Source organism: Pinus tabuliformis, chromosome X (genome assembly GCF_031772625.1).
Source record: "Pinus tabuliformis cultivar Carrire ecotype Pingquan chromosome X, CPIR1, whole genome shotgun sequence".
NCBI classification, from domain to species: domain Eukaryota; kingdom Viridiplantae; phylum Streptophyta; class Pinopsida; order Pinales; family Pinaceae; genus Pinus; species Pinus tabuliformis.
The window spans coordinates 791,032,072-791,176,250 of record NC_142308.1 but is presented as its reverse complement, the minus strand read 5'-3'; positions in this window follow the sequence as shown (position 1 = coordinate 791,176,250).

Sequence of the window (144,179 nt, the reverse complement as noted above, 5' to 3'; positions counted from 1 at the left end):
AAATGGTTCAAAACCTTTCCTACCAACCATATTGCAAACTTAGCCAATTTTCATAGGTTATTCATTGATAGATGGGAGAGAAAGAAAAACCCACTGCAAATACTTTCTGAATATGACAATATTAGAAGATATCCTAATAAGTCAGTTCATGACTATTGCATTAGGTTTAATAATATCTACAATGCAATTCCAGCCAACCTTAAGCCTCCACCTGACCTAGGATTAATTAAGTTCCCTAATGGTTTTGATGCTCACATGTCATACCAGCTAAGGGAAAGAAACCCTGAAACACTTGAACGAATGCAGAGCAATGTTGTTAGTGTAGAGGCCAACCTATTAGCTAAGAAAGCATGAATGAGGAACGAAAAGAAAGTTGTATTTAAAGAGGAAGCTTCCACTTCATATGGAAAAGTAGATGTTTTAGCTAAGAATTTAGAAATAATCATGGATAGGTTAGAAAACATGGAGATGAAAATTAATCGTAGAATCAAAAACAACAACCTCCAATAAGAAACCCAAATTTTAGGAAGAACCCTAATGCTAGAAAGAATGTTACACCAGACCAACAGATTAGGCCCCCCTTCTGAGAAAACTATGTTGAGGATTCATAGAACCAAGACACAGAGGATGATACCCAGATTAACTTACTGGAAACCAAAGAGGAAGACATTTTTTTCTTACTCAATAAGAACAGGAGTTATATATGTTGTAGCAGTTGCAGTTAGAATCTGGTGAATATTTTGATTTTAAATAAGGATATGAGTTAGCTATATATGAGGCACATAAACAATATAGCTTGAGAAGTAAGAAGAATAATGAGACTCCCATTAAAAGATCCATCCAAACCCATACTAAGATAATAAAAGAAGCTCCAGTTAACAAATTGTTGCAAATCCTCCCTAGGGGAATGCCGGAAACTTCAACCCCTGGGATTGTAGATATAACCTTCACTAAAACCCAAACAGAGACAATTACTGAAAACAATCAAAATAAAATAAATCAAGACAAAATAGTAGAAACATAGACTGAAATTCCTGCCACTAAGAAACAGAATAAGGACACTCAAACTGCACATATTAAGGAAGATCTAAATCAAACAAACAAACCTTAGCTCCCTTTCAACATCAAAAATGAAATAGCAAAATTAAAGATATCAGTTCCTTTGACCGAAATAGTAAGGAATGAATCTTATAGGTCATAGATAACTGAGACTTTGAACATAGGAGAGGGGGAGGATTCTGTTAATTTGAATGATGACCAGCCTAAATTATTGTTTGGCCCTAAGGCCAATGGAATTCATCAGCAAGGGGGAGTTCCTCCTTTTTACATCAGCCTAAAAATTCATGATAAAATTTTGCATAACGCTATACTGGAGTCAGGGGCATCCCACAATTTGATGCCAAAGGAAATAACGGAAAGACTCAACTGTTATACAACAAAATGGCCCCCTCATCAGCTCAGAGAGGAAAGACATGATAGCTGAAGCAAAGACCAAGATCACATGCCTTGTTTCCACACTAACGCTGGCTATACACTAAAAACTTGCTTTATAAAGCTTCTCAGTAAGCCTAAGGGTGCGTTAGTGACCCTACTAACTCTAGTTGTTAGTTTGGGAACAACGTTAGTGGATCCTAATGAAGTTGTAAAGGTCAAATGAGCGAACTTACTCATAAATATCTAGATATTTGCTCCTAAATCTACTCAAGAAAAGCAAGGAAACATCTCAATTTTGACCTATTTGTGGGATTTCTAATCCTAATGAAGGAGGCAAATGGGAAAGAGCTTAAAATCATGGCAAATTCATTGCTTTTACCCTAAGGAACTTGTAAAGCAGGAAAGTGTTCCCTCTGCGGACAGAGGCAACCCCTCTATCCCTAGAGTGGGTCTAGTCACAAAAAAGGACAAATCAACAACAATTCTCCTTATATAGTTCAAGTTGGAGGCCTCCCTCAACCGGTGGTCGATGGAGTTCCATTGCGCTGCTCCATCTTCCGCTTCTTTCTCCTAGTGAGTAATTAACCTGAAACAAAGCAAGGAAATACAACAAATGACATAACCGGATACAACAAAGAACTATTTACCCATAAATACATTAAATCAGAGGGTAGGTCAATGTATGTCTACCTGGAACTGGTTTCGAGACGAATGATGCACGTATGGGGCAAAATTTCACGCGCCAACCTCAATGCTCCAAGTTGCTCCATAGTGACTGAATGGTAACAATGGTAAAAAATTATGGTTTAACCTCCCTATTTATGGTAATTTTGTGAAATTAAATATTACATTTCATAAATGTTGGTTTTCCTCATGGTTTTTTCTATATGCATGGTCAAAATATGGTTTTTAACTATATCCTTATATGCATTGTTCATATTATCTTGAACGGGTTTATGTGTGCAGTGTTCTTTGTGCAGGATCTCAGATAGTGGAATTACGACAGTTTTATATGAACTTGATCCTGAAAAGTCATCTTTAAGCTCTTTTCTGACTTGAAATATGAAAAGATGGCCGATTTTCCCTCTTGACTCATTAAAAGAAACAAGAGGCGGTCGTCTTTAAGCTCTTTTTTCGACCGTTTAAACATAAAAAAGATCATCGGGTTTTTGTCGTTTTAGGCTCATTATTGGTTACGAAACGATGTGCTTCTGACCGCTTTTTTACTTTTTCAGGTTGAAGTTACTACTTACGAAAAGTGCTCCTCGATCATAATGGTCGGGTGGTTCTTTCGAGTATTGTTTTATACTTTTTCGGGCTCGAGAGACACAACTCTACGAAAAAGGACCCCCTTGGAGTTTTCTTTTCCGTGTCTTTTTCAAACTCTCTAAACATGAAAAAGACTCTGAGTTTCACCTATGTCAGACTCATTAAACCCTGACGACATTGGACTCGTCACCATGACGAGACTCAAGCTTCTCCTTCCTAGGGCTCGTTAAACTATTACTAGGTTGGACTCAATAACAGGTTTATCATTGATTGTCTATGGCAGGTAGTTGTTGTGGGGAAAAATGCCTATGCAGGACGATCCTATCCACCTAAGATGTGACAGTGCCTTAGCAACAAACAGAAACAGCTATTCTAGTATTCTTGCTTTATGAATTAAGAATGAAGAGAGATGGATGGACTAACCGATGTCTTCCGTTTGTCCCTCAATCCGGTTTCTCTTCTCTTTGAGGGTTCCCAGCTACTTGCCTTCTCGCTTGCCCAGCTTCAACAGGTTTCTGCAAGATCACAAGAAGAGAACACTACACAAAGACATAGATTCATATTCATAACTAGTTCAGGATTAGAAATAAACTAAATACACTAATGCAATCATACATCAAAGACACATCAGCATATAGGAGAAACCAAGATAGCTTTATTGATGAATAACAAGGTTCAGGAAGAGATACAACCCAGAGGACTCCAATCTAGCATCTCCTTCCCAGCAAATGAAATTCCTATCTTCACCTTCCTTCAAAGCATTAAGCACCCAATGATTCCAGTCTCAAACCAACAGCAATTCTTTGCAATAACAAAATTCCAGCCTCTAGATCTCATGGAGGAGAGATCCATATATAGATGTTTGGAGAGAGGATGAGTCAGCTTGAGATCTGACTAGTGTCCTCTCCCTCTGTCAGTTCTTGCTTCCACTTGGAGACTAATAGCCTCTTACTCATCACTAGTCGAATTCCTTGAGGCAAGTGTCATTGGAGAAGATTCTGGAAGCTTCCAGGGTATTTCCACCTCGTTGAATGAACTTTCCGTTTGTCACTTCCCACTCAGCGCACCCTGGTAGTGCTTCTACCTGCGTTGCAGTGCACCTAGCTAGTGCAATCTCTGCATTTCAGCACAGATAGCTAGTGGAGCCTCTGAATTGATCCTGAATTGACTTGTTTTTGAGCAGTTTCTGGTGGAGAACTTCTGTGAATTGTTGTGGTTTGTTAGACTTGTTCCTCTAGGGGTAGGAACAACATGTTTAGGGACTTTGGATCCCTTGGATTATGGACATTTCATGCTCAATACTGTAAGGCACAAAAATGTCTATAACAGTTTCCCCCTAAAGTATGAGGTCGTTTATCGGGTGAAATGCTTTATCAGGAGGATCCGAAGTTCATTCATTGCTGGGAGGAGACCTGTAATACAATACAATACAATACATTATTTTTCATACTGCTTTCATAATCTAGCTGAGGCGGGCATTCCCATGCTCGGGTTTATAAATTCATTTTTCTCTACATAGAACAGACAATCATCTGATGGTAGACTGATAATTTTGATGAAATTATCATCCTTTGGGTAGGATGATTATCTGCTGCAATGATGTACATGTCAATGTCTTTATCTTTCCTGAATATATATCGCAGCCCGGATGGATGAAACTAGATCCGGGGTCTTCAAACTCGTTCGATCTTCACTCTAAGTACAAGTCGATCCATGTGAGAAATGTTCTGAAGTCGAACATGGAAAGACATCGCTTGATTACCGGTCAATGAGGTAAACCGTTAACAAGCGCGAGAGGAATCACCGATAATGATAATGACCCTCAAGGTACTACAGTACAATTCACATGGTGTGAATAAAGGACTTGGCGTCGAACACCACGCAAAATCTTTCGGTCGAAGGTCATTGATGTATACCTGTCGCCGCAAGTGAGAAACTTGCCATTGAGGCATGCAAGCTTCAAAGTACTGAAGGGGTTGTTCCTAGATCAACTTCTTGGATAATGAGCTGATGTCGACAAGAAGCGATCCATCAAAGGTGGGCCTTAATGAATCCCACATCAGTGACACGGAACGGAGCAAATGATTTTGATGGAGGTGAAAACGATCTGATGACATATGATTCAGGGTGGCGGTCATGAAGGGATGAAGGATAATGTATGGCAGTGGATGGGACACGGTTGACTTCTCTGAACGACTTCTCTTGAACATATGGCGACACTTATGCGATGGATCAGTAGCATTACCCCAAATATGGATGTTATGGCGAGACCATGGTGATGTGACCGGTGAATGAAACAACCCAACCCGACTGTGGTACTGAGGAAAAGTGTCATGTTCAAGAGCGACTTGCTACCATCAAAGTTTTCTTGAGTTTCTCCCAATTTTTCCCCAGTCATTGCTGACCAGTACCTCTTTATTTTTGTCAAGCTTGAGGAGGATAACATATGCTTGTTCTATAACTTGCCCTTCGGGCAAGCCCATCGCTATGTTTTAACGAGCCTAGCGATAGTGAAACTCGTTCTTGTCTAAAGACAAGTTTGTCGCTATTTCATGCATTTAACGAGTCTAACGACAAAGATAACTCGGTCCTTTTCATTTTTAGAGAGTCTAAAAAGGTACGTAAAGTCAACTCCGAAAGTCCTTTTTCGTCATCTAATCCCTTAAGTCCGAAAAAGTATAAAACAATACAGAAGGGATGAGTTTTCGATAGTTTTAACGAGCTGAATAAAACAAGCGCTCGATCTTTTTGTGCAATAATCCCTCAGGTCCAAAAATATTAAAATCTAGAGGAGGGATAGCTCTTCCGGTCACTTTAACGAGCTGGAAGGCCAAAACTCAGAAATATTTTCATATTTTACGAGGCAGATGAAAAGAGCTTAAAGAAGACTCGTCTTTTGAGGAACGAGTGATAAAACGGGTTAGCAGCTGATTCCAGGTACGGGTTGGAATCTTCCAATCACGGCAGTGTCACAAGGATGGCTAGTGAAATCACTCTTCACATATGTTCCTCAAAATGGGTAAACAATCATATGGAGGTGAACGATCGGCCAATGGAAAAGTGGAGGTGACGGTGCAAACACGACCAAGGCTTTAATGGCTGATGATATTACATTCACGGTGGTTATTTACCGGAATAGTTCATTTTTTAACGAGCTTAAACGCGGAAAAAAACTGCTCAATCTTATGTTTATTTTTTAACGAGCATGAACTATGCGCTAAAACGGCTCGGATCTTGCGTTTATTTTTTAACGAGCATGAACTGTGTGCAAAAATTGCTCGATAACATGGTCTAATTTTGATTTTTTACCATAACTAGCTTTGCCCTTTTCAAAGATAGTACTGTACCTTCAATTGCTGCATCAAACTTGTTAGAAATGAATAACATTTGCTTGAAAATGAGATTAAAACCCTAATATTTTGCTTTGAACTACGTAAAAAACAATTAAAAAGTGTTTTTACCTCTCATTTTACCATTTCATTTGAACTTGGTTTGTTGGAGTTTTGGAGGTGCCTCTTCCTCTTGATTTTCACCAGCTGATTTCGGGAGATTCTGTGGACGATTCTCGGCGCCGTCTGGACCAGGTAGGAGCTAAACCCTAGCTCTTTCTTTTCATGGTTTCCTTTTTGCATTCTGTGCCTCTTTTCCTATTTTTCTGAGCCCCTGGGGTTTCATGAGCTCGTTTTCCCATCAACGCACCCTGTGCCTAGCGAAACCTGCGCTAAATGTCAGCTAGTATGAAGGCAGTTTGACATTCAACGCAGGTGAACCACTCCGGCAGGTGCGTTGGGCGAAAAAGAGGAACTTTTTGCACATTTTTTGATGAAAATTTTGCCTGTTTTGCATCAAAATCAGGATCTTACTCCTTCTCTTGTTTGTTTTGCAGGGATCTTTGAGCAAAATGACCCTTACATGGCGAGAACGAGAGCATGAAGAAGAGGACATGATTGCTTTACATGATCCTGTCACGGTGAACGCGCTGCGGAACTGTGGCCTGCTGAAGTTCTTCTGTATCTCTAGCATGAGACAACAGATCTCTCTACTACAGTATTTGCTCGACGCTTGGGATCCTATCAACCAAGTATTTCAGATAAGGGGCAAATCTATCCCCCTGACCGTAGTAGACATTTACTTCTTGACTAGCTTGTCGAGGCGGGGTGCCCCCATTTCTTTGTCAGGTTCGGCCCGAGGGAGTCACTCTGTGAGAGATTATGTCTGCCAGTATTGCAGGGAAGGATCTCAGCCGAGCAGAGATGGCAAGATCGTTATCCATGAGATTGCTGACAGGTCCCTCAGGTCTATCTTGTATACTATTGGTAGGATGGCTAGTAGCGCGTCTCTTCATGTAGCCAACAGATCCTATGTGCAGCATGCCTTGGAGTGTCTCCAACCGAAAATATTCAACTGGTGTGATGCAGTACTTCTTCAGATGAAAAGTCAGTTAACCAAGGTAAAGGACAGGAAGCTGAAGAACTTTGGATTTGGTTCTATTTCGACCGCCTTTGCTTTGGAGAAGATACCACTGATGCAGCCATAGTATATTGCACTCGACTTGCCCTCTCCTACTGAACCACGCATGCAGAGATGGGTTGATCACATGTCTAGGCATGCCGGTCAATCTCATATTTCTTTCACTGATACCTTCTTCAGGTGGTTCGAGCGTCAGGAGATGGTCTATTCCGAGTATCCATATGTTGTATGGATTTCCGGGGCGATCCGGATTTGGTACTACCGGGCGGCGAGCAGTGGGGCGCTATTGGTAAAATCTTTGACCATATCACTGTTTACTGTTTTTATTTATAATGTCCTTGTGCTTTATTCTATCAAGACTTTAATCAAACTCATGTGTGCATGCAGATGTTGGTCCCGTTCGTCCAGCAGTTCGCCCGAGAGCGCCAGCCGTTGCCCCAGCAGGGGAGACTGCTGGGAGGGTTATTCTTCGTGACCTTCAGGAGCAGGTTGATAGCCTTACTCTCGGCATTCCAGATGTGAGGATCGACGAGTTACCTTTACAGTTGCAGCGGCATACTACTGGTGTGCCTAGACGATGGACTCGTCTCTTATGCATGATCGCACAGGCTGTGACGTGCTATCATGAGCATCACTAGACTAGGGTGCCCCCTAGAATTTTTGAGTTTTTGGGTCATGTGACCGATCTTGTCTTGGTTACAGAACATTATATGTAAACCATAAACATCTATATATATATATATATATATATATATATATATATATATATATATTTTCAGGGTTTTATTCTGGTTGAGTTATGTGATCCATATGTACAACATTGATGATGTGTTTCTTTTTATAAATGTCGCAAATGTCTATCTAACACATAGTTTGCTAATGAGTCGGTTAATGTGTTTAAGTTTCTGGAAATATGTTGGTATTGAATTAAATCAAACTGTCTTTCCAAAATCTTAACCCTTAGGAACATGCGATAAATAGCTGGGTTGCGGACGGAATATATACCATTGAGTTGTAGTATTACGAGTTGTAAGTCTAGCCCGACGATTAGTCAGCGTATACCATGGGTGATGGCATCAGAGAGTAGTTCTATCAACGCGCTATACTCAGCGATGTTATTCGTTGATTGCCCAATACATACACCTCTGAAACTTACTAACTCGCCGCTTGGATAAAAAATGGCCCAGGCTGCGGAGGACAGGTTCTGCGAACTACGAATCGCTCCGTCGGCATATCCAACACATATCTCCAAAAGGTTTGAAATCTACAATAAATGTAAAAAGGTGGATTACTCGACCAAAACAAACACTTTAGCGAAAACAAAATACAACAAAAGCATACATGTTACTATTTAAGCATAGTAACGCTTGAGGTACAACCCATTATGGGGCTGCGCCAGTGGAATTCCGTCATAATCCATTAACTCGTAGGCTCCTTTTGCTAACACTCATTTAACAATATAGGGGCCCATCCATAAAGAATTAAATTTACCTGCTCCTAATTTATCGGATTCTTGGTCATAAAGCAAGACCAAGTCACCTTCTGAGAAGACACGGGGTTTGACATTTTTGTCGAACTGCGCCTTAACTCATTTCTTATGGGCTTCGTTAGCCAAAGCGGCATCACGATGGGTTTTATCCAATTGGATTAATTCCAAGAAACGAGCCTCTTCTTCTGAAGTTCCGGGGAGGAGATCAATTGCGAGTTTAAGAGACGAGATTTCACACTGGATTGGCAAGACTGCTTCCAGGCCATACACCAGTTGGAAAGGTGTGAACCCGGTCGCATTCCTTACCGATGTTCGGTAAGACCACAAGGCTGAGTACAGGATTAGGTGCCACCTTCTTTTGTGAACTTCGATCATCCTTTACAACATACGCTTCAAGACTTTGTTGATCTCTTCAACCTGTCCGTTGGCTTGCGGATAATACAGGGTAGAGCTGTCATGAGATAGCCCTAGCTTGGCAGCTAATTCAACCATCATGTGATTGCGAAAATGCGATCCATGATCCGTAACTATAGCCTGTGGTACGCCGAATCTGGCGACTACATGATTGAAAAAGAAGAGGGCAGCTGTTTCACCAGTGTTATCTAATGTAGGCATCGCCTCAGCCCATTTGGTAAAATAGTCAACGGCGACTATAATATACCCATGCCCCCCGGTCGAGGTGGGGTTACATGTCATGAAATCGATGCCCCATTTGGCGAAAGGCCCGACATCAACTATTGGTTGTAAAGGTGCGGGTGGTCTTTTGGTTTTGCTATCAAAAATTTGACAAGCATGGCAACTTCTGACTGCGGTTATGCAATATTTGAACATGGTCGGCCAGAAGTATCCCGCTCGTAAGATTTTCTGTGCTGTAGCATATCCAGATTGATGCCCCCCACATGCACCTGAATGACACTCATTCAGGGCTTTTTCGGCCTCCTCATGGGTGAGGCACTTTCTTAGAACTGTATCGATACCACGACGGTAAAGCGTATCACTGACGATCATGTAGTCTTTTGCTTGGTATCGTATACGTTTTTGTTTTGAGTGAGAGGTGTTAGGCCTGAATTTTTGGGTTTGGAGATAAATTATTATATCTCCATACCACTCATTGCTTGTAGATATCAGAAACAAATTCTCGTCCATGATTGATTCTTCGGATGTTTCATCGTTGGACGACGATGGGAGATCGCACAATAATTCTGCGAAAACTAGAGCTTTCTTTGATTTGGATCTTACGAATTCCAGATCAAACTCTTGAAGGATTGCTATCCATTTTGAATATTTTCCCCCCAGCAACTGTCGCGACAATATATAAGTCATGGGGTTGCAATCAGACAAAATGGTATTTTTCCGAAAGAGGACATAGTGTCGAAACCTTTGTATCGCTTAAACAGCTACAAGCGCTAGTTTTTCAACATAAGAATATTTACTTTCTGTATCATTTAAGTTTCTACTTAAATAATATATAGGATGTTAAATTCCATCGACTTCTTGAACTAAAACCATCGCAATGGTCGTATCCGCTGCAGCCAGATACAGGTTAAAATCTCTTTGATAGTCCGAGGCATACATTAATGATGCTTTTACTAGAGAATATTTCAGAGCGTCAAAGGAAGCTTGCGCCACCTGATCCCAGAAAAAAGGTACATCCTTTTTCAAAAGACGAGAATAACCTTTAGCAAGTTCTGCGTAATTTGGAATGAACCTCCTCAGAAAGTTTGCTTTCCCTTGGAGTTTTTGAATCTGAAGCAAATTTGAAGGTGGAGGCAAATTTATGATTGCTTGAACCTTACAGGGGTCGAGACGAATCCCGTCCTTGGAGACTACAAAGCCAAGTAAACGACCAGAGCTGACGCAAAATACACATTTATGTGGATTGAGTCGTATCTTGTAGTGTCGGCAACGTAGAAATATCGCTCTTAAATGCTGTGGATGATCAGTCTGCTTTCGCGAATGAGCCGGAAGGTCGTCGAGGTATGGTTGAACGATGTTCTTGATGTCATGGAATGCATAATTCATTGCCCTCTGAAATGTCGCCCCAGCGTTCTTTAAACCAAAGGGTAATTTTCGATATGCGAATGTGCCCCACGGACAAATGAATGCAGTCTTTGACTGGTCCTGTGGGCGGATATTTATTTGATTATACCTAGAGAATCCATCCATAAATGAAAAGATTTCACATCCGGCGCATTCATCAATTATCTGGTCGATGAAGGGTGTAGGGTAGTTGTCTTTTGGACAAGCTTGATTTACATCCCTATAATCGATGCACACTCTAATCATTCCTTGTTTTTTCATAACAGGGACAATATTCGATACCCAATCAGTTAGAGGAACCGGGTAGATGAAACCAGCATGGAGAAGTTTTTCAACTTCTGCCTTAATGGAAACGGCTTTCTTGGGGTGCACCTGCTGAAGCCGTTGCCTTACTGGTTTGACATTAGGATACATCTTAATTTCCTGTTCAACGATACTCGAGTCGATGCCTGGCATTTCATCATATGACCAAGCAAAGACATCTGTGAATTTGCAGAAAAGAGCGTTATATATTTCCAGTTCTGAAGGAGAACAACATTTTCCAACATAAATATTCTCTACAACATCTGCTTTGGTTGAGATATTTATGGCTATAGTATCTTCAATATTGGATAGATTTCGCTCGGAATCCACTGTATTTACAGTATTTGATAGGAATTCAAAGACTGAAGGGTGATAAAGTTCGTCTTGAGTATCTTCTTCACAATCCGGAAGAAAGGAACGATGGTGGCTATCATTCCATGGTGCCCCCTCAATCAACATTGATTATAGAATTCCTTCGTCAGTTCCATGCACTCGCGACCAAGGATCTAAAGGGGTACCATATTCTCTAGACCTATCTACCCAAACGCTTGATGAGCGTTGACTTGGGTTCGCCTCCCATGCCAGAAACATTGATTGCTACAAAATTTCTATTGGGATTGGGGGAAAAACCATTGCATGATCCATGTCGATATCATCTTTTGAGATCCTCGTGGAAGATATCATATTGCAGGCTCCTACCAACGCTACTTCTCCTATATAGATTGGAGGTGGAAGTGCGAAAGTTCCCATTAATGTGGGGTCTTTCAGTAGACCTACTCCAATATCTTGAAGCGAATGGTTGCTCCCATGGATCATTGGAATGCTTCCCGTAACTTGAGAACCATTAGGGAGGAATTTTTGTTGGTCGACGATCGTAATCCCTCCTTGAAAGGGGAATGCGATCTTTCTAAAATAGGTCGACACAACAGCTGCCATGGCGTAGATCCACTGTCTTCCTAGTAGGATGTTGTAATCAAGATTCCCATCGATGACTTCAACATCTATTTCTACAGTTTTTCCCCCTAGTTCAACCTTCAAGTTATTTAGGATACCATATGGGGTATATGTCCTTCTGTCAAATGCTTTTAATGTTGTTGAAGATCGCCACAAGGTTGGAGATCCCAAAGTTTTCCAGCAACTCATCGACATAATACATGTAGATGCCCCCTCATCAATAATTGTTCGGTGAATAGTTTTGTTGAGGGCTTTCACTTGGATAAGGAAAGCTAGTTGAGCTGGTAACTGAGGATCGTATCCTTTGTGGTCAAAGGATACAAGATTGGAATCCTTAGGATCAACCCCACCTATGGCTGATAACAAAGCCTGCCTTTGGGATGGTCAATTTTGTAGTACTTCAAGAGTCGACATAGCGGATGGCGATTGGGCCAAATCTTCCACTATGTTATAATGTTGCGCCGCTCTGGCGCGAGGATTAAATGTCGACTTGTGTACTACTCCCTTTGGCAGTTTTATTGTTAATTCAGGGATGATGGGCGGTACAACTTCTGTCGAAGTTGTTGCCGAACTGCTTGGTTGATCTTTTTCCTTGTCGTTCGACAGCTGCGGATTCCCGTAATCTTTGTTCCTTGTCGAAATCCAAGCATCATTTTGTTGCTTGGAAATTGACAACATAAGCACTTGCGACGGGGAAGCATTTCCACTATCAACCATATTTGTGCCTGGATTTGGAAACGGGTCAGTTAACACAGCTGAGGTTTGCAAACTCTTAAAGAATTCTTTAAGCTCAGCTTTGTATGGACATTCTCTCGTCCAGTGATTCTCATCACATATCTGACACCCGAAGGGGGGTTTCCTATCTCCAGGAGGGTTTGAAGAAGTTTTTTTAGGGGCTGACTCACCCTGTTTCTTCTTCTTCCCTTTATTTCACTTTTTCTTGCTCCCTGGCTGTTTGGTTTCTTTGCCCTTATCTGCTCATACGGCATTTACTTCTGAAGCAAGAATTTCGTCTTTTGCATTTTGATCTGAAATCTTACGGGCCTTCTTTGAGTTGGCCTTTGTCGATTTCGCGTTTGTTGTGCCAATAACGCCATCGCCGGCATGAGAGTCATTGTTTGATTTAGGAGGAGGACGAATTGAGAATTCCGGTCTAGGGGCGTCAGGTATTTTGTCATAGAGCGTGCCAGACTGAGTATAGACTAAGTCTAGATACTGCGCGCGAGCGATAACTTGCTCTTCCGTTACGACTCCCCCCTTTGCCACATCTTCCGTTATAGCAGGAAGTAACAACTTGATAAACCATTCAGCTAATAGTTGATCGGGAACGTACGTTTTTACCATCCTACGACGACGTCGCCACTCATGTATATGATCAGATATGTGAGTGGTCGTCGTCTGTTTGAAGTTGGTTAAGATTTCCGTTCCCATTTCATACCTTATTGGTAATTGAAAATGGGTTAAGAATGTCGTGGCTAAGGTGCTGAAATTGTCGAACGAAGCTCTAGGCAATTCAATATACCATTTTGTCGCTGGACCCGTTAACGTCCTCTGAAAGAGGCGAAGCCTTATCGAATCATCGTTTAAGGTGTTTGATGAACACCATAGATGAAATGTCATCACGTGATTCGATGGGTCTTCACCTGGATTTCCATTAAACTTAGGAATGTCTGACAGAAGTTTGTGAGGAATCGCTGGCCACCAAGGGGCGTAAGCAATTGGATCGTTTGTCAAACGGTGTAAATCGGGTAACTCTAAAGTTGCCACGAACGGTAACTGTTGATTCAGGTTAGGTGAAGCATACCCAGGATACGATGGGATTTCCTGAGCAGTTGGCCTTTGCATACCAGCATAATGTAATTGATGTTGGTATGACTGATACGGTTGGTGGACATGACCACCATAAAGTGGTTGATTTTGACCGTTTTGAATGTACGGTTGTCCACTGTTCGCAAAGATTTGCTGCTCAGAACCTTGGTATACTTGTTGGAATTGTGGTTGTTGATATTGCACCAGCCACGGTTGCAAAGCCATGTTTTGTTGCGCTATACTAACCGTTGGACCAAGGTGTGGGGTAATTGTACCCGTTTGGACCTGTGTCGCCCCACCAGTAGGCGATTGTGGTTGAGTCACAGGGTCAAGGGGCTGTTGCATTACAACCTGAGAAATATGAGGTTGACATACAATAGGAAATGTTTGAACTTGCGACAATGTCACAATAGACGGTGTGGTCGGGATGTTCGACATAGGTACACATTATTGCATAGAATACACAACCCTTGGTTGTTGAGGTAGCATAGGTACCCAACCACTTGATGTAACTCCACTATAACCTGAATATTGTTGTGAGCTCCCGTATGGATACCCTCCCGGAGGGGGTAATGAAAGGACATACTGCCCCCATACGGTGGCAATCCGGAACTCAAGGGGATTGTTTGTCCTTAGGGAATGGATTGCCCAAATTGACCTCCAAATGGATCAATCTGGTGAGTTTCAACATAAGAGTTGCCAGATATTATTCCGGAGGAACAAACTGGAACGGACCACACTGTCGAAATAGTCCCTGGGTGGACTCCTTCTAGCGGTTGAGAGCTAGTCGGGACAGATGGTATGCCGACAAACATTGTCGGAGTGACGACAAGGAGTTATGTTGTCGCTGTGTCATTCGACACAGTCCTAGATGTTGACGGTTGTTCAGACATTTTGAGTCTATCCAAGAGATTACCTAGCGATTCTACAGGAACTTCCACTGGTGGTAGACTAACTTCGATGTCGAAGGAAATAGAGTGACCCCGACTCCAAAATGTGTTGGAGTGCTTGCTTGCGGATCTTCTAAAATTTCCTCTATCGCAATCAAACCAGGTGGAAGGGGAAGACCGTCAGGTCCGTAGAATATTTCTGGTGCCGAAGAATGGGTTGAATCAACAGCGATAGATGTTTGAAGAACAAGACTCTCTGAACCGGTTACAGATGGAACTGGTTCAGTAACACAAGTGTTGGTTCTCAGACTAGGATCAGTATCACTGTCCCTCTGTGGCTGCTGAACTTCTTCTGTAGAGGCAGGGATTCCAGAAATGTTTGGAGTAATCGGAATCTCCGATGTCGTCGAAACACTTGTTCTAACTTTGATAGTAGATTTCAAACCAGTTAAACGAGTTCGCTTTGTCCGTACTGTTTTCGATTCCGGAGACAAAGACGGTTGACTCGTAAGCCTCCACGAACGACGGGGTTTCAATTGACTTTCTTCCACGATTGCGGATTACTTGATCAACAAAAATACAAAAGGGGAAAGTGTGTTTCCGAATTGAATGAATTTTTTAGACGCTTTAGACATAACTTGCTTTTTCAATTTTAAAGAGTCGAGAAAAAGCTAAAGATGACTCTAGTCTCCTTCGATGTTTTAACGAGCCCGAAGTGACAAATGCTCGGGTGGACTTTTTCCGTTATATAGTCTGAAAAAGGCCAAAAGGAACTGCTCTGGAGTTCTAGGTAGAGGGTGTGCCAAACTTTTCACAAAACCGCAGAATATTTTTTAAGGTACGGGTGGTCGATCTTCCTGAATGTTGTGTTCAGTGCATTGCGATCAGTAGGGCGGCCGACACGGCTTCCTAAGGATAAAGGTTTTATGCCTATAGGGGTCTCCCAATATATACTCGATGGTACGTGGGAGCACAATCCGTACTGGCGCTATCGTCCCTCAGGAGGAATCACCCACCATCAGCGAGATCGACAGTCACCAGGCTTTACGACGTCGGAACACGTCTCTAGCCTAGACCTCTATGTTGTGCGTTAAGTTACAAAGCGTTGTTAAGTTCATTCAATTTATTTTAGGTTGATATTTTTAGAAGTTTTCCTTTTGAGGTTCACCACAAGATGTATGATACAATTCCTAAATGCAGTCTAAAGATGATAAGCAAGCTTTATCTCTTTTTCAACAATGAAAATCCTAGGTACAAAGGGAAAAGAAAGACACGATCTTTTCTCAAAGAGAAATCAGCACACTCTAATGCACTTTTCCTAAATCAAGCATGCAAACTATCAAGATGCAAATGCACAATGCAGGTGTTTGTTTTCTGCTTTCTTAATATTTATGCCTAAAAAGAAAGCTTTTTGTACAACTTTGAATTTGCTTTTAAATGACAAATAAAAACAAGTTTACTTTTTCGAAATCATAGAGGGTAGAAGAGATTACAACACTTAACGACTTTCGAAATGAACACTTGTTTTGACACTTAAAAGAGACAAACTCAAACCAAAAGCAAAAGTAAATGTATAATCAACTGTAAACATCCAATGAACTCTCTCCTAAGATCACAATCAACAGATCTGAATCAAGGGCTACAGGATGACTATTTCACTCTTGCAAAGGAAAACTACAAATGACGCCACAAACACATAAAAAAACTCACAGTCTTTTTGTACGAAAGGAGGCGGAATTTAAGCAGAGAAAAGGAGTTATCAGACTGGTATCTATGCTGGTTACAGGCCGCAAAAAACAGAGATCAAAACAAGGCAAAACAGAGCAGAGAACCCCAGCTGCACAAGGCCTGACTAGATCAACGCACCCTCAACATAGAGCTTTTGACATTCAGTGCAGGTAGCCTTCACAAGACCTGCGTTGAAATGCAGAACCTCTTCACAGAGTCTGCGTTGAAGGAGAAACGAGAGTTCCTCACTGGGTTCTGGGTCACAGTTTGCTATTTAATCTACAGTTTCAGGCCAAATCAAAGCAACAAGCAAGGTACAATCAAAGGGATGCTTTGAGGGAGGACTAAGATCTATCACAAAGGATCATAAAATCATTTGTGAGTCCATTGTTCAGATCATAGACAAATCCAGTGATTGGATCAAAGCAGCAGCTGTCTACTTTGCACCTGAGAAAAGCAGATGCAGTTCGATTGTTGTTGTTGAGTCTATGAAACAAACAATGATAGAGACACAAATAAAATGACTAAACAGATCTCCCCAGCGGAGTCGCCAATTTGTTGTGGGGAAAAATGCCTATGCAGGACGATCCTATCCACCTAAGGTGTGACAGTGCCTTAGCAACAAACAGAAACAGCTATTCTAGTATTCTTGCTTTATGAATTAAGAATGAAGAGAGATGGATGGACTAACCGGTGTCTTTCGTTTGTCCCTCGATCCAATTTCTCTTTTCTTTGAGGGTTCCCAGCTACTTGCCTTCTCGCTCACCCAGCTTCAATAGGTTTCTGCAAGATCACAAGAAGAGAACACTACACAAAGACATAGATTCATATTCATAACTAGTTCAGGATTAGAAATAAACTAAATACACTAATGCAATCATACATCAAAGACACATCAGCATATAGGAGAAACCAAGATAGCTTTATTGATGAATAACAAGGTTCAGGAAGAGATACAACCCAGAGGGCTCCAATCCAACATCTCCTTCCCAGCAAATGAAATTCCTATCTTCACCTTCCTACAAAGCATTAAGCACCCAATGATTTCAGTCTCAAACCAACAGCAATTCTTTGCAATAACAAAATTCCAGCCTCTAGATCTCATGGAGGAGAGATCCATATATAGATTTTTGGAGAGAGGATGAGTCAGCTTGAGATATGACTAGTTTCCTCTCCCTATGTCAGTTCTTACTTCCACTTGGAGACTAATAGCCTCTTACTCATCACTAGTCGAATTCCTTGAGGCAAGTGTCATTGGAGAAGATTTTGGAAGCTTCCAGGGTCTTTCCACCTCATTGAATGAACTTGCCATTTGTCACTTCCCGCTCAGCACACCCTGGTAGTGCTTCTACCTGCGTTGCAGTGCACCTAGCCAGTTCAATCTCTGCATTTCAGCGCAGACAGCTAGTGGAGCCTCTGAATTGATCCTGAATTGACTTGTTTTTGAGCAGTTTCTGGTGGATAACTTCTGTGAATTGTTGTGGTTTGTTAGCCTTGTTCCTCTAGGGGTAGGAACAACATGTTTAGGGACTTTGGATCCCTTGGATTATGGACATTTCATGCTCAATGTTGTAAGGCACAAAAATGTCTATAACAGTAGTCACTCTTGAACATCGACACTTTTGCTTTTTGTCGGGTTGGGACATCCATACATCATCATTTGGCCTTCTGCAGGTTTGGGTTATCATTCTAGCCTCATTTCATGCGATTCATGTCATCTCCTTCGTGCCGCTGATCCATCAGTGCCTGAATGCTGCCACACCCCCTTCCGGAGTCGTGTCGCCGATATGTTCAAGAGTATAATCCTTCTGTAGTTTACACCCTCGCCTTCTCCTTTGGTACTCTGCTTCGCCATCTACCACTTGTTCCTTATCTTGTTTCATTGATGGGGGAAACATTATGGCCCTCCTGCGACAGGTCGTCTCCTATCAACAACAACCCATTATCCAGGAGATTGACCTAGAGATCCCTTTTGGTACCTTAGAGCTTGCATGCCTCAATGGCAAGTTCTTCGCACCTGACGATTGACTTTCATCATTGGTTTTCGATTGGGTGATTCCACGAGTGTTTGACTTCAGCTCCTTTTTCACACTTCGTGGATTGTGCTGGACAATACCTTGAGAGCCATTGACATTATTGGTCGTTTCTCTCGCGCTTGTTAACAATTTTCCTCATTGACCGATAATCAAGCGATGTTCTATCATGCTCGACCTCATCACATCTATTTGCATGTTAGGATTTGTACTATGATCGGATGGGTCCAATACCCCGAACTCAGATTACACGTGTTCGGGCTGCGTGGATTGGTTTTATGATTACATGACTCATTGATAGATGGCTGCGACCATACTTGAGTCTTCATGGATGGCTGCGACTATACCTTTTTTATTATCATGGTCTCCTTAGCTGGGTGGTTGCGTCCATACCACAGACCCATTTCGTATGTCTTTTGGATGGATGCGCCCATGCCTAGACTACATGTAATTCATTATCAGGGATATCAGTTGTACTTGCGTGCAGGTTATTCCAGATTGTGTTCCAGTTCAGTCAGTTTCGTAAAGCATTTCACCCCTCCCACTCTCTCGAGCTTCATACTTTATGGGGCATCTGTTACACAGTAGTTTGTCACTGCCTTCATCCCAGTCTTCCTACTGTGTCATGAGTCCAAATTATTCATGCTCATGCTCTCTGATGTTGCCAAATGACCCACTTTGCCAAAGTTTCTACATCAACGCGTTTGTTGTCAAAATAAACGCGCTGATAAGCACTCCAAAACAGACCATATGCACTGCCATCGTGGAAGTACACATTATTCCCGCGATGGTCAAATTTCATGTGCCAGTGCAACTATTGCTTGTATTTTCCCACGATGACATGACCTTCTCCGTTATGCAGTAGCAATGTCAGTGCGTCAGACCAGTTATGTACCCGCGATGACCCAATTTGGGCGAGTTTGTTCTAACAGTCGGCCTTCCAGATAACTCCAGACTTGGTTGTTGGCCTTGTTTATGTCGCCCTCCCTTCTCTGGCATGGTTGCTCCATCATTTGTGCTACCTTCCTTGGAGATAAGCTCATATTCCCACCATTCATGGAGACTCCTTCTCCTATTTAAGCTTTCACCATTGCTATGAGCTGCTAGTTTGGAATTCTTAGTCTTTGGAGTGTTGTTGATAGTATTGTGAGCTTGATAGGTAGCTGGTGTGACAAGTGTGGGATTGTTTGAGAGCTTGAGGAAGGTTTTGAAGTGTCTTTGATCTTGTGTGAAACTTGTGAGTGAGAGAGACTTGTATTGGGAGATCCATCTTCAAGGGTGAATGCTTGGGGAACATGCTGGCTGGACCCTCCTGAGAAGGCTTGTGACGTCAAGACCTGGGTTGTAAGCTTACTCTATTTTATATATAATGCAATCAATGATGTTTTCCTATGTCTCGTATGCAACGTACTAGATAGCGCATGATTTCTTGACTTTATGGGTAAAAAGTTCTTTGTTGTATCCGGTTATGTGCTTTGTTGTATTTCCTTGCTTTCTTTCAGGTTGATTACTCACTAGGAGAAAGAAGCGGATGCTGGAGCAGCGCAACGAAACTCCATCGACCACCGGTTGAGGTAGGCCTCCAACTTGAACTATTTAAGGAGAATTGTTGTTGATTTGTCCTTGTTTGTGACTAGACCCACTCTAGGGCTAGAGGGGTTGCCTCTGTCCGTAGAGGGAACACTTTCCTGCTTCACAAATTGGCGACTCCACTGGGGAGATGAAGTCGAACACTCGAACACTCGTGGAATCACCCAATCGACGACTAATGATGAAATTCAAACGTTAGGTGCGAAGAACTTGCCATTGAGGCATGCAAGCTCTAACGTACCAAAAGGGATCTCAAGGTCAATCTCCTGGATAATGAGTTGTTTCCGACAAGAGACGACCCGTCGCAGGAGGGCCATAATGTTTTCGCCATCAACGACACGAGATAAGGAACAAGTGGTAGATGGCGGAGCAGAGCACCAGAGGAGAAGGTGAGGGTGTAAACTACAGAAGGATTATACTCTTGAACATATTGGCGACACGACTCCGGAAGGGGGTGTGGCAGCATTCAGGGACCGATGGATCAGAGGCACGAAGGAGACGGCATGAATTGCATGAAATGAGGCTAGAATGATAACCCAAACCTGCAGAAGGCCAAATGACGATGTATGGATGTCCCAACCCGACAAAAAGCAAAAGTGTCAATGTTCAAGAGTGACTAGCTGTCATAGACAATCAATGATAAACCTGTTGTTGAGTCCAACCTAGTAATAGTTTAACGAGCCCTAGGAAGGAGAAGCTCGAGTCTCATCATGGTGACAAGTCCAATGTCGTCAAGGTTTAACGAGTCTAACATAGGTGAAACTCGGAGTCTTTTTCATGTTTAGAGAGTTTGAAAAAGACACGGAAAAGAAAACTCCAAGGGGGTCCTTTTTTGTAGAGTTGTGTCTCTCGAGCCCGAAAAAGTATAAAACAATACTCGAAAGAACCACCCGACCATTATGATTGAGGAGTACTTTTCGTAAGTAGTAACTTCGACCCAAAAAAGTAAAAAAGTGGTCAGAAGCACGTTGTTTCGTAACCAATAACAAGCCTGAAACGACAAAAACTCGGTGATCTTTTTTATGTTTAAATGGTCGAAAAAAGAGCTTAAAGGCGATCGCCTCTTGTTTCTTTTAACGAGTCAAGAGGGAAACTCGGCCATCTTTTCATGTTTCAAGTCAGAAAAGAGCTTAAAGACGACTTTTCGGGATCAAGTGCATATAAAATTGTCATAATTCCACTATCTGAGATCCTGCACAAAGAACACTGCACACGTAAACCCGTTCAAGATAATATGAACAATGCATATAAGGACATAGTTAAAAACCATATTTTGACCATTCATATAGAAAAAACCATGAGAAAAACCAACATTTATGAAATGTAATATTTAATTTCACAAAATTACCATAAATAGGGAGGTTAAACCATAATTTTTTACCATTGTTACCATTCAGTCACTGTGGAGCAACTTGGAGCATTGAGGTTGGTGCACAAAATTCGGCCCCGTACGTGCATCGTTCGTCTCGAAACCAGTTCCAGGTAGACATACATTGCCCTGCGCTCTGATTTAATGTCTTTATGGGTAAATAGTTCTTTTTTGTATCTGGTTATGTGCTTTGTTGTATTTCCTTGCTTTGTTTCAAGTTGATTACTCACTAGGAGAAAGAAGCGGAAGTTGGAGCAGCGCAACGGAACTCCGTCGACCACTGGTTGAGGTAGGCCTCCAACTTGAACTATTTAAGGAGAATTGTTGTTGATTTGTCCTTGTTTGTGACTAAACCCACTCTAGGGCTAGAGGGGTTGCCTCTGTCTGCAGAGGGAACACTTTCCTGCTTCAAAAATTGGTGACTCCGCTAGGGAGCTGGCCTTTGTCCTTTTCTTGTTCACTCTTGCCTTGAGTTTTTGTTTCGGTCTCTTTTCAAAATTTTGGGGATTAGTTGTCTGTTTCTGGGTTTCCTGGCTTGGTCTAGGAGTTGCTTTATTTGTTTAAAGATTGAATGTTTTGGTTTGGGAGTTTTTGGCTTGGCTGTGGTTGTTTTTGAACATCATCGCGCTTTTTAATTTAACAGTCACGCTGTCATCGCGCCACCCTTTTTGTAATTTCCTGTCCATTGCGTTATTACACCTAACAGTCGTGACGGTTCTATAAATCAGACCATTGTAGAAAAGGTGTGTACTTCCCCACTGACATCGCATTGTTGCTGCGTGTCGTTTTTTATCAGCGCTTTGTTGTTGTGTATTACCCGCGTTGATTGTTGTAGGATTGAATTTTTTCAATTCTGCCTCCTAAATCTGTCAGTCGTGCTAACCCCTACTATTCTCACTTGGTTGATGACTTGTTTTTCACTATCTAGAGGTTGAAGCGCTCTCTTGTGAGTTTTGTTGAGCGAATCTTGCCTTTTTGCTTTATGACCTAGTTTTATTGTTCCAAGTTTGCTGGATCAGCTTTGCTTGGTTGCTTGTTTGCAAAGATACGTTTGCTGCTTGTTGTTGGTTTGATTGAGCCTTCCCCTTTGCTTACATTTGGTTGATTATTTAGTGATCGTTGTTGAACCAATCTTGGCATTGTTTCAATTTCTCTTCACTACCCGGACATAGATTACAATTGTTTGGGGTCAACCGGTTTTACACATTTGTTTGTTGCTTACTGGTTTCTTTAGATTAAAGGCATGAAAATCAAAAATTGCATTTCATTTAGCATGTGAAAGTGAAAGAAAATTTGCATTTCGAGTTGCATATTGAAAAGCGAATGTTTAGATATCTCATTACTATTATCCATGCATTTTAGGAATTGATGTCTGCTTGCATTGAGTGACTGTGTATTGCCTTGGTTTTCTTGGTTTGGGAATGACCTCTCTACCCTCCCGTAGGTAGGTGTTCATCGAAGAAAAAGGATAGTTCATTCATTTTAGCTGCATCCTAAGCTTTGAAATATAGATATGGTAAGGCCTGAAAACTGAAACATAATCCACGATCAACGTTAAAATGAACTGAATAAATCTAACAACGCATTGGAACATAACGCACACATTTAGAGGTCTAGGCTAGAGACATGCTCCGGCGTCGTTAAACCTAGTCACTTTTGTTTCACTCAAGGTTGAGTGATTCCTCCTTCCGTGACTCAATAGTGGTCTAGTATGGATTTGAGCTCCCACGTACCGTCGAGTATATGGAGAGACCCCACTAGGTTATCATCCTTTATCCATAGGAAGCCGTGTCTGCCGCCTTACAAGTCGTAACGCACCGAACACAGCATTCGGGAAGATTGACTGCCATAAGGAAAGTCCTTGGTTTTCATATGACTACCAAGGTGTATATGTAGTTTTATAGATTTTTTTGGTAAACATTTTTGCCTAGTCCTCCAGAGTAGTCACTTTCGTTCCTTTTCGGACTCCCTAAAAGAAAAAGGTCCATTTGAGCATTTGTCACTTCAGGCTCATTAAACATTTGAAGGCGACTAGAGTCATCTTTTTGTCCTTTTCTCGACTCTTTAAATATGAAAAGGTCAAGTAATGTCCTTGTGTCTTAAAATTAAATCACCCGTGATCACACGCCTTGTTAGATTCTGTTTGTTGGCTGTTTGATTGTGTGTCTTGACTCTTTTTCAGCCCCGTGTGCGATTTTCAGTTTTGATGGCAACTTTTCTAGAGTTCACCAACCCAGGAATCCCCCCTGACGGGAATCCTGGTCATTTCCCTCCTTTTGGGAATATTGGTGCTCCTTACATGGCAATGTTGTCCCTTCCTGGGTTAACTTTTGGGTTGCATGTTTGGTTGTTCCCAACCTTTGTGGTCTCTAATGTCTTACCTACTAGTCAATCAGTTCCTCCACCCGAACAACATCATGTTGATTCCAAGGTGGATCTTTCCCCTTCTTCGCCTATTTCTACGTCCTCATCTTCTACTTCGCCTGGTGAAAGTCTAGATTCAAGTAACCAGGTGGCTAAGAAGAAGAAGAAGAAGACGAAGAAGAAGAAGTCTCATAAGCGAGAGGCTAAAAGTACAGCTACTGCTGTGAGTACAACTCAGGTCAGAACTTCTTCTGCTCCTCCGTGGAAGGTTAAGTTTCCTTGTAAATTGTGCAAGGGAGACCATCTTCTTCGTGATTGTCCTGGCATTCCCAGGATCTTAGAAGTATGGTCTCACGATCCGTCCTGCCCCTCATTGTCCTCTGAATCTCATGGCGATGCTACCCTATCAACTAGCAATGGTAAGAAGAAAGGGAAGATTCGAATCCCCTGTAAACTATGTGAAGGCAACCATCCCCTTCACCTTTGTCTGCTCATGGATAAAGCTTCCACTGTCTTGGAAAGTCTTACAGCCTCCTCACCCCAACTCCTCGTTGGTTATCAGAGGCTCTCTTCAGACCCTCTCCCTGTCGAAAAAGAGATTGACTTAGATTCTTCTCTTGTCCGTGCTCCTCCTTCGGAACCTGGTCGTGCTAAGCCTGTTCTGGACCAACCATTGGTCGAAAAGAGTGTTGACTCAAGTTCACCACCTGTCGATCACTCTGTTTCGAAAGAGTGTCATGCTCATGTTCTTCTCATCTCATCAGATTCTCCTGAGTCCAAAAACGACCCTCCTATCCCAGCTGATCCAGAGAGTCCTTCTTCAGTACCTTTAGAGCAGGGGGGCAATCATATGATTCCCCCACCAAGTAGTTCAGTCGTTTCCTTTGACTGGAGTCATTTGACCGCCTTCCGCCTTCCATCCCATGCACCTTTCCAGATTACAGTACATGCCTATGATAAGGCAGTACCTGGCACTGTCTTGGATGAGGGTGCATCTTTCAGTCTTGTGCCTTCTACTACTTGGAAAGCTTTGGGCTCCCCACAACTTGTGCCGATCGCACAGAATCTGCTAGCGTTTGACAGAGCAACCAGTCAACCATTAGGGATCCTTACGAAGTTCCCTATTACTTTGGGAGGCAAAACAATCTATATAGACGTACTGGTTACCCAAGGTGCTTTAGATTTCAGTCTTCTCCTTGGTCGTGACTATGTTTATGCCATGGGGGCCCTTGTCTCTTCACTTTTCCATGTGGTTTGCTTTCCACACGATGAAAGAATCATGACTATAGATAAATTATCGTTCTTTAGTCCCCCGGTGCCTCCTGCGCAACTGTCATCCCCTCCTGGTTTTTATCCACCGGTTGTATTTGCCCCACCATAGGTCAACTACGTGGCTACTTATCCCGTGCCTGTATCCAGTGATGATGCCATCGTGCATAGTGTCCTGGGGGCATTGGGTCCTGACTTCCAATATGTTTTCCTTCCACTGGGAGTGACACTCTTGGAAGAAATGACTTCCTATTAATTATGATGAAGTTCGTGCGGAGCATAGTTCCCTTTCCTATGTCAAGCTCCTTAAAAAATGAAACTAGGTCTGGTCGGAGCATTGTTCCCTTTCCTATGTCAAGCTCCTTAAAAAATGAAACAAGGGTTATGAGGATAGTTCTTTGACTGTGTCAACCTCATCAAAAAATGAAACAACTCCCTTCCCAAATCGAGTCTTTTGATTAAAATCTCGTAAAATACAAGTCGAGTCTTTCATAGATCTCGAGAGTGAACCTTCATTCCATCCACTTTGTTGAATGCAATGAAGCTTGGGGGGCATGTACCTCGTTTTGCATCATTATGCTGGGGGCATGCGAACTCATAACAAGCATAGTTTTTCGTTTCAATCTTGTGTAAACATGAAACCGAATCCAAGCAGAGTTCTCCATGGTCAAGCTTGTGTAAAAATGAACCCATACCTAATTCACATCTTGTGATTGCCGCCTATCTGCTAAATTCTGTTAGATGAGCCTTGGTTGTTTCATTCCATTGACACCATCTCTTTGGCCGATCTTATGCTTTCACTTGGTCTTTTTCCTTTCCTAAGGAACCACAACAATGAGTAGTTTTATTAGCCGGCCTCTTAACCATTACATGTTTTGAGAAGTTCCACCATTTCCGAAACCAATTGCTGCCCTTTATACCACTCTTTCCTCCAGGACGAGTCACCTTTAAGCTCTTTTCTGACTCGTAAAATATGAAAAGATTGCCAAGTATTTTTTTCCCTTTTTGACTCGTTAAAGCGAATAAAAATGGAGGTCTGCTTTTAGCTCTTTTCTGACCATCTAAATATGAAAAGATTGCTGAGTTATTCCTCTTGACTCGTCAAACGTAAATAAGAGGCGGTCGTCTTTAAACTCTTTTCCGACCGTGTAAAGACGAAAATATTGTCGGGCCCTTGTCGTTTCAGGCTCGTTAACGGTTACGAAACGACGTGATTTCGATCGCTTTTTTACTTTTTCAGGTCGAAGTCACTAATCATGAAAAGTACTCCTCGATCGTAATGGTCGGGTGGTTCTTTTGAGCATTGTTTTATACTTTTTCGGGCTCAAGAGACACAACTTTATGAAAAAGGACACCCCTGGAGTTTACTTTTCTACTCTCTTTTCAAACTCTCTAAACATGAAAAGACGCCGAGTTCTTCCTCTGTTAGGCTCATTAAAACTAGATGACATTGGATTCCGTCGAAATGATGCTTTACAAGCATATGCTATCCCCGTCAAGCTTGTTGATAAAAATAACTGGGGTACTCGCCAGAAATGGCAGGGAAAATAGAACCACAATCATTGTCGTGTCGGCAGTATGTCACTCTTGAACATGGCACTTGTCTGCAATCGTGTCTGGGTGGGGACATCTCATCTCATTTTTCACTTGTCATCTGCTCTTTGCCTTGTCACCATGACCTCTGATCAATTGATGTCAAATACTGCCAAGTCCACTGTCATGTCGCTGATATGTTCAAGAGAAGTTGACCTCTACGAAATAATCAACCTCCCTCTGATAACTCACATAATCTTGATTCACAAAAACATTATCTTCCTCCATCTCGCATCGATGATGTTGGAAACACTATGGCCCACCTTCGATCAAGGTCACTTCCTGTCGACTTCAGCTCATTATCCAGGAAGCTGATCTAGAGACTCCCTTTTGGTGCCTTGGAGCCTGCATGCCTCAATGGCAGGTTCTCCACATTCGACACGAGGTTTTCATCATTGGCCTTCGATCAAATGATTCTATGGGTGTTCGACACTGTCTCACTGATTCACACACCGTAGATTGTACCGGTAGTACCTTGAGGGCCATTGTCATTATTGGTGGTACCTCTCACGTCTGTTAACAGCTTTCATCACTGGCTGGTAATTAGACGATGTTTCTACATGTTCGACTTCAACACCTATATTCGCATGCTTGAACTTGTACTTTTTTCGAATCGAGAGGGAAGCGCAAGACCCTAGATTTTGTCTGTTGGGATCCAGGTCGCAATTTTGTGGATTATTATTATTACATGACTCATTCACTGGATGGCTGCGACCATGCCTGAGTCTATTTATTGATCCTCACTGGATGGTTGCGTCCATACCTTGGATCTAGATTCTTATGTACTCTGCTATGGATGGTTGTGCCCATACCACATATATCATGTACTTGAGATATTAGTTGTACTTCTCCACACAGGTTCTGGCGGCAGTGTTTTTGGTTCGAAATGTTCTTGTAAAGCATTTCACCCCTCTCTCTCTCTCAGGCCTCATGCTTTAGGGGGAATCTATTACACAGCAATTTGTCACCGTCCATGTTACCCCTCTCCCACATCTTGGAGGACTCATTCCAGGACCTATGAGAAGTGACATGACCTACAAACACTTGCATTACATTCCTCTGAACATGAGCTTTGTTTGCCCTGAATACATCTCCTGCTGAAAAACCCTAAAAATAGCTCTTTTTCCATTGGCGTGATTCCATAGTGCAGCCCTCGCCGCCAAGGGGGCAAGTCCTCCAAAGAGGGTGCGCCAATTGGCGCTCTGTTATAGAGTCACACCCGCGCCAACCATAATCTGAGGTGTTTTTTAACAAATAAACGGCAGAAGTTTCGTCCTAACAAATTCCTGGACTGCTATCTATCTTGAGTTGGGTGGTTCGGCTACGGATTTCCATACAGAGGAATTGGTTTGCCACCTCTCATGGAAGCTTCCTTGATGATATGGCCAATCCATGATTATAGGGATCCCAACTCCCCTTACTCCATAAAAGCTTGCCCATTTCCTTTGCAAGCTAGTTTTTGAGTTTTGAGAGTTCCATAGTTCCATAGATTCATAATTTTTAAGTTTCCAAGAGCTTCATGCTGCAAGAGCCTTCTTAATTCCCATAAGGCCAAATCCAAGCAAGGAGATTATTGTCCAAAAACCAAAGAGAGAGGCTTGTCCCTATTCCCAACAAGCTTTGCAAGACATGTTATGGTGACTACCCAGCCAAAGGAGAATCTAGCGTCAGAACTTTGGTTGTATTCTTCTTTGATGAATTGTTAATGAACGACTATTGGTTATGGTTCCACTCTTGTTGTTATTTGTGATGATGATGAGTTATATCCTTTCTGACTGATATATAGTTGCATATGCTGGATTTTATGTTTGTGTTTGTGTCGTTTCTTGTATGTGCAGGTGTCAATTCGCGAAGATCGTGGGGATTGTGATCTTCCGGAGCAAAGGAAAGGGAGCACCACCTCTTCTACAAGCACTAGCGTTGGAATCCAGGTAGGCCTTCAACACTAGTCTATTAATTTTCAATTAGGAACTTGCGTTGTAGCGTTGTATGATTGTTGCTAGACCCGATCTGGGATAGTAGAGATCGCCTCTATCCGCAGAGGGGATTTACCTCCACAACAGAACTCATGGAGGAACTTGGAAACCCTAACTCAGTTGCTACATAAGCAAAGCTGGGGCTATGGTGATAGAGGTCAAATCATTTGAAAGGATAACATACTTGATTGTCGAGCATTGTCTCAAATCAGAAGAAGTTGGTAAGAAGGGAGAGAGAGAGAAGTTGGAGGGGAAAGGGAAGGTTGATGCAACAGATGGTTGTAATCACTCTTCTGACATTAATATAGAACTACAGTTGTACTGTCTACGCCATGGTGTTGGTACTATCATTCATTAGCTTGTTTCTCTGATACCTTTTAGCATGAGTAACATAGTTATGTGTAAATAGATGTTCTTTTACATATTCATGTTTTAGTTATCAAGGTTGTATGTTGTGATTATGCTTGTCTCTTCTATGTCCAGGACTTGATCTGGAGCCGACTCAGGGGACTTCCACCTAGCTGCATTTCACTCTCCAGCAAATCTACATGAAGGCTTGAGGTAATCTATTTGTCCTACATTGATAGTTAGTTATTGGTTATGAAAATGCATGTAACTTTGTGACAGTTGCAGATAATCTTACATTCTACCAAAGGTCCTGGGAAGACCTTTGAGGGTATCTCCATTCTCCGTACACCGTGCATTTTATCATATAGCAGAATTGGCGACTCCTCTGGGGACTATATATCTAGTTCCTAGTTTACCCAGATATATCTCGGTTTCCTCCTTCTTCCAAGACCTCCCTATACTTTTGCATTCCCTTTCTCACCCACCAAAACCTTGCTACATTCTTCGTTCACATATTTAGCCTTGAATCTAACCCAAAAGGCCCTGTTTTGAGTTGTTTTCCCACACTAACGCGGGTTAGCAAACTAAACAATGATTTATAAAGCTCTGTATCTCCACAAACAGAGCGTTAGTGGACCCAGTAACTCTCTGTGGCCACTGCTACAGAACGTTAGTCCCTTAAAATCTTGATATATAGTTGTGTCTGCAAACTCAAGGGGATAAGAAGCCTGCTCATGAACTGAAAGAGGGTTTGCAACTGCATTTTGTTAGCAAGATCGGTGTCCTGAAAGAAAAAGAAAAAAAAAATCAGGAAATAAGTTTTTTTTTTCTTTCTTAAAACATTTTTTATGAAAGAAAGATCAACATTTTTTATTCATTCTTATGTTTAGCTGGTTAAAATCTGCTTTATTTTGGTTTCAAATAGTTGTTAGGAAAGCATTGGAAAGATTTATGTTGGTTATGCATATGTTATTATGAATAAGATGCATGGAACAAATATGAATATGTGAAAGACTCTCACCTGTAGAATACAGCTTGTTTTCATCAAATTAAATATTTTTTAAAGCATTATCTTGTGCATGATTTTTGAGCAAGAGTCCCATCACATTTCATACGTCAACTCCCCTACTGTAGACACTAAAAAAGTACACATAAAATTTACCTAAAATCAATTAGTAACTCTTTATTGAGAAAACAAACATTAGTTCGGGCTAGGATCTTGGGATAGGCAGTGTGAGTAAATTGCCCAAGATCAGAAACCAAAACTAGTGTCATTAAAAGGGAGAAAATTCCTTCTGCACTCATACTACTGGGACCACTCTAGTCAAAGCGAAGCTAAATACGAGACAACATCAGACTATAAGTGAAGGTAGCTCACCTTCGCTTGCAACTCCTTTGGGTATTCTGTGTATTGTGGATTTCAGAGCTGAGTCAGGGACTCAGGTATCCTGCCCACACAGCGTACTGTCTGCAAATATGTCCCCTCTGGTAGTTTCAGTGATCTGAGGTATCCTTAGTCGCCAATCTTTTAGGGACTTACACAAGGTGACTGGGGTGGGCTACCCTGGTACCTAATACAGATGGACCTACTCTGTCTTTAGTTTTTGGTAGGGTGCTCATCTTCACGATTCCTTCTGGTAAAACTAGTTTCTTTTCGAATGACTAGCCCTCTAGGTTTGGCAGCTACCCTAAAAACAACAGTTTAAAGAAATTCAACGACTTCTTCTATGTATAATAGATAAGAGAAAGATAATGAAACCAACCTGGAACTTCCACTTAATCCCTTGCTTGATCTCTCTCCCCCTTGACAAAGCTTACACCACCTCCCCGTACTTAACCCGCTTGGAGAGTACCTGTAGAAACACACTAACAAAGAACCTTCAAAGCATCTTGATATATTATAACGTAAAATTACAGAATCAGATATATAATGAACATACAATAGCATTCACATTTGATAATATTCACAATTGCACAATCATATGGAAGAAAACTTGAAGAAATTTATTAAATAGAAGGGAGAATTACAACCTATTTGTCTGATCCAACATCAATCCCTCTTCACCTCATGAAATAGCAAGATCACCTCAACAATACAATGCTCTTTCCTCAAATACAAACTATCAGCACTTCCTTGCAATTCACAAAATTCCAGCCTCCAGATATCTTAGATGAGGGATCCATTTATAGATGTGTGCAAGGGTGTGAGACATCTCTAGGGTTTTGATTAGTGTCATTCCACTTGTTACAATTGGTTCCACTTGGAGATTTCTTGGATCTCTTACTCATCCCTGGGCGAATTCAGAGAGGCAAGTGTCATAGAAGAAGTTTCTAGAAGATTCCATGAGCAACCACCTAGCAAACTATCTCGGAAATTTTTCCATCATCACGCATCTCACCCTATAAAATGCCTAATCAGTATGCATCGCACTTGAGTAGTGTACCACTCAGTATGCATCGCACCTAGCCAGTGTAGCAGTCAGTATGGTTCAGTTTAGGCCATTTCTGGATGGTTTCTCAAGTGGAACTTTTAGGGAATGATGTAATCAAATGACCATGTTCTTTTAGGGCATGAAACAACTCTTTTAGGGGTTGATGATACCTAGTTTATCGACATATAAGTTTGGGGTTGAAGTGCCCAAATATGTCTATAACAACAAGAGTACTTGGCCCCTCAATCTAAGCTTCGGGCAAAGCTCTGGATTAACCGTAACTATACATTTGGCAAACCCACTCTATTATTCATTGTGATACTAGGTTTCATCTCCATTGATCGGTGCTTATGAGAGAAGGTCATTTCCCTCTGTTTGTTGATTGATCAACTTAGTGTATTTTTTATATTTTTTAGGTACCCGTGTGCTATCATTGAGACTTTAACAAATATCATGATAAAATTTATTGATAAAAATTAACGGTCACTGTGGTTACATCCAGCCCTCATCGTCAATATAGATGATTGTTAGGACTTCCTCCACTCATTGTGGAAGATCTGCCAACCTCCAATGAACCAGATTCCCCACCTTTGGGGAATCAGTCTCCTATATCTCACACGGAATCTGTTTGGACAACTGACGATTCATGTTTGCTGGAGGATTTCTTTACCAAAGGATTTCTTCCTCCCTTTAACCCTCCACTCACGAATCCGTTGGACCCACTCTTGGTTCCCGTGGCACCTGTACTCCCTGTCTCTTTAGTTGGAACATTTCCATCCATCCCTTTGACAACTAATAGGTCGTGGAACTTTGTGGACACTTTTGGTCCTCCACCACTTCCCCAATTGACAGTCACCACCACACCGTTGATGGCGAACCCTGCTATCCCATTTTTCCCAGGTACAACAACTCACATGACACCCTCCACAAGTGGAACCCAGCTGATGCCAGGTTCCACCCCCTTAGTGTCAAATTGTATACCTTCGACAAGTGCTACATATAGTGCTCCTTATAACGCTCAATATAGCACTATTAGTGTCATTCTCGTCCACCAACAATATGGTCAGCAGTCATTGTACAGTTCAAACCCCTAGATTCAAGTATCTGGGGGCATTCCCAATATTCACATACTGGTCGGGAACGTAACAGTTCCCCCTCCATTCTCAGGCATGCATGGTCACTCATTGATTGACATGAGCATTCCTTATGTTAATCAAGGACATATGGTTAGTTCTGTGGTAGGCAGGAATCCTCAAGGAGGTCCCAACCAATCCATGGGGCCACCCTACTCACAAACTCAAATGAGTCAAGGGGGCATTGCTTTTCCTGGGGACAATTCTATACCCCAAAATCAGATTCCCCATGGAAATCCACACTACAACACCATACCCCAAGGAAACTACTATACCACGCAGCCTATGTATAATATTGGGACTCAAACGATAGGAGGACGCAAGGTTCCTCAAGTCATATATCATTGCCTTGGTCCGAGTTAGGGGCACCACACTCTTTGCCCTTCTTGGCAACATTGGATATCCCCGAATTTTACAAACTTATGACCCCATCTATCATAACTTACTTTGGTTGTTGATCCCGCATAAAATACCAACAGACATCCCCATGTTCGAAGGGTAACAAGGGGAGGATCTGGGCATTCATATCAACACCTAACATATTTGGTGTGTTTCCAACTCCATGGTGGATGATAGTGTTTGATTACATCTTTTCCCCCACACCCGCACTGGAAACTTAGCTAAGTGGTACATTGAGTTACCACGTGCGTCAGTAAATACCTTTGATGCTCTAGTGATGGAATTCTTAAAGCACTTCCAGCTACCCATTTGCTATGAGACTAAGACAGAACTCCTCACTTTATTATGTTGGGATACCGCCACCCACATCTCTGATCATATACATGAATGGAAACATAGGCAGAGGTTAGTCAAAGCTCCCCTCTGAGACTATCTCTTAACGGACTGGTTTTGCAAATCCCTACTCCCTCAAATCGCTAAGGATGTCGCCTTAGGTGGTTCGGTCACAGAAGACCAATCCATACATCGTGACCAACACTTAGATCTAATATATTCACAGTCTAGCACTCTTTATGACGTAATCCCCAATGCCCCTCGCAACTCCACTGCTTCCACTACTACCAAATCGACTACTCTTCCTACAACCGTGATAAACTCTGTGCAGTCTACGCAAAAACCTGGTGGTAAGAACAAGAAGAATAAGAAAAAGACTTCTCCTTCTAAGGAGCAATCAACAAAGTAGCAAAACCCAAAGCAGAAGGTCATTGCACCCTATGACGATAGAAAGGATAAACCCGCCCGATTCCCTTGCAAAATATGTGTTGAATACCACATGACATATTTGTGTCTGAGTCTTCAGGAATGCACAGATTTCATTGCTAATAGGGATACTGGTAGGACCCCCATTGTCCTAAATAATCCTTTCCCCACTTAGCAGCAGCAACACCTTATTGCAAACCAACCCCAACCCCCGTAAGGCGGCAATGGTGGTTCACAACATCCTTCAGTTGGTGAAGGATCTTCTACCTTTTACACCTTTGAAATGGTATATCTACAAACAAGAGCCAAATCCTATGGAGCTCCTGTGGCTCATGCAGAGGAACCTTTCTCAATTCAAAACCCACCACCGCCCAACGATTTGCATATTGAACGACCGGTTGCTAACCTTGTAATTCGCCCCCCCAAAGGCGCACTTCGACGCACAATGCACAATACATTTGCATGTGCACCCAAAACTACAACATTGTAGAAGACTTGGCGCAAGCACTATCAACTATGTTTGCGCTTGAAGTATTACAAACATGCCAAGCACAAAGGAAATCTTTGCTTTCAGCTATTGGTGGTATCAGCCCACAAGATTCCATGCTTGCAATTTTCGACATGGAAAAATGTAAACCTCCCCTTTCCCACCAGCTTGCATTTCAAGTGAAAAATTTTTCGAAAGGTAAAAGTATACATAGAACTGTCATCGACGAAGGTGCTTCTACCTGTTTCATGTCGGCTTCACGTTGGCTCGCTCAGGGTTCTCCAACCCTATCCCTGCCATCAAATTCCCTTAAAGCTTTCGAAGTCCACACTTTCATCCCAAAAGGTTACCTAGCTATCCATCCCATCACTCTGAGTGGGAAAATAGTAACGGTGGATATCGAAGTCATGGATCATAAACTCGACTATAATTTGCTTTTGGACCACACTTGGACTTATGCCATGAATGCCATTATGTCTTCGATCTTCTGTGTCATCTTATTTCCCTTATATGGAAAGATAGTCACAGTAGACTAGCTGTCCTTTTGCGCCCTAGATTACTCCCTGTTACCTAGCAACTCTGTACCCTTAGTGGGTGGTGTACCTGACTCTTATGTCAGTATCGGTACCGGTCTACTGAAGGTATCTTCCTTAATGGGTTGTTTCCCTCTTCCGCCGCCCACAGTTCCACAGACGGCCTCTATGGTTTCATCCCTTCCTCACGAACTGACTGCTCCTTGGATCCTCACGGCCCCTTCAGACATTGACACTTACTGAGAACAAATGACATTGTCACCAACTGAATTGGCCTACCATGCCATTCAATCTGCATCCGAATCTCCTGTCACTTTGGTTACGGCCAACGGTACCACTGCACCTCCCATAATGGCTCCTTCTTTCGATCCAATCAATCATGTCTTACCTATGGATGAAGTTATTAGAGATATCATGAGTTTAGAATAGTGACCTTGGGAGGACTCATACCATCGTGTTTCGATATCTAATTCGGACATGATGCCTCTTCAAATCCTGTCACCTTAAGCACCTGAAATCGTTTCCTCACCATATACGACTATCCAAACTTTGGACTCGGAAGGAAACATGGACAATATTTCAAAAACATCGCCCATCGATATTTATGTCATGACAGGCATCATGTAAAACAAACAGATTGGAGCCAATAGCAATCCTGAGGAAATTGTGAGCTTCACTTGCCCTTTTAAGGATTTCCGCGATGTTTTCCCTTGGTCTTATGAGGAAATTCATGGCATAGACCCTTCTATTGTCAAGCATGAGATCAATAAGGATCGAGCATTCTTTTTATGGCATTTTTATTGCTCGTTAATCCAAAAAATCCTCGAGTCTCCTTCTTTGGGCTCGTTAAACTACCACGAAAAAGAACGAGCGTTCTTTTTATGGTATTTTTCTTGTTCATTAATCCAAAAAACCTCGAGTATCCTTCTTTTCGCTCGTTAAATTACTACAAAGAAGATATGAGCATGTTATTTTTTGGAACTTTTTCTTGCTCTTGAATTGAAAAATCCCTGAGTTTGTCATCATTGGGCTTGTTAAACACATACGATGACGGTTCGAGCAACACTTTTTCACTCTTTTTCTAGCTCATTAAACTGAAAAAGATCATTAGAGAATTCTTTTTAGGCACTTTTTTCTCGCTCATTAAACTGAAAAAATCCCAAGTTTTTTCTTTAGGCTCATTAAACATTTATAAAGATGACCTGAGCATTCTTTTAGGTACTTTTCTCACTCGTTAAACTGAAAAATCCTGAGTTTTTGTCATCGGGCTCGTTAAAAATCTACGACAACAACAAGAGCACTTGCTTTTTTGGGACCATTTCTCGCTCTTAAATCGAAAAATCCCCGAGTTTTCCCCTTCTTCGGGCTCATTAAATCTACAAAGAAGGAATGAGAAGTTCTTTTACCTCTTTTTCCTTACTCAATAAACTAAAAAAGATACCTTGAGTTTTCTTCATTTGACTTGTTAAAATTTGATGAAGGTATTGAGTTTGTCGTCACGTGACTCATTAAAAATTCACAACGAAAAACAAGTTTAATCTGTCTCCTCGTACTCGTAACAAAATGAGGTCAACACCTATTAAACATAGGTTTCTCTTTATCTAGATTCAATAGATTAACTCATGGAAAAGTAACCGATCCGGGTATACTATTAACCTTTTGTAACATCCAGTTAACAACTATGACAAAGGGACCACCATGGAGTCATTCTTTACGATCTTTTCAGACTCTCTAAATATGAAAAGACCACCGAGTTGTCTGGTCTGGACTCATTAAATTAAATAGATAAGACATAGAGTCGCTCTTTTTACGATCCTTTTCAAACTCTCAAAACATGAAAAGATCGATGAGTTTTCCTATCTAGACTCATTAAACTAATCAAATAGGGCATAGAGTTGCTCTTTTCACGGTCCTTTTGAAACTCTTAAAATATGAAAAGATCGATGAGTTTACCCATCTGGACTCACTAAACTAATCAGACGGGGACAGTAGACAATACAACGTCATTCAGTATTAGAAAGCGTGGTTTGGTAGCAGTTTTTCCCTTGAACATGGAACTCCCTCAGATAAACCTTCCTTGTGATAGCCTCTCAATATGAATCCTACCATCCTATGAGTTTAACCTAAATACCTCGATGCTCTTGCATCTCTGTATCATAACACTCTTTGGTGTTCATAAGTCTAGTGCTACATGGTTAAAACCGTTTTTGTGCCTTCTATTGTTCAAGGGTTAACCTTTTGTTTCCTCCATCAACCCATCAAGCATATCCTTTCATCATGCCCTCTGTTGTTTAGAACCAATGCTCAAAGATTCCTCAAAAAACAAATCATTCTTGTCTTGTTTCGTGTTGGTTGATGTAGGACACATTATTGCCTACCTTTCGACAGGTATGTTCCTATCGACTTCAACACTCTATCTAGGAAGACAACCCAGAAACACATTTACTGTCTTGGTACTTGTAGACATTAGTGGCAAGTCGCCTTGTGTTTGATCAAGGGTTCTCATTATTGGCTCCTGGTTAAGCGATTCTATAGGTGTTCGACGACAAAAACATCTTTCACACTCGTTAGATTGTATTGTGCATCTTGGAGACCATCACCATTATTGGTGGCCTTCCTCGCATCTGTTAACAGTCTCCATTATTGACTGGTAATCAGATGATTTCATGCATGTTCGACATCAATGCATATATTCACATGTATCGATCTATGTTGTTCGATGAAGCAAAAATCAAGACCTTGGGTAGAGGCTTGCATCAATTAGCCTTGCTTCCTCTCCCAAGTTGTGTATATTGATTTTTGGAGACAACTCATCAAAATGATCCTATTATGACACCGGATCCGCATTGTGCTTATCAGCGGCCAACATCATCATATCTCTTTTATGAGAAAATCACTCTAAAATAGCTACTAAGCATGGGAATGACCGACTCGGGACATGATTTTAGTAGTTTTATATATATATATGTGTGTGTGTGTGTGTGTGTGTGTGTGTGTGTGTGTGTGTGTGTTGTATCAAGTTTCCCGTGCCACCCAAAGCTCTGATCCTCTCTCTATTTTTGTCGAAGAAGGAAAATTACAGTTAAGTAAAGTATTTTGGCCATCGTCACAGCCTCTGATCTCACACTTTAGGGGGCACATGTTATACAGCAAAATGACCCCCTCATCAAGTCAAAGGGGAAAGACATGATAGCTGAAGCAAAGACCAAGATCAGATGCCTTGTTTCCACACTAACGATGGCTATACACTAACAACCTGCTTTATAAAGATTCTCAGTAAGCCTAAGGGTGCGTTAGTGACCCTACTATATCTAGTTATTAGTTCGAGAACAGCGTTAGTGGATCCTAATGAAGTTCTAAAGGTCAAAGGAGCGAATTGACTCATAAATATCTAGATATTTGATCCTGAATCTACTCAAGAAAAGCAAGGAAACATCTCAAGTTTGACCTATTTGGGGGATTTCTAATCATAATGAAGGAGGAAAATGGGAAAGAGTTGAAAATCATGGCAACTTCATTGCTTTTACCTTAAGGAAATCATGGAGGAACTTAACAACCCTAACTCAATTACTACATAACAAAAGCTAGGGCTATGGTGATAGAGGTCAAATCATTTGAAAGGATAGCATACTTGATTGTCGAGTATTGTCTCAAATCAGAAGAAGTTGGTAAGAATGGAGAGAGAGAGAGAGAAGCTGGAGGGGTAAGGGAAGGCTGATGCAACAGATGGTTGTAATCACACTTCCGACATTAATATAGAACTGCAGTTGTACTGTCTACTCCGTGGTGTTGGTATTATCATTCTTTAGCTTGTTTGTCCAATACCTTTTAGCATGATTAGCTTAGCTATGTGTAAATAGATGTTCTTTTACGTATTCATGCTTTAGTTATCAGGGTTGTATGATGTGCTTATGCTTGTCTCTTCTATGTGCAAGACTTGATCTGGAGCCGGCTTAGGGGACTTCCACCAAGCTGCATTGCACTCTTCAGCAAATCTACACGAAGGCTTGAGGTAATCTATTTGTCCTACTTTGATAGTTAGTTAATGTTTATGAACATGCATGTAACTTTGTGATGGTTGTAGATAATCTTACAGTGTGCCAAAGGTTTGGGGAAGACCTTTGAGGGTATCTCCATTCTCCATACACCGTGCATTTTATCCTATAGCATCAACCTAGACATTACCAGGCCTTATAAGGATTTGTTTTCTTTTGACTCCACCCAGGTCAAATGCCTTGGTCTGATTAAGGACTTATGTGTGACTCTTGTCCAGTGCCCTGGAAAGAGAATTTTAATGGAAATTATAGTTGCAAACATCCCACCGAAATATGCAATGCTGCTATCTCGCTCATGGGGAGCAAAAATGCAAGGATCCTTGCAGTTGGATATGTCTTATGGCACTATATATATTTTTGGCCAACCAAGAAAATTATATAGGGAAACCTTGATGAAATACATGGTCACTAGTGAGGAAAAGCCACAAAACTTTCCCATATACTCCATGGATTCAGATATGGACTCCTTTATATTATAAAATGCAGAAAATGATAAAAAGGAAATCACAACCAAAGACCTAAAATACATAACAGCTGACAGTGACAACATATTCCATGAATCACTATGGCATTTGGACTTTGATGGGTCAGTTAATAGGTTAGGAGCTAGTGCAGGAGTTTGGATCCATAATATGGAGACTAATCATACTGAGGGACATGCTTTCACATTGAACTTCAAATGCACCAATAACATGGTCGAATATGAAGCCCTAATTCTGGGGTTACAATTGGTTAGGAAACTGTAAGCCAAAAGAGTTTCCATCATGGGAGACTCAAAGTTGATTATTAAACAGATCAGTGGTGAATACGTTGTCAACAACCCTATGCTTGGTAGATATAGGGATATTGTTTTAGACTTGATCAAATACCTCCTGGAAACAAACTTTGTTGCCATTCCTAGAAAACAAAACATGCAAGCCCACAGTCTGGCTACCTTTACTAGTACTTGTAAATTGCCATTTCAACCAAACCAACAGTACACTGCAGAAGTCAGACATGGGCATGTTATACCAGACAACCTCAAGTATTGGCATATTTTCTCCCAGGATTCTCATATCTACGATTTCATGAACAATGAAGGTGATTTTCAGAATTGCAAGATAGATATTGATTGTACAATAAACAATAATATAGAAAGTAGTTTAGATGTAATATTTTCGATGTAGCTAAACCAACTAAATTTACTAGAGTAGAAATAGATAGTTTAGAGAATGTAGAGATAAATGAAATAATGGATGATGATCCAAAGATTCTTAATTTGAAAGACAATTTTTTGCCCAAGGGATTAGTCCCTTTAGAGGATTTATTTGACTCTAATGATGTAGCTAGGAAACCTAAAATGGAACCTATGAGAGTTGACATAGAAGAGGTCAACATAGGGATTGAGGATAAACCAAAAATCATCAAGATATCTAAAGCCTTACCCTTAGAGGAAAAGATAAAATATATCAATCTATTTAAAGAGTTCTAGGATGTGTTTGCCTGGACTTATGAAGACTTAAAATCTTATGACACCAGCATAATCCAACACAAAATACCTCTAAAAGAAGACCATAAACCTTTCAAACAGAAACTTAGGAGGATAAACCCAGTTCTTACGCCATCCATAGAGAAAGAGGTTAAAATAATGTTTGATTCCCAAATAATAGCGCCCATTAGATACTCAGACTGGATTTCAAACTCAGTTACAACTAGGAAAAAGACAGGTGAAATTAGAATTTGTGTAGATTTTAGAAACTTAAACAAGGTCCCTTTAAAAGAGAACCACCCCTTACCAAAAATGGACCATATATTGCAGAGGGTAGTAGGCTCATCTAGGATTTCACTTTTAGATGGATTCTCTCGGTATAACCAGATATTAGTCCAACCTGAGGACCAAGCCAAAATTGCATTTACTACTCCTTGGGGTACCTTAATGTATTTGAAGATGCGCCCAGGATTAATGAATGCAGATGCCACATTTCAAAGAGCTACGGATATAGCTTTTTCCAAGGAGATCCATGATTTCTTAGTAGTATATCAGGATGACATCACAGTCTTCTCTAAATCTGACAATGAACACTTAGACCACCTGAGAAGAGTATTTATCAAATGTGGGAAATTTGGGATTTCCTTAAATCCTAAAAAGACACTTTTCAGTCTAGAAGAGGGAAAGTTGTTAGGACACATCATATCTAAAGATGGGATTAGGATAGACCCTACTAGAATAGAAGCCATATTGACCATTTCCCATCCCCGAAACATTAAAGAGCTACAATCATTTCTAGGGAAGATTAATTTTCTTAGGAGATTCATCTCAAACCTAGCAGAATTAATTAGGGAGTTAAATAACATGCTAAGAAAGGACTCAATAATTAAATGGACAGTGGAGGCAAAACAATCCTTTGAAGCTATTAAGGAAGCTTTAACCAAAACTCTAGTCTTAATTAGTCCTAACTTTAACAAAGATTTTATTATTTTTTCTTTCGCTTCAAAACACACCATAGCAGCAGTCTCACTACAAAAGAACAATCAAGGATATGAACAGCCAATAGCATTCTTTAGTAAATCCTTAAGAGATGCCACACTCAAATACAATATCATGGAAAAACAAGCATTATCTTTAGTTAAGGCAATCAAAGACTTTAGAGTGTACATTCTATACTCTCACATTATTGCTTATGTTCCAAACTCTGTAGTTAAGGACATTTTGACTCAAAATGGGCCTAAAGGAAAAAGAGGCAAATGGATTGCCACAATATTGGAATATGACATAGAGATAAATCCCACCAAGCTCATCAAAGGCCAAGGTTTAGCCAAACTCATGGTTGAATCGAACTGTCAGGCCCTTGATATCAATGTCATTAGTGCCCTTGATGATCAGGAGGAGATGGCGACTCAACAGATCAGTGAACCTTTTACTGATTCACCTTGGTATGCATATATTACATTTGTATTACTAAACTTACAAGTTCCTCCTAGATTGACAAGAACTAAAGTTAGATTCTTAAAAATGAAGTCATTAAGATATTGTGTTATAGATAATGCATTGTTTTGGAAGGACAATAGTGGTATTCTTTTAACCTGTTTATTGAAAGATGAAGTTGACAAGATTTTACAAGAGTTTCATTCAATGGATTGTGGAGGACACGTGTAATAGAAGAGTATTGATGAAAAAATTCTGAGGGTTGGCTTCTATTGGCCTACTTTGTTTGCAGATGTTAAAAAACATGTGATCTCTTGTCATAAATGCCAGATTTTTTAGGGAAGGGGAAAACTTTTATCCTTGCCTCTTAAACCAATTTCTACTGAGATGCCATTTCAACAATGGGGGTTAGACTTCATTGGAGAAATACACCCAGCCTTCTCATCCTAGCACAAGTGGATTTTGATAGCCACAGACTATTTTACCAAATGGATAGAGGCCATATGTTCTAGGCAAGCCACAGACATTGTCATAATCTCCTTCCTAGAGAGGAATATCCTATCAAGATTTGGATGTCCCCAAAAGCTCATTACTGATAATGTAGTTGCCTTTAAATCCACATCACCCTTGGCCATTCCACAGCCTATTACCTTCAAGGTAATGGACTAACAGAGTCATCCAACAAAAGCCTAGTCAATATTATTAAAAAATTACTGGATGATAACAAAAAGACATGGAACAAGAAGTTAGTCAATGCCTTATGGGCAGATAGACTGACTAATAAGAAGTCCATTGGAGCATCACCCTATCAGCTAGTTTATGGGATGCATGCAGTTTTCCCATCATCCTTGGGAGTTCCAGTGATGAAGATCATCCAGGAATTACAGGTGGAGCCAAATTATATTCAGAAAAGAATCAATCAGACCATACACCTGCAGCAGACCAAAGAAGAAGTATATGTAAAATCACAAGTAATCCAGGAAAAGATCAAGAAATTCTTTGATAGAAAGACTAAAGCAGATGATTTTTACATAGGATATAAAGTCCTTAAGTGGGATTCAAGGAGAGAAGACAAAAGCAAGCATGGAAAATTTTATTTTTTGTGGCATGGTCCTTATGTCTCTTATGGATACAGAGGCAACACTGCCTTTTTCTTGACAAACATAGATGGATCAGATCTACCAGGAGGACCTGTTAATGGTAGGATGTTGATAATTATTTTTCCACTGACTCACAATAGTTCACTTTACTTTGCATCATTGTACATAACATTTCAAAGTGTATATTGGATTGGATAGTAATTCTTTGAAGTTGAAGCCCGGAGAGAAGGCCCTGAGCTTTGGAGGATTCACTGTCATAAGTATCAATAAAGCAGAAAATCACAGAAGGACAGTTCACAAGGTAACTACAGTCACAATTCAAAGGCTACTGATCTTCATAATTCTTGACATTTCACCAAAAAAATTCATCCCCATGTGGAGCCACTCTTAGAGTCCTATAGTGATAGGATTCATAAATTTTGAATTGCCTGAGGTCAACTCTTGTAATATTGTACATACCTTTGCTTTCTGCAAATGTTTTCCATATTAAAATTAAAAATGTAAAGAGGGTATGTCCTAAAGGAAATATCAAAGGACAAGAAAAATAAGAAAAGATCAAAAAATACAAAAAAAATGAAAAAATATGAACCCCAAACAAAAAACAAATCATTTAAGTGTGTAAGTCCAATTACCACTACTTTTTACTTTACTGTCTTAAATAATGGTTGTGTGCAGCTTGTCATAAATGCCACAACCCATAATAGTCAAACTGCTTAATCTTGATTATTTCATGCTTTGAATTTCATGTTTATAGTTAGAGAATAAAATCTCACCAAACAGTTTAATCTTGGCAGATTAGTAGATAGGTAGAGAAATAAAAGGAGCTCATCAGTTTAATCTGAACCCTTGGAAGATATAAGGTTAGAAGTAGATAGTTTGTTTTATAAAATAAAAGGAAAGAAAACGGTTTGCTAGCTTAATTGAACCCACCAAAGTGAAGAAAAAATGTTAGGGTAGGTAAAAGGGTAAGTAAAGAAAGGTTGTAGAAACACAAGTCATTTGGAGCATAAGCACTATTATCATGCTTAACTATGTGTTTCAAGTGTGCAGGAGCAGTTATCAATGAAAAAAGCATGCTCATAAGCTGATTTGCCTAACTCCCCCTTAATTACATTTCACCCCCACTATATACTCACTAATTTCCCCTTTACCCCTTCATGGCTTATGAAAACCCCTTCCCCCTCATTTTTACCCCTACTCCTTAGTTTCACACACTTCCCTGGTCAATTTCTTCTAAAATCCATTCCCCTAAGTGTGAAACCCCTTTCCCCCCTATCAAAATCATGTTTTCATTTCAATAATTACCCAAAAACCCCTCTAAACCATTTATCCTAACTCTAAAAACCCCCCGCCTCACTAACTCCATCACTTAACCATTTTCCTGAATAAACTCCAGTTTAACCCGCCACCCTGGTGAGCTAAACTAACCCCTCTACCCCTAAAACACTGCAATTTAATTGATCCGCACTTACAAATGGGTTAATTACTCTAAACTGTAATTAAAACCCATTGGTCCCACTAACCTCCGCCCCATCACCCGACCGTGAAACTTTCCCACGTGATATTCATCCGATCATCCACCCCCAAATCCAAGGTCCATCACACATATCACGTTCACGCAATGTCCGACCTTTAACGGCCCGAGAGCACGCGATATGGGCAGTTTTGCTTGGGGCCCATTTACCTACATGTCGGCCTCTGGCATAGATCACATTCCCCCCGCAAAATACCGCCTGATCCCCATAAGTGGTGTGATGGCCTCCAAAACCACCTCCCCGCCAAAATAAAAACCAGCACTGTCCATAAAACATAATTTCCCCGCCATTTTTCCAACCATTCGCGATTAAAAGCCTTCCGACCCCCTTTTTCACTCAAATCACACTGTTAAACCTCTGAAGCACCTGCGCCTTCTAAACTCCTGTGACCAGTTGTCAACAATCATAACCTTCTAATGCCACCACTGCACACCATCCTAGCTACCAAAGCCCTCTGCAAACCCCAATTGGAAGCTAGTTGCAACCTCGACTGTAAATTCCAGGTATTTAAGCAAAAAACCAGAATTGTCCCCTCTTTAATGAAAGAATATTAAATTCTTAAAATAACTGAAATAATTTGGTTAATTTCAATTTAAATTGAGAGTCTACCATTCGCAAAGTACCAGAATCCCAACCTGCAAATTTCTCATACCATACCTTGGTTATTCATTTACTCAAGTTTCACTTCCAAAGCCATATAAAGCCCAATTTTCCACATTTTATCACAAAAATGGCAGCCCTAACTTCTCTGGATGTCATACCAGTGACAACCCCTCACTTAGACATTGACCACCTAGCCCTGGCAAACAGGGATTTTCAAATCAAAGACACAGTGACCCAAGACAACCTTATGAGAATCAATTTTTGGGCCAAGGATAGATTCTTGAACAAAGCAGATGATATCCACCTTTGGGACTCAAATCTACCCAATTATATATTCCCAGAAACCCATCCATTCCTATACATTGTACATTTCTTCCATGCATGTTACATCCCTAGCCAAAGGGCTATAATTTCCTCAAATCGTGACTTCTTGTTTTTAATTACTGCTGAATCCATCAACCAGATGCTTCAAATCCAACCCAGCCACGATTTAACTCCTTTTTCCATTGCACACCTGTTGGACCTGTACACCACATTAGACCCAACTAAGATCAAACAAACATTTCAAAATTTCATAATTAAGGAGCGCCATACTCCTAAAGGCATTCCACCCTATGTCTTTGTTATTTTTTTAGACACTGGCAGGAGAATAATCACCATGATCTCAAGCATCCTAGGATTCACATCAGACGAGTTTGTGGATGAAATAATCATGGCATTTCTGTACAATTTCACTCTAGGCCAGCGTCCTGCCATAATGTATGATTGTGCCCAGTTCATTGCAGACAAAATGCATGAGCAGTTCACTAGATTTCCCACTGAAAGAGTCTCCAAATACTCTTCAGTGTTTTTTCATATGCTCCTGTATTATCAAACAGACAAGTTCCTAGTGAAGATTCAGAAAATAGATACCAGGGGAAAGGAAAGATCAATCATCTATTGGACACCCTTGGTCTAGAGGTACAACACAACAATCACATACAACGACTTCATATATTGTTTTGTTCACCTTGTCATGAACATGCTGACTCTAGCACTCAACCTAGAATCAGTACTGAGATCAAGAGAGTATTGCAATTGGCAAAGAATAGTAGACTAGAAGATTGGTACCTCTACCAGAATCATACTGAAATTAGGATCTATGGTTGTGAATTACCCCCCTACAACTTGCCTAAGTATCTTCCAATGAGAATATTTTCGCTAGAATACTTCAGGCAAATGATAGGTGCAGATGAGGTCAACTTCCTAGCTGCTAGGAAGAAAACATAGTTTAAGATGAAAAACCAAATGCACCCTTTCATCTACAATACCATAGAGGTTGGGCTTGAAGTTGATAAGATACTCCAACAATTCAAATTCAAAAATAGTTTCATTTGGAATTATGACCCTCATGGGGTTATAAAAACTTGGGCAAAAGGTCAAGTTGGGACCTTATGTCCACTACCCCATGCCTAACATTGAACAGTATGTTAATCAATCAGAATGGGTAGAGAACACATTGATAGATAAGGACAGCACAGTGGTGGATGTGGATAATACCATGATTGATTTGCAGAAAAAATTTAACCAAAGCACTTCTTGTAGGTCCCAGAGTTATAAGAGCCAATGAATATCCCTCCCATCATCCAAACTCTTGTCAATGAGGATAAGAATTCCAAAAGAAATAGGGAGGAAGCATAAAGCTTTGCTATGGACACCACTGATCAGCAGTTCCAACTAAGAAAAAGGCCCAAAATGACTCTTGTGTCTGAATAGGAAGAAAACATTGCATGAGAAAAAATGATTAATACTGATGCAATGGGGCAAAGGAGTAGAAAAACAACTAAAATTGTTGCATCAGCATAAACACAACAACCCTCTTCTTCAAACACCCAGATTATACAGAGATAGAAGAGTGTGGAGGTGTCTTCCTTTGTTACACCAGCTGACAAGGAAGCAGATATCAAGGAAATATTCAAGGACATTAAAATGAGGAATGAGAAGCTCAAGGCAGACACTTATGCCAAGCACATGCAGATGACACCACCAAACTAGAGCATATTGATGTCACCCTTTGACATCAAAGAAGGAAAAATGTAGGTGTCTTTCCTATAGCCTACTATACAGTAGCCTAAAACCACAACAGACTACAAGAAGACCAAATTTGAGGTCTTAGCCAGGGATGTGCATCCCATAGATCAAATAGAATTTCACAAGCAGGTTGGAGAGATGATATACTCCACCCTCACATCAAAAGCAATGGCAGCATTCAAGCTCAAGGACTCATTGGATAATGTGACAGCCCAGTACAAACTGGAAAAAACATCTTCCAGCGCCAAAGACACAAGGATCAAATCCTTAGAAGACCTGATCATTGAGTTGGGCCATGACCCAAAGGACATCAAGGCTACTGAACATTTGATTAAGAAGAAAAATGAAGACATTGCAGCCCTTAAGAAACAACTCAAGTTGCCTCAGTCACAACACTCTCAAATAAAAGAAGTCCTAGAAAGCCATACAAATCATGAAGAGATGTCGGACTTGGTGCTGCAACTTAACGACCAGTTGAAGGAAATGGAAAAGGAACTAGATAGCTTGATCTAGCTCAAACAAGATAGTCTAGACAGTGCTCCTCAAATTGTCATTCCTACAGTGACCACAATTGTGCCTTCCACATTGGCATCAGCATTAACTCCCATTGGTCCAATGGCGATTGCATTGCTAGCAGCAACAGCAACTACATCAGTAACGACATCAACAACAACAAGTACCACATGTGATGAAGCAAACAAGTTGGTCAAGGCAATAGAAGAAATGTCCATTTAGACTAGTGATATGAACAAGTTAAAATAGAAACTTACCAGCCTGGAGACAAATTGCAGGTTAGCCCAGATCATGCATAAGGAAGAACAACAGAAGGCTACCAGAATGAATGAGAGAGTGAAAAGTCTGTAGAAAGAATTAACACTGAGTGAGCCTTTGGGAAAGGCCAAGCAATTATTATGGACCAATATCATTGACTCTATCAATGATATTTTTCCATCTATCCAAGTCATTTTTAAGCAAATAGACTTAATCAAACAGGCTACAAAAGCCATCGAGAATGTTAAAGAAGAGCTTGGAGAAATACCAACAGACGCAGTGAGAATTATTCAATTCCTCAACTCCAAGAACAAATATGAGCTACAAGAACTGGACATACCTGACAAGACAGGTACCATTTTGGAAGTCAAGAGGGTCCTAGCCAAGAGAAATTTAATGTTAAATTTAGAAGATAAGTGTCAAACCATGCAACTAGCCGTTGATAGGTTTATGACCAAGTTTGAGCTTTTGACATAAAAGGGACTACCTAGTCCCTTAGTCATAAATGATAAACTGATGACACAAGAGGACTACAACAAGAAAATCAGGAAAATGGCCAAAGAACAGGCAAATACCTCATCAGTGAGTGGAATACCAACTGGCCGAGTATTATATTAAACTTTTGAAAATCTATTTTACCTCCAGGAGGAGGTGAAACACTTATTTATCAATAAGCCTACTTTTGAAAAATATACAGAGATTGATGATATATATAGGAAAATGCTCAACATTCAGTTACTAGATGAAGAAACATGGAAAAAACTGAATGATTTACTGTAGTAAAAACACAATAAATTATAAACTGTAAATTATAAGTGTACAGTAAAAAGTAAATGGGCATGGTAAAATGATGAAGACATGTCATCACAGTCAAAGTGTATCAGGTGAAAGAGTATCAAATGAAAGATGAAAGTCAAACAGACTATCCAGTGTGAAATCCAAACAGCCTACCAGCATAAAGGGCTAAAAATGAAAGCATAACAGTCAGCAAAACCAAAATAAAAGTGACAACATGAAATAGTTCAATATATGTCTCTATCTTCTTGCAAGAAGATATTTTCCTTTTCCTAGATTAATTCTCAAATTAGTTTGAGATATTGTGGAACAATTTTTTTGTATAAATACTTCAAATTTTGAAGTATTAGCGTGGATTATTTTACATTTGAGAGTTATTGTGATTTTGAACCTAAGGGTGATTGTACTATTTTCAAGTCAATAGATTGGAGCAAGTAATAAAAGCATTTCACTAGGATTCATGAGATGAGCCATTTGCAATGAAGTACTTTCTTTGTCTTATTGTGTTACCTTTCTTTTGTGTTTTCATAATCTTAAATTTGTTCTAAAATCTAAATGAATTAACTGGAAATATCATAGAAAATTTGTTTAATTACACTTTGTTTTGCACAACATTTTGTTTACATATTTTCTTCTGATACCGTGATCTAAGAATCCTTGATTTCTCTCCCATCTCGGTTGACTTCTTTCATTCCTTCCAAATTCTGGCCTAGGGAATCCTTAATTTCTCATTGCATCTGATTTGAATCCATTCACCATTTAGCATATGAGATCTACAGTAACTTATCTACCTTGCCCTGTAGACACTGCTTTTAGAACTAAATCCAATCTTGTTTGTCAGACATCCAACTCTATAGCCCAATGGTAGAAGAAAATCCTCTTTCAAACTAACTAAAGTGATCCCACCGCCAAACTTTCAAAACAAAACCCAAGTTCAAGAAATAACTAGCCTGAAATCATCTTAACTTAAACAAAGTTAAATCTTAAAGATAAAGCCCTCTCTGAGCATCAGGAAGGCTAGGTCCTGATCTCCAAAAGTGGTTTGTGGTTACCTTTGGTTTTTCTTTCTTTTTACTTCAAAATAAATATCAGAGCGATAACACTACCATGACCACCACGCAGTTTGATAGTTCTTCTAGTCTTTTACACATTTGTGTAGGCTTTGAAAGCCAAGTGTCTCAGAACACTCTATTTTTTGACATTTTGATATAAACATTCCGGCAGACGCGATATATATATGTGTGTGTGTGTGTGTGTGTGTGTGTGTGTGTGTGTGTGTGTTTTATTTCTACTTATGCGTTCATAACATGATTCAGTTTTACAAATGATGCAAATGTCTATCAAGAAAAAATTTTGTCTAATGCATCAGTTAATGTATTTAAATTACGTGGAATATGTTGATATGTAATGTAATAAAAATTTCTTGACATTGTAGGGCCCATGCCACATAGGTTCGAACTTGCCTACCCCCAAATTATCATTGCCTTGATCATATAGAAGGATCAAGCCACCTTCAGCGAAAGTGCGAGGAGAAATGGTTTGGTCAAAATTTGTTTTGACTTGTTTCTTTTGAGCTTCGATGACCATTGCAGTAATACGACGAGTCTCATCGAGTCTCTCAAGATATAGTAGTCACTCCTCTTCAGGCGAGGTATTCGGAAGAAGTTTGGTAGCTAGCTTAAGCGAAGGGATTTCGCATTCGATTGGAAGAGTTGCCTCTAAACCGTACACCAACTTGAACGAAGTGAATCCAGTGGCCGTCTTAGCAAAGTTTTAGTAAGCCCAAAGAGCTTGGAAAGCCATTAAATGTCAATCTTTTTTGTGCTTCCCAACGGTACGTTGAAGCATAGTAATCAAAACCTTATTGATTGCTTCAATTTGGCCATTGGTTTGTGGATAATATGGAGTCGCATTATCATGGTGAAGGCCCCACTGAGTAGTTAAGTCTGCCATCATGTGTTGACAAAAATGTGATCCATGATTAGTCACGATAGCTTGAGGGACACCAAAGCATGCTATAACATGGTTAAAAAGGAATTTTGTGGTAGTAATACCGTCAACATTGTATGTAGGCATCACCTCACCCATTTCATAAAATAGTCGACAATAAAGGAGGGAGGAGATTGAAGCAGTGATGAAGGAGGGGGGAGATTGACTATGGCCTCAAATTTCAAAGGATCAATCTTGATCCCTTCACGAGACATGAAAAAACCTAAGAGTTGGCCGAAATCGATGCAAAACACACACTTGTGTGGATTGAGACAGATATTATAATGCCGACATCGTAAAAAGATAGCTCTTAAGTGATCTGGATGGTCACAACGTTTAGCTGAATGAGCAGGAAAGTCGTCGAGGTATGGCTGAACAATATGTTGAATGTCATGGAATGCATAGGACATTTCTCGCTGAAAAGTGGCACCAGCATTCTTCAGACCAAAAGGAATCTTTTTGTAAGCAAAGGTACCCCAAGGACAGATAAAGGTTGTTTTATGTTGATCAATGGGTGAAATGTTAATCTGGTTATAGCCAGAAAAGCCATCCATGAAAGAAAAAATCTCGCTCCATGCGCATTCGTCTTTAGGACATGCGCATGATCAATAAAGGGAGTAGGATAATTGTCTTTAGGACATGCACGATTGATATCGCAGTAATCAACACAAACACGTATTGTGCCTTTCTTTTTGGCAAAATGGACGATATTGAATACCCAATCCATCAATGGAATAGGATAAATGAAACCTACTTTCAAAATATTTTCTACTTTTTCTTTGATATTAGCAGCCTTTTGAGGGTGCAGAGGACAAAGACGTTGTCGCTCAAGCTTAGCACTAGGATACGTTGGGATCTCATGCACCACTATGGCTAGATCAATACCAGGCATCTCCTCATATGCCCAAGTGAAAATGTCTTAGAATTGTTTAAAATGATTAGTATAGATCTTGATCTCATCTGGAGAACAAGAAACCCCTATATGGATGTTCTCGACAATTCCTGATTTAACATAAATGTCAATAGTCTTCGTTGCAGTGATGTTTCCGATATTACCCTCTGATAAAATTTCATGTACCCAAACAAGCGTATGAAACAGAGGCATAAAAGGATGAGAAATAAATGCTTCAAGACAGGAAGGCATCTCCTTAAGGCGAGGGAGAAAGGAAGAATGAACTTCCTCCAGAGAAATGATCTCCATGATACTCTCGTCAGTGGGGAATGTCTCATTCAAGGGATCCAGAGAATCCCAAGAACCAAGCCAAGGGGATGGCACATAAGTGTCCAGGTTCACACTGAAGATAGTATGACTTTCTGAAGCGGCCATCAAAGCTAAAACAATTTCTTGATAATTTATCTCCAATGGACTTAAAGACATAGCATCACCAAATGAGTCAATTTGATCTTCGGAAGGGATAACCCAAGGATTCGTGGAATCTAAGATCATATTGATTGAATGAACATGTGGAGGTGGAAGAGTAAAATTACCCATTAAAGCAGAGTCTTTGAAGAGACCTACGCCCACACTCTCGTAAGGAATCTCAGTATTTCCCACATAAGGAACGTTACCATTGGATGAACCAGAAGAAAATAAAGATAGTTGATCAATAGTGAATATTTTTCCTTCGTGAGGAAAACGAAGTACGTAGAACAAATAAGACACTACACAAAACATGGCGTGAGTCTAGCTTCGCCTGAGAAGAAGGTTGCAATTGAGATTGGCATCTACAACTTCTACTTCTAATTCAACAGTCTTGCATTCTAACGTAATTGGTAAGTTCGTGAGAATACCGTATGTTCGTGAACCTCTGCCATCAAAGGCTTCCAAGGTGTTTATATATTGGTTAAGAGGAGGATATCCAATGGCTTTCCAACATGAAACTGACATGATGCAGGTCTAGGCGCCTTCATCAATAACCATGCGATGAATTGTATTTCCTTTGATAAGGACCTGGATCAGAAATGTGATCTAATGAGGAAGATGAGGTACATGATTCTCTAGATGGAAAGTAATCAAACTCAAATCAGAAGGATCGATAGCACCTATAGAAGACAACAGTGACTTCCGCTACGTTGGACTGGATTGAAGGACCTCCATCGTAGATATCACTCAAGGAACCTAAGCTAAATCCACAACAATATTGTAGTGTTGCACAACTCTGGCATTCGAATTGAAATATGATTTCCGAAGAACACCTTTGGGAGGTGGTCGGATGACGAACTCCCTATTAGGGCACTCGATATGGAGCGGAATAGAAGAGGATGGAGTAGAAGTAGAAGGAGCATCATGGGATTCTTTCTTCGTGGTCTATTTAGGTGTAGCTTAATATTCCTTGGTTCGAGTAGTGATCGAGATAGGTGATGAACCTTGCATAGTGAATACTTAGGAACCTGAGGAAGTATAAGGCTGAGCCTAGTATACCAATTGGGTGTGTGTTACACTAAAAAATGTCACCTTGACTACTTACAGTTAGTATGGCTCAAATCAACAGTCATGCTACCCTCTTAGGCAAGTCTATGCCTCTGTTATCCATCTCAAACTCAAAGAAGAGAGAAAGTCTTGTAAAAACTATGTTTATCTCTGGGGTCGCAGGTTCTCTCAAGCCTTACCTGCGGGGACGCTGACCATGTTCACAAAATCTGCGTCCATGGACGCTCTGTATGTTAAGGGACAGGTGCGTCCCTCTGTAAAAGGCAAAATGCGCGAGTTTTATCTTGAAAAAGTTACTTGTGGTTACTTCTAGAACATTCTAGAGGTCGGTTTGATGAAATGGATGCGCCTCCAGTTGGTTCATGTATCTCTATTAAGGGGGAACTTATCCCATCAATAAGGGAGCTATCCCACCCAAAGAGGGGGATGATCCCATTGATAGTGGACCTGAATAACCTCTTTACAGCACTATAAATAAAGACATTGAGCCAGAAGGAGAGGAGGTTGGAGCTATACATTTTCTTTGGGTAAATGCTGCAGGATTTAGGTCTTCCTTTAGAACCTTTGTGAGGAGAGATTGTCTTTACATGATTCTACTTGGAAGTGGGTGAGCTTTGTCAAAGTAGAGGAAAACCCTTGATGGACCCTGGGAGGAACTTGCACAACACCAAGGCCAGGTTGTAAGAGTTTCTTTGTTTCGTTATTTAATACAAACTGGTTTATTTTTCTCAATAGCTTGTGTTAATGAGTTATTTCATGTGTTCCTTGGTCTGCATGTTGAATATATGTTTTCTTATATGAAATGCAAGTGCTTGGTAATTGTTTGATTGTTTGTGGTTGCAGGAATTGACTTGAAGGAGGATCTCATCCGGATCGTCAAGAACGGACTTCAACAACAGCGTTTTGGAATAAGGTAAGCCTAAACACTTGTAGTTTTCATGTTGTAAAAGGTGTATTTAGAGAAAGATCACTCCATTTTGTCTTGTTTGTCATTAGAATGTCTTAGACTTCTAGGAAGGTCAGCTGTGTCCGCACCCTTGACCAATAATATGACACCCCTAAATGTTCCTGATTCTAAAGTGGTATCTACCCTGCCACGGGTTAATTATGTGGCAACCGGTCCCATGATTTCAGTTACCGATGTAAGTGAGCCTCTCACTGTTTACTCATCTTCCTTTGATTTAGCTCCGGTAATTGACATGGAAAACTCTATGGGATTACTTGAACACGATGTTCTTATCCCTTTTGAGTCCCTTGACATGTGTTCCTTCCCAAGAAGTATTCTTCCTTCGGATGAAGACCTCTTGGAAGCCATGATCAAGGTGTGTCCATTGACATGTCTTTCCTCCAGTTGGAAGCCATGATCAATGTTACGAGGATAGTTTCTTCTAGTCTCAACCTCGTTAAAAAATGAAACTGGTAGTCATGAGCATAGTTCCTTTTCTTGTGTCAAGCTCATTAAAAAATGAAACAAGGAGCATTGAGGATAGTTCCCGTTACTGAGTCAACCTCATTAAAAAATGAATCAGGTACGAGGATAGTTTGTTCCTCTCTCAACCTCGTTAAAAAATGAAACTGGATGGTACGAGGAAAGTTCCTTTTACTGTGTCGACCTCGTTAAAAAATGAATCAGTGAGTACGAGGATAGTTTTTTCCTGTATCAACCTCGTTAAAAAATGAAATAGGCTGTAACGAGGATAGTTTTTTCCTGTATCAACCTCGTTAAAAAATGAAATAGGCTAGCATGAGGATAGTTATTTTACTAAGTCAACCTCATTAAAAAATGAATCAGCTAGATTTTAGGATATGTAGATAGATTATAGAAAGTAGGATTTTGAGGATAGTTCCTGTTACTGAGTCAACCTCGTTAAAAAATGAATCAGGTTAGAGGATAGTTCCTGTTACTGAGTCAACCTCGTTAAAAATGAATCAGGTATGAGGATAGTTCTTTTCTTGTGTCAACCTCCTTAAAAATGAAACAACTCCCTTTTCAAGTCAAATATTGAAGGTAAACCTTCATTTCATCCAGCCGGTTGAATGTAATGAAGGCTGGGGGGCATGTACCTCGCTTTGCATCATTATCCTGGGGGCATGCGAACTTTTTGAGCATAGTTCCTTGTCTTGTGTCAAGCTCGTTAAAATATGAAACAAGGGTAGGTTAAATAGGTAGATTGTAGAGTAGTCATGAGAATAGTTTCTTGTCTTGTGACAAGCTCATTAAAAAATGAATCAAGGATTTTATGAGCATAGTTCCTTGTCTTGTGTCAAGCTCGTTAAAAAATGAATCAAGGATTTTAGAGCATAGTTCCTTGTCTTGTGTCAAGCTCGTTAAAAAATGAATCAAGGTTTTTAGAGTAGAGTTTTTTGTTAGGTAGATTGTAAAGAGTAGTTATGAGCATAGTTCCTTGTCTTGTGTCAAGCTCGTTTAAAAATGAAACAAGGGTTTTGAGGATAGTTCTTTTCCTGTGTCAACCTCCCTAAAAAATGAAACAACTCCCACAAGTCTTTCCAAGATCTTGAAAGTGAAGCTTCATTCCATCCACCTCATTGAATGCAATGAAGCTTGGGGGGCATGTACCTCGTTTTGCGTCATTATGCTGGGGGCATGTGGACTTATAACAAGCATAGTTTTTCGTTTCAAGCTTGCGTAAACATGAAACCAAATCTGAGCATAGTTCTTTTCCTGTGTCAAGCTCATTAAAAAATGAAACAAATCCTCCTCTACTTGAATCGAGAGTTTGACTAGATCTCATAAATGTTAAGTATTTAGGTTAGTTATTTCAGTGTTTTGCATAATTTTCTTATAGTTTTAAGTCGAGTCTTACAAACAATCTCGTACAAGAACCTTCATTCCATCCAGCTTGTACCTGGTTGAATGAAATGAAGCTAGGGGGGCATGCGCTCTAGCAGTTATGCTTAGGGGGCATCAAGCACAGTTTTACCTGTTTCAAGCTTGTGTAAAAATGAAACTACTTTGAAGCATAGTTTTTATCTGTTTCAAGCTTTTGTAAAAATGAAACCTATCTCGAGTCAATTTCAGTTATTTTCAAGACTCGTTAAACTCATGAAAACACCGAGATTATTTTGCTATCTTTCATTCTCGTAAAACAAATGAAAATGCCGAGTTCTTTCCGTCTTTTCCTGCTCGTAAATTAAATTGAAAGTCGGCCATATGAGTACATTTTTATCATTTTTTCAAACTCATTAAAACTTACGAAAAAGTGAAAACCATGAGTACATTTTTACCATTTTTTCGAACTCGTTAAAACTTACGAAAAAGTGAAACCTTGGAGTTCTCTTTTAAGCCCTTTTCAGACTCCTAAAACATGAAAAGATTGCCGAGCGTTTCTTTTACACTCGTTAAAACGGAATTAAAAGACGGTCCCCTTTTAGCTCTTTTCTGACCGCAAAATCAGGAAAAGATTGTCGGGTTTTTGTCGTTTCAAACTCGATAAGGAAATAAAACGACGTGTCCTTGATCGCTTTTTACTTTCCAGGTCAACGACACTATTATGAAAGTACTCCTTGGTCGCAAGATCAAGCGGTTCCCCCAGGTATTATTTTATACTTTTTCGGGCTTGAGGGACACAACTTTACGAAAAAGTTCAACGTGGAGTCTCCTTTAGTTTTTTCAGACTCTCTAAAATTGAAAAACGCCAAGTTTCTCCTATACTGGACTCGTTAAACTTTTACAGTAGAGGACCTGTTCAATTACAAACAGGAACGAACCACTCCTTCCTAGGGTTCGAATTTAAACTAGGTTGGACTCGTCCGAAGGATGAGCTTATAATCAAGCATATGTTATCCTCCTCAAGCTTGTTAAAAATAAAGAGGTACTTGCCAGAAATGGTGGGGGAAAAGAGAGAAGAATGAACCTGTTTGTTACCTTTTATCTCAAAAGAAACTTTATTACCGCTCTTGAACACGACACTTTTCATTCACCTGGGTTGGGAAATCTTTTACCTCACAGTTGACCAAACCACTTTGAAAGTCTTTAACCGGGTTCCGGGAATTAACTTTGAGTTATTTGTTACCAAGCCATCTGTCGTGTCGTTATGTGTTCAAGAGGTCTGCAAGCAAAAAACTTTCATCTGCAAAATACTTGTCATCCATTTGACCATCCCTGAGTCAGTCCTTATAGCAACATTTCTTCAACTTGAACAATGATTTCGTGTTGCGGGCTTGCCTGCAACGGGTCGCTTTCTATCGACATCGACACATTATCTAGAAAGATGACTTAGGAATCGAAAGCACCTTGAAGTCTGCATGCATCAATGGTAGGTTTCTCGCCTTTGACGTCAGTTTACATCATTGACTTTCGATCAAAGGATTCCGTGAAGTGTTCGACATCAAAACATCTATTCACATTTCACGGGTTGTGCTTGGTACTTTGAGAACCATTGACATTACTGGTGGTTTCTCTCACGCTTGTTAACAGTTTACATCATCGACTGGTAATCAAGTGGTTTCTAACATGTTCGACATCGAATCATTTAATCACATGGCTAGAATCGTACCAATTCGGGAAGTAGAAGTGAAGACCCTGGATCTAGTTTCTACCATCCAGGCTGCGAGGAGTTTTGTATTCATTATCTATGTAGACTAATCATAAACAGATGGCTGCGTCCATACTGTGTCTACAAAAGTCTATAAAAATGATGTACTGCAAGATCATTCCTGTATCAGAATAGTTAGTCCATTAGTTAAAGTTTTGAATCTGAGTATGGGAATGCCTACCTCAGTGATGATATAATCTTATCCATGTATTTTGTGTTGAAAATTGCAGGTTCCAACCAGGCCATCCACAAGACAATCCTTGAAATGATAAAGCACTTCACCCTTCCTAGAATTACAAAACCCTAATCTATTCCAGGCTTCGCACTTTAGGGGGCAATCTGTTACACTAAAAAATGTCACCTTGACTACTTACAGTTAGTATGGCTCAAATCAACAGTCATGCTACCCTCTTAGGCAAGTCTATGCCTCTGTTATCCATCTCAAACTCAAAGAAGAGAGAAAGTCTTGTAAAAACTATGTTTATCTCTGGGGTCGCAGGTTCTCTCAAGCCTTACCTGCGGGGACGCTAACCATGTTCACAAAATCTGCGTCCATGGACGCTCTGTATGTTAAGGGACAGGTGCGTCCCTCTGTAAAAGGCAAAATGCGCGAGTTTTATCTTGAAAAAGTTACTTGTGGTTACTTCTAGAACATTCTAGAGGTCGGTTTGATGAAATGGATGCGCCTCCAGTTGGTTCATGTATCTCTATTAAGGGGGAACTTATCCCATCAATAAGGGAGCTATCCCACCCAAAGAGGGGGATGATCCCATTGATAGTGGACCTGAATAACCTCTTTACAGCACTATAAATAAAGACATTGAGCCAGAAGGAGAGGAGGTTGGAGCTATACATTTTCTTTGGGTAAATGCTGCAGGATTTAGGTCTTCCTTTAGAACCTTTGTGAGGAGAGATTGTCTTTACATGATTCTACTTGGAAGTGGGTGAGCTTTGTCAAAGTAGAGGAAAACCCTTGATGGACCCTGGGAGGAACTTGCACAACACCAAGGCCAGGTTGTAAGAGTTTCTTTGTTTCGTTATTTAATACAAACTGGTTTATTTTTCTCAATAGCTTGTGTTAATGAGTTATTTCATGTGTTCCTTGGTCTGCATGTTGAATATATGTTTTATTATATGAAATGCAAGTGCTTGGTAATTGTTTGATTGTTTGTGGTTGCAGGAATTGACTTGAAGGAGGAGCTCATCCGGATCGTCAAGAACGGACTTCAACAACAGCGTTTTGGAATAAGGTAAGCCTAAACACTTGTAGTTTTCATGTTGTAAAAGGTGTATTTAGAGAAAGATCACTCCATTTTGTCTTGTTTGTCATTAGAATGTCTTAGACTTCTAGGAAGGTCAGCTGTGTCCGCACCCTTGACCAATTCCGTGTGACAGTGTGTTGTAATGGAAAACTTTCTTTTAAGACGGTTGGAGTCCAATTTAGCAAGCGACTAACTTCAGATCGCCAGGGACAATCTTTAGTGTAATGATCATCCTCACAGATGAGGCAAGGATATTTCATATTTCTTCGAGAAGCGTCATCAACATAAGATTTAGGAGGGTCCTATTTTGGGGCATCAGATTTGGCCTTACCTTTGCCTTTATTTTTACCTTTAGAGGATTTATCTGTTGTGGTATACTGGACAGCATGAACCTCAGAGGTTTTACCAGGACTAGATGAATTCTTAGAGGGATTATTGAAACCAGTGTTTAAGACCGATTTCTGCTTCAAATAAGATTTTGCAGGTGTCTGAGACACGGAACCAATCACACCATGAACAGGTGGTGTATCCGGAGACTTTGATGTTATCAGATCCGATGATGGTCTCGGAGCATCATGTAACATCTCATACAATGTGCCAGATTTCAAATAGACTAGGTATAAATACTGAGCACGGGTGATAGCTTGCTCTTCCGTAACACATTCACCCATGGCTATTTTCTTAGAAATTTTGTTGACAAATGATTTTGTGAACCATTTTGTCAACAACTCATCGACAATCTCAAACTTGATGAGGTCACGCTGACATCTCCATTCATGGATATGATCAGAGATGTGGGTCGTGGTGTCTTGATTTAGTGATGTAAGCAAATGGGTACCAATTTCATAGCGAACTGGCAGCTGAAATGAGTGCGAAAAGCCATAGCGAGAGAGTTGAAGTCACCGTAGATACCTCGAGTCAATTTGATGTACCACTTGGCAGCGGCACCTGTGAGATTTATTTGAAAGAGCTGAATATGGATAGAATCATCGACGTGTGAATTGGAGGAGCACCAGAGATGATATGTCATCACATGAGCTTGTGGATGCTCCTTGGCTTTTCCCTCAAATTTGGGGAATCGCTCGGAATCTTCAACAAAACTGGAGGCCAGTATGGCGAATGAAGAATGGGATCATTCATGAGCCTAGAAACATTGGATAGCTCCAACATATCCAAGAAACGAAATTGCATGTTAAATGGCATATAGGGCCTTTGAGGGGAGCCAAATTGCGGAGTCCATCCTTGATGGTAAGGATTTTTCACCCATAGTGACAGATTTTGTCCATACGGAATCTGATTTTGTCCCCACTAAGGGTTACCTTTCCCATAAGGAGGATTTTGTCCTGTGTAGGTTTGATATTTCCCTCCCATAGGCTGCTGATGAGCATTATATGTGGAATACGAGTTATAAGGTTGTTGAACCTGCTGACCCTGGATGTAAGGATTTTGAACCTGCTGATGCAGGGATTGACCTTGACCTTGCAAAGGTTGACCTTGCTGATATGCATATAAGGCTTGTTGTTACGAAGGCTGACCTTGTTATTGCAAAGGCTGGCTTTGCTGCTATAAAGTTTGGCCCTACTGCTATAGAGGTTGGCCTTGCGAGGACAAAGGTTGGGAGGACTGCTGAACAAATTGTGTCTGCAGCTGCAAATTTTGTTGCGACTATTACAAAGGTTTCCCTTGTGGTTGTAGCAATTGTCCTTGCTGCTGCAATGCTTTGCCTTTCTGCTACAAAGATTGCCTTTGTTGTTGCGAAGGTTTCCCTTGCTGCTGCGAAGGTTTCCCTTGCTTCTGTGATGGTTGTCCTTATTGCTGCAAGGGTATCTAGGTAGTTCGTGGGGTGATACCCTGATGGTATTGATAGTTCCCGAATTGGATCTGGCCATATCTACCAGGCACAGTGGATTGGCCAGGGTGAACATAAGGCCCATCATGAGGAATGTAAGGCAAATTTACCATAGCTTGCGAACCATATGGGACATAAGCTGGTGGGAATGGGACCTGAGCCATATATGGCTTTCGGTATTGGATGTTACCTAACCTATATGGACCAACAGGGTTAGGAATACCATCATAAAAGGGTTGATTCATTCCAACCATGTGAGTTTGAAAACCACTCACACTCATTTTTCCAAACAATCATAGGGATATTCGTATCTTGCCCCCCAGGCAGTGGCACAGTCTTTCCACTCGCTGGATGGATAGAGGAACTTACTGAGACCTGGCCTAATACTGTGGAAATGACAAGACAGGTTGCGATGAAATGGTATTTTGAACCAGAATTGAAGTGACTGAAGTTTGCACAATCAGTCGAGAGGTTGTGTTCTGAACAAACGAACCTAATGTAGGCATAGCATCGAAAGACCAGATGGGGTTCTGATACAATGACAAGGTACTAGGAGTGCCCGAAACCAACTGAGTTAGAGAGGTATAACAATGTGGCAATATGGGCTCACTAAACTCAGAATAAGAAAGAGATGGGACTCTTCTCGTAAAAGGAAGCTTTTTGGAGGGAACTCATATCGTTGCTCATCGTCTACGTGAGTGTCGGTAGTGGAAACTTCTGAATGAATCGGAGAGGAGACTAGGATCTCGCCTTCTGACTCCATAGATGGAAACAACTGGCGACGAGGAACTGGAGATGTCTGAGGAGATAACTCCAAAGGAATACCAGGCTGATCGTACAGACTGTACAAATGTTGTGGAGATATCACAACAAGATCGAACAATGGGTTCGATGGATAAACAACTAGTCTTTGTGGACTTTCTGGAGTCTGCGGACTCTCAGGTGTCGGATGGGATTATCATAGGAATCTGGATCATATTCTTGCGGTGACCAGGAATCTAATGGAGGCAGGCAAGAAGCCGAAGGTTGGATACTTAGAACAATTCCAAGTTCAACACCTTGATCCTCAAGCGATTGAGGAAGTTCCAGACGAACTCCTTGGGAGGACCCTTTAGTATCGGACAATGAAGGGGAACTATGTGATGGACTCAATGGTTCAGCCATGATGGCTTCCCCTCAACAGCAAAAAAGGAAATGAAACTATTTGATTAAGGCTTTAACAGTCTTGAAATTAACAAGGAATTACTCAATTTGGTCTAAGAAGCAACTGCTTGGGATGACATGTTTACCATGGGTAGTTATATTTTAGAAAAAAAAACATTTCCTTTTCATATTTTAAGAGTCGAGAAATGGGAGAAAAGGTGACTCTAAGCTCTTTCAATAGTTTTGTGAGTGTGAAAGGAAAAGTTGCTAAATGATCTTTTCAAATTTAAAGAGTCAAAAAAGATCAAATGATTTCTCAGTCGAATCTAGGTAAAAGGAGTACCAAGTAACCATGAACTGCAATATAAACACAGCCAATAAATTGACCAAGGACTTGACATACATGCAGGAAATCTCCCCGAATGATGTGTTTGATGTATCACGTTTACAGGGCGGTAGACTCAGCTTCAAATGGATAAAGGATTCCAACCTAGAGGGATCTCCCTTTATATACGTGACGGTACGAGGAGCACAAGTCTATGCTAGCACTGTCTAATGTCGAATCTAACGACATATGCTAAGTTTTAAAGACGCCGAAACACGTCTCTAACCTAGACCACTAGATATGATCGTTAATGTTTCATATGCTCCTTACGTTAATTGATAGATTTAAAAGTTGATCTTGTAATTATGTCTAAATTTCCATGCCTTAACAATGTTTTTCATCCTAAAATGCAAACTAGATGATGAATTGAAATCTTTCAATTCAATGAAGGCTAGCTATGTAGGGAAGAAAATCACTCAAATTATGCATCAAACCAAATGCAATATTCTATGATCGTCTTCACATGCTAAATGAAAAAATATGAAATCTAATATTTCATATCATAAGAAAATGCAATGCAAAAACAAATCTTAAAGCAAAATCTCTAAAATATATAATGATGATTTTTTCTCTCTTTTTCAAAATGCAACAAACGTAATCTAGTGCAAAGGGAAGGAGAATGCAAGCAAACCTAGAAGTATGAAAATCATTTTCACATCAATGATTTGAATGCAACTCAAAATGTTCCAAAAAGTAGGAAAAGAATTGCACTTTCACTTTCAGTTTGAAACATAAACAACTTCAAAGCAAACACTTCCTTTTGATCCCAATGAGATCATTGAATTGTAATCTATTGTTCGTCAAATTAAGCTTAAGCAACTTTCACTATATCCTCTAATGAAAAAAACTTAAGTGACAAGAACCAAAAGTAATTTTCAAGCAAGTTTGAACACACAAAGACTTTTGAACACAAGCAATCAATCTCTGATCTCCAAACAGAAGACCGACGAGTGTACTAAGGTTGACCTAGAAGACCTAGAACCCTAAATGGATAATCAAACTTCAAGAACACTCAAGACAAGTCAAAAGGAAATTGCAAGCAAACAATGAGAGAGTCAATGAACAAATGCACTGGTAAATCACAAGGAGAAGACAATTGAAACCAAAAATTAAAGAGAAAACCATAAATTTCTATGTTTTTTGCAATCATCGCACATGTCAGCAGTAAAGTAGCGATCATCGCTACTGTAACTAAAAAACCTACAATATCATCGTGACTGTCAGGTTCATATTCACGATGGCCGAGGAAAAGGACAAAGGAACCGAAAATTTTCAAAGACGGCTCCAGTTAACAATCTTCAGACATCTACCAGGTAATGACACTGACTGTAATCAAATAATGAAGTCTAAAAATCAATGGTTGACCAAACTCGTCAAAAGACAAGGTGAAGGAAAGGAAGCAAAAGGTCATAGGCTTCCCAGTGGAGTCACCATTTTGTTGACAATGTTAATCCTCTTTATGGACAGAGATGATCCCTCTAGCCCAATGAGTAGGTCTACCAACTTGAGAGGACAATCAACTAGACATCTTCCTATATTATGATTGAAAAATAGAACAGGAGAGAATGCCTAACTTGCTTCGATGCTAATCCAATTTCCTTTATTGAGATCCTCTAACTGTTTGTGTCAAGGTCTTGTTCCTGCTTCTTTAAGCACTTATGCACCTGCACAAACAACCAAGAGACAACAAAGCATGCCAAACCAATAGCAAATCCAATAATAATCTATTTATCTGATCAAGGACTGCCAAACAAATACATACATGAACATATATATTGGGAAGATGAACCAGCAGTTGTATTATTATTTAAAGAATAAAGGGGAAGCTTACAACCATAGCCTTGATGTTGAAAAGCTCTCCTTGAGTGGTAATCCAAGTCCAAGCCAAGAAACTCTCCAACACTCCTTCTCCAAGTCTAATGAATAACCTCTAAGCACAAGCTCAGCATAGGGGCGCAAATGGACATAGATAAACCATTTGGGAACGGTAGAGGGGAAATTCATAGGTTGGGAGAGGGAGTTAGACCACCTCCAAATATAGGATTAGGCCCACATATTAAGGAGGTAGCTCATAGGGATGAGATCAAGAGGTCAAATTAGGAGGATTCGACCTCATCTATGTGAAACCACTTCCAACTCGCAGCTCTAGAAGCTTCTAGATCACGAAGCTTCTCATCCTCTTTGGGAAAACTTCCTTTTTTAGACCATCGTGAGTTGAGAGAGAATAGAGCAATGCCATCATTGGCTTAATAAGGTGCAACAGGAGATCATCGCGGTTTTGAGCTTCATAAGGGCGATGATTCTTATTTTAGGGTTTCATGAGCTATTTCTTCAGGGAAAGCTACAGATATTTTACAAGAAAATTTAAAGGAGGGATCTGAGTTATATACATTGATGAGTATACTGTAAAATGATCATTTTTCAAGCACTTCAGGGAATTTCATAGGGAACTGCAAGAGGCATGATGAAATATTGTCTAACAATACCTTGACGACGTGACTATGTTCTCAAAAAGACGAGAGAACCACATACGCCATCTGAAGAAAATCTTTGAGCAATTCCAGAGATACGGGATTTCCTTGAATCCCAAAAAGAGCATATTTGCAGTGTCTGAGGGGAATCTTCTCGGACACATTGTTTCCAAAAGCAGGATCAAGGTGGACCCGAACCAAGTTCAAACTATTACACATATTCCTTACCCAGTTAACAAGAAAGCTATGCAGTCCTTCTTAGGCAAGATAAACTTCCTCCGGAAGTTCATCTCGGATTATGCGCAAATAGTCAAACCCATGCAGGACATGATCAAGAAAGATGTAGTTTACAACTAAGGCAAGAAGGAAAAGTATACATTCACCCAGATCAAGTAGGCAATTGCAGAAGCGCTTGCACTCTACATCCCAGACATCAAGAAGGATTTCATTCTATACACCTTCACCTCCTATAATTCGCTCGCTGCAATAATCACTAATAAGGATGAAACGAATGATAACGCCCAATGTCCTTCATGAGCACAAGAATGCAGGGATCAGAACTCAACTAACCTGCCGTTGGCAAGAAAGAATATGCAGTTTACAAGGCACGAAACATTTCAGGCCCTACTTGTTGAAGAACTACTGCATAGACTTCGTCCCTCACCCAGTAGTTCGTACATTGCTTGTACAACAAGAACTGGGTGAACGGTGTGTGAAACGGATGACAGGATTACAAGAGTATGATCATGAAATCAAGCCAGTTCACACAATCAAAGGACATGGGCTATGCAGACTTGCAGTTGAAGCAATAAACGCACCGAAGAGTGAAGAAGAGCTCGCCATCTGGGAGCAGGAAATCGAGATGTATGATATAAGGCGAGTAACACCCACTGAAGATGGAACCTCTTGGTATGCAGATGTACGGAAGTACCTTGAGCACGACAACATACCCTCTCACTTTCCTATCAAACAGAAGAAGGAATTATGCCTCAAATACTTATCATATTAGTCGGTGCACGAAGTGCTTTACAGGGAGTACGGTAAGAGAGTTTTTCTCAAGTGTCTAGAGGCACCGGAATCAAAGAAGGTACTACAAGATTTGCATGATGGACCTACCAAGGGTCACTTTGCGGGAAACACCTCTACTCACAAAATTATGTGAGTTGATTTCTACTTGCCCGCATTATTCAAGGATGCACATGCTTATGCTTGCAAGTGCTCGATCTGTCAGTGATGCACTGGCATGACATGAAGATCAGCAACCCCACTGCACCCTATTGCAGTGACCGAACCATTCCAACAGTGGGGCCTAGATATCATTGGGGAAATCTTCCAAAATTTGTCAAAGCAACACCGCTACATTCTAACAGCAATTGATTACTTCACGTGGTGGACAGAAGCAGTTCTGCTCAAACAAGTGAACGACCAGGAGGTCATCAGCTTCCTCCAGCAGAACATCATCTCATGCTTCGGCGTTCCGGTATCACTTGTTTTTATAATGAAACGTACTTTTCATCTTTGAAACTTTATGATTTTTCATTACATAATGGTATTGTGCTGAAACACTCATCTAACTATTACCCGCAAGGAAATGGTCTAGCAGAATCCACGAATAAAAACCTCATCTGCATAATCAAAAAGATCATTTTCTCTAAGCAGTGCAACTGGCATACTGCCCTGACGAATGCATTATGGGTTGACCATGTAACACCCAAGCCCTCTCTAAATACCTCCACATACTTCCTGGTCTATGGTAAAGTAGCCATCCTTCCTCCAAATATCTACTTGCCTACACTTCGTCTTTCCCAAGAATCCCAAGGCAAAACTTTCCAGCTAGTTCAGCGTAGGATGGATACTCTACATAAGCTTTAGGAAGAAAGGGTGAAATCAAAAAAAAAATTCACACTCCACCAGAACCGTATCAAGAGATGGTTCAATAAGAGCTCTACAAGTAAAGCTAACTTTGGTGTTGATGACTTGGTTCTGAAATGAGATAGATCCCGTGAAGACAAAGGCAAACATACAAAGTTCTAGTCCCTGTGGATTGGTCTGTACACAATTGAGGAGAAGCTTGGCCCACACACGTACCATCTAAAATCACTTGATGGGAGGGTTGAAAACCTTCCTGTCAACGACCAAGATCTTAAGCATTATTTCTAGTAGGTCGGGCCGCGCCCCATGCCATGTACATTCTATGCTTACTGCTTGTTGTTTTTCGTTTTGTTTGCCTTGCTTACTATCTTTGTTCCTATTTGGTTTATTCTGCTTACTATTTTTGTTTATGTTTTTTTTGTTTGCTTGATACCTTACTATTTTTGTTTCTGGAAATAAGTGTTTTGGCTTTTGAATAGAGTATGTGTCTAAGATTTGAAGAGACTTGTGACACTGCATCACTTGGCCAGTATTTTGTCTGTCTCTTCTATGCTTGGTTGTAACCTTCAACCGATGAAGTCTTCATGGAAAATACAACCCGTCTACAAGGGAAGTTTTGGTCCAACCATGAACCTGTGTGCACACTGGGAAGCCCCATGCCTGTGCTTAACCTTATGCTCTATGTGTTTAAGCTCATCCAACTAGTAGAAATGGAGAAGGGGAAAATCTAAACAAGAAAACCTATGTAAGAGGTCTTACATGCTTCTCTGAAGCAACAACCCCTTATGCTCTCAATAAGTTGGGATCCCTCTTCCGCCCCGAAAATAAATAAGTGCCTATGCACAGTCCTCTTGAAAAAAATACAAAGGCGAAATAAGAGAAATATTTCCTGTGCAGAGAGGTTAAGCATGCGAATCCACCGGGATACTAACCGGGCTTGCTAGTAGTGGAGTAATGCGTGTGTTCCTGTGTGACTCCGTTGGGGTACTGTCCATGCCTGCTGGTAGTGGAGCAACACCAAAGATGAAAACTTATACTCTTAAAATCTTCAACTCGTGAGCTAAAATACCCTTCCCAAATTCGAAACACTATGATCAAGCTGAACTTTTGATTGTGTTTCACTGAGTTGGCAAAAGGTGGACCATGTATGTCCATGAGGTAAGTGGGAAAGCTGGAGTAACCCGCACAGCGATTCAATACTTTCCAAAAGACCAAGGCCATGTGCTAGAAATGAACCAAAATAGAGAAGTTGGAGTTCTACCAGTGTGTCACCAAGTGTTGTAGCGGCTACAACCACCCTCCAAAATTTTGGCCTGCACCCAAATTCGGAGCCTCCCTTGAGAGTTTCACTTGATGATTGCAGACACTTGGGTTCACTCCGTGAGCTTGTTCGAGTCTTTGCACCCACCTTGCTTGATCATTTCACCCAAGCTTTTGCATGTTGAGGTCAATGTCATTCTTGCGACCATGTTTTGGTCATGCTCAAGGTCTTTGCTTCGTGTGTATAGGTTGTGTTCACTATGAAAACATTTGTTGCACTCACACACAGAGTCACATATTCTGTCATGCAAGCATCGTCCCAATCAACCAATGATGAATCACAATTCTCACGCTTGTCACTCACACCGTCGATCAATCATGTTGAGCATGTGTGTCTAGATGGTTTGTCGTCGAGTTGTCAAGTCATGTAAGTGTGTGTTTTCAAGATCACATAGGCATCTTTTCACTCATTCACACACTTAGTCATTTTGTTGAAGTTTCAACGACCAGATTAGACCTCTGAGAGTAGAACCATCACCTCGTCATCAAATTGATCGAATGTCACCCAAAACAACACATAAGCACCAAGCAAGCCTTTTCAAGATGTGTTGCGCGCAAGAAAATCAATCAACCTTCATGTCGGTCAACCATAGAGTTTGACCCGGCAGCCGCCCCGGAACTCACTCCCCTCAAAAATTATGTAGAGGATGTAGAAATTTTGAATAATATGACACATATTCACATATATTATCCTGATTATACACTATTGCGGAATGCATGCATAATACATAACCTCCTCTACGTTGATCATCAATTTAGCAGAATTAAAAACAATGAAACATTAATCGCATGCGCACATTAACACAATATGTAACCCGAGGAAAGCATATAGCTGAAAACCCCACACTATCTGTATATTATAATGATTGAGAACATGTAACAATACATAGTACAATACTCCTCACAAGTACTCAGTACTATCTCCACCTGTTACACACAAACTAGCTCAGATCTGATGCCTCAAATCTCCTCCACTGTTTTCCTGCCTCCACTGCGCAATCCTGCAAGAGAATAATGATGAATGGCTAAAGAAAACTCATATTTCCTTGGCTGAACCATGCAATCCTCATTGGCAATACTCAATCCCACTGATTGTGCAAGATCTCATGCACAACTATAGTCACAACTGATAGCAATCTCAACCTCTAACACCTGTCTCCACTGAACTATACATGCACTCAGTTAACTGATCTATTCTTTAGTTGCTTTATGATTTAATAATTAGTGAATTAGTTTAACAATTAATTCACATCACTCATCACTAGTGTATTTGAAGTTAGACTAAATACAACTAGTTCAACCAAGTCAAATTGAACACAACTCCATCAACTCCACAATCAACTCCACCAAACTCAACCACATGAGTTCTAACTGAAGTCCTACATGCATTAGCTCAACTGACCCACAAGAAAAGCGTATTTCCTTCTTACAGCTGCATGTGCCACATCTGTAGCTCAAACTGAGGTGCTCCAAGAGGATAAGATAATGTTTATAGTTTAAATATTATTATGAGCTAATAATATTCGACTGTTCTATTTTTAGCCTAGCAGTCTAAAAATGGAAACCACCCATATGTCTAAAAATAGAAGTCCATCTATTTTTACCAACATGACCAATCATCCACAAATAGCATCCTGCAACTCATAGACCATGATCCATATGTCTAAAAATAGACATAGTCTAAAAATAGACTTTGCGCCAAAAATAGCCTGTGGGCCCACTTAGTGAAGGTGACTTCTTTCCACTAAGATCCATCATCTTGTTGCATTCTCAATGCTCCCTCTCAACAAGATATGGATTATCAGCAACCCCTATCCTGCCTCAGTGGTATTCGAATTTTCTCCTGGTGAGCGCCTTCGTCAAGATATCAGCATCCTGATCCTCCGTTGGAATGTATGAAAGTAACATGATTCTCCGCTGCACACAATCTCTGATATGATGGTACTTGATGTTAATGTGCTTAGATCTATCATGAAATACTGAATTAGTTGAGAGTTTAATGCAACTCTGGTTATCACAATAAATCACAGTAGGCTCCAAGTATGAACCGAACAACCCGACCAGAATCTTCCTCATCTATATAGCCTCGCATGCAGCCAAACTTGCTACCATATACTCGGCCTCTGCTGAACTGAGTACCACGGATCTCTGCTTACTACTGTACGAAGAAACTGCTACCGACCCGATACTGAAGACCCCTCCAGATGTGCTCTTTCTGTTTGTTGGGCTCCCTGCCCAATCTGCATCCGTGAAGCCACATAACTTCACCTCATCCTCTTGTCTGTACCACAATCCATATCCCGATGTGCCTCTAAGATAATGCAATACATGCTTGCCTATCCTCTTGTGACAGGTCGAATAGACACCCAGTGCCTGTCCCTGTCTCCCTTAGAAAATTGGGCAGTTATTCCAGCCAACCCTCCCAACAGTCGACCGACTGCTCACTAAGAAAATTGTGCAGTTTTCATGAGCAAGTCCTTTGCTGCCCAACAGTCCGCTCAGCTCAGAAAATGCGTAAAGGTGACCAGCAGGCCAGCCTCCCAGAATCAGCGTAGTTTTTGCCGCCAGCAGCTGACTACCAATTCCCTTCAAGAATTGTGCAGTTTTGGCTACTAAGCTCCAGTAGCTGACTGCCATTTCCCCTCAAGAATTGTTCAGTTTTTGTTGCGAGTGACATAGTAGTTGACTACCAATTCCTCTCAGGAATTGCGCAGTTTTTGTTGCCACTGTCATGGCAACCAGCTACCAATTCCCTCCAGGAATTGCACAGTTTTAGCTGCCAAGCTCCCGCTGCCCACTCATTCCAAAAATTGTGTACATTTTTCCTACCTAGCCCACAACCTTAACTGTTCCTCCCAAAAACTGCGCAGTTTTGTCCTCCAGCTCAGCCATACCCCATAGATAGTCACAGTCGATCCAGATTTCCCATTTTCATTACCCAGTGACTCCTACACAGTTTTCATTAGCAGTGCCTAGAGCCTCCATTCTCCCTCGCAACCTTGTCTCCTCTCCCGATCACCTACATCCGAAACGATCATGCATCATGGTAGACTAGGAGGTTTTTGGATTTTATGTCGTCTTGTCATGAGTGACTGCTAGTATTGGTACACAAACAAACATTGTGCAACGACAGATGAGATGAACGAAGGGAGCACATGAAGAAGAACAGGTTCACCAATAGACAAATAAACAATACATGCAAAGATATGTGCTCGTGAATAGATGATCATGTAAAGATGTGTCCGCGAACATACAGACGAGAAAACATGCCAGATGTGTTCACGACGGATGGATAGATGAACATGCACCTTTTGCAAAGGGATGAACCTATCAAGCTTACTAACATGCAAGCAAGGAGCAATGTGTGAATGCAACATCAAGTGGACCAACACCCATCGAAGACTCCGCACACTTTGCCATGCGGAGGTGAAGTTGTGACACACCATGAGGACATCCATCACCCAGAAGCACTACAGCTCGACATGCACACCAGCATCAGCATGAATGTACCAGCAGTGTCATGTCAAGTCTTGTCATGATTCATGTCATCCACATCTCTACGGTGGGCCATATTGTCAATCAATGTAATGTAACGTGGAATTCCAAGAGACCCACTTGTTGAATGAAGAGTCATGTAAAGTCGAAAAGTCATGGAATTCAAACCCTCATGAGGGTAGTCGAACATCCACAAGGGTCAGTTTCACCCTTGGCTATAAATACCCCCTCATTTGTACATGCAAAGTAATTTTCACCTTAGCTCCTCCCACATAGCCTTGAGAGTCTGTAATCTTTTCTTTGAGGAGTAAGTAGTGGCTCCAATGCCCAGCACACGGGGTTAGTGATGTATGGAGTAACGATGTGTCTTGGAACCTTCACTTAATTCAGAAGCCTTATCACAAGCTAGCACATTTTCACACATGTATTGTAACTATTATAAGACTAATCTTTAACAGTTGTAATGCATGTTTCTTTAACCTGTGTTTAACACGTGAACGAATTCACTTGTTGTAATACATATATGTTAATGAAAATGTGTTGTATATGCTGTTAATGTTGTCTCGCCCATGTAAACTACTCTTCCGGGCATCAGACAGACCTTTCACATAGAACTTGCTATAACAACTGTTGTACTCGTGTGGACTAATCATTGAGTGTTATACGTGTTATCTTCCCTTGTGCGTTGTGACTGCCACATCTGTGTGGATTGTTCCGCTGAAGCTGTGCACGTCCTATTGTGGTGTGTGTTCCTATCAGAGTTGGGACTTCTCCCAACCAACTTGTTACTCACTCCCACCCTCTCCCTCTATGATGAAGGAACCATTGACACAAGAGACACTTACAATCACTAGGCACGCGAACCTCACTTCTCGAAAGATAAATAATACCACTCTCTTGTCCTCACAAGAAAGACTTGAGGCAAATCTTTAAGATAACGAAACTGAGTCAGCATATCAGATGGGACTCCCACACCAAACGGTGTGAGTTCTAGTTGGTACTTCATACCGAGATGATCCCCTAAATGTTGGCAGGTCCAACACCATCAACAGAACCTTATACCACCGATACCCAAGACCCCTCACCTACGAGACCTCTAAGACCTCTTTATCTCCTCCTTTATATCCCTTACACCTCCCATGTTCACCATGGCCTATTTAATAGAACAAAAAAAACAGCCAAAATATATATATATATATATATAGATATTTGTAATTAAATATGGTTTTGTTATTAAATAAACAACCATATATATATATATATATATATATATATATATATATATATATATATTTGTAATTAAATATGGTTTTGTTATTAAATAAACAACCAATATATATATATATATATATAGAGAGAGAGAGAGAGAGAGATATAGATATAGATATAGATATATGGTTTTGTTATTAAATAATTTTATTTAATTAATTTATAATTGTAAATTAATTTTAATTTTATGATTTTGATTTATTTGTATATATTAATTAATTTATTAATTGTAGTTAATTTAAAATAAATTATTATAAAATTAGACTTTTTTAATTAAAAATGCTTAATTTTGGCTTAGGTATGCATTTTTCCAAAATTTTAGTAGTTTTAACACTTCAACTTTGCAAAGGCATATCTCAGGATGTATTTGGCCAAATGAAGCTCATAATAGCTCGTTAGAAAACTGAGACTGTGGAGAATAATCTGAGAATGATAAATTTAGCAAATTTAATCATTTAATGACCCAAAAATTAAGCAAAAAAAAAAGTGACAAATTTACAACAACAATTGGTTTTTCCTAATTTGATTTGGGAAAAATTCATTGGCTTGGGAAAGCTACTACCGGTGATTCATTCTCCAGTATTGATTCAAAGGCTAATCAGATCCATTTGAAGCAATCGTAGCATGGACATTTATTTGGATTTTATTTATTTTTATTTAGCAATTTCTTGAGAGTTTATTTTTCTCATTTCTAGTATGCAATTTAATTTATTTTTATTTTTATTTTTATTTGTTTTTGGCAGGAGATCTATTGAATGGGATTAAGCACAAAAGATTGGGAACAATGAGAAGGGACCAATAAGGAAGAAGATGTAGGATTGGCAGCAACAACTTCAACCGTTCTCCATTTTTAGTTTTCTTTTTTGTAATTAAATAACATCCTTAAGAGTGAGGAAGGGGTTCCTCTTCTTTGCAACTAGGGAATTTTGAAGCACTGTTGTATGGGATTATAGCTATAGGAAGGAGGAGAAAACTCAGATCTGGGTTAATGGGGATTTTCTCTTTCAAATCTAGACTTTGTATTGGGAGTAGAGGTTGCATTATTGTAGCTCTTTATTTTAATGGAAAAGGTTATGATCTATGAAAGATTGTTGGAGATCATTCCAAGGAACAGAGAAAGAGACCATGTTTCATTAGTTTATAATTTGAATACTTTTATTTAAATGCAAATTTCATTTATGTAATGGAAGATATGTGTAAATCTTTCTCATATTGTGCATTCTTGTTTGATGTGAGGATGAATGTCTATTGGATTAGTTATCTAATTCATTAGCTTCATAGGTTTTTTGTTAATTTTCTCATTTTCTCAAGTGTTTAAATCAAGTTTCTGAGTAACTATTTATTTAGAAATATGTCATTCAAAATCAATTTAATAACTATTGAAATTATGAGAAATTTTTCCTATTTTAATATTTAATCATTCATTGCTATTAAGATATTTAAAAAGAGCATGTTTTGGTAATTATAATATCAGCTAGTAGAACTATTTCATTAGCTACATATTCATCATCCATAGACATGTTAAAATCCCCAATTATTTAGTTATTTGGCTCTTGGTTAGGATAGATCTATATCTACTTAATAAGTATAGGTTTAGAATTTATCTTTATCACTTGCATCATAGAATAGATTTGAATTTAAATTAATCACTACATTCTAGAAGTCCCCTCAAGTAAGGGAATATCATAGTTGTGGCTTGGCTGAGCCATAAAATCGTCTTAAGGATTTTCTTGCTTGCAAGTGCACAACAAGAAGGAAGATCTAATTTCTCTCTTTCTATTGGTAAATAATAGATATAAGCCAATAAGGAGAGAGACAGGGTAACTAGACTCAATTGAACCAGTCAAAACCACTACATCAAATGGATAAGTGCTTAGTTAGGGCTCTGGCCAAGTGGTTTCTCTCACATGTTGATTAGGTCATTTTTTACCATCAATAGGGCTCTATTTGTTGAAGACAAAATAATAATAAATGGAGTGGGTAAATCAGTATTATATAATTTTTCACAATATTTAAAGTCATTAAGTTATTTCTAATAAGCCATCCTCCAACATATAGAAACAACATATATCAAAACGCACACACATAGATCAAGAGACACGAATTTTTATGTGGGAACCTATGTGGTAGAAAACCACGAAACAACTTCTTCTTTATAGATGAATCTAGGCACAAACCTGCATTTCATTAATTTACTAGAACCAACCAGAAGCAGACACCCATCCCCTGATTTACAAGCACCAATATGATAGAGGCACCAATCTCATGATTTATAGGCACCAACCTGAAGGAGACACCAATCCCCTTACTGTTTTATATTTTGAATTTGAATATTTATTGATTCAATCAAATTCTTATTCAAGTACACTCAGTATGCTTCAGGTCTACACATTTCATTTTTTTTCTAATCTCTCTTTGACTCTTATCTTTTAACGTAACTCAGTTTAGCATTCTACTTAAACACATGCCTACATTTTGATACATTATGGTCTCTGACTTTGTACAATCTGCATTGCCATAACATTCTAATCTGTATTTCAATCTATTTAGGATTTCATTATTCAAATTGGTTTTCCCCCTTCACTTGTTCTACTACAAATCTCTTAGCCTCACTAGTTTCTAGAAATTATTTGTGAGTGTTCACCCACACACACCTATACAAAGTCTCAACAACATTTTCAAATTTTTTTCCCTGCATTTATAAGTTATGTCCTCTTTCATAATTCCCACCTTTACCATGGATATTGTTCCATGGTATTGACCCATGGAATTGTGCATTGACTAAGTCATGCTAATCCTCTCACCACTGAGCACACCCCACTCTGTTCACACACAATTTGTGCAAGCTTATCATGCACCAAGCTTCTATGTTCTTCTCTTTACTCATTTTTATTTAATAGTTCATTCATATTTATAATGGTTCCATGCTTGTTTCTTGTTACCTTATAGATCCTTTCTGTCCAACCTTATAACACTCACACCCTTCACATATGCGACATATTCTCATGTTTGTGACCACAAGCCTATCATACTAGGATCTTCGAACACTGAGAACTATTTTTCCCTTTTCATCTTTCTCTTTACAACTCTTGGTGTGGCGATGATTGGAGGGTTCTTAGCCCTCATAAGCTACCCCTTAATTCCTTATGACTAACGGTTGTGATCAAGCACTTACATACCAATTTCACACAATATTGAAGTTTTCCCTAGGGCTCACAGCCCTTGGGTGCTAAACCATGGCACCTCATAGCCTAGCATCATGACCTGGTGTTTACATACCAAGAACGCCTCTTACCAGAGGCTAGTGCTTGTTGTGCATCTTAGTACCTTAATACTCTAGTATATAACAACTATTGGAGTTGTCAAACATTTCTGCTATGGATGCAATTTCCATGTCACACCAGGACATCACATACCAGAAAGTTCTACCATGTTGACCATCCTAGTACCCTAATACTTCAGTACTTTGGTATAGGGCCCACAAGGGTTGAGCCCTTGGCTCTGCGATTTTGGCCAATAACCATGATTTTTTACTTTTTTGGCCAAAACTAAATATATAGGAAAACCTTTTCCAAACACGATCTTGGTGCAAGTCTCGAGACCTCTAGGTATGCCACATCAAACCACCGTCGACCATTCATTATCCATCATCTGGTCCTACTTCCATCTGATACCATATATTGGTCTAACTTTTTTTCTTTATACCACATGATGCTCGATGCTCTGGTACCCTAATATGGAACCCACCATTTCTATGCCATTTACAAAGTTACCTACCACTTCACTTTCCATGTCATATGTTGTGACCAATCAGTGTTAAACACACATTTGAGTGTTAGCTTGTGCCTTCCAGATGTCACATGCTAATCATCTAGTTATCCATCCAAAAATAAGTTCAAAGTGTCCTCTTCATTATATACCACATCACATATACTACCACATGTTGCCACCTAATATGCAACATCCTCTCTGCCATGTCACATCAGATACCAACCTCTCCTTTTTTATGTTTATGCTATATACATAGTGCTTGGTGTTCTTAAGCTCTATGAATCCCCATCCAGTATGATTTTATTAATATAAACATGGTTTAAACATAGTTTAATCATGGATTAGCTTCATCAGGTGCACACCATTACTTTAACCACTATGCATGTGTGAACATAATATAGATCTGGATCATTGGATTAAAGATGTATCAGTCATTAGATCCATCAGATGCATAATCACACCATAACCTTTGTGTATGTGTGATTCTGATACAAATTTGGGTTGTTGATTAACCACATGATTGATCATCATGAAAACACCAAATTATGTTCCATGCGTGTGCAGGCATACTAAATTTTGTTTCGAGCCTATGCGAGCGTGTCATGAAAACACCAAGTTTTATGCCAACACTCTGCTTGGCCCTCACCTGTATGATCATCAGATTCTCCTTTGACATAAATTCTTTCCAATGCCCTCCATGGACCTCTATTGCTTTATCATCAAAACCTCCTTTAACATCAATGGCAGTACTGAATTGACATCAAGGACAACATATGTGCAGAAATCTCCCCATTTTTCATTTAAGCAGCATCACGAGACATAATCTAGTCATTAATATACTTTTTTTGAGAACTCCCCTTAGATAACTCTTCTTTCTCCCATAAGGATTCTTATCAACCTTGATTCCCATTATATCTGCTTTTTCCCCTTTGACAACAATGGAAAAAGGATAGAATTTGGTTACCACTAGCCATTTCTTCTTTTTGGAATTCCCCACCTAGGCATATGCTTCCTTTGTCTGCAATTGAATTCTTGTTGACATCAACTAGTTTTTCCCTCTACGTGCATGGTTTATCTAATTACTCTGTGAGACTCCCCTTGTGTTGATATCAATTATTTTACTTCTCTTGACAACAAAACTTTCCCTAGAATCAAGAGCTTTGTCTTTGTAGCTTGTCCCACAAATCGAATATTTCCCCTATGATCATGTTGTATATGAACAAGATTTTTTTCTTCCACTATGCACCTTATGATAAAAGAACAATGTGGTGGCCCTGCAGTTTTGAACTCCTCCTTTTACTGAGAAATTGAAAGATATATCACTCACAACCTCTCTCTAAGATATTCAAAAAAAAATTTAGGAAGAGACTTGGTAAAGATATCTATAAATTTCTCCTCAGAAGAAAAATATTCCAATTTAACAATCTAATCTATTACATATTCTCAAGGAAATTGATATTTGATAGGAATGTGCTTTATTTTGGATTTCATACCTAAATTTTTAAATATATTAATTGCACTAGTGTTGTCACATAAAATAGGCACTAGATTAGCACAATCTGCTCGGATATCCTCGATATTTTGCATCATTAAAAGAATCTGGGTAAAACATGATGCTACTGCAATACTTTGCTTCAGCAGTAGATCATGAAATAGAAGTATGTTTCTTAATAAGCTAGGAAATAAAAAAACTTCCCAGGAAGAATGCTCCACCATTGATGCTTTTCTTGTCATCAACACTACCTGCCCAATCAGCATTGGTATATTCTTTTAGTGTGAAATATGTATCTTTGGAGTACCATAAGTCAAAATCAAATGATCTTTGCAAGTATTTAAAAATCCTCTTAACTTCCTACATATGAGTTTCCTTTGGACTTGATTGGAATATTCATTCCATTCCTACTACTTGCTTGATTTCTTGTCTTGAAGTTATGAGATAAAGTAGGCTACCAATCATAGAATGATAATTGGGCCAATTTACCTCTCGATATTCATCATTCATGTTGAGTTTACAACCTGCTACCATAGGGATACTAATAGTTTTACATTCCTCCATGCCATATTTCTTCAAAATTTATTTGAGATATTTAGCTTGAGAAATAAATATCCCTTTCTCTATTTGTTGAATTTGGAATCCAAGGAAGAACTATAGTTCCCCAATCATGGACATTTCAAATTCTTTTTGCATATCAATTGCAAATTGTTGACTTATCTTATCAGCATTACTCCCAAATATGATGCCATCTACATACACCAGAATAAGCGGAAATTTATCACGATCATATTTAATATAGAGGTTACTATCAATTGTACCCCTTTCAAAACCTTGTTGTTATAGGTATTTGTCAAGTTTTCTATAACATGCTCTATGAGCTTGTTTTTATCCATAAAGAGCCTTATTCAACTTGAAAAAATATTTTGTTTTATGAATCAATTGGTAACCATTAGGTTGTTAAACATATACTTCCTCTTTTAGCGCTCCATTGAGAAAGGTTGATTTAACATCCATTTGATATACCTTAAAAAAATTATGGCATGCAAGAACAAAGAACATTATGATTGCCTCAACTCTAGCAATTAGATAAAAAGTCTCCTAAAATTCCACACCTTCCACTTGAGCATATCCTTTGCATACTAATCTTGATTTGTTTTTGATAACTTGACCATCCTTATTTAGTTTATTCTTGAAAACCCACTTGGTTCCAATCACATTATTGTCCTTTGGTCTTGGAACCAACTCCCAAGTTTTATTCTTGTCAATTTGTTTCAACTCTTCGTCAATGGTAACCCAATACAGGTCTTGACTAGCTTGGTTAAAATTCTTGGGTTCTAATGTGGACAACAAAGCAAAATTTGCATGTCTAGGAAAGCATATAAATTTTCTTATGATTTGAACATCTACCTCTATTTGACTTTCAAAATTATATTTTTGAACATACCTTCAAGGAGTTTTAGGATCTAATTGATCCACTTTGTTTTCTTCTTCAACATGTTCCTCATGCTCTCCTTTTTTATCTCCTTCATCTTGAGGTTGATAAATGATTGAATCATCTTTGGTCTATTGTCTTTCTATATGTATTGATGTCTCACCAAACTTTACATTGATTCATTCAACAATCTTACATAGTCTTTTATTGTAGCATTTGTAGCCTTCACTTCTAAGAGAATAGCCAAGTGATATTCCTTCATCTTGTATTAAGTCAAAATTTCCCAGGTTGCCTTCATTTCTCTTAAAATAGCATTTTCTCCCAAAGATATTGAAATGTTTTATTAAGGTTGGTTCGTCATAGCATAGCTCATAGGGGGACTTACTGCTTTTTTCTCTTAGATGAACCATATTTAGAATGTTGATTGTTATTTTGACAACTTCTCCCCAAAACACACGTGCCACTTTTGCTTTATCAAGAATTACCCTTGACATTTCTTGGACTGTTATGTTCATTCTTCTAACAACACTATTTTGTTGTGGAGTTTTTGCAAATGAGAAATTCCTCCTAATTTCATGCTTCTCGCAAAAATTATTGAATTCATCTTAGGTAAATTCTCCTCCTTGGTCTAATCTAAAACATTTGATCTTCATATCCATCTCATTTTCTACTTAGACCTTGAATATTTAAATTCTCAAATGTTTTATAATTTTCCTTGAGAAGACCAACCTAAGTCATTCTAGTGAAATCATCAATTAAGAGAATGAAATACCCCTCACGTCAAGGAGACTTATCTATAGTGGGACCACATATATTTGTATGAATGAGTTCCAATTGCCTTGATGAAATTTTCCTTCGCTTTAGATTGCACCCGCGTTTTCGTTTTGAATTGACATGATTTAAAAATGTTATTGTGTGGCTTCTAAATTTTAGGCATATTTCTTTGTAACATCCCTTTGTTCGACCCCTTCTTATTGTAATGATAATTGTGACTTCCACAATAGCATGGAGGGAGCCACAACTAGTTAAACTTTTGATTAAACATATGCTAATTATTATTTAAACTTAACTTAAAAAAACTGAAGGTTGGAAATACTTACAAATCCTTTGTCTAATGGAATCTTGTTTTCCCAATGGATTTTCCTGAAGTTTCTTTAATGCCTAAATCCACTTGCTTTCCCACCTAGTTTTAAAATCCATGACCCATAACCTATTAAATTAAATGAAACATTTTCTTGTGCCTGAGAGAAGACATTATATGACAAGTTAAATGTTATGTGATTGGATCCTAACTGGATTTGGAATTTTCCTATAGATAGTTCAATTATGATGGTTCACTAACATTCTTTATGAGATTAAATTGGGGAAGTGAAAGGGGAGGCATTTCCCATTCCCATTTTTCCTCTCACAGATTAAAGAGATAACTATTGAGGGAGAGAACATTCAAGAGAATCCAAGATAGGTTTCTCTCTAAGGTCTGAAGGGATGATCTCAAATAAACATACTAAGAAGAATAAGGTGAAGCACTCTCTCTCAAAAAAAAACATGAGGACGCAAAAGAAAAATATCTACACCCTCACAATAGAGGACAAGGGAGCTCTCGCACTATCTCTTCCTCGTGTTAACTCAATCAAGATTTTCTATTCATTTGGGTAACCTTATTCTTTGGGGACAACATACTACATTCAAGGTAGATTCTAAGCATTGTGAATCTATAGAGCTTAATGTGGCAACATTGGAGCTAATTTTGAGCCTATACTATATGATCCTGGGTCATGACTGTTACACAACATTTTGTCACTGTCGTTGTACTTCTCATTCCTTGATCCTAGAAGAAATCTACAGTGAACCCTACATGCTTTCCCATCATGAAGATACTTCCCTTATGTCCCTCTTCATGAGCAAAAAAATTTCCCTTTTGCATCATTTCCCAAGAATCTTCCTTTTATCCCAGTTTACAAGACCGGCGCTAGTGCTAAATTCATTCCTCACACCAATTTGCAGAGTTTGAAACCAGGACTAGCACTATACATCGCAACTGATCCCTTAATCACTCGCGTTGATCCTCTTTTGGGAATTTTTTTAAATATGGAGTCGAAGATTCTAGGTCTAGAAGCTTCGTAACGAAAGTCTAGTAAATGGTTGGGCTAGATGGAGCCGAGAAAGTCAGTTTGGGCTCCTTTCCCCTATTAAGATGGAAGAAACCAAAGATATAAGCCCTCTCCCATCATAAGAGGAACCATCTCCCCTCCATAAAAACTATAAAAACTCCTCCTTTTCCAAGCTAAACTAGTCTTAGTCTTTTTGGAGCTTGAATAACCAACAAGATATCATAGCTTGTAGCATTGTAGTTTATGTTTGTGGAGGGAGAATAGTTGGTTTGGTTTGGTTTGGAACTAAAGGGAAGAAGCTTTAAAACTTCCATTGTTGGGGCTATCCATGAAGGTGTGGGAACGCAGATACGTCGTAGGAGACCAACAACATCAAGGCATTGGTTGTAATCTCTTTCTAAACTTATACGAATACAACTATTCATTGATTTCCTACATTAAGTGTTATCTCACATTTAATGGCTTAAGGTTCCTTGACCTTTTAAGTAGGTTGAATGCAATTTGTGTGCTATCACGTTTTTTGTTGTTGTTTGTTTGCTTGTTTCAAGGATTCAAAGGAATGAAACGAAAGGTAGCTGGAGTAAGGAAGTAGGATCATCACCAAGTGGAATAGCGTTCTAAGAGGTAGGCCCTCTTATTTGATTTTAGCTTAAGGAAATTTTCCATAGATTGTTTGTTTGTGGCTAGAATTACTCTCTCGGGCTAGAGGAATTGTCTTTGTCTGCATCGAGAATTTACCTACATGAAAAATTATTGACTCCACTGGGGATCCAATCCTCTCGTTTGATTGATTTCATTTCATGGTTTATGTCAAATTTTTTAGTATCACCATTTCCCTTTGGTTTTCTCTGCTTTTCCTGGTTTACTGCTTAGGTTCTGAAATTTATAATGACAAGTTTGGTTTTGGTCTTTGAAAATTTTTATTTTTTCTCTGAAATCCTCGATCAGCACATTTTATTTTTTGATAGTCGTGCAGACCAACACGATTTTTTGTCAAATATTCGCGTCGCACCACCTTGTGGCGCTTGTTGTCAGTTAGGAAATCGCGTCATTTTCTGTAGGTGAAGATCAGGGTTTCTCCTTGTTATAGACATTTTTGTGCCTTAGCATGAAATGTCCATAATCTAAGGGATCCAAAGTCCCTAAACATGTTGTTCCTACCCCTAGAGGAACAAGGCTAACAAACCATATCAATTCACAGAAGTTCTCCACCAGAAACTGCTCAAAAACAAGTCAATTCAGGATCAATTCAGAGGCTCCACTAGCTGTCTGCGCTGAAATGCAGAAGTTACACTGGCTAGGTGCACTGCAACGCAGGTAGAAGCACTACCAGGGTGCGCTGAGTGGGAAGTGACAAATGGCAAGTTCATTCAACGAGGTGGAGAGACCCTGGAAGCTTCCAGAATCTTCTCCAATGACACTTGCCTCAAGGAATTCGACTAGTGATGAGTAAGAGGCTCTTAGTCTCCAAGTGGAAGCAAGAACTGACAGAGGGAGAGGACACTAGTCAGATATCAAGTTGACTCATCCTCTCTCCAAACATCTATATATGGATCTCTCCTCCATGAGATCTAGAGGCTGGAATTTTGTTATTGCAAAGAATTGTTGTTGGTTTGAGATTGGAATCATTGGGTGCTTAATGCTTTGAAGGAAGGTGAAGATAGGAATTTCATTTGCTGGGAAGGAGATGCTGGATTGGAGCCCTCTGGGTTGTATCTCTTCCTGAACCTTGTTATTCATTAATAAAGCTATCTTGGTTTCTCCTATATACTGATGTATCTTTAATGTATGATTGCATTAGTATGTTTAGTTTATTTCTAATCCTGAACTAGTTATGAATATGAATCTATGTCTTTGTGTAGTGTTCTCTTCTTGTGATCTTGCAGGGACCTGTTGAAGCTGGGCGAGCGAGAAGGCAAGTAGCTGGGAACTCTCAAAGAGAAGAGAAACCGGATGGAGGGACAAACGGAAGACACCGGTTAGTCCATCCATCTCTCTTCATTCTTAATTCATAAAGGAAGAATACTAGAATAGTTGTTTCTGTTTGTTGCTAAGGCACTGTCACACCTTAGGTGGATAGGATCGTCCTGCATAGGCATTTTTCCCCACAACAAATTGGCGACTCCACTGGGGAGATCTTTTTAGTCATTTTATTTGTGTCTCTATCAATGTTTGTTTCATAGACTCAACAGCAACAATCGAACTGCATCTGCTATTCTCAGATGCAAAGTAGACAGCTGCTGCTTTGATCCAATCACTGGATTTGTCTATGATCTAAACAATGGACTCACAAATGATTTGATGATCCTTTGTGATAGATCTTAGTCCTCCTTCAAAGCATCCCTTTGATTGTACCTTGCTTGTTGCTTTGATTTGGCCTGAAACCGTAGATTAATCAGCAAATTGTGATCCAGAACCCAGTGAGAAACTCTCGTTTCTCCTTCAGCGCAGACTCTGTGAAGAGGTTCTGCATTTCAACGCAAGTCCCGTCAAGGCTACCTGCGCTGAATGTCAAAACCTCTGTGTTGAGGGTGCGTTGATCCAGTTAGGCCTTGTGCAGCTGGGGTTATCTGCTCTGTTTTGCCTTGTTTTGATCTCTGTTTTTTGCAGCCTGTAACCAGCATAGGTACCTGTCTGATAACTCCTTTTCTCTGCTTAAATTCCACCTCCTTTTGTACAAAAAGACTATGAGTGTTTTTATGTGTTTGTGGCGTCATTTACAGTTTTCCTTTGCAAGAGTGAAATAATCATCCTGTAGCCCTTGATTCAGATCTGTTGATTGTGATCTTAGGAGAGAGTTCATTGGTTGTTTACAGTTGGTTATACATTTACTTTTGCTTTTGGTTTGAGTTTGTCTCTTTTGAGTGTCAAAACAAGTATTCATTTCGAAAATCGTTAAGTGTTGTAATCTCTTCTACCCTTTCTGATTTCGAAAAAGTAAACTTGTTTGTATTTGTCATTTAAAAGCAAATTCAAAGTTGTACAAAAAGCTTTCTTTTTAGGCATCAATATTAAGAGAGCAGAAAAACAAACACCTGCATTGTGCATTTGCATCTTGATAGTTTGCATGCTTGATTTAGGAAAAGTGCATTAGAGTGTGCTGATTGCTCTTTGAGAAAAGATGGTGTCTTTCTTTTCCCTTTGTAGCTAGGATTTTCATTGTTGAAAAGATATGAAAGCTTGCCTATCATCTTTAGACTGCATTTAGGAATTGTATCATACATCTCGTGGTGATCCTCAAAAGGCAAACTTCTAAAAAGATCAACCTAAAATAAATTTAATGAACTTAACAACGCTTTGTAACTTAACGCACAACATAGAGGTCTAGGCTAGAGACGTGTTCCGGCATCGTAAAGCCTAGTGACTATCGAACTCGTTGATGGTGGGTGATTCCTCCTTAGGGACGATAGCGCCAGTATCGATTGTGCTCCCACGTACCGTCGAGTATATATTGGGAGACCCCTATAGGCATAAAACCTTTATCCTTAGGAAGCCGTGTCGGCCGCCCTACTGATCGCATTGCATTGAACACAGCATTCAGGAAGATCAACCACCCGTACATTAAAAAGTATTATGCGGTTTTGCGAAAAGTTTGGCACACCCTCTACCTAGAACTCCAGAGCAGTTCCTTTTGGCCTTTTTCAGACTCTATAACGTAAAAAGTCCATCCGAGCATTTGTCACTTCGGGCTCGTTAAAACATCGAAGGAGACTAGAGTCCTCTTTAGCTTATTCTCGACTCTTTAAAATTAAAAAAGCAAGTTGTGTCTAAAGCATCGTTAAAATTTATTTTAAACGGAACAATCACCCCTTCTTCCTGCGTTGATCTTTAGGTTGAGAAAATGGAGCACACCAACCAAGGAATTCCCCTTGGTGGAAATCCTAGTCCCTTCTCCTCTTGGGGAGATGTTGGAGCGCCCCATATGGCCACATTGTCGCTTCCAGGACTGACAATAGGTTTGCCTGTCTAGCTCTTCTCAACCAATGTCGTTCAGAACACCACTATTCCTGAACAGTCGAATCAATAGTTAGACCAGACCACAGTTACCCACCAGCCTTCTACTTCATCTACTTCTTCCTCTCCTCCTTCCTCTTCGCTTGACGGAACTGGTAAAACAAAAAACCAAGTTCCTAAGGAGAAGAAGGAAAAGAAGAAGAAAGATAAGAAGAAGAAGGAGCCAAAAGCGACTGGGGGCAAACAAGTGTCGTCTGACAAAAATCCACACACAGCACTGACTAGGCCTAAATCGCCATGTGTCATATGCAAGGGAGACAACTTCCACAGAGATTTTCCCTGCATCCCTCGGATACTAAGGGACTGGTCTCCCCGTTTGCACAATTCGGTGGCATCAACCTCTGATAGCCATGTTGACAGCACACCGTCAACTAGTGAAAGTGAAGTCAAAGGACAGAGAGGGAAAGCTAGATTTCCCTGCAAACTATGTGAAGGCGACCATGCCATCCACCGTTGTCCCTTCTTAGACGAGGCTAAAAGAGTTTTGGAAGATCGCCCGGTTTTACCAGTCCAACTTCCTCCTGGATATCAAAAACTCCTGCCAAGTCCTTCACCAGTTGAGAACCCAGCTGGCCAGCTCAGGTGGTCAGCCGAAGCACCTATCATTGAGGATGAACCATCTGAATCCATACCTGACGAAAGTCAAAAGGTTAAGGCGGCAGTTGACCCAGTTTTGCCTTCAGAGGCTCTATCTTCAAATCATACCATCACAGAGGAGAATAAAGACGACACCGTCCAAATTCTCTTCATCAACACAGACTCCGACAAACAAGGGGGAAATTTGCCTATTCCTTTATCGCAGGAAGGAACTTCGTCAGAGTCATACCCGGCCGTATATTCGGTCCCACCACCAAGCAACCTAGTTGTCTTGTTCGACTGGAACCAACTAGGCAGACCCCGTTTGCCAGCAAGCATACCATTCAGAATTATCGTTCAAATATACAGAATGGTAATGGCTGGCACCATCATTGATGAGGGGGCATTTGTGAGTATCCTTTCCTCTATTGCTTGGAAAGCGCTTGGTTCTCCAGCGCTTTTGCCTGAAATGAGAAATCTGACAGGCTTTGATAAAGGAACGAGTCGACCTTTAGGGATCCTCCCCAATGTGCCTATCACATTGAAAGGGAAGACCGTTCAAATGAACGTGATGGTCATTCAAGGACCCTTGGATTATAACCTACTCCTTGGATGAGACTATATATATTGCATGGGAGCCATCGTCTCCTCACTCTTTAGAGTAATTTGTTTTCCGCACGAAGGAAGAGTGGTCAAGCTCGTGGACCAGCTTTCATTTCCCGGATCACGCATCGCAAATAGTCATATACCATCCCTAAATGGTCTCTTCATGCAAGAAATGTCTCAACCCACGGTCCGTCCTCCTGATGAGCGCGAGTAATCCGGGAGGATATGACTGGAACCCAGGGGGCATGCGTCCTGGTCTGCTTCAGCAAGAAAACTTTGGGTATAAGGTAGGTTTCCGTGGGAGAATATGACTAGTCTGTACCCCGCCCATGCTGGAAGAGGGTTATTCTAGAATAAGATTCTTTTGTCAAAGTTATGTGAGTTGACAGACGGAGTCTCTCACCTTTGTCTATTTCGGTAGATATCGTTGAAGAAGTGTTTTGTCTGAAAGATTAACGAGACAATCTTTGGGTAACCTGAAAGAGGTAGGCCTCTCCCGGTAAAACAAATGTTTTATTGGACTAAGAAGGGGTAACCTTGAAATCGTACTTTATGCCTGGGGGCATGCAAACCGTTTTGAGTGCAAGCAAGGGGCGGCTATTTATTTTTTAAATTTTTAGGTCCTCCCTTTAAACCTGTAGGTCTAACCCTTTAAACTCGTAGGATTAGTCGTTTCCAAACTTGCATAAAGAAAGGATCCAGAGCAAAGCTTTGTAAGATCTAAGCTCCATAAAAAATAGCATCTTCAATGAGACATTCTTATCATATGACTGGGTTATCGAGCAGTTTTAGCACACAGTTCATGCTCGTTAAAAAATAAATGCAAGATCCGAGCAGTTTTAGCGCATAGTTCATGCTCGTTAAAAAATAAACATAAAACACATATTTCATTAAATTTGGATTTAAATAGTGGATCTAGAATTTCAAAATAACAAAAAATATCAATTCTAGTGATGCCCTTGTAATAAAAAGTTTCCAATTGTACTGAAATGTGTGTTATAAGATCGAGTAGTGTTTTTCCGCATTTAAGCTCGTTAAAAAATGAACTATATTCCGGTAAATAACCACTGTGAATGTAACATTATCAGCCATTAAAGCCTTGGTCGTGTTTGCACCGTCACCTCCACTTTTCCATTGGCCGATCGTTCACCTCCATATGACTGTTTACCCATTTTGAGGAACAGCTGTGAAGAGTGATTTCACTAGCCATCCTTGTGACACTGTCGTGATTTGAAAATTCCAATCCTTCCCTGGAATCAGCTGCTACCCCTTTTTATCACTCATTCCTCAAAAGACGAGTCTTCTTTAAGCTCTTTTCATCTGACTCGTAAAATATGAAAAGATTGCCGAGTTTTGGCCTTCCAGCTCGTTAAAGTGACCGGAAGAGCTATCCCTCCTCTAGATTTTAATCTTTTTGGACCTGAGGGATTATTGCACAAAACTATCGAGCGCCTGTTTTGTTCGTCTCGTTAAAACTATCGAAAGCTCATCCCTTCTGTATTGTTTTATACTTTTACGGACTTAAGGGATTAGATGACGAAAAAGGACTTTCGGAGTTGACTTTACGTACCATTTCAGACTCTCTAAAAATGAAAAGGACCGAGTTATCTTTGTCGTTAGACTCGTTAAAAGCATTAAATAGCGACAAACGTGTCTTTAGACGAGAACGCATTTCACTATCGCTAGGCTCGTTAAAACATAGCGATGGGCTTGCCCGAAGGGCAAGTTATAGAACAAGCATATGTTATCCTCCTCAAGATTGACAAAAATAAAGAGGTACTGGTCAGCAATGACTGGGGAAAAATTGGGAGAAACTCAAGAAAACTTTGATGGTAGCAAGTCGCTCTTGAACATGACACTTTTCCTCCGTACCACAATCGGGTTGGGTTGTTTCATTCACCGGTCACATCACCATGGTCTCGCCATACCATCCATATTTGGGGTAATGCTACCGATCCATCGCATAAGTGTCGCCATATGTTCAAGAGAATTCGTTCAGAGAAGTCAACCGTGTCCCATCCACTGCCATACATTATCCTTCATCCTTCCATGACCGCCACCCTGAATCATATGTCATCAGATCGTTTTCACCTCCATCAAAATCATTTGCTCTGTTCCGTGTCACTGATGTGGGATACATTAAGGTCCTCCTTTGACGAATCGCTTCTTGTCGACATCAGCTCATTATCCAAGAAGTGGATCTAGGAACACCCCCTTCAGTACTTTGAAGCTTGCATACCTCAATGGCAAGTTTCTCACTTCCGGCGACAGGTATACATCAATGACCTTCGACCGAAAGATTTCGCGTGGTGTTCGACGCCAAGTCCTTTATTCACACCACGTGAATTGTACTGTAGTACCTTGAGGGTCATTATCATTATCGGTGATTCCTCTCGCGCTTGTTAATGGTTTACCTCATTGACCGGTAATCAAGCGATGTCTTTCCATGTTCGACTTCAGAACATTTCTCACATGGATCGACTTGTACTTAGAGTGAAGATCGAACAAGTTTGAAGACCCCGGATCTAGTTTCATCCATCCGGGCTGTGATATATATTCAGGAAAGATAAAGACATTGACATGTACATCATTGCAGCAGATAATCATCCTACCCAAAGGATGATAATTTCATCAAAATTATCAGTCTACCATCAGAATATTGTTTGTTCTATGTACAGAAAAATGAATTTATAAAGTTGAGCATGGGAATGCCCGCCTCAGCTAGATCATGAAAGAAGTATGAAAAATAATGTATTGTATTGTATCTTATTACAGGTCTCCTCCCAGCGTTGGATGAACTTTGGATCCTCCTGATAAAGCATTTCACCCGATAAACGGCCTCATACTTTAGGGGGCAACTGTTATAGACATTTTTGTGCCTTAGCATGTAATTTCCATAATCTAAGGGATCCAAAGTCCCTAAACATGTTGTTCCTACCCCTAGAGGAACAAGGCTAACAAACCACAGCAATTCACAGAAGTTCTCCACCAGAAACTGCTCAAAAACAAGTCAATTCAGGATCAATTCAGAGGCTCCACTAGCTGTCTGCGCTGAAATGCAGAAGTTACACTAGCTAGGTGCACTGCAACGCAGGTAGAAGCACTACCAGGGTGCGCTGAGCGGGAAGTGACAAATGGAAAGTTCATTCAACGAGGTGGAGAGACCCTGGAAGCTTCCAGAATCTTCTCCAATGACACTTGCCTCAAGGAATTCGACTAGTGATGAGTAAGAGGCTCTTAGTCTCCAAGTGGAAGCAAGAACTGACAGAGGGAGAGGACACTAGTCAGATCTCAAGCTGACTCATCCTCTCTCCAAACATCTATATATGGATCTCTCCTCCATGAGATCTAGAGGCTGGAATTTTGTTATTGCAAAGAATTGTTGTTGGTTTGAGATTGGAATCATTGGGTGCTTAATGCTTTGTAGGAAGGTGAAGATAGGAATTTCATTTGCTGGGAAGGAGACGCTGGATTGGAGCCCTCTGGGTTGTATCTCTTCCTGAACCTTGTTATTCATCAATAAAGCTATCTTGGTTTCTCCTATATACTGATGTATCTTTGATGTATGATTGCATTAGTATGTTTAGTTTATTTCTAATCCTGAACTAGTTATGAATATGAATCTATGTCTTTGTGTAGTGTTCTCTTCTTGTGATCTTGCAGGGACCTGTTGAAGCTGGGCGAGCGAGAAGGAAAGTAGCTGGGAACTCTCAAAGAGAAGAGAAACCGGATCGAGGGACAAACGGAAGACACCGGTTAGTCCATCCATCTCTCTTCATTCTTAATTCATAAAGGAAGAATAATAGAATAGCTGTTTCTGTTTGTTGCTAAGGCACTGTCACACCTTAGGTGGATAGGATCGTCCTGCATAGGCATTTTTCCCCACAACAAATTGGCGACTCCACTGGGGAGATCTGTTTATTCATTTTTTTGTGTCTCTATCATTGTTTGTTTCATAGACTCAACAGCAACAATCGAACTGCATCCGTTATTCTCAGATGCAAAGTAGACAGCTGCTGCTTTGATCCAATCACTGGATTTTTCTATGATCTGAACAATGGACTCACAAATGATTTGATGATCCTTTGTGATAGATCTTAGTCCTCCTTCAAAGCATCCCTTTGATTGTACCTTGCTTGTTTCTTTGATTTGGCCTGAAACCGTAGATTAATCAGCAAACTATGACCCAGAACCCAGTGAGAAACTCTCGTTTCTCCTTCAGCGCAGACTCTGTGAAGAGGTTCTGCATTTCAATGCAGGTCCCGTGAAGGCTACCTGCGCTGAATGTCAAAACCTTTGTGTTGAGGGTGCGTTGATCTAGTTAGGCCTTGTGTAGCTGTGGTTCTCTGCTCTATTTTGCCTTGTTTTGATCTTTTTTTTTTTGCAGCCTGTAACCAGCATAGGTACCTGTCTGATAACTCCTTTTCTCTGCTTAAATTTTGCCTCCTTTTGTACAAAAAGACTGTGAGTGTTTTTATGTGTTTGTGGCGTCATTTACAGTTTTCCTTTGCAAGAGTGAAATAATCATCCTGTAGCCCTTGATTCAGATCTGTTGATTGTGATCTTAGGAGAGAGTTCATTGGTTGTTTACAGTTGGTTATACATTTACTTTTGCTTTTGGTTTGAGTTTGTCTCTTTTGAGTGTCAAAACAAGTATTCATTTTGAAAATCATTAAGTGTTGTAATCTCTTCTACCCTTTCTGATTTCGAAAAAGTAAACTTGTTTGTATTTTTCATTTAAAAGCAAATTCAAAGTTGTACAAAAAGCTTTCTTTTTAGGCATCAATATTAAGAGAGCAGAAAAACAAACACCTGCATTGTGCATTTGCATCTTGATAGTTTGCATGCTTGATTTAGGAAAAGTGCATTAGAGTGTGCTGATTGCTCTTTGAGAAAAGATGGTGTCTTTCTTTTCCCTTTGTAGCTAGGATTTTCATTGTTGAAAAGATATGAAAGCTTGCCTATCATCTTTAGACTGCATTTAGGAATTGTATCATACATCTCGTGGTGATCCTCAAAAGGCAAACTTCTAAAAAGATCAACCTAAAATAAATTTAATGAACTTAACAACGCTTTGTAACTTAACGCACAACATAGAGGTCTAGGCTAGAGATGTGTTCCGGCGTTGTAAAGCCTGGTGACTGTCGATCTCGCTGATGGTGGGTGATTCCTCCTGAGGGATGATAGCGCCAGTACGGATTGTGCTCCCACGTACCGTCGAGTATATATTGGGAGACCCCTATAGGCATAAAACCTTTATCCTTAGGAAGCCGTGTCGGCCGCCCTACTGATCGCAATGCACTGAACACAGCATTCAGGAAGATCGACCGCCCTTACCTTAAAAAGTATTCTGCGGTTTTGCAAAAAGTTTGGCACACCCTCTACCTAGAACTCCAGAGCATTTCCTTTTGGCCTTTTTCAGACTCTATAACGGAAAAAGTCCATCTGAGCATTTGTCACTTCGGGCTCGTTAAAACATCGAAGGAGACTAGAGTCGTCTTTAGCTTTTTCTCGACTCTTTAAAATTGAAAAAGCAAGTTGTGTCTAAAGCGTCGTTAAAATTTATTTTAAACGGAACAATCACCCCTTCTTCCTGCGTTGATCTTTAGGTTGAGAAAATGGAGCACACCAACCAAGGAATTCCCCTTGGTGGAAATCCTAGTCCCTTCTCCTCTTGGGGAGATGTGGGAGCGCCCCATATGGCCACATTGTTGCTTCTAGGACTGACAATAGGCTTGCCTGTCTGGCTCTTCTCAACCAATGTCGTTCAGAACACCACTATTCCTGAACAGTCGAATCAACAGTTAGACCAGACCAGAGTTACCCACCAGCCTTCTACTTCATCTACTTCTTCCTCTCCTCCTTCCTCTTCGCTTGACGGAACTGGTAAAACAAAAAACCAAGTTTCTAAGGAGAAGAAGGAAAAGAAGAAGAAAGAGAAGAAGAAGAAGGAGCCAAAAGCGACTGGGGGCAAACAAGTGTCGTCTGACAAAAATCCACACACAGCACTGACTAGGCCTAAATCGCCATGTGTCATATGCAAGGGAGACCACTTCCATAGAGATTTTCCCTGCATCCCTCGGATACTAAGGGACTGGTCTCCTCGTTTGCACAATTCGGTGGCATCAACCTCTGATAGCCATGTTGACAGCACACCGTCAACTAGTGAAAGTGAAGTCACAGGACAGAGAGGGAAAGCTAGATTTCCCTGCAAACTGTGTGAAGGCAACCATGCCATCCACCGTTGTCCCTTCTTAGACGAGGCTAAAAGATTTTTGGAAGATCGCCCGGTTTTACCAGTACAACTTCCTCCTGGATATCAAAAACTCTTGCCAAGTCCTTCACCAGTTGAGAACCCGGCTGGCCCGCTCAAGTGGTCAGCTGAAGCACCTATCATTGAGGATGAACCATCTGAATAAATACCTAATGAAAGTCAAAAGGTTAAGGCAGCAGTTGACCCGGTTTTGCCTTCAGAGGCTCTATCTTCGAATGATACCATCACAGAGGAGAATAAAGACGACACTGTCCAAATTCTCTTCATCAACACAGACTCCGACAAACAAGGGGGCAATTTGCCTATTCCTTTATCGAAGGAAGGAACTTCGTCAAAGTCATACCCGGCCGTATATTCGGTCCCACCACCAAGCAACCTAGTTGTCTCGTTCGACTGGAACCAACTAGGCAGACCCCGTTTGCCAGCAAGCATACCATTCAGAATTATCGTTCAAATATACAGAATGGTAATGGCTGGCACCATCATTGATGAGGGGGCATCTGTGAATATCCTTTCCTCTATTGCTTGGAAAGCGCTTGGTTCGCCAGCGCTTTTGCCTGAAATGAGAAATCTGAGAGGCTTTGATAAAGGAACGAGTCGACCTTTAGGGATCCTCCCCAATGTTCCTATCACATTGAAAGGGAAGACCGTTCAAATGAACGTGATGGTCGTTCAAGGACCCTTGGATTATAACCTACTCCTTGGACGAGACTATATATATTGCATGGGAGCCATCGTCTCCTCACTCTTTAGAGTAATGTGTTTTCCGCACGAAGGAAGAGTGGTCAAGCTCGTGGACCAGCTTTCATTTCCCGGATCACGTATCGCAAATAGTCATATACCATCCCTAAATGGTCTCTTCACGCAAGAAATGTCTCAACCCATGGTCCGTCCTCCTGATGAGCGCGAGTAATCCAGGAGGATATGACTGGAACCCAGGGTCCATGCGTCCTGGTCTGCTTCGGCAGGAAAACTTTGGGTATAAGGTAGGTTTCCGCGGGAGAATATGACTAGTCTGTACCCCGCCCATGCTGGAAGAGGGTTATTCTAGAATAATATTCTTTTGTCAAAGTTATGTGAGTTGACAGACGGAGTCTCTCACCTTTGTCTATTTCGGTAGATATCGCCGAAAAAGTGTTTTGTTTGAAAGATTAACGAGACAATCTTTGGGTAACCTGAAAGAGGTAGGCCTCTCCCGGTAAAACAAATGTTTTATTGGACTAAGAAGGGGTAACCTTGAAATCGTACTTTATGCCTGGGGGCATGCAAACCTTTTGGAGTGCAAGCAAGGGGCGGCTATTTATTTTTTAAATTTTTAGGTCCTCCCTTTAAGCCTGTAGGTCTAACCCTTTAAACTCGTAGGATTAGTCGTTTCCAAACTTGCATAAAGAAAGGATCCGGAGCAAAGCTTTGTAAGATCTAAGCTCCATAAAAAATAGCATCTTCAATGAGACATTCTTATCATATGACTGGGTTATCGAGCAGTTTTAGCACACAGTTCATGCTCGTTAAAAAATAAACGCAAGATCCAAGCAGTTTTAGCGCATAGTTCATGCTCGTTAAAAAATAAACATAAGATCGAGCAGTGTTTTTCCGCGTTTAAGCTCGTTAAAAAATGAACTATATTCTGTTAAATAACCACTGTGAATGTAACATTATCAGCCATTAAAGCCTTGGTCGTGTTTGCACCGTCACCTCCACTTTTCCATTGGCCGATCGTTCACCTCCATATGATTGTTTACCCATTTTGAGGAACAGCTGCGAAGAGTGATTTCACTAGCCATCCTTGTGACACTGCCGTGATTGGAAAATTCCAATCCTTCCCTGGAATCAGCTGCTACCCTTTTTTATCACTCGTTCCTCAAAAGACGAGTCTTCTTTAAGCTCTTTTCATCTGACTCTTAAAATATGAAAAGATTGCCGAGTTTTGGCCTTCCAGCTCGTTAAAGTGACCGGAAGAGCTATCCCTCTAGATTTTAATCTTTTTGGACCTGAGGGATTATTGCACAAAAACATCGAGCGCTTGTTTTGTTCGGCTCATTAAAACTATCGAAAACTCATCCCTTCTGTATTGTTTTATACTTTTTCGGACTTAAGGGATTAGATGACGAAAAAGGACTTTCGGAGTTGACTTTACGTACCTTTTCAGACTCTCTAAAAATGAAAAGGACCGAGTTATCTTTGTCGTTAGACTCGTTAAAAGCATTAAATAGCGACAAACTTGTCTTTAGACGAAAACGAGTTTCATTATCGCTAGGCTCGTTAAAACATAGCGATGGGCTTGCCCGAAGGGCAAGTTATAGAACAAGCATATGTTATCCTTCTCAAGCTTGACAAAAATAAAGAGGTACTGGTCAGCAATGACTGCGGAAAAATTGGGAGAAACTCAAGAAAACTTTGATGGTAGCAAGTCGCTCTTGAACATGACACTTTTCCTCCGTACCACAATCGGGTTGGGTTGTTTCATTCGCCGGTCACATCACCATGGTCTCGCCATACCATCCATATTTGGGGTAATGCTACCGATCCATCGCATAAGTGTCGCCATATGTTCAAGAGAAGTCGTTCAGAGAAGTCAACCGTGTCCCATCCACTGCCATACATTATCCTTCATCCTTTCATGACCGCCACCCTGAATCATATGTCATCAGATCGTTTTCACCTCCATCAAAATCATTTGCTCCGTTCCGTGTCATTGATGTGGGATACATTAAGGCCCTCCTTTGATGGATCGCTTCTTGTCAACATCAGCTCATTATCCAAGAAGTGGATCTAAGAACACCCCCTTCAGTACTTTGAAGCTTGCATGCCTCAATGGCAAGTTTCTCACTTCCGGCGACAGGTATACATCAATGAACTTCGACCGAAAGATTTTGCGTGGTGTTCGACGCCAAGTCCTTTATTCACACCACGTGAATTGTACTACAGTACCTTGAGGGTCATTATCATTATTGGTGATTCCTCTCGCGCTTGTTAACGGTTTACCTCATTGACCGGTAATCAAGTGATGTCTTTCCTTGTTCGACTTCAGGACATTTCTCACATGGATCGACTTGTACTTAGAGTGAAGATCGAACGAGTTTGAAGACCCCGGATCTAGTTTCATCCATCCGGGCTGCGATATATATTCAGGAAAGATAAAGACATTGACATGTACATCATTGCAGCAGATAATCATCCTACCCAAAGGATGATAATTTCATCAAAATTATCAGTCTACCATCAGACGATTGTCTGTTCTATGTACAGAAAAATGAATTTATAAAGTTGAGCATGGGAATGCCTGCCTCAGCTAGATCATGAAAGCAGTATGAAAAATAATGTATTGTATTGTATCTTTTTACAGGTCTCCTCCCAGCGTTGGATGAACTTCAGATCCTCCTGATAAAGCATTTCACCCGATAAACGGCCTCATACTTTAGGGGGCAACTGTTATAGACATTTTTGTGCCTTAGCATGAAATGTCCATAATCTAAGGGATCCAAAGTCCCTAAACATGTTGTTCCTACCCCTAGAGGAACAAGGCTAACAAACCACAGCAATTCACAGAAGTTCTCCACCAGAAACTGCTCAAAAACAAGTCAATTCAGGATCAATTCAGAGGCTCCCCTAGCTGTCTGCGCTGAAATGCAGAAGTTACACTAGCTAGGTGCACTGCAACGCAGGTAGAAGCACTACCAGGGTGTGCTGAGCGGGAAGTGACAAATGGAAAGTTCATTCAACGAGGTGGAGAGACCCTGGAAGCTTCCAGAATCTTCTCCAATGACACTTGCCTCAAGGAATTCGACTAGTGATGAGTAAGAGACTCTTAGTCTCCAAGTGGAAGTAAGAACTGACAGAGGGAGAGGACACTAGTCAGATCTCAAGTTGACTCATCCTCTCTCCAAACATCTATATATGGATCTCTCCTCCATGAGATCTAGAGGCTGGAATTTTGTTATTGCAAAGAATTGTTGTTGGTTTGAGATTGGAATCATTGGGTGCTTAATGCTTTGAAGGAAGGTGAAGATAGGAATTTCATTTGCTGGGAAGGAGATGCTGGATTGGAGCCCTCTGGGTTGTATCTCTTCCTGAACCTTGTTATTCATCAACAAAGCTATCTTGGTTTCTCCTATATACTGATGTATCTTTGATGTATGATTGCATTAGTATGTTTAGTTTATTTCTAATCCTGAACTAGTTATGAATATGAATCTATGTCTTTGTGTAGTGTTCTCTTCTTGTGATCTTGCAGGGACCTGTTGAAGCTGGGCGAGCGAGAAGGCAAGTAGCTGGGAACTCTCAAAGAGAAGAGAAACCGGATCGAGGGACAAACGGAAGACACCGGTTAGTCCATCCATCTCTCTTCATTCTTAATTCATAAAGGAAGAATACTAAAATAGTTGTTTCTGTTTGTTGCTAAGGCACTGTCACACCTTAGGTGGATAGGATCGTCCTGCATAGGCATTTTTCCCCACAACACTCCTGAATCATAACCAATGTTTCTCGCCCTCATAATTTCAGCCTCTTAGCATGTTTGAACGCATACAAACACTAGCCCACCCTCTGATGTGTTAAGTCTTGCCGTGTGTGAAGTTATTTTTATTTTTTCTTTGAACTCCTCGATCATCGCTTTTTGTAGTCTAGCTAGTCACACCAATTAGGCCTATCAGTGCTAGTTGTAGTCTGGCCGGTCGTGTCAGACATGCCAATCAACACTAGTTGTAGTCCGGCCAGTAGTGTCGGTCTCTGAGTTAAGAAAAATCAAAATTTCTCCCATTCTAGTTCCAGTGTGTCTTGACCCTCGGACTCTCTTCTTCCACCAAAAAGTGACTAGGATGCTTTGTTTGTTGGTTTTTATTGGTTGAATTTCTTGAAGTTTCGTTGCTTGATTTTTTGAGTTTTTTGGGTGGTTTCTATGACCCTAAAGAATCTAGGTCCATTACCATTCATTTGCTTGTTTACTCATTGTCTCAAGTTTTTAATTTGCTACTTCATTTAATCCATCTTTTAGTCGCGAATTCTTCATTGTTTCATTTTCAATTGAATGAGTGAAAGAGTCTCATTTGTTCTCTTATTTTGAGTGTCTCTTTCCTCTTTCCGAGCATAGATTACATTGATTGGTTTATCGATTGAAGCATTTGTGTGTTTGGTTTGTGTGATTCAGAGAAGAAGTTGCTTTTAGTTTCATTTATTATGCTTTGGATTTGATTGATGCTTGTTTGTTTGGAATTGTGAAAAAATTTCATTAAAAGTTATTTATGTGAAAGATTCATTTAACATTTTATGAAAAGAAGAACATCATTCTCGTTTACTTAAGCGAAAATATTGAATTAGTAGCATCATTGAGAAGCTAGAATTGCATCATCATGAGCATTGGAAATGAAATGAAACTTCTTTTGTTGTTAAGGGAATATTAAGTGCATTTAGGACATATGTTAGTGAAATATTTCATTCTTTGATTGTTGCATTGATTGTGTGCTCTCTATCCCTAAATTAATGTTAATATTCATCAAAGAAATATTTCTTTTCTCATACAGTTGCATATAGGAGTTTTCAAATGACAGTGGTAGGGCCTTGGAATTGGAACCTAATTCAAGATCAACCGTTAAAATTTATTGAATTAAGCTAAGGAAGCATTGGAACTTGATGCTCAAATTTAGTGGTCTAGGCTAGAGACATGTTCTGGTGTCTTTAAACCTAGCAGTTGTCAATCACTTCGGCATTAGACAGCGCTAGTACTGACTTGTGATCCCCATACTATCACATATATAAAGGGAGACCCGACTAGGTTTTCAATCCTTTATCCATAGGAATTCGTGTCTACCGCCTTGTAAACGTGATACATCTAACATAGAATTCGGGGAGATTTCCTACTCGTAGTTTTCAGTTCGTCGGGAGGTATTCTGTAGTTCACAGTTACCAGGTAATCCTTTTTCCTACGGTACCCTGAGTAGTCATTTTTTATCTTTACTAACTCTTTAAATTTGAAAATATCATCGAGCATTTTTCCTTTTGAGCTCGTTAAATCTTAAAGCGACTAGAGTCATCTTTCTTTCTTTTCTCAACTCTTAAAATATGAAAAGGCAAAGTTTTGTTTCAGTGCCTAAAAATTAACTACTCACGAAATATTTCTGGTTAAAGTTATCTTCCTTAGTGATTCTTTAGGGTTGATTCCAATGGCAACATTTCCAGAATCTACCAGTGAAGGATTCCCCTTGGATGGGAATCTTGGTCCTTTTCCTTCTTTTGGAAATGTTGGCGCTCCTTATATGGAAATGTTGTCCCTTCCTCGGTTAACCATTGGTTTATCTATCTAGTTATTTTCGACCTCAGTGGTCCTGAGTGTCCCAACTCCTGCCCCGCCATATCCTTCATTTGAATCACATCATTTTGATTCTAAGGTTGACCTATCCTCTTATTACCCTATTTCTTCATCTTCCTCTTCTACTTCGCTCATGAAAGTTTAAAATCCAGTAACCAGGAGGCTAAGAAGAAGAAGATGAAGACGAAGAAGAAGAAGTCAAATAAGCGAGAGGCCAACCTTGCAAATTTTACTCCAAATGCACCTCCCGTAGAAAAACCTTTCGAGCCTCCACGGAAGGTTAGATTCCCTTGCAAGTTATGTAAGGGTGACCATCTCCTTCGAGATTGTCCTGGCATTCCCAAAATCTTAGAGGTATGGTCTCAAAATCTAGATCAGCTATCCCCATTGACCTCTAGAGATCATGTCAATGCTACACCCTCAAATAATGATTGTAAGAAGAAGGGAAATATTAAATTCCCCTATCGGTTATCTTAAGGAGAGCATCTTCTTCATCTTTGTCCTCTTATGGGTGAAGCTTCCAATCTTTTGGAAAACCTTATAGCTCCTCAACCCCAACTTCATGTTGGTTATCATAGGCTTTCTTCTAACCCTCTCCTAGTTGGTAAAGAGATTGACTTGGATTCATCTCTTGCTAATCCTTCTCTTCCTAAGCATGACTCTCTTGTTTCTACTCCCAACCAACCATTTGTCGAAAATAGCGTTGACTTGGCTCCACCTTATGTCGTTCACTCTGTTCCCGAAGAGAGTAGTGATCATATTGCTCATGTTCTTCTCATCTCCAGATTCTTATGAATCAAAGAGTGACCCTCCTATCCCAGTTTTTTAGGAGAGTCCTTCTCCTATTCCTGCAAAGCATGGGGGGAATCATATGATACCCCCACCAAGTATTTTTGTCGTTTCTTTTGATTGGAGTTGATTGAATGCATTCCGCCTCCCATCTTATGTTCCTTTCCAAATCACAGTACAAGCCTATAATATGGTAGTACATGGAACTATATTAGATGAAGGCACATATGTTAGCATCATGTATTCTACTACTTAGCAAGCTTTGGATTTCCCACAGCTTGTGCCTATGACTCAGAATCTGTTGGCTTTCAATGGAGGAACCAGTCAACCCTTAGGGATCCTTCCAAAGTTCCCTATTACTTTGGGAGCAAAGACCGTCTATATATGCGTGATGGTAGTCCAAGGTCCTTTAGATTTCAATATTCTCCTTGGATGCGACTATGTTTATGTCATGGGAGCTCTTGTTTCTTTGCTTTTCCGTGTGGTTTGTTTTCCGCATGAAGGGAGAATAGTGTCCATTGGTCAATTGTCATTCATTGGTCACTAGGTGCCTCCTTTGCAACCATTTTCCCCTATTTGTTCTTGTTTGCAAGAAGTGCCCTCCCCGCCACAGGTCAATTATGTGGCTACCCATTCTGTCTCCACATCTTCTGATCATCACACAGATGGTATAGTACATTATGTACTGGGGGCATTAGAACCTGATTTGTCATTGGTACCAGTTGACATGTATTCCTCCTAGAGTGTGGTTCTATGTCTAGTGAAGACCTCTTGGGAGCTATGTTCTCGTATGGTCCATGAACAAATATATGGAGCATAGTTCCTTCTCTTGTGTCAAGCTCCTTATAAAATGAAACAAGGGGTTGGAGCAGACTTCCTTGTCTTGTCTCAAGCTCCTTAAAAAATGAAACAAGGGATGTCAGCATAGTTCCTTATATTGTTTCAAGCTCGTTAAAAAATGAATCAAGGGGTCTAACGATAGTTTGTCCTGTATCAACCTCGCTAAAAAATGAAACAAATGTCTGAGGATAGTTCTTTTGCTATGCCAACCTCATTAAAAACATGAAACAACTCCCTTTTCCAAATCGAGTATTTGATTAAGATCTCATAAAATCCCAGTCGAGTCTTTCCTGGATCTCAAGAGTGAACCTTCATTCCATCTACCTCGCTGAAGGAAATGAAGCTTGGGGGCCATGTACCTCGAATTGAGTCATTAAATTGGAGGCATGCAAACTTATTGCAAGCATAGTTTTTCATTTCAAGCCTGTGTAAACATGAAACTGAATTCAAGCAAAGTTCCCCATGGTTCAAGCTTGTGTAAAAATGAACCCATGCCCAATTTACATCTCGTGATTTCCGTTTTTATCAGCTAATTTCTGTTAGATGAGCCTTGGTTGTTTCATTCCATCGCCACCATCTCATTGGCCAATCATATGCTTTCACTTGGTTGTTTTTCCTTTCCTAAAGACCGCAGCAATTAGTGGTTTCGCTAACTAGCCTCTTACCCTTTCAGTGTTTTGATAGGTTCCACCATAATCGGAACCAGTTGCTACCCTTTATACCACTCGTTCCTCCAAGACGAGTCACGTTTAAGCTCTTTTCTGACTCGTAAAAATTGAAAATATTGGCGATTATTTTTCCCTTTTAGACTCGTTAAAGAAAATAAAAGCAGGGAGTCATCTTTCAGCTCTTTTTTGACTCTCAAAATATGAAAAGATTGATGAGGCCTTGTCGTGTTGAACTCGTTAAAGGCTGTGAAACATCGTTTACCCAATATACATTTACCCCTTTTTCAGGTTGTGATAAACTATTTATGAAAAAGGTACTCCTTGGCTGACATGGTCAAGAGATTCTTTCTAGTATTGTTTTCAACCTTTTCAAGCTCGAGAGACACCTTTATGAAAGGGGACCTTTTGGAGTTTTATTTTCCGTGTCTTTTTCAAACTCTCTAAACATGAAAAAGATACCAAGTTTTTCCTTTGTTGGACTCATTAAAATATTAAACAACATGGGAGTTGTCACCATGACACATATAAGCTTCTCCTTCCTAGGGATCATTAATCTTACTAGGTCAGATTAATCTGAAGGATGGACTTACAGTGCAAGCACATGTTATCCCCTTCAATCTTGTGATTAAAAAATAATTGGGGTACCTGCGAGAAATGGTGGGGGAAAATGGGAAACTCTATCAGTTGTGTCGGCATCTCACTCTTGAACATGACACTTTCTGCTTCGTGTCAGGTTGGGATATCCCCACTTCATCATTGACTTTCCTGGGTTGGGTCATTCATTTTTTTCCTTCCATTTGATCTCTGCCACATCATCATGACCTCCGATCCTATGGATCCAAAAGCTGCTAAACTCCGAAGTCGTGTCGCCGATATGTTCAAGAGTTGTCCTTCGACAATTGCACTCATCCCTGATTCTCTGTGTCATCCATAATCATTGCATCCCTCTATCTTGTGTCGATGATGTGGGATACATCATGACCCTCCTTTGACATGGTCACTTCCTGTCAACTTCAGCTCATTATCTGGAAATTTGGCCGAGAGACTCCCTTCCAGTACCTTAGAGCTTGCATGCCCTAATGGAAAGTTCTTCGCACTCGACAATAAGTTCACATCATTGGCTTTTAATCAGGTAATTTCATGAGTGTTCAATTTCAATTTTTTTATTCACATTCCATGGATTGTGTTGTTGGGACCTTAAGAGCCATCGTCATTATTAGCGGTTTCTCTCGTGCTTGTTAACAATTTAGATCATTGACCGGTAATCAACTAACTTTCTAGCATGTTCAACTTCGATACATCTATTCACATGTTAGAATTTGTATTTTGATCAGGTTGTGTTGGAGTGCAAGACCCTGGGCTCATATTACAAAAGTCCAGGTTGTAAGGCGATGTGACATGATCATGATGATATACATGTCTCTTTCATATGGATGGCTACGACCATACCATGAGTTGCTATATGTAATCCTTCTCATTATTGGATGGTTGTGACCATACCTTGGGTTCGATATGATCCTCTTTACTGGATGTTTGCGCCCATGCCTCGAGTCCATTTACATTATCTTTCTCTAGATGGTTGCGTCCATACCATGATTCATGTATCATTTATCAGAGATTTCAGTGATGTATATGTATCTATGCTTTCTTGTATGATTTTCCAATGATGGTCTCTGGTTTCCCACATCCACTTGTAAAGCATTTCACCTCTCACTCTAGTTCAGCCTTCACACTTTAGGGGGCATCTATTACACAGCATTTTGTCACTGTCCCTATACTCCCCGTTCTTTGATCCTGGAGGACCTCTACAGTGAACCCTAGATGCTTTCCCATCATGAAGAGACTGCCCTTATGTCCCTATTCATGAGAATAACATTTCCCTTTTGCATCATTTCCCAATAATCTTCCTTTTATCCTAGTTTACAAGACTGGGTCTAGTTCTCAATTCAAGCCTCACACTGATTTCCAGAGTTTGAAACCAGGACTAGCATCATACGGCATAACTGAGCCCTTAATCACTCACGTCGATCCTCTTTTGGAAAGTTTTTTAAATATGGAGTCGAAGCTTCCAGGTCTAGAAGCTTTGTAACAGAAGTCTAGTAAATGGTTGGGCTAGATGGAGCCAAGCAAGTCAGTTTGGGCTCGTTTCCCCTATTAATATGGAACAAACCAAAGAGATAAGCCCTCTCCCATCATAAGAGGAACCATCTCCCCTCCATCAAAACTATATAAACTCCTCCTTTTGCAAGCTGAACTAGTCTTAGTCTTTTTGGAGCTTGAATAACCAGCAAGATATGATAGCTGGTAGCCTTCTAGTTTATGTTTGTGGAGGGAGAATAGTGTGTTTGGTTTGGTTTGGAACTAAAGGGAAGAAGCCTTAAAAATTCCATTATTGGGGCTATCCATGAGATGTTAGCAGAGGTGTGGGAACCCAGATATGTCGGAGGAGACCAGCAATGTCAAGCAATTGGTTGTAATCTCTTTTTGAACTTATATGAGTACAACTATTGATTGATTTCCTACATCGAGTGTTATCTCACATTTAATGGATTGAGATTCCTTGACCTTTTAAGTAGGCTAAATGAAATTTGTGTGCTATCACATTTGTTGTTGTTGTTTGTTTTCTTGTTTTAGGTATTTGAAGGAAGGAAATGAAAGGTAGCTAGAGTAAGGAAGCGGGATCATTACCAAGAAGAATGTCTTTCTAAGAGGTAGGCCCTCTTATTTGATTCTAGCTTAAGGAAGTTTTCGATAAATTGTTTGTTTGTGGCTAGACCCGCTCTCTTGGGCTAGAGGAATTGTCTTTGTCGGCATCGATAATTTACCTACACCAAAATGACCCTTGTGACTATGTTTAAAACCATTGAGCCCTTGTCTAAGCCTGTGAGACCTTCATGAAGCTCAATGAATGAATTGACCACTAAGTGCTTATTGTTAAACTGAAAAAACCACTAAAATAGTGGACTCCGTCTCCTAAGTACTTGACCAATCCATTAGTGTGAAATTATCCCATGTGCAATCACCCCCTCATACTTTGGATCTAGCTTGGGGGTGTTCAGTTGCAAGAGAGGCTTTGTGGTGTAGTAGGCCTATGGTTGGGTGGAGATTGGAAATCCCTCCTTCAATTTCTTTATAATATAACTCACTCAAATAAGTATAATGACTTATGAATATTTGAAGTATGGATGATGAGTGTGCTTGTTATGTGTTGGATGATGTGTGAACCTATTTCATTGATGAAAGAATTTCTAGATCAATGTATATTCATGGTTTCCAAGTTATCTTATTTATCCATGGTGTTAATGAATGCTTGAACTATGTTCTTACTTCCACCTTAATGAATTACAGGTTGTCTGATATGTTTATGACTAGTAATCTGAGAATTAATCAAGATCAACATGTTATCTTATAAGTTCTTCACTATCTTATATGTTTATGAACGGAACAACCCATTACCATACTCCCGATTGCATATCATCCTACCTGTTATGAGTTTAATTTATATGTCGTGCAAGGTGAAATATTTTGTGTGTTTATGAACACATTGAATGTTAGAGCTATAAGGCCCATTGTTATACTTATGGCTGGAGTGATACCTTATATAGTATTGAAGTTGGTTGACATGGTCCTAAGAGCCATGCCTTTCTCTTCGTTCTGTATCTAGTGTAATTCAACCCAATTGGGGTACCCTTTATATTCTTTTTAAATGGCACAGTACTTCTGGGAGTCTTTTATCATACCTTGGGATTTAACTTTAAAAATTTAGTATTTTGGAAAAATGCCCTTGTTTGAAGAAATCTGGTAATCTAGGGGTTTCAAGAGTCAACTTTTCCCCGTCGAGGCCAGATCACCAAGGAACCTAATTACTTCTTTACACCAAATCACATCCAAGGTGGATTTCCCCTTCTAAGCGTAGATTGCATTTAGAATTCAATGATACAAGAATCCAGATGTGGATGGGGTTGCTTCCATCAATGAAGGCCTAAATGAGAATGAAACCAAATTTCCTTGAAACTTGGTTGGATCCAATGATTATGATATTTTGGGGTGGCAAAGAGTGCACACCTTGGTGGAGGCTTGGATCAGCACCAAGCCATATCTCCCTCAAATAAACTATTGTATCCATACGTCCATTGGTCTGGGATGGTAAAACACTAATGCAATGTCATAGCACCATATTAGCCACAAACTAGACTTAACACAAAGAAGTTTCCAAACAAGAAAAGGAGAAGAGAGTGAGACCATAATGGAACCTTGAGTATGAGGACTTTGTCCACCACCCATTTCTTACTACTAAGAGCAATGATGTCGTCAAGCTATTTTAATGAGAATGCTAGCAGAGTTGGTCAACTTGACCATGGTTCACGTTGCTTAACCCTAACATAGGCTACTACTTGATTTCACTTGTCAAATGTTAAGACACCACGAGTGGTTGACCCGATCATGGTTCCAACTTAGAACTTTTTACACCACCCACTGCTCACCGTCAAGAGGTGTTAGTGCTACCTTATGGAGACGAGTGGTTGATAAGGAGTGAGAGAGTTGTTTCAATCTAGCGTGACGTGGTCCAGAGGGCCCACCAAGAATGGAACTTAGGTTGAAATGCATATAATAGGGAATCCCCGCAAAACAAAAGGAGGAGGACCATCTGGGACCCATGCCCGAGACAACATGGAAATGGCCATGTGGATGCCATGTAAGGACACATGGTGATGTGGAATAGTGAAATGATGACATGGAAGTGCCACATGGAAGTACAATAATAACATGGATTTGTATCGAGTTGATGCGTCAGTTCAATAAGGGCCACTTGTTGGTTCCATATGAATGCCACATAATAACCCAATAATAATGTGGCCTTATATGATTGGTAAAACTTCAAGAAGGCATATATTTCAATATGGGAGTCGAACTGAGATAAAATTTATATCATCAGGAAGATCTAGATAAGCTAAATGTGATGGTGGCATTTGCTTTTAGATTTGAAGAAGTTGTAAAAGAGGATTTTTGTGACCCTGTCTTCATAATAGACCATAGAGGATGGGTTAATTCAATAACTAACCTCTCATTGCCTGAGATAGTACAAGGAGGTGGGAGGGACTGTTACAAAATGGTATCAGAGTGTTGGTTCCAACATTGGGCTTGGAGGGCCTTAAATACACCATATGAAGTAAAGGTTTAACATTGCACCTTTGGGGATAGAGACAGAGATTCCAATAAAATGTTTACATGTATTTTTATTTTATGTAGTTGACATGGGTTTTATATGTGTGAGCACCATCAAACCAACATTCTTAGTGTTGGCATGACAAAGTAAGAGTTAAATGTGTTTATCCTTGATATAACTAACAGTTGTGTGTGTGTGACAACACATAAGAAGATACAATTTCAACAAGAAATAGAGGAATAGGACAACGTACGGTACAACATAAAATCGACCAAAACTATCATGAGAAAGAAGAGGAAAGGTCCCATAATGGAGTGACTATCCTCAAGAGATTGAGAGCTAAGTTGAAGAGTTGCAAACCATAAATTGAAAGTCTCATCATAAAACAATAAGAACAAGAGAAACTAAACACATTGTTGCTACAAAACATCTCCTACATGCAAGGGTTGTTGCAACATGCATCAACCTCTAGAAATATAGTAGGGTTTCATGATTACAGGCTCAGAGAGCAACCTCATAAGGTTGGGACGAAGTGAAAACCATTGGAATGTTACGGATGTGAAGAAGAACACTTGACCCATGAGTTCCCTAACAAACAACAAAAGAAGAGTAGTTCATGAAAAATCTATACACATGAACCAACAACCAACAATGTTGAAGTAACTCAAGGTGGAAGAGAGATGAGGGAGCATCCCCTTGAGCTCTCTGAAATACTAAAAAATCCTCTTGACTTATTGATCTGAATTTAAATAGGAATGCAAAACATTACATATATAGCCATACACATAGAGATGCAGCAAAAATAAAACTTCATTTCATTGATATCAAAGAATTGAAAGATGCTTACATACAAAATGGAAATAAACTAGCTTGGGCGATAGTAGCTTATCTATGAGAAGAGATGTGGCGGCTACATGCGTCTAAATTGTGTTAAAATGAGGCTAAAAGGCCTATTTATTATTGAGAAACAATAGAAAACCCTAAACATCCAAAAACCTAACCCTAGGAGATGAAGTGCCAAACTATGGACCCCGTTTGGGTAAATTGGCACATTAAATTCCTGGGTCATAACTTTGGCATGTGATCTTCGTTTGATGCACACAATACCTCATTAGAAATATCTATCTAAGCAATAAAACTTTCGAGTGGCCAACATTATTCTATACCCCATTTTGGCCCCAAGTTTCCCAAAAACATCATTTAGGGCCTCAAAACAGCTTTGGAAGTTCACGGCCTACAAAACTGCCAAAAGTAGTAAATTGTGCTACAATTAAGGAAACTAAAAAAACTTAAAGAAACAATGGTCGGGGTACAAGTGAAATAGGCGTGTGGCCACCAATATCAACCTTGATCATTCCTTACCCCTTAGGAAGCAAGGGTCCCCATTGCATTGAGTTCCTCCATGAGATAAGGAAGCTTCTATTTTAACTTGGTCCATGGTGAGCCACTTGCCCTCATGAAGAAGTTGGCCTACTTTGAGAACTAGATATAGTTGGATCCTTTTTTGTCGAGTGTTATTGATCTATGTGTCCATGATCTGGTCATTTGTGGCTTGTTCCATGCAATATGGGTTTAACTTTGTTGGTGTGATTTGTTCTCCAATGTCGGATGTCTCCAACAATGGTGGAAAGTAAGGCCGAAGGCGGTCCACATTGAACTCTCGGTGCAGACCAAGGAATGGTGGAATACTGTTATCGAAATCATTTTCCCCTACTTCCTTGGTGATGTTGTATGGCCCATATCGAAGCGGGTGAAGCTTGCAGTGGGGCCCAACGAGGTGCCCCTTCTGCAAATGTAGCCAATCCTTGTTGCCCACCTAGAACTTGTGTGGCACCCAATGTTGATCATGTCATTTCGTGTACTTAGCATTCACTCTATCCAATATGTCATGGACCTATTGGAGGATGTGTTGAATGTGCTCAATGAAGTTGTTTGCCTTGTCTGCTTCAGACCAGACATGAGTTGAATCTACCTGAGTAGTTGCAAATGGTATGGCCACATCAATGGGACATAGTGGCTGGAATCCCAAGCCCACCTAAAAAGGGTTGTGGCTAGTCGAGTTGTGGAGAGCCCGGTTATAGTTGCGTTGGACATAGGGGATGCTCTCATCCCATGTGCGTGGATGGTTTGAGTTGTACATGCACATAATGTCTACAATCATCGTGTTGATGACCTCTACCTGGCCATCAGTTTGGGGATGGAAAGTTGTGGACTTAGTGAGCTTGGTGTCTAACATTGACCAAAGACTGAACCAAAATGTATTGAGGAACTTTTTGTCATGATATAAGATGATATAATGTGGGATCCCGAAGTGTACCCACACTTATTCAAAGAATACTTTAGTAGTGGCTTCTGCTGTGATATTCTTCTTGCAGGCCGACATAATGGCCATCTTCATGAATATGTCAATGACCACAAAAACACAGTCGTTGCCATGCTTAGTAGAAGGAAGGCCCAACATGTAATCCATGGAGATGGATTCCCAAGGTCAACTAGGGGTAGGAAACGGAGTATAGAGGCCTTGCTTCTTGATGGTAAATTTGGAAATGGCACAGGCAGTGCAGGATCTGATGTACTTCCCAACATTCTGTCAAAGATTTGGCCAATATAAATACTTCTACAGCACTGCCACTATTTTCTTCACCCCAAAATGCCTAGCAACCCGATTTTAGTTTGCTTCCCAAATCATCTTGGCACGCTTGCTTGAAGGAACACAAAGGTGTCCCCGATAGCATAACAGTGCATCCTAGAGGTGAAAATATGGAACTTGTTGACCCTCCAAGAGTGTCTGGTATGTGTAGCTGAATTATGGGTCGCTTTTGTAGAGAAGTGGTCGAAGTCTCATATCAACAAGAGTTGAGCACACTGGTTAACACCATGATCGGTGGTCGACTAAGGCAGTTTGCAACATTATTGGTGTTTCCCTTCTTGTACTTGATATTCAAATGGAACTATTGTAGGTATGTGGACCACTTCTGATGGCAATCATTCTGCAAATTCCCTTGAGTCTATATGAACTGCAGGGGTTGGTGGTCTGTGTGGATGATAGTTTCCTCCCCCAAAATGTAATGCTTCCATTGTCGGCAGGCCTGCATAATGGAATACATCTCTATAAGTGGGATACTTTCGAAATGTGTCTGAAAGTGTATCACTATGGTATGCCACTAGATGCCCCTATTGAGTAAGGACTGCCCCAATAGCATAGTCAAAGGCATCTGTCTCGATCTCAAATAGTTGTTGCAAGTCTGGTAATGTGAGCACTAGTGTAGAGCAAAGGCGATGTTTCAACTCTGTGAATGCCTTCTATTGAGATTCAGACCAAAATAATTTTTCTTTTGCTCCTCCCTTGGTGACTTGACTCAAGGGCCAAGTGATATGAGAGAACCCCAACATGAACCTGTGGTAGAAATTAGTAGGACCTAGAAAGCTACAAAGCTCTGTCAGAGTGGTTGGGGCTGGCCAATCCCAAATGACTTGGATCTTGGTTGGATCCATATGCACCCCATGTTCATCAATAATCTATCCCATATACTAAACCTAGGTTATGCAAAAAGTGCATTTCTCCGAATTTGCACACAACTTGTGTTGCCACAGTGTTTGGAGAACCTGTCAGATGTGGTGCAGGTGCTCTTCCCAACTATGGCTGAAGATTAGGATGTCATCAAAGTATACCACTACAAATGAGTTGGTGAATGGCCACAAGGTTTCATCCATCAACCTCATGAAGGTTGCAGGAGCATCCGTCAACTTGAAAGGCATAACTAGCCATTCAAAAAGGCCTACCTTGTATTTGAAGGCAGTCTTCAACACATCGGAGGGTTTGATTGGTACCTGATGATATCTGGACTTCAAGTTAATCTTGTTGAAATATTTTTCTCCCTTGAGTTGGTTGAGAAAGCCATCAATCCATGGTATTGGGTACCTATTCCGGATAGTGATATTGTTCAGTGCCCGATAGTTAATACAGTCTCCAAGTCCCATCCTTCTTCTGTACCAACACAATCAGGCTCCCACAGGGCAATGAACTCAGATAGATGTGACCTTTCTGCAGCAACTCCTGTATCTGCCTCTTTATTTCTTCATTCTCCATAATAGATCACCGACAGATTGGTCCATTGGGAAATGATGCACCTAGGGTCAGATTGATGGAGTGCTTGACCTAACATTGCAGAGGCACCCCTATGGGGAGGTGAAGATGCCCTCGTACTCCACCACAACCTTTCCCATCTTTTGTTGTCATGCGAATGGGCCCTGTTCAAAGGTCATGGCCACCATCTTCTTCTTTCCCTAAGGGCATATCATCAGAAAACAAATTTCTTGGTTTTGGAAATGAGCTTATTGCATTGTTTTTTAGTAACCAAAGAGATGGTGCTAAGCAGTGCTACCTCTGGTATCCTGTCTTTATTATTTCCCATGGTAACAATAACAATGCAAGGCCTTGACTCATACACAACATGTCGCTTCCACAAGTATGGTTGGCCTAATAATACATCATAAACATCAAAAGGAGCAACATCACATAACACCTCATCCGTGAAGGGCTTGATGTTGTATGGAAGGTGACACTATTGTCTGACGCGGAGATCTCGTCCTTGGTGAAGCCACATAATGGTGTATGGTTGTGGGTGTGTAGTGGTCGATAAGCCCATCCACTTCACGACCTTTGCTAAAATTAGGCTCTTTTGGCTCCCGTTGTCAAAAATGAATTGTAGCGAGGAACCCTTTACCCATATCTAGGAGTGGAAGAGGCACTCCTCCTCCTTTGGATCTTTAGGTTCTTCCTTCTAGATCTTCATGGTGGAAACGGTGTCGTTGGGCTCCACATCATTAATCTGCTTCCATTTGTCATTCCCCTTGTCGGATTCTGACTCAGAGTCGGAACATGCATCTAATTTAGAATCCTTCAACTCTGCCACCAGTGGCTCCTTGGGCTGACACTCACTTGTGTTGTGAGTGGAGCGCTTATGGAACTCACACTACTTTCCCATATCCTTCTTTGGCTTCATGGTGTTTTTCTTTGCTTACATCTTTGGCAGGTTGTCCTAGGTCGCCCGCCTTTTCTTTGTTCTTTGTTCTATGGTTTGGGGGAACCTTTCCCTTGCTTCGGATTCGTAGATCCAAAGTCTCACTTTTTATGTTTAAGCTTTTTCTCGATCTTGACTTCATATCAGTATGATGTGTCGAGCAAGGAGATGTCCAGGAACTCCATCTCATACTGGATGTACCTATGTAGGTAGTCACAGTATTTGAGTACCAAATTTTTCTCAGAATCCTTGATACCCAACTTCGTGCGAAGGGTCTAAAAAACATTGGTAAACTTTGACACATCTTGGTCCCTTCCCTGCCACAGTGTGGTCCACTTTATGTATTTATCCTCATAGCTTCTGACAGGGTAGTACTACTCCTTGATGGCGTCCCAGAATGAATTCCAAGTGCGTGCAGTTGAAAACAATGAGGGTGTACTTTCATCCTTATGTTCACAGTAGGTTTCCCACCAGTCCTTGACGTGGAGGGCAGCTTTGAGAAGAGAAAAAGTAATATTTTCTCGGCCAGAAAAGTCATGAACAAAAAAATATCCTTCTAGCATATTTAACCATTTATCTTTGGTGTCTGCATCTATTTTTCCCTTAAATATGGGAATGTTAAAGCTTACTTGAACCTTAAAAGGAGTGGCGCCTCCAGAGTGGCTGTTCGATGTGGATGTGCCATTGGTGGGCATCTGTTGAAGGATCTGGGCAAAGTTATCCATCATTGTGTTCCTTTGTTTCTCGAGGGCCTCCTCAAGCAATATTTTGATAGGATCTCTTGCTCCCTCATCTTTCTTTTCTTCCCCCATGCATAGCCATTGGGGTTTGCGGGGCTGGTCTTGCAAAGGTTCAACCAAATCGAGCCCTAACTCCTTATACATTGACCTTGTTGGGGACATGCATAGAAAAACAAAGAAAGAGAAGATCGCTCTGATACAATTGATCTAAATTTAAAGAGGAATGCAACAAACTAAACATATATCCATACACACAGAGATGCAACAGAAATAAAACTTCATTTCATTAACATCAAAGAACTGAAATATGCTCACATACAAAATGGAAATAAACTAGCTCGGGTGATGGTAGCTTATCTCTGAGAAGAGATGTGGTAGATACATGCCTCTAAATTGTGGTACAATGAGGCTCAAAGACCTATTTATCATTGAGAAACAATGGAAAACCCTAAACATCCAAAAACCTAACCCTAGAAGATGAAGTGCCAAACTATGGGCCCCGTTTGGGTAAATTGGTACATAAACTTCCCGGGGTTGTAACTTTGGCACACGATGTTCATTTGACGTGCACAATACCTCGTTAGAAATATCTATCCAATGACTACAACTTTTGAGTTTCCAACATCAATAAACAACCCATGTTGGCCCTGGTTTTCCCAAAAAACGTTGTTTTGGGCCTCAAAACGACTCTAGAAGTTCAGGACCAAAAAAACTGCCAAAATTAGTAAATTGTGCTACAATTAAGGAAACTGGAAAACATAAAGAAACAATGGTGGGGTTCCAAGTGGAATAGGCAAGTGGCTACCAATATCCACCTAGATCAACTATTCAGAAATATTTTTGGGATCTTTAAAATCTTATAGACCTTAGGGAAGACTCTGATTAAAATTTTGTGCAAGTGCTAAGTACTTTTGTTGAAGTGAATTTAGAATGATTGATGGGTTTTGAATTGATATGTTTTGTATTTTTTCATGTGTTTTCAGCTACATGTTTTTGTTTTATTTACTTTGACCATGGTCATGTTTTGTGTTGTTTGACATGATTTTTTGTTGTCTTCCTTAGTTTTTCATTTTTATTTCCTTCTTCATTTGGAATTGGTTTGGTTTGTTGGGTGTGGGAAAATCAAGGAAAAAATATCATAGAGAAGAGATAAGTAAAACCCAACTTGAAGCTCAAGGCCCTGATTGAATTCAATGCATGCAATAAATTACATTCAAGGGAAGATGAGGACAACATATCAACCAAGGGGTCCCGATTGGATCCAAAGTAAACAAATGGACAACCATGTGATGATTGTGAAAATGACATAATAAGGAAGTTCCCTTAATTGAAATTATGCTTGGATGATATATATAATATTTTCTGAATATGTGAATGATGGGAAAAATAAGAAAATGGCATAATGATGTCATTCCATTTGAAAGTTCATTTGTTGAAAACCATCATAATAGGAAGATATGTGATTTAAATATTAATATATTATTATTTTGTGAATGTTATACTACTTGGTATGTTTTTAGAAACACAATCAAGTTATTTAATGGATACCACGTCATGTGGAATACCCATCAAGTGAGTGTGCAAGAATGATATCTCGTTGTTAACTACCACTAGTAGTATGCAAATGATACGCTTGAGCTTATAATCCCATTCGTGTAAATGAATATTTGAAAATAATAAAGGTTTAAAGTTGACTCTAAAAATAATAGCAATTTAATAGCATGGAAAATGTGCGTGTATAACACATACTCGTCAAAATGAATATGCACAGGCTTAGGAGCATGGATAAAGACTTGCTTGAATTGGATACATAATGAAAATGCCTTTATGAAATATCTGAATTGATAAAGGTGTGACTAATGTATGAGGCTAAGATCATTTCAAGAATTCTTTAATATTGCAATAGCAGATATGCTACACGCTAGTTGGACCCCTTCAAAAGGCTTCAACCGAAATTGCTAGTAATGGTAGCCAAGTAATTGGGAAAAGAAATAAGACAAGGTAAAAAGGTAAATGAAAGGAATTGGAAAAGAGTTCCTTTTAGCTAAAATTTATATCTTTTGTTTCAACGTTAATGCAAGTAATGCATGGATACCCAGGAAGGGGTACAGTTAAGGCAAAAAACCTTCAATGTGAAAGATTGCAATAACTTGTGAGACGCATGCTAAATGAAATAGAGAACTAATTACTCTCAAATTTAAAGATATGCAACTCTCCGTTTTGGCTCTTTGGGCTACTGGAATAAATGTTTGATTGCATTATGAAATTATTAGAATAGATGTGATGCACACACATGATTCTATGATAGTTTCATTTCATTCTAATTGAAATCGGATTGATTGATAGAATTGTTATATATGAAATAACTCTAAGGTCACTTCGAGATGTTGTGAATCTTTGAAATGAAAATAATGTATCTATTAATATTGGTAGTTGTTTGGCTAATTGAAAAAAATCAAATCGCAGGTAGGGTGTTGGAATGGGGTGTGAGATAGAAGCCACCATGAAAGAATAACACCACTTGTAATGAAGCCTAACAACATGACTAAAAGTCTCATGCTTATGAGATAATGCTTGTGAATGAAGCAAAGTTGGGTAGTTAAAATTTCTTATTTGAAAATTTTGAGTATATCTCATGGAAATTAAATGTTGTGACACACGTGAAATGATGAAATATGGAGCTCAAGAAGGATACTATTAAGGGGACATGGCGACTTTGCGACACTTTATAACACCTCATGGGAACAAGTCATAACCATTTCCTTGACTATAAGACTCCATGAATAGTGTAGTGCAGCACGTCAGACCGTGACTTGGCCAAAAGACTCCTTGCACATTACATTAGAGCATGTTAGACTAGTACTTGGTTATAAGACTGTAATGATTACCCCATGCAAGAAAACCCCCACAAATGTAGATTGCATGTAATGGGGGTTTCCTAGGCTTGAATGAGTAAGGAGTTTATGGGGGCTCATATAGGAAATCCCTTGGACTGGTAGACTTTTTGCAATGGTGGTTTCCTGGGCTTGGAAGGGTGAGTAGTTGAAGGGAGACCATGTAAGAAAAACCTTTGTACAAGTAAACTTCCCATAATGGGGGTTACCTAGGTGAGTAGTTGATGGGGGAAGAAATATGCTCCATGCTCACTGGGATGTGAGCACGAGGGTGCTTCTTCAGTAAATATGGAGGTTGATTGGCAAATATAGAGCTTGTTTGGTAAATAAGCTCACTAGGATGTGAGCACAAGGAAGCTTATTTGGCACTGACACTTATTGGGATGTGAGCATGAAGAAGCTTGTTTGGTAAAGACACTCACTAGGATGTGAGCAAGAGGAAGACTTATTTTGTAAAGACTGTGAGCTAAACTTCTTACCTATGGAGCCAAAGGAAGCAAAGAGTAACCATAGAGATAAGTATCAATTTAAAGAAATTTTAGTTTTTTTTGTTGGCTTGACCCAATAGGGGTTTGAACTTTGAAGCTCATGATTTACATCATACTTCATAACACGACCATCACCAATTGAGTTCCCCACCATGGGCTTCAAGAATTTTCTATTGAAATTAAGGTTTAATTTGATTTTAAAAAATTATGATTAATCTCAGAATAATTGTAAGCTTATGATATAGGTGAGTTTCTAAACTATATAGCACGGATATATGGTGTTAATCACAAGAAATATCAAAGCGGTATTAGCATGGCAATATCAGAGTGATGCAATTGAAGCATAGTGGAGTTGAATACCTCAAGGACTAGGCCATTGTGGTGACACTTGAACCCTATGATATGCATTGACCGCCATGAGGTATATTGTGTAAAATGTTTTGTGTATTAGAAAAATCTATAGGGATGCCTTGGTTGTGAGACTCCAAAAAGGCTCTTCTTGTGCGAGGAAACCTTGCCAAGGAATAAATCACCCATATTAGGGGAACATTGAGGTAAAAAATGGACCTCAAAACAAAAAATTTACTAACAAATTTAACTTTAAGAGAACCAATAGGATTCAAGTTGATGATGTCATCCCCAAGGGTAAATATTTTGGAGGTTAAATAAAACTATTTTTAATTGTATTTTTGGCTTATCTCCTAATAGTTTGATTCAAACGTCAAGTGTATACACCCATTGGATGTCAAATTAAAGTAGACATCTAACGAGTACCCACTTTTCATACTTCTAAGTAGATCCACATTGAAAATAATTGAAAATGCATGAAAAAAGCATGTTCGACATGTTTTTCATGTATTTTCAAATTTTTTTCAATGTGGGTCTACTCAAAAGTATTCAAAGTGGGTACTCGTTGGATATGTAATTTAATTCAACATCCCACAGGTGTCTACACTTTACATTGAATAAACTTATAAGGAGATAAGTCGAAAATACAATTAAAAAAGCATAGTTTCCTCTCCTTTTCTTTAAATTCACAAATCTTATTTTATTGTTTTAACTATTATTTTATTATATTCCTTAGGAGGCTCATTTTAGACCTCAAAATTCCCCCAGTGAGGGGTTGGGGAGGTAGAGAAGGGGATATGTGAACTTGGAAGGCATATGGTTGCAAGGTAGAGGAAACCTAAGTAAATTTGTTTTTAAGGAGTCATGTGCATACTCATTGGGATCATAAATACATTTGGGTATATCCTCGAAAGTAATGAGATAAATCTGCTCCCTAAGAAAGCATTGAAGATAATGAATGACATGTCAGGATCTGACAAATCAGGACATGGAAAATGTTTTTGATGTAGGAGTTCAAGCCATAAAGCTCGAATATTGTTTATGTTCTTTTTTATAGAACATGAAGGATGGTATTCCTTTAAGGGGGTGGGGTTTGCAACATTCCCCTATTCTACCCCTACTTATTGTAATGATAATTGTGACTGCAACCATGATTAGTTGCACCTCTAATTAAACATATGTTAATTATTTTTTAAACTTAACTAAAAATAACCAAAGGTTGGACAACCTTACGGATCCTTAGTTTGAGGGAAGCTTGTTTTTTCATTGGTTTTACCTAAAGTCACTTGCTTGTCCACCTAGTTTGAAAATTCATGACGCATACCCTGTCAAAGTAAATGCAACAATTTCCTATAGCGAAGAGAAGTCATTTCTTAACAAGTTTAATGTGATGTGATTGGACTCGAACTAAAGGTTGTGACATCTTGCTGACAATTCATTTATGGGAGTTCACTATCGGCCTTTATGAGATTGGAGTGGGGCGGTGGAAGGGCGGGAATTTCCTATTCCCCTTTTTCTTCTTGTATATCAAAGAGACAACTATTGAGGGAGAGAACATTTGGGAGAAGCTAAGGTGGGGCTCTCCCTAAGGTCCAATGGGGCACTCTTAAGGAAACATGTAGAGAATAATAAGGTGGTGCTCTCTCTCTCTCTCTCTCTCTCTCTCTCTCTCTCTCTCTCTCTCTCTCTCTCTCTCTCTCTCTCTCTCTCTCTCTCTCTCTCTCTCTCTCTCTCTCTCTCTCTCTCTCTCTCTCTCTCTCTCTCTCTCTCTCTCTCTCTCTCTCTCTCTCTCTCTCTCTCTCTCTCTCTCTCTCTCTCTCTCTCTCTCTCTCTCTCTCTCTCTCTCTCTCTCTCTCTCTCTCTCTCTCTCTCTCTCTCTCTCTCTCTCTCTCTCTCTCTCTCTCTCTCTCTCTCTCTCTCTCTCTCCCCTAGAAAAATAGACCATAGATAAGAATAAGACTCTCTCTCTCTCTCTCTCTCTCTCTCTCTCTCTCTCTCTCTCTCTCTCTCTCTCTCTCCCCTAGAAAAATAGACCATGACACAAAAGAAAAATATATACACTCTCATAGTAGAGGATAAGGGAGCTCTCACATTATCTCTCACTCATGCTAGCTCAATCGATATTTTATATTTGTTTGGGTAACCTTATTCTCTTGAGAGAACAAAGTGCATTAAAGGCATATTATGAGCATTATGAAGTTGTAGAGCTTAACGTGGCAAGGCTGGAGGTGACTTTGATCCTATACTTCGTGATCCTGGGTCATGAACCTTGTGGTTGTGTTTAAAATCATTGAGCCCTTGTCTAATCCTGTGAGGCTTGTGTGAAGCTTAGTGAGTTAGTGTACCATTAAGTGCATGTTGTTGAGCTAACAAACCACCGAAATAGTGGACACCATCTCCTAAGTACTTGACCAATACATTGGTTTTAAATTATCCCTTATGCAAGTATACCCTCGGACTCGAGATCCAACTCAGCGGTGGTTAGCTATAAGAGAGATCGCAGTGTAGTTGGCCTATGGTTGGGTGGAGAGTGGAAGTCCCTCCTTAAGTTTCATTCTAATCTAAATCACTCAGATAAGTACAATGGTTTGTGCATATTTGAATTATGGATGATGATTGTGCGTGTTATGTTTTTGGATGATGTATGGTCCTATTTCATTCATGAAATAATGTCTAGGTCATTGTATATTCATGGTTTACAAGTTAGATTATATGTCCATGGTGTCAATGAATCCTTGAACTATGTGGTTACTTTCATCCTAATGAATTGTAGGTTCTCTAATATTTTAATGATTGGTGATTTTAGAATTACTTAGGAACAAGTTGTTATATTATAAGCTATCCACTATCATATATTTTTATGAACGGAAAAACCCATTACCATAATCTTGATTGCAGGCCATCCTACATGTTATGGTTTTAATTTATATTTGTGCATGGTGCAAACTTATGAGTTTTTATGAATTCATTGAATGCTAGAGCTATAAGGCTCATTTTTATACTCATAAATGGAATGATACCCTATATAGTATTGAATTTGGTTGACTTGGTCTTAGGAGCCATGCCTTTCTCTTAGTTTTAGATTTGGTGTAATTTGGCCCTATTGGGGCCCCCTTTATCTTCTTTCGAAATGGTATAATACTTCTGGGAGTCTTTTCTCAGGCCCTGGGCTCTAAGTTCATAAATTTGGTATTTTTTGCATGTGCCATGGTTTGAAGAAATCTAGTGATTCAAGGTTGCAAGAGTCAACTTCATCGTGTGGAGGTAAGAGCACTGCAAAACCGAATTACTGATCTATAGAAAATCACATCCAGGGCATATTTCTCCTTCCACGCACAAATCACATCTGGAATCCAGTGATCTATGGATCTAGATGTGGATGGGGATTCTTCCATCAATGAAGGCCTGGATGGGAATGAAACTATATTTCCTTGAAACTTGGTTGCAACCAATGATTCTGAGATCTAGGGGTCGAAAAGAGTGCACACCTTGGTGGAGGCTCAAATGGGTGCCAAGATAGATCTCCCTCAAATAAAGAGGTGGATCCATATATCTAGTGGTCTGAGATGCTAAAACACTAATGCAATGTCATAGCACCGAATCAGTCACAAACTAGACTTAACATGAAAATTTTTCCAAACAAGCGAAGGAGTAGAGAGTGGTCCTAGAGTGGAACCTTGAGTGTTGGAACTCTATCCATCACCTAGTTCTCACTACCAAGAGCCTTAATGTTTTCAATCTATGTTGAAAATCACGCCAGCATAGTTGTTTGACCTAACCATGGTTCCCACTACAGATCCCTAACACCGCCCACCACTTGTTTTCCTTTGTTAAATGCTAAGACACCATGAGTGCCTAAACCAACCATGTTTCCAGCTCAAAACTTTTTCTATCACCCATTGCTCACCACTGAAGGTGTTAGTGCTACCTTGTGGAGATGAGCGACCGTAAGGAGCAGGAGAGTTGTGCCAATTTGACATGACGTGGCCCGAAGGGTGAACCAAGAATGGAAATTGGGCCAAAACACATATAATATGGAATACTTTGCAAAACTAAAGGAGGAGGAACTTGTGGGCCTAAATCCCGAGATAACGTGGCAGTGGCTGTGAGGATGCCACATACGAACCCAAGGTGATGTGAATTGATACAGTGATGTTGTGGAAATGCCACGTGAATGCCACGTGGAAATTTCATAATAGCATGGATTAATATCAAGTTTATGTGGTAGTTAAATAAGGGCCACACGTAGATGCCACATAATAGCCCAATGCTAATGTAGTCTCATCTTATTTGTCAAACTTCAGGAAGGCATAACTTTCAATATAGGAGTCGGATTGAGATAAAATTTATATCGTTGAAAAGCTCTCGATGAGATGAATGTGATGGTATAATTTGTTTTGAGATTTAAATAAATTGTAAAAATAGGATTTTTGTGACCCCATCTTCATAATAAACCATGGAGGTTGGATCAATTCAATAAGTAACACCTCTCGTGGCCTGAGATAGTACAAGGGAGTGGGAGGGACTATTACATTCTCATTGCCTCATTTTTGTTGATATTTACTAGATTAATAATGTTGATATGTCCTAATAACTTATGCCATCACCAACTCTCATCCACATTTTCCATATAAAAACTTTTTTTTACCATCTAGCATATAGACATTACTTGAAGTTCTAACCACCTTCACTATTGTTTTTCATGAATTTGCCTTCTTTACTTTAAATACATTCTAAGCTTAGGTCTTTCCCTTTTCCAAAACAATTTTCCCTATTCACGTTATCATCATTAGTTCCTTGTTACCAAAAGTAGCATTGCCTCTTTGGTCTTCACTTAGAGATACAAACTTGTTCTCATCTTCTATCATGTGCTTTGAACAATCACTATCAATGTGCCATTGGATTTCTTGATTTGAGCATAGAGTATAAGTCCACACTCTTCTACATCCTTTGGCTTCTTTCTCCATACCTTAGTGAATACTTCTTCCCTATGCTGCTTATAATACCTTATCATATTGCTTCTATAGTCACTTGCCTTATGTCCAAAGCTTTTCATACATTTCATTTAAGAGAGGAGAAAATAAATTCTTCTTACCAACATTATTAACATAGGCATTTATGGACCTAGGGATTAAGAACTAACCAAATATAACATTTACATTTATGATATACCTATAGGCTCTATAATTTATATCCTTATGATCAAAGTTATGACATTAAAAATAGTAGCCATAAAGAGAATTGGGTACCTTTGTGTGAATATACTTCTTGATGGGATTGCTTTATGACTTTTTTTGTTTGTTGGCTTGAGAAGGTTCAAGCTTCTGATACTTACCTGCTCCATTATTATTCTTGAATTTGATCTGATTTAGTTTTTGATTCCTTATAGCATCATTCCTTACTTTTCTTGGCCAGGTGCTCAGTCCTTTTAGTACATTAGTGCATCTCTTGATTTCCTGTGTTCTCAATATATTGGAACTCATTTCTCCTTTGAATTTTTCGTGATCTTCTTTGTAGACCAACCTTGTCTTGATTGTTGGCGATATTTTATTACTGAGAATATTGTTAAGAGTTTCAAATGCCTTTACAAATATTATGTTCATATCCATTTGAGCTTTAGATTTCTCTATATCTTTTCTTAGAAAAACTACCTCAGCTTGAAGCCTTTCACAATTCTTCTCCTTTTATTTTATCTGGGTCATAAGAAGGTCTTCTATTATCATTTCCTTTTCTAACTCTATTTTTAGAAGAGCGATTGTTTCATTTGTAGAATGTTCATTCCCCTCATATACTTGTAGTTTTTCTTTTTGCTTTTGGTTCCTTCTCCTTAGTTTGTAAATTTCATCTAAGGCACTAAGGAGTTTTCCTTCCATATCAATCTATGCTTCAATCTAACCATCTTCCGGATTAGATCTCTCTTGATCAAACTTGTTATCTTTGAGGGTCATAAGAAGCTCTTCATCTAAACATGCATGAGATTCACACTCCTCTTCATATTTTTGTGGAGTTTCTATCTTCCTTAGAGTATAAGCCTTCCTTTTGAAATATTTCCTTTATAATTATTCTTAGATTTCTTCATTCCTTGATCTTCTTTATTATGACTTTTGTAATATTTCTTAGCATATGGACATGTATATGCAAGTTTACCTATTATACCACAATTGAAACATTTGAATAATAAGTTACCTTTGTATTTTCTCGATCCTTCTTCAAATTCCTTAGGAAGTTAGCTTCCTCTTCCTTTGACTCGTGATTGGAACAATCATGATCTCTATGTTCTTTTAACATTTTTTAGGCTTTAAACGTTGTCTCCTTTAGATCAAATTGTTCTTTCCTTTTTATCACCTCATATAGGGTTAAAATTCCAAGAAGACCGTCCATGGTTAGTTTATCTAGATCATGTAGTTATTCTATGGTAGAGACCTTTGCATCAAGTCTAGAGCGAAGAGATCTCAACACCTTTTGTACAAAAATAGATTCATCAAGTTTTTCACCAAGTCCTTTGATGATATTTTCAATTTCATCCACTCTGAAAAAGAAACTTGTTATGTTCACATCTTCATTCATATTTAAACCTTCAAATTGCATTATATGAGCTTGAAGTTTTGCATGTTTTACCTTAATATATCCTTCATGGTTGTTTACAAGTGTGTCCCATGTGAATTTAGTTGATTTGCATTGCATAAACTTAACAAACTTTGATTCTGCAAGACCACACATAATAGCATTACTAGCTTTTTCATTATTTTGACTATTATTCTTGTTAGCTTCATCAATTGGTGGAGTTGAAGGAGTTTGGTAACCATGTACCATAATTTTCCAAATATTTGTACCAAGATACATTACATAGGTCGTCATCCAAATCTTCTATAAGGAATAATTATTTCCATTGAACAATGAAAATTTGTTTGAAGAAGAACCTTCTTGGCTATCCATTTTACTATAGGATTTTCCTTCCAACTATTAGATTATCTCTGAATGAAACCCACTATAATACCAATGGTTGAAGATGATATAATATTGAGGGAAGGGGGCTGAATCAATATCATATATTTTTTAACCATGTTTAAAGTCCTTAAGCTATTTCTAATAAGCCATCCTCTAAAAAATGTAAATATTATTGAATTTCTGACATTGGGTCTAGGTTAGAGTCTTAAAATCACTCACCCTACCAAACCAAGAATATCAACCATAAACTACTTTTCACAATGGAAATTTAAATTAGTAAATCACACATGCACAAATATACACAGTTGTTAACAAATAGTACAATAATGTACAACCCAAACTTCATTATATTAAGCCAAATATGAATAATACAACAGTTTATGGTATACAAGATATAATGAAAAACTTTGTTTCAACTACGATGTCATATCTCATCCTTCCATTCCTTCGGCTTTGTACTTCTCACTAGTAGTGCCTTAGTCCATCAAGGCCACTACACATCGAGACTAAAGGAGAGCTGCCACCAAACACTGCTGCATGTACGCAGGCTCATAAATCTTCTCTCTAGGTTGGCCAATTCCCGAGCTCCAATTTGCCTTCTAGTAGCCTCTTTCATCCATCAAAGAGCTACTCATAAGGCTACAAACTTCACCCAATATTCGGCTATCTTCATCACTTCAAGGCTGCTAGTATAAGGATACTTCGAGCATCCACACGCTTCCCTCCAACAATCCGAATATTCCCAATACTACAATGTCATTTTTTCTCCTAAGATGGACACTTCAGCACTACAGGAAGTCCTCCACATGACACCAACAAGAGTCAACAAAAACTGATCCAAACTGGTCAAATTCTTTGAACCAAGAGACACCAATCTTGGCTTCAATTCTGTTGTCCCACATTGCCCTTGATTTTCCCTAGTTAGGGAATCTTTTGCAGGCTACAATAGCCCTTAACCAATCCTTGAACAACCATTAACAACCTCCAAAAATCTACGGCATACCCATAGGAGACGGCTCCTCTACCACGTTGTTGTCATAGGCATACACTAGCCCCTTAAACCTCCCTTCACACACCTAGATGTGGTCCTATGGCCTACAGCTTAGCACACAACAATCTTGTAGCAAAAAGTCAGCATCTTTGGTAGCTTTTGTCCCTAAACGATGCCCCAAAATAGACTTTCCCTTCTCCTTACCTAACTCAGCGTCCCTGCAACTGTGAACAAACCCCAAAAAAAACCTCTAAAAGGATCCTATGCTGCCTCTTTTCCACATTGTCTTGTCTTCTACCTGTGGCCCAATCAAGGTAAGAAATCTAAGTTCTCTTCCTCCTCTAACGAGTCCTTTTCTTTAAGTGTGTGTTGCAAAATGGATGAGAAAATAACATCAACTCACCCTCTATTTATACACAAATTAGGGGCTTCATGAATCTAAGAAGAGACATGTCTTTTGTACAATTTTACTTAAGCCTACATAACTTGAATACCAAATAATTATTTTTCAACTTCAAAAATTCATTTTTCCACTTCTACAACTCGGAATTTGATGATTCTCAAAGCGTTGGATTCTCCTTTCTGCCCTCTATCATCTCATTCCATCACATCTAGAAATTTGCTCCTAGAAATGCCCAAAACACAATTTGGTACAAACCCCATACTTCGGTTCCAAGCCCACAAGTGACCCTTATGGCGCGCTTTTCCCTCCAAACCCTAAACCCTAAGGCTTGGAGTACCTCCCAAGCTACACAAATAAGCACTCCCTCTTAGCGAGTGAGTTACTTCCAAGACTGGGAACTAATTCATCATCATCATCATTGCTCGCAACACTTTCCCAACTCTTGGCGCTCACAATCGTAGCAAAAATTGTATGGTGAACTATGCCCTTCTCGGAAGTGTCATTGTCACTATTGGAAGCACCCTACTTCTTCTTCTTATAATGTAATGTCTTCCACTCTCTCCATGATTCCTTCTTGGCAGTTGTAAAAGCACCCTTGCCCCCCAGTGGCTATGTGCTCTTCTTGGACTGCAGAGTCTCCCTCTGAATCTGCAAGTTCCCTATCGAACTAGACTCCCTCTGAGTCTCTAGAACCTGAACCTTCTTGGGAGCGTGTACCTTCTTCTCAGGAAACTGTACTTTCTCCTCTAAAGCGTGCACTTGCACCAACACCTACTCCTGCTTCTCTACAACATGTACCTACTCCACCTGCTTCTTTCCATGATCCATAGGCTTTCCCATCAACCTATAGAGACCATGTTCTCTAACTCCGAGTATAATCCCATCAGAATTAGAACCTTTGGGCGTGAGTTTTTCCTTTCCATTCTAGAAAAAGACCTCAAACACCTTCCTCTCAATCGTCGAGATGGAAATCATGCTATATCTGAGTCTTGGTACAAACAATACATCCTGGATCTACATCACATGGCTTGTCTCAATCCTGAATGGCACAACACCTGATCGTCAGATCTCCAACTGACTCTTGTCGCCTAACACCATGTGCAACTTTGAGTCCCATTCATCTAGAACCTTAAAAACCTCTTGTGGCCCTATCATATGATTCATCACACCACTTTCCATGTACCATCCATCTTCATTGACATTACCTTGTGAGAAATGAGAAATCATAGCAAAGTCCTCCTCTTCCAATATCCTAGTGAGATCATCTATCTTAGAAAAAGTGGCAACACTGGCAACCTGCTTTCCTTTCTTCTTTCCATCATCTCCCTTCTTCTTCATCTGACATCTCAACATTTAATGACCCATCCCGCCACTATTGAAACACTTGAATTTACTCAATTCCTTCTTTTTCTTACCCTTCATTCATGTTGCAAGTGCCACATCATCATCAAAAGACTTCTTCTTTGGATGAAGATCCTCGTATCACAACTCTTCCTGAATGAAGGCATCCCACAAACTATCCTAGTCTGGCAACTTCTCCCTAGCAATGATCCCTTTGAAGAAGGGCTTCCATTCCTCGATGAACCCTTTCAGGGAAATCCTTACCATATCTCCATCTGAGATAATCACACTGATGGCATCAAGCTCATACTTGACCTGAGACAATCTCGCTAGATATGAGGTCACACTTTCACCCTTTATCATGTAACTGGTGGACTTGAACTTATCCTCCAATACCAGTACCTGGTTCTCATTCTTTTTCTAGAACAAATTCTGAAGATCCATCCACAGCTCATGTGCATTGTTCTTCTTGGACAAATGAGGTATTAGGGAATCGTTCACACCATCTAGGATGATCAATCTCACCCTCACATAAAAATCTTCATATATTTCCAGCTCCTTGGGGTCAGTTGGCTTCTTGATCCCTTTCTTGGAAAATACCAGATCTTGTTGACCTGCAAGACCAACTTGATCCTTTCCTTCCAAGGACTATAGTTGGAAAATCCCTCCAACATTTACTCATACCAGATACCTACCTACAACTTCAACATTGTAGTGAGCCCTCCACTTACAATGTGACCAACTCCCTCTCACGTTGTACTTCATTATGCATAACTCTGATTTACTTACTTCCAAAGTAGTTCAGACACCTTCTGATACCATGTTGAATTTCCATGACCTTAGGTCTAGGTTAGAGTCTTAAAATCATTGACACTACAAAACCAAGAATCTCAAACATAAACTACTTTTCACAACGGAAATATAAAGAATTAATCCACACATGCACAAATATACACATTCTTTAACAAATTGTATAATAATGTGCAACCCAATCTTCGTTATATTAAACCAAATATTAATAATAAAACAGTCTATGGTATAAAAGATACAATGACAAACTTCGTTGCAGCTTCGATGTCATATCTCATCCTGCCAATCCTTTACTTCCGTACTACTCAATAGTAGTGCCTTAGTCCATCAAGGCCACTACACATTGAGACTCCAGGATGGTTGCCACCTAACTCTGTTGCATGTACACGGGTTCATAAATATGCTCTCTAGGTTGGCCAATTTCCGAACTCCAATGTTCCTTCTATTAGCCTCTTTCATCCATCAAAGAGATACTAATAAGGCTACAAACTTCACCCAATCTTCTGTTATCTTCGTCACTTAATGACTGCTAGTATAGAGCTACTTTGGACATCAACACAATTTCCTCTAACAATCCAAAGATACCCAATACTACATTGTCGATTCTACTTACAAGATGGACACTTCGATACCACGGAAGGTCCTTCACACGGCACCAACAGGCTACAATAAAAATTGATCCAAACTGGTCAACTTCTTTGACCCAACACACATCAATCTTGGCTCCAATTCTGTTGTCTGACGCTACCCTTGACTACCCCTGGTTAGGGCATATTTTGCAGGTTACAATAGCCATTAACCAATCCATGAACAACTCTTAACAGCCCCCAAAAAATTGTGTCACACCCTTAGGATACCCCTCCTCTACCACGTTGATGTCATAGGCATACACCAACCCCTTAAACCTTCCTTCGTATACCTATTTGTCATGTTATGGCCTACGGCCTACCACACAACAATCTTGCAACAAATGGCTAGCATCATTGGTATCTTCTGCCCCTAAACGGTGCCCCAAAATATACTTTCCCTTCTCCTTACCTAACTCAGCCTCCCTATTGTTGGGCGTGGGATCCCCAAAGGATAGTTTTGGGGCTAAAAGCCCATATTTTGGTAAAATTTTGTAATCCAAGTGTAAAGACTCCACATTTTGTGGTCGCAAAGCATGTAGATATTAAAGAGTCATAGGGTTGTCTGCCCTTATTTTGGAATTGTAATGTCGGTTGTAGAAGATCTATCCGTGGTCCGCGGACCATGGAATTGTATAAATAGATCTAAGCTCTAAGTAGTTTATAGGAATCAAGAAGATACGATGTATAAGAGATAGCTCTGAAGTAGAAGCGTAAGTTTTGGGTCGTAGCGTAGGTAGAGGTTCTTTAGCTGAGTGTGGAGGGTGGGTCAAATCTGTGATTGTTCGGAATTATCAATAAAGAGAAGTATTCTATAATTTCTGCATTTTTATTTCCTATATATGCATCTTGTTGTGTTGGGTATGAATTTCACTTATAATTCTTATATGATGCGCGAATGTATGTAAGTGAACAGAAGTAAGAACATTTGTTTACGCGAAGCTAACTAAGATCGGTTAATAAGATAAGTAATAAACTTAGCCTATTTTGGGGGATATCATAGTTTGTTGCCCTAGCAGCGCAAAAATCCTTGAGCCGCAGGTTAGGGTTGCGCAAAAGCCAATTGTACCCTTTTTAGAAGGTACTAAAGGGTGGAACAAATGGCTAAGCAACCTGCACAAAGGCAGGTATAGCCGGAATAAACTGACATCACAACCATCTCAAGGGTGCGGAAACTTGGTTCCAACATCGCCCCATACTTCTTCGGGTGAGACTTCAGTCTGTGCTCCACAGGTTGATACAAAAAGGGCCAGTAGTGTAGGGATTTGTTTGGCTAACTAACGTTGAACCTGGGTCAGGACCCCTCAACCCAACAAATGGTTCTGTTGCCGAGACCAAAATTTGCATAAGAGATGTGTGATGTTGTGTCACTGGAATCCAACTAAGAAGGAGATTTGAGACTGGTTGGATAGAAAAATCCACGGATTTGCGGCACAAGAGAAGAAAAACCCGCGACTGATAAAGGAACAGTGGTTGGACCAGTACCTGTATAAAGAGATCCATGAGATATTTTTCTGTTCTTTTCCTATTGAGCTATACGACTGGATCGTGAAGCTAGTAGATAGCCAAGGAAGGCGGAAACTTGACGGTCCTATTTTGTAGACCCCAGAGCTAATGCAAAGGTTGGAAGCATCAGAGGATAAGATCGTCCGCGCTAACGATCATTGGCTCGACCGCATCATAGGAGGATTTGTTACCTAATTCGCGATCAATAACTCAATCAGCTATAGTGAGGCGGAGCGATGCTTTTTCAAAGACTGTGAGGTAAGTAAGTAAAATCTTTGAATACATGGATTAAAATGTTGTTGTGCAAAAAATGGGTTATGCAACTACCTTGATGTTTGGAACTACACGATGTGGAAAAATTTACAGAAACGAAGGAAATAAGGTTCCAGATTATAGCCCCTTGATTTCACCTCCGCGGAGGGACGAATAAGTGATAGAGAAGGTTTCTCCACGAATATCTATTTTGTTAATAGGACAAGTATTCTCGTGAATACCACCTCCAACTTCACCACCATCACCTCCAACTTTACCCATACCACCTCCACCTCCATCGCGGTTCAGTATGGCAAATACAATGAAGTTTCCCTTGTTCAAAGGCTTTGTAAATGAGGACCCGAACCAATTCTGGTTCGTTGTGAGGGTTTTATGCGAAACTCAAGGTGTTACAGATGATCAAATAAAGAAGGCGACACTGGTTAGTGCTCTGCAAGATCGCACGCTAACCTGGTATATTAAGTACTCTAATGATAACCTGAATGTTGGAGTAGCAAACATCCAGACAACATTGAATAGGGAATTTAGTAGGCTTAGATCTGAGGCGTAGTTGATTGTGGGATTCAAAGAGATCACGATGTGACCAGACGAGATGCCTTAGGAACTAGATCAGAGGTTGAAATGTGCAATCCGTGAAGTCACCATGAATTTGACAGATGGACAGCATCGCAAGTGGTTTGTGGCCTCACTACTACCACACTTAAGAAGTGCGTTGTCGCAGCAGAAGATAACAACTCAAGAAAAGGCCTTGGAGATTTCCATGAGACTACATGAGATTCCAATGCAAGATCCTAATCTAGGATTTTAGAAGATCCATGCATAGCTGAAGAATCTATGCCTTGAGATGCAAGGTCTAAAGCAGGAAAGAACAGTTCGACCAAAGGTACGCAAGGAAGTATGGTGCTTGAAATGCAAGAGTCATGGTCATGACAAAGACCATTGCCCGGTCTTTGCGAATTACCTTGTAGGGGGAGGACCGATGCCTTTAAAGCCAGAAGCTCAAGAAAGACCTAACGCGGGACCTGCATTATGGTGCACTATCTGTCAGGTAGTCAGAAAACATGCCACAAATAACTGTCACTTGCTACAGAAGTATGTACAAGCACTACAACAGTTGTTCTGCAACTTTTGTACTTCAGTAGGATATGATGAGTGTACTTGTAGGAGTTAGGAATTGATGATGGTTAGAACCCCCGCCTACAGGGTTCAGGCTAAAATGCGGCATGTGAGAAAAATGTAGGGATGATGCAGACAGGATTTCAGGGGCATGGATGAGGTCGAGGCGGAGGAGGACCTGGTAGAGGTCACGGACAGTTTATTTTTTATAATTGCGAAGGACTAGGACACTATGCACGTGATTGCACTAATCCAACTCGTCCGTCGTGCAAGTATTGCACACTGTTTGATCATGAAATAGAATATTTCCCTACGCTGATAGCTAGGATACGAGACAAAGGGGTGTTACCACCTCCACTGACTCAGAACCTTCAGATGATGAGGTCTGAGCCGCACAAAGAAGATCTGAACGTAAATATAGTGCTCAAGAGTGGGATCGTGACAGGGGATGACAAGGGGAAATAGCCAGAAGAAAGTACATGGGTTTGTAAAGCCCCGACAAAAGAGGCTAAGTTCAATTTGGAGCGTGCTTGTGAAGCCTTCATGGAAGCTAAGAAGAGCTTCGCTGAGGCCTCCACCTTAAGAAGCAAGGACAAATCTGCGCCGGAGATGGACCCCTCTATGCTCACAACTTTCCTGGAAACCTGTATGAAGTTAATGAACGACAGTAAGGCTGTGAAATGGCTACAAGAATTCATCAATAGATGTACTAGTACCGTGCCAGGTGAACCGCGTGTAGTACGAAAGATTGGCAAGCATAAAACAAGGACGGTACGAGAGATGAGACAGACTGCACAAATAAAAGAGTATGAAATGGATCAGGTCACTTTGGACCTGGGGTTAGATGCGAATGTCCTGTCGAAGCAAACCTGGGAGTGAATGGGGAGACTTGTGCTGCAATGGTCTCCGATTCAACTAAGGATGGCGAATCAGTAGAAAATCATCCACATGGGGTAGCTGCAGGGGGTGACCGTTGACATTGAGGGAGCGAGCGCACTGGCGGAATTTGAGGTAATAGAGATAGTGGATGATATTAATCCCTACCCTGCACTCTTGGGAATTGACTGGGCTACTGATATGAATGGAGTAATCAATCTGAAGAAGTTAAAGATGGTCTTTGAGAAGAAATCATTGCGCGTAATAATACCCATTAATGCTGCTGAAGGATCGTGCTATACCGAACCAGTACGAGATTATGAGAGTGATGATGATATGGACTGCAGCTATAAGATAATAACGCAAGACCAAGACTAGGTGAATCCCATGATGAATGGACGGATTACATGGGATCGCGAGAGTTCCTGCACTTCGGAATCTAACGAAGAAATAGAACGCTAGCAGAATCAGTTACACGAAGTAACTACACTGAATTGCAACATGATGACCCGGTCGCTACGTTGTGTGTCGTCAAAGGCAAGAAATCTTCCTATTGATGATGGTCTAAATGAGGTAGATATCTTTTTGGATGCATTTAAAAGGGAGATACCAGAAAAGCAGTGCTTCCAGGCCTTGGACTGGGCACTGCGCGCTACGCTCGCAAGATGGTGGGGTACACACAAGGGAAGCTTTGATGATTGGTGCAAATGTAGGAGGATGATGAGAACACGATTTGGGAAGCCTAAGATGCGACTGACAGACAAGTTCGATGCACAGAATGATCCGCGCACGCATCTGGCCAAATGGATGCAGGCTTATGGAGAAAAGCCCCAACTTGAGTGGGCGCACCTGTTCTGTCATACCCTGGGTGTTATCCCAATGAATTGGTATACAGAAACATAGCTCCACCATGGGACAGGCGACTAGGATATCCTACGCAAAGGATTCATGATGACATTTAGTTTTGAGGACAGGTTCGACAGTATTGATGAGGTGCTACAAGAGGTGAAAGAAGACATCTTTAGGATACCGTAAGATCCTTTAGACCTAATTCAGCTTGAATGGGCTACTCAACTGAGTCACGCACTTGAATGTTATAATGTAATTGCTAAAGATGAGGATGAGGATGTAGAAATTTTGAATATTATAACACTTATTCACAAATATTATCCTGATTATACACTATTTTAAGAATGCATGCATAATACATAAGCTCCTCTACCATTGATCATCAATTTTGCAGAATTAAAACAATTGCATGTGCACATTGAAACATCAATCACACATATCAACACAGTATGTAATGGGGAAAGCATCCAGCTGAAAACCCCCAACTATATGTATGTTATAATGATAAAGAACATGTAACAATACATAGTACAATACTCCTCACAAGTACTCAGTACTATCTCCACCTGCTACACACAAACTAGCTCAGATCTGAACAAGCCACAGGTTCAAATCTCCTCCAATGTTTGCCTGCCTCTACTGCGCAATCCACGTTGAGAATAGATCAGATCCAAGAATGAATTCCCTTGGATTGTACTGCACAATCCTCATTGGCAATCTCAATCAATGATTGTGCAAATCTCATGCACAACTATAGTCACAACTGATAGTAGTCTCACCCTTTCACCCACCTCTAACACTTGTCTCCACTGAATTGTCCATGCACTGAGTTAACTGATGTATTCTTTAGTTGATTTATGAGTTAATAATTAATTCACATCACTCATCACTAGTGTATTTGGCAGTTTGACTAAATACAACTAGTTCAACTAAGTCAAACTGAACACAACTCCATCAACTCCTCAATCAACTCCACCAAACCCAATCACTTGAGTTCTAACTGAAGTCCATCATGCAATAGCTCAACTAACCCATAGGAAAGCGTATTTCCTTCTGGCAGTTGCATGTGCCACATCCGTAGCTCGAACTGAAGTGCTACAAGAGGATAAGATAATGTTTATAGTCAAAATATTATTAAGAGCTAATAATATTCAACTGTTCTATTTTTAGACTGGCAGTCTAAAAATAGACTCCGCCCATATGTCTAAAAATAGACATAGTCTAAAAATAGACTTTGCGCCAAAAATATCATGTGGGCCCACTTAGTGAAGGCGACTTCTTTTCACTAAGCTCCATCATCTTGTTGCATTTTCAACATTCCCTCTCAACAAGATATGGATTATCTGCAACCCCTATCCTGCCTCTGTGGTATTCGAATTTGCTCCTGGTGAGCGCCTTCGTCAAGATATTAGCATCCTGATCCTCCATGGGAATGTATGAAAGTAACATGATTCTCCACTGCACACAATCTCTGATATGATGGTACCTGTTTCTGTCCGTTGGGCTCCCTGCCCAATCTACATCCGTGAAGCCACATAGCTTCACCTCATCCTCCTATCTGTACCACAATCCATATCCCGATGTGCCTCTGAGATAACGCAATACATGCTTTCCTGCCTTCCAGAAGAGCTTGGTTGGCTTAACCATAGCTTGTGAAAGTTGTTTAACAACATAGCATATATCGAGTCGTATATTGACCAGATACATAAGCGACCCCATCAACTGTCGATAAACAGTGGCATCCACTACCTCTGCTGAAGTAGCATCCTCCTTCCTCCAACCTCCAGGAAGAGGAGTATCAACATGCTTGCAGCCATGCATGTTGAACTTCTCCAGTATCTCTCGGGCATACTTACCCTGAGAAACAAATAGTCCATCACTGCGCTACCCAATTTCCAATCCCAGGAAATAATGAAGGAGGCCCAAGTCCTTCATCTCAAACTCTCTAGCAAGATCCTCCTTGCATGAAAGTATCAATAGCTCATCTCCCATCAAAATAAATTCATCTACATAAAGTAAAATGATTAGCAACTTACCCTCCACCATAATCTGGTATAGGTTAGGATCTGCCTCACTCTTGGAGAATCCAAGTCCAGTGAAATAACTGTCTATCCGTGTGTACCAAGCACGAGGTGCTTGTTTCAACCCATACAGCGCTCTCTTGAGCCTACACACATATGACTCGCTGCTGAAGATCTCAAAACCTTCAGGCTACTCTATGTACACCTCCTCCTTAATGACTCCGTTGAAGAACGTAGTCTTCACATCCATCTGATGAATGTGCCACCCCATCTACACTGAGAGAGCAAGAATTGTCCGTATGGAAGAATACATTGCGACAGGTGCAAAGGTCTCCTCATAATCGATTCCCTCTATCTATGAGAAGCCTCGGGAAAAAAATATTACCTTGTACTTCACCACACTCCCATCAACTGCTTGCTTCACTTTGTAGATCCATCTTGAACCCACCACAGATTTCCCCTCCGGTCTTGGGACAATCTCCCAGGCACTGTTTTTAACAATCGAATCATACTCTTCCACCATGGCATCTACCCATGCAAGATCCTCCATAGCTTCCTCGAAAGAGGATGGCTCAGTCACGACACATTTTCTCACAAGAGCCATGTATCCATTGTACCGATCAGGTGACTGTCTTTGTCTACCCTGTACTGTAGGTGGTCCTACAACCTTCTCTGCATCTTGAGCCAATCGCTCAGCTTCTGTCAAGCGCTTTCACCCCCTGATGGTTGGCGCTGCATGAGTGGTCTCTTCCACTCCATGAACTTCATCTTGTGGCTTATCCACATCGTGAAGCTCATCCTTAGGAACTAATAGCTCCTCATCTACATGCAAGTGTGGCTCCTTCTCAAGCGAACACTTCATGGCTTTCTCCTCCTGAAATTTGATATCTCGTCGCACAACAGTATTGCGACTATCTAGCAAATACACACGATAGTTGTGGGGCGTATCAGTCTACCCCACAAATATCCCAACCTCTGCAGTCGGCTCCAGCTTCTTCCTGGCATCCTTCGTCACATGCATGTAAACAGGAGAACCAAAAATCCTCAAATGGGAAATATCAGGCCTCTTACCAGAATAAGCCTCCTCAGGTGTACTCATGCCAAGTATCTTGTGAGGACAATGGTTCTGCACATATACTGCAGTATTGCATGACTCCACCCACAAGTGAAGGGGTAGGCCCTAATCATGCAACATCGCCCGTGCAACACCCATGATCGTTCTGTTCTTCCACTCAGCAACCTCATTCTGCTGTGGGTTATGGGGATCTATGATCTCTCTTCGAATCCCTTCTGCGCTGCAGAAGTCCTTGAACTCGCCAGAGATGAATTCACCACCATTGTCGCTCCTAAGAGCCTTCACCTTCTTCCCCGATTCCTTCTCGACCAGTGCTTTGAACTCACAAAACTTTGAGTATGTCTCGCTCTTCTTCTGCATGAAGAAGATCCAGCACTTTCAAGAGAAATCATCAACAAAGATCACATAGTACCTGTGCTTTGTTGTCAAAGCTACTGAGAAAGGTCCACACACTCTATGTGAATTCTCTCAAGGATCGTCGTGGCGTGACTATCCTTCTTGTGAAAGGTGGCTTTCACAAATTTTCCCAAAGTGCACTCCTTGCACTGATCTGACTGTGCAAGAGTGCCTTTAGGAAGCCCAGTAGAAATCTGCTGTAGTATCTTCAAGGCTCCATGGTGAAGGTGGCCCAATCTCCGGTGCCACAACTCGCCATCATCCCAGCTCACCAATCCTTCTAACTTGCATGCCATTGCTGCGCAGCCATCTACATGCAATTGATAAAGGTTCTTGACTCGAACTCCTATCTTTCGGGTTTATCCAGTTGTCTTACTGCGCAGGAAAGCCTTTCCCTAGCTGAAGACAACATCAAATCCCTTTTCTTCTAACATCGCCATAGAGATAAGATTCTTCTTCAATCCTGGAACATGCATCACTTCCTTCAATACGAACGGTTTACCAGACTCTCTCTCAAAGGAAATGGTATCGATACTAGTCGCACTGTATCTACCATCATCGCCCATCTCGATGTGCCCTCCAAGATCTTTCTCATCTAGATCAGAAAACAAATCTCTATCTCCTGTCATGTGAAAAGGTGCACCACTGTCCAAGAACCATACCGATCCCATCACACTGGATACCAAGCATGCGATCAGCGAAAAATCCAGCTCAAACTGCGAGGCTAAGGCCTCTCCCACTGCAGATCCAGCAGCTTGCTTATTTTTCTTCTTCTACGGACAATTTGTGGCATAATGTCTGTGCTGGTGACAATGAAAGCACTTCACCTTAGACATGTCCTACTTCTTGCCTTTCACACCGGAATGAGAAGCTTTCTGGTTCTTCCCCTTCTTTGCTTTGGCAGCCAAAGCGCAATTTTCTTCATCGGATGCCTTTGATTAAGATCTGTCCCTGGTATTCCGCCTGATCTCCTCTTGCACAAGATCAGACCAAAGTCTCTCCCATCCTGGAAATTTCTCCCGACCATTAACAGAGTCCTGATTAGAATGCCAACTCTTTGGAATACCAAGGAGAGCCAAGCTCACCAAGTCCTCATCATTGACAGTCACCCCCACACTTCCCAGCTCATCCTGGCAGTGGGTGAACTCCGTGAGATACTTGGGCATATTGTCTCCTTTCTCACACTTAATGTTTCTGAGTTTATCCTTGAGTGCCAACTTCCTCTGGTCTCTCTTGCTTTGGAATAAATCTGTCAACGCTTTCCACATCAAGTATGGAGAAGCCTTTCCATGAAGACTGGATACAATGTGCTCCTTCACGCCCTCCAATAGAATCCTTCGACACTTTGTTGTCTTCTTTTTCCAAGCCTCAACTTGAGAAGCATCAGTAGGCTTTGGGACCTCAGCCTCTATGAACTCCTTCAACCCATTGTCATCTAACACCGCCTCCATCCTGTTTTTCCATGCAATATAATTTGAGCTGCCTTCAAGGGCATACTCCAATCGCAATCCTTTGAAAGACATTTCAACTTCGACACTAAGAAAACACTGCTGCAAATTCAAATTCCACCAGCTCAAAACTCAACCACTTCTGATCTAAAATTTGTGAGAACAAAGTATTTCTCGTACAGAGATTGACTATATGGGCATTTACCGGATATCTCACCTTCCAAACGAAGGATGAATCCAGATGCTACCTGGCCCGATTACAGACTCTGCATGAAGAAATAAATGTAATCACTTTCTGAATAATAGATCTAATGATCAACTTCGCTCTGATACCATGTAGAAATTTTTCTACAAATCAGCTAGTTGATACCATGTATAAATTTTGAATAATATAACACTTATTCACAGAGATTATCCTGATTATACACTATTTTCGGAATGCATGCATAATACATAACCTCCTCTACCATTGATCATCAATTTTGCGGAATTAAAAACAATTTCATGCGCACATTGAAACATCGATCAGACATTTCAACACAGTATGTAATGGGGAAAGAATCCAGCTGAAAACCCCCAACTATCTGTATATTATAATGATAGAGAACATGTAACAATACATAGTGCAATACTCCTCACAAGTACTCAGTACTATCTCCACCTGCTACACACAAACTAGCTCAGATGTGAACAAGCCACAAGTTCAAATCTCCTCCACTCTTTTCCTACCTCTACTGCGCAATCCAAGTTGAGAATAGATTAGATCGAAGAACGAATTCCCTTGGCCTGTATTGCGCAATCCTCATTGGCAATCTCAATCAATGATTGTGCAAATCTCATGCACAGCTATAGTCAAAACTGATAGTAGTCTCACCCTTTCACCCACCTCTAACACTTGTCTCCACTAAATTGTCCATGCACTGAGTTAACTGATGTATTCTTTAGTTGATTTATGAGTTAATAATTAGTGAATTAATTAATAATTAATTCACATCACTCATCACTAGTGTATTTGGCAGTTAGACTAAATACGACTAGTTCAACTAAGTCAATCTGAACACAACTCCATCAACTCCTCAATCAACTCCACCAAACTCAATTACTTGAGTTCTAACTGAAGTCCATCATGCAATAGCTCAACTAACCCATAGGAAAAGTGTATTTCCTTCTGGCAGTTGCATGTGCCGCATCCGTAGCTCGAACTGAAGTGCTGCAAGAGGATAAGATAATGTTTATAGTCCAAATATTATAAAGAGCTAATAATATTCGATTGTTCTATTTTTAGACTGGCAGTCTAAAAATAGACTCTGCCCATATGTCTAAAAATAGACATAGTCTATATATATACTTTGCGCCAAAAATAGCCTGCGGGCCCACTTAGTGAAGGCGACTTCTTTTCACTAAGCTCCATCATCTTGTTGCATTTTCAACAGAGGATCCGCGGAAAATTAGCATTCCAGAAACAGAAGGCCACCACGAGGTTCAAGGACTGTAGATTGAGAACCCTGATATAACCGCGCTAGTGAAAACAAAACAAGTGAACATTGGTACGGAGGCAGAACCCAAATTTGCAAAGATTTGAGACTACTGGGACGATGAGACGGTGGATAAGGTTGCTGAATTGCTCCGCGAATACCAGGACCTATTCCCTACCAAGTTTACAGATCTGAAAGGAATAATTGTAGACCTAGGAGTAATGATGATCACATTAAAACCTCAGGCAATGCCAGTTAAGCAGAGGCCTTACCACCTCAATTCAAAATACAAGGAGAAGGTCCACTCGGAACTAGAAGCGGCAAGCATAATTGAGCCTATGGAAGAATCTGATTGGGTAAGCCCTATGGTGGTGCAAGAGAAAAAAAAAATAGGATGAGATAAGGATATGCATGGATCTCATAAAACTGAATGACGCTTGTGTGCATGATCCTCTCCTAACTTTGTTCATGGATGAATTGTTGGACAATGTAGGTGGCTAGGAAGTATATTCCTTCACTGATGGGTTTTCTAGGTACCACCAAATAAAAATCGCGTCGGAGGATAGGAGAAAGACAACCTTTGCAACTGAGTGGGGTTGTTTTCAATACATCGTAATTCCGTTTGGATTAAAGAATGCACCTACAATATTTTCGTGCGTGGTTGTTGCGGCATTCAAGGAATTTATTCATAAGTTCCTAGAGGTATATTTTGATTACTAGATTGTGTTTGGGATGGTTAAGCACCACGTAGTAATCTTGCGCATGATGTTGGATACTTGTCGAATATACCAGATCATGCCCAATCTCAAGAAGTGTTTGTTTTGCGTTACTTTTGGGAACTTATTGGGGCATGTGGTCTGCAAAAAAGGACTGATGGTAGACCCCATGAATATCGCAGTGATACTAAACTGGGAAGCATTGCGGAGTGTGAAACAGTTGTGCGCTACTCTAGGACATACAGGATATTACAGAAAGTTTATCAAAGGCTATGCCCAGATCACCGCGTCATTGGAAAAATTGTTGAAGAAGGATTTCACATTCTGCTGGAACGATGAATTTAAGAAAAGATTCAATATATTGAAAGAAAAGATGGTTACCATGCCGATTCTAATCTTCCCGGACTGGAAGAAAGAGTTTCATGTACATGTCGATGCATCATGTATAGCGTTGGAGGCAGTACTAACACAAGATGGAGGTGAAGGCTTCGACCATCCTATCGCATTCACAAGCCATAGACTATACAAAGTAGAGAAGAACTATTCTACCACTGAACATGAGGGTCTAGCTATGGTGTATGCGCTCCAAAAGTACTGGCACTACTTCCTAGGAGGCCATTTTAAAATGTATACAAATCACTTCGTGCTGAAGTACCTGGTCAATAATCCTGTGTTGGGGGCGTGAATCTGCAGATGGCTCTTATTGTTCCAAGAGTATGATTTTGAAATTGTTGTGAAGACTTGATGATTGAACGCGGGACCAGACCATCTATCGCACATCGGAACAGGGTAGGAACCTACTAACTTGGAAGAAGGATTGCCTGATGCATAGCTATTTGCAGTGTGTTTCACGGATGGACATTTTGAGGATATAATACACTTCCTAACAACAGGAACTAAATCGGAAGGATACTTTGTCCAGCAAAAGAAGGAATTAGTGGTGCATGTGGCAGATTTCTCTGTCATTGTTGGGAATCTATACAAGATGGGCACTGATGAGATATTGTGATGGTATGTACCTGAGTTCAAACGAAGCAGCATCCTTGCGGACGCTCATGGGGGCGCCGCGAGGAGAGCAACCGTGCAAAAGATTCTATGCGCAGGGTTGTGGTGGCCAACCCTTCATCAGGATTCAAAAGCATATTGCAAGGCGTGTGATGTATGTCAAAGAACAGGTAGGCCATTGCGAAGGGATGAAATTCCTTTGAATCGAAAAATAATGTTGCAACCTTTTGAGAAGTGGGAAATAGATTTTGTAGGACCCATTCAGCCACAAGGGAAAACAGGGGCGTAGTATATCATCACTGTGACGGAGTATTTGACATGATGGGTGGAGGCGCAGACTGTGAAAGATTGCATAGGTGCGACAGCTACAAAGTTCCTATTTGAGCATGTATTGACGTGATTTGGATGTCCAAATATTTTGATGAGTGATTGCGGTACGCACTTTCTAAAGGAAACAAGCAGCGCGCTAACAGAAGAATTTCAGGTATATCACTAGCAGAGCACACTTTATTACCCTTAGGCTAATGGGACGATCGAAGCATTCAATAAAGTACTGGAGAACATGCTGACCAAGGTTTGCAATGCTCAGCAAAATGATTGGGACCTACGCATACCTGCAGTGTTATGGGCTTATCGAACGACATGCAAGAAGTTAACGGGACAGACACCCTTTAGGCTGGTATATGTGATTTAAGCAGTGATTCCTATGGAGTAAAGTGTGCCTAGTTTTCGCATAGCGGCACTCATTGGTATGACAGATCACAAAGCCCTAGAAGAAAGGCTCGCGCAGTTGGATGAGCTTCAAGAAGAGAGATTTTTGGTTGGATTTCACCAGCAGGTCCAAAAGCAGCGTGAAAAGGCATGGCATGATCGACACATCAAGTTGTGCACATTTAAGGTAAACAATCTAGTTTTGTTGTATGATAGTAAGTTTGATAAATTCCCAGGAAAATCAAGATGCACTGGTTAGGGCCCTATGTTATTAAGGAGATTACCGAGGGTGGCGCGGTCTAGATGGTTAAGTGGAATGGAGATCCCTTACCAGGAAAGGTGAATGGCAGTCAATTGAAGCCATACACAAGTGGCCCGACCATCTAACTATGCGACAGAAGCACAATCTTAGTGCTCCAGGCAGCTGAAAGGAGGCGCGGGACTATAAACTACACTGCTCGGGTTTGGGAGCTATGCGAAGCAAGGAAGTGTCACAAGGTCCGCGACAGCGCGAAGGCAGTTGCACTACTCTTGGCAATAACCCACAGGTCCGCCGGAAAGTGATCATTAAAGTCATGTTCGTGATTTGATGGTCTGATTATGGCCAAATGGAGTAGGCAGTAGGACTTTAAGGTGAAATTTATGGACTAGATTCTTGAAAATTTGTAGCCAATCTAGCATTAATGGGTCAAATGTGGGGAAACGGTCGGATTTGAATTCAAAAGGCCCTATAAATTACAAGTGGTTGTCCAACAAAAAACACTTGCCATTTTGAAAATTCAGTTGTCGCGCTATCAGGCATGTATGAACCGAGACCTTTTTGAGACTCTGAAAGTGAATTCATTGTTTGAGCAACTACCAGAGACACTGCAACAATTGTGGAATAGCGCTATGTCAGCACCCGCAGAAGCCATGGACACGGGAGTAGTGACAGTCGAGGAAGCCGCGCAGGAAATTAAAGTAGTAGAAGCTGCCCTAGAGAGTGCCAAAGTGGTAGTCGAAGTCCCTAAATCACCCAGGACACAAAGACTAAAGAAGGATAAGCAGACTATGCTACCGATGTGCATCTCACTAAGAAACCCATAGAGGACCAAGCTCACTTTGCAGGAAAAGGGGAAGGCCATTAATCTGGAGGTAGACGAGGACGAATCTGAAGAAATCCTGGTGGATGAGAAGGATTTGGAAATGGAAGTTGAAACCCAGGGTGCAGACCCTATTACCAGGTTACCAGAATATGTTCCTCCGCGCAAGGGAAAAGCCAAGGTACCAAAGGACATAGACAAGAGCAAGAGCTCTCTACAAACTCTGTTGCTCCCAAATGACATTGTTTTTAGGGATCGCACTTAGGGCGGGTTCCTGTACTAAAGTTAGAAGATTGGGACCTCACAGATCACGAGAAATTCCTGCATTTACCGACTGATCACTTAATGCACCAACAAATTGATATGACTGTTGAAACGATCGAATTAGAGCCACGAAGATGGCTCAAGGGTGTAGAGAAAGCTGAGATGCTCAACCTTCTCTAGGGACCACATTACCACAATGCCCTAGTAACCGTCTTCGTCATCAGGCAGCTGCTCTACTTGGTGCATGATGGGTGTTTGTGGCTGGAGGAGCCCATTCCCATCATAGACCACTTCATTCATCGGATCACATAGTTACCTTACTAAGGGGAGAATCCAACTAATATATCAGAACGAAAAGGTGGTGAGTTGGCCCTCACAGAATCTATGAAGAAGAAATTCAAGTTGGAGAAGAAGAAGTGAGGATATGCCATCTCTAGCATTAACAACCCTACAGTCAAGGTAGCAACGCAAATATTAGCAGGGAAGCTGATGCAGAAGTGTTGCACGGATGAGGCGCCCACGCCTATGATTGCACTAGCAGCCCAATGTGCTAAAGGAGTCTAGTTAAACTAGGTGAATTATCTATTTTACGAGTTCCTTGCAAACTATCGCGAGGCACAGGAGCATGGCAAGGCATTCCACTAAGCGTGGCTCTTACAGTCAATTGTACCGGTGGCATGGGAGCTGCCAAAAGACATCCAATTCCCTTCTGTCGCGTCAGACCTTTCAAAGGCAGTGAAGTACGCTTCACTATGGGCAACCAAGGACACGTAGCACGTAAACAAAAGTAAGATCTTTTGGATCTTGATGGAGATGAGTATCCGAATGGGGATCAATCGCAAGCTGCGGTTGTCGCCCACAGTATACGCTAGTTTGTAGAGCTTTGCAAAGTTCAAAGCGGATTTCCACTATGTCTTTATCAGGGCGCGGAAGGACCCTACGAAGACATGGCATATCTTGCCATATCTAGCAACTAATAATGTTATCTTTAGAGTCCTCAAGTCTTGGTTACCGGAGTGGCGCGCTACAATAGGGTCCGCGGTGGAAACGGACAAGTCCACCGCGCAACGTAAGGAGGAAGAAACAAAGCTTAGAATGGCACAACTAGCTGAGAAGCAAAAAAAAGAGGAAGCAGAGGCTAAGACCCAGACAGCACGCGATGCCGTGAAATTGGTAGAATAGCAGAAGACAGGAGGAGAAGAGCACGACGGACAGAAGTCACCTTCACCCGGGGCTGAGGCAGAAACAGAGAAGCCAACAGAACAAGGTGGCGCGGACCCGCAAATGACATCCACCCAACTCAAGCTTCAGTGACTGTAAGAGAAGTCAGGGCCACGAAAGAAAACCAAGGCTTTAAAGACATCCTTCGACCCAATCACCCTCACTAAGGGGGATTTGCCCGATAGTGGAGAAACAGTGAGGGATGTCACCGCGGAGGCCCTCCAACAGTTCGAAGAGCAGTAGCAATTGGTATTAGGGGATCTCTAGACAAAGCTATAGTATTTGCAATCTCGCACTCCACAGGCTGGCACAGTGTCCACCAGCCTCGCGATCGGCACTTCAGCTGCCGCGAAGATGTCGTGCACAAAAGTGACCAAAACAATAGTGCTACTAGATGGGGCAATTACTACATAAAATGAGGTTGATAGGCCCACGGTCAGTAGCCTGACAGGGATGGGATTGAATATGGCCACACTCCCTCAAGAGACATTCCACCTCTTGCAAGATGGAGTCACCGCGGAACTTAGGGCTCGGGAGAGTCGCGCTCTGCAGCTGATGAGCGACCAGTGCACCAATATCAAGCAGTTGGGTCTGTAGCGCAGCGAGGCAGTGGAACAGAATAAGAAAATCATGCAGGTAGTGGAGCAGGCATGCTGAATGGTCTTGGAGTTGGACATTTAGGCAGAAGAACCGATTGAGGTGCGCGTCTGCAAGTTGGCCACAGGGCTGTGCGGCGCTCGTATAGAGATGGCCAGGATTTAGTTGGAGCTGAACCTGCAGATCGCAAAATTGCAGTTGAGGGCTTAGCCTTCAACCCCACCAGAAGTTAGGGAACATCGTGCCACCGTTGTTGCAACAATAATAACGGCGGTCAATAGTGCAGTAGCAGATTGCACGCGACTTTTTGAACAGTCATTCGAGTTCTTGACCACCCTGTA